The following is a 126439-nucleotide window of genomic DNA, read 5'->3' on the forward strand; positions in this document are numbered from 1 at the left end:
AAAAAAAAATGCTGCTGTCATTCTGTATCTTCTTTAAATGGCACCCTTGGAAAACAGGAAAAGGAAGTGACACAGGCATCAAATTTTGTCCAATTACTGTTTAAACTAGATCAGACCTGACTCACTTCTTGTTTCTGCCAAGTGACAGCTTTCCTTCTATAAGGATTGCTTTCCAAAAGGTTGACGCACTGGAAATTCACATCTCCCTAGTAACACTCAGCATCCCATGATATGGCAAGAGAGCCCCTTCAAGGCTTTAGCTGTACTGTTTATGGCAGGCTAAGAAGTACTAACAAGACCAAAACTCCTGGTGTGGTCAGAGCAGGGGCCAGAGAAACCAATCTGCTCAGCAACCCCCGGAGCCCCCACTTGAGCCGGCTATATTCCTGCTGATATGGCAGGAAGAGGAGGGACAAAGGAAGAAGAGCAGGAGGAGTCATAGAAGTACTGGCCAACCACCACAGCCTAGTTCACACCTACAGGGTTTCTATCAGAAACGTCTTCCTCCTCACAATTATAACACTGAGTCAATTTTAAAAAAATTTCAAGACTAATACAACTGACCGGATTGAGCCTTACACCTAAACCCAAAGGCATAAGGCTCAATTCAAATTAACAATGGAATGGTAAAGTGAAGAAAACAAAGCTGTCATGTTCACAGAATAAGAAAAATAAAGTGATTTAACTTTGGGGATGGCACTCTGTTGTGCAGAGAAATCCATGGGAGAGTGACTCTCATTCAAACAATGTTATGATTCACAGAAGGGCAGAAGCACAGCTCACCTGGGATCCAGTTGTGAGGAACCCAGCTGCCATCTCTTGGTCTCTGGTGTTCACTGCAGGGAGTCCAGGACCAGCTTGAAGAATAGGCAGAGCTGAGCAGGGGAATAAAGCATGAGAAGGATTAGTGCTGTTGTACAGTTAGCACGTTCAGAGATGTCCACTGCCTGAACAGAAGCCCAAGAGTGGTAAGAAGACTCCAGACAGACAGGGGCACAGGTACATCCTAATCTGTTCTCAGCTGGGAAGATGGCCCCAACCCAATATGCCTTGTCCCTTCAAGGTTATGCAAGCCCCTAGTCACACTATGGGCATAATCCCTTTTGAGATTCAGTAACACAATAGTCACAGATGATTTTTAGGGATATGGTTTGTCTGACCCCTTAAAAAATATTCCTATACATCAATTACATATAGCTTAGAGATTTCTGAAAGGGATTTAAGGGAAAGGAGAAAAGAAGATATGAGAACATGATCTTCCCTGCAGAAATCAGGAAGTCAAGCTACAGAAAACAATGTCACTTCATCTGTTTCCTACAGAGGTCAAGGAAGTAGCCAGGAAAATTCAGAATTACACCTTGGAGGTAACTTAGCTATCAATTGCTGATTTTGTAAAAGGAAGTGGAGGGGGAAGGCAAAATGCATCATTTCCTAGATTCTTGCTTGGGTACTGCTGCAGCTTACCCTGCTCCGGGAAGGCCTGCGTCCCATCTCCAGGGTCTTGACTGAGTTGCTCCTCAGTGCCTTGGTCTAGGCCTTGAACTCCTTCTCCGTGAGGCATCCCCCATTCAGGCTTGACCTCCACTGGCCCCAGATGGCCACTTGGTTCCCAAGGGGTTCTGCAAAGTGTTACTTCCTCCTGGTCGCCCTGCAAGTGGCATGGAACCTATGAACAGTCCCCAACACCTATTAGAATATGGCCTGGGGAAGGCTGTTATAAAGGAAATTAAATCCTAAAAAGAAAGCCAAGAAAAGAACCATTCCAGCTACAAGACAGAGGATGAAAAAGCTGGCTCAGTTCTTCCCAGGCTATCAGTGAGAAGGTAAAAAGGAAGTTAAGCTCACTTTATCAGGTTCTCAGCAACTTCTATGTGTCCATGCCTTTTACAAGGGCTCCATTCTGTCTGCCTCAATACTGATCAATTGTAAAATGAATATCAGAGCATCTAAATATTATTTTGTTGAGATTTTGCTCTAAAACACTCACTGCTAGAAAAAAATTCCCCAGTTACAGAAGCTGAAATAAAAAACACAAAATGCAGTGAAGTAGCGGAGAGAAAAACACGCCCTAAAAATAGGAAGAAAAGTCAAAAGGACTCACAATGCAACTTATTCACAAAAACAAGGCAATTCCTGACCCACTTCTTAATTCTTGAGTTGGAAGTTAAAAAAAACAAACAAAAACAACTCTCCTGGGATTATACAAGAAGTCAGGGTAACTGCAGTGGGGAAAAAACTGAAGAATGATTGTTATCTGCAAGCAAAACAGTAACATTTGGTGATGCACTCTCCATCTCCAGCCAACATCCAGCAGGGAGCAGCAGAGATATGGGCAGAGTCCCCAGGAAGCAGCTGAGACACAGTTACTTGGTGTGACCAGAACAATACCACAGAATCACTGGAGCATAGGAGCTGACATGCAGATGTGGAAACAGCACTGTCACGGACAGCTCTTCCAAGTAAGAATATTCACCAAGTGGAATTCCCTGCATTTCCACACATTTCTGCCCAAAGAACGAGTCTACTGGGGACCTTGAAGTCGATTACATCTTCTCTCCTTGGCAGGTTCACAGAAACATGACAGGTCTCTGCGCTGATGACCAAAGAGAAGCTAAAGGCCCTTCCACAGGTTTTGCATCTTCCCTGGGAATGGCTTTTCTTGCTGAATATGCCACTGCCCTTCAAAAATTACCTCAAGGAGTCTGGGAGCAGAGGAAGGAGATTCTACGCCACATCTACTGCTTCCTTAAATCTTCCAATTTGTTAAATCTTCCCTTCCCACACCAACAAAATAAGACCCCAATACCCCCTTCTCACCCACCGCCTTGGCCTCCAATGCTCTCTCTGTGAAGTCCTCCACCATGGCGACCAGGGCCTTGCCACTTTCCAGGCCATGCTCTCGAATCCAAGCATAGAACTCCCGGGGTAGGATGGTCAGGAACTGCTCCAGGACCAGCAGCTCCAGGATCTGCTCCTTAGTGTGCAGCTCAGGCCTCAGCCATTGGCGACAGAGCTCCTGGAGTTCCCTGAGGGCTTCATGTGGACCAGCTGCCTCCTGGTAGCGGAACTGCCGAAACCTCAGACGAAAAGACTCAGGGCTATGGTCCTCCCTTCCCTTGCCCCAGGGCAACTCTTTCTCCAGTTTTACCACAGGAACACCCAACTGCTGTTGAGGATCTTCTGCCATCCCTGGACGCTCTTTAAGCATCTTCAAGTTCCCTCACAGAAGACTGAAGATCTGTTGGGAAGATAAGACAGACAATGATGGCAGCACAAATGAGACAAAAAAAAAAAAAAGAGTCAGTCCATCCCAGTTCTATCTCTGTAGCAATGAAAAGTTTGCTGGAGCACATAGTAATAAGGTACCTTTAAAAAACTGAACATAGGGCCTCCCTGGTGGCGCAAGGGGTTAAGCATTGCACTATGAAGCAATCCGCAGCCTCTGCAGCACAAGTTTGATCCTGGGGCCAGCCAGGGAGAAACCCACATGGCGAGGCAGACCTCTCCTATCTCGCCCACTGCTCCCCTCAGCAGTGTATTTCAGTCAATCTGCCTGTTCTGTTCCCCACTCTGTCTCTGGATCCTCTTACCCCCTGCATCTCTGGCCTGTACCCCAGCTCTTGTATGCACATACATCCTGAAAAGCATGTCAATTCAACTCAATAAATATATGCGCACCACTTATTATGTGCGGAGGGGAAATTGAAAATATATAGCTTCCACCCACAAATAACATACGATCTCATGAGGGAGCTAACCCTATCGTCAGAAAATAATGTAAGATGGGTTATAATTAGGTCGATCACAAGAGCTCACCCTTCTAACACTAAAGGAAATATACATTGAATACATACATATATGCCAAGCCCACAGAAACAAGAAATAGGTAACAAGATAAGCAAGGCCCTTACTATTTCATACTCATATACTAGCACAGAAGACAGAAAAAATCAAATGTAAGCAAACAAAATTATAAATAGAGAAAAATTCCAGTAAGTTAACAAGTAGGGTATTAATATGGGATGATCTACTTAAAGATTTTTCTGAAGAGCTAAGACCCAAAGGATGAGAAACAGCCAAACATTCAAAGCGCATTCCAAGCAAAAGTTTTAAAGCTAGAAATTACTCTGCAAGCCTGTCAAAGCCAAAGCACAGAGCAGCTTCAGTAGAGGGAGGGAGGGAAATGGTTGCACAAGAGGAGGCAGAAGTAGGCAAAAAACAAATTATTCAGAAACCAATTATGAACATTACTCTTATTTATTTCAGTAAGAAGCTACATATTTTGCAAAGGTTAATTCTGCCTGTTGATTAACAATAGAGACTAGATTAGAGGGGATAAGAAGGCAAGTAGCACTTACAGGGGTCCAAGCAGGAGATGATAGGGGCTTAAAGAAGGGTAGTGGCAAAGTAGCCAAGTCAAGACTTTTTTTTTTTCTTTTTGGTAGGTAAAACCAATAGACTTGCTGGCTTGGATGTGAGGATGTATTCAACCTAAAGAAAACAGAGCAACTATTATCATAATAGATTGAAGACTTTGTAACTGGCAAAGGTTTGACCATTTAGAAAGCAGATAAACACTTCCATTTAAAACTTACAATTATTTCCGTGAGTACTACTCCCCCTACTTTTCACATGGAGACCGAAGATATAAGCAGTTAAATGCTGGCCACGATCTACCTCCCGAAAAATGTGGTGTAGATGAGAAAAATGGGAAATCAAAGGGAGAAAGAAAGATTAATGAGGTTCAAGTACTGATGAGAAAGAAAAGGCAAGTACTAGACTGGAGGATGAGTACTATTTAATTGCTGGGGTGAAGAAACTTAGACTGGGAGGACATGTTACGGAGCAGCCCCGATATAAAACCCCTCTCCCTGTCCTGTAACAGACAGACCTGAAGTCCAAAGACAGGCAGGGACTTGGGTTTTAGAGAGGGATCACCCTAAATCGAACAGAGAATGAGGAAAGCCCAAAAATGCTGCTTAATGTTCTACCGGTATTTGTGTATTTATCTACCCTTCCTAAACCTATTTTACATTTTCCATCTACTCATTTTCTCTGCCGCATCAACGGAGATTTTGCCTTCAAAACTTTCCAACTGTTGCATTAATTCCCTGCGTTACTGAATCCATCGCACTGTAGTGGAATACGTCCCCGTCTACCGGATTCCCTGAATGAGGTCCTCATTCAATCTTTTAATGCTGGCTCTTGACAATTAGGCTACTCTTTAAATGAGTGTTCTACGTCTCGCTCTAAAAAGACTACTTTCACTTTCCAGAGGGTTCTGCTGCAATTCAAGGTCTCAGGTGGGTGGACACCCAGCTTTAAGCCAAGCCTGGCCGAGCGGGATCAGCCTCGCTCCTACCTGAGCCTACCGCTGCGTGGCCCCACGTCCCGACCCGGAGGGCCTCGGCGCAGCGGGAGGCAGCTCCGGGGAGACACGCCGCCCGCACGTCCAGCTCTGACGCCGCCCAGACCCGCAGCGGCCCCACAGCCCAGCCCCGGGCCCCGGTCCACCCCGCCAGCAGCCTGCCGCAGCCCAGACCCGGCTCTCCGACCCGCGCCGAACTGCCGTGCCCTCGACTGGCCGGAAATGGGTTGCAGACGCTGTCAGACAGGTGCGCCAGAAAAGGACGTTTCCGTTTCCTCTCTAGGACGCTTGGAGGTCAGTACGTCTCTATGGTCGCTTGTCCAGGCCGACTCCTCAAACGAGCAGGCTGCCGCGAGGAGCTCTTCCGCCGCCAGCTGTTCCCCTTAGGCCGCTCGGCCGGTGGCAACTTCCACCTCTCTTCCTGCTCTCCCCTGTGGGAAGGCTCTTCCAGACCCAGTGCGTCGCTCAAGGGGCTGTGGAGCCCAGTGGGTCAATCAACATGTGTTTATTCCAGTCCCCGTGGGGCCCCGTGCACGGCGTAGGGACCAAGGGCTTCGGAGAGGAGCACCAGCATTAGGAACTCACCTAAGAACGCGGGGCCTGCAGCCGGTGTGGGAGGGGTGGAGGAACGGGCACCTGAACTCAGATTTGAAGGTGGATCCAAAAGGTAGGTAAGAGAGCCCCCAGCAGAGGGAGCAGGACCAGTGCAGTGCGTGGCGGGAAATTGATGCATGCCCGAAACCGAGGCCAAATGGTTAAATTGCCTTCAGACCAGAACAGTACAAGAGAAAGAAAAAACGTATCTTTCCCTGAGACTTGCTTTTACTCACACATCAAAGCCTGGAGGCTTTTAGACTAACCTTAAGCTGTGCTCCAAGGCCAGGTGAATTTTCCATGTAAGGCCTAGCCAAATGAACTTCAGCCAAGTCCACATTTCTTTGCCCCTACCCCACTCCTCAGGCAATAGAATTGAAATCCATTGTTTTCAACCCCAGACCCCACATAAAGTGCAACATTGCTGACCACAAGAGGAGTGATTTGAGAACTTTTCTCCTGTCTTTTCGGTAGGTGTCTACTCACATAAACTTTCTCTGTTCCAAGAACCAGTGTTTCAGTGATTTGGTCTTAACTGTACGATGGACACAACGTGGGGAATTGGGTAACACTGCCACATTAGAGTAGCTCAAACTACAGGGTGGGAGGTGTGTTGTCCTGCCCACAGTTCAAGGCTGCACGGACCCCTCTATGTAAGTTGCCCTTAAAAAACTTTAAATGTGATAAAATTTGTTGCACATGGTAAAGTGAAGAATCACATCTGAACTGGTTACACTAAGTTGCCAGTAGAAAAGCAGAATTTTGCGAGGTCAATATGTTCCAACTGCTGCAGGCAACCCACACACTCCTATTTAATTATCCCACTGTTATTAACAGAATGAAACAAATAGACTCCAGAATAGCAGAGCCAGAATCTTGGTAACAGGCATGATTACTGTTAGCATGACTCCGACTCATGTTAAAATGAGTTTGAATTCCCTCCTCAGCGTGAAGGGATGGACAGCTGGGGGTGGGACAAAGAGACAGATGTGGAAGGCCTAGGTATTTTAGAATCTACCGTTGGGTTAAACAGGTGGTCCTCCAGTGGGGACCGTTGTGCCCCCCACCCCTTAACAAAGAGGATATTTGGCAGTGCCAGGAGATAATTTTGGTTGGCACAACTAAGGAGGTAGTCGTGCAGCTGGCATCTAATGGGCAGAAGAGAGCTAAGGTGCTATTAACTTTCCTGCAAGAAACAGGAGAGCCCCCACAATGGAAATTATCCAGCCCAAAAGGTCAGTAGTACCAAGTCTGAGGGACACTGGGTCAAAGAGCTTACATGGATGGTCTGACCCGTCTTCCCCCAAGTGACTTTTCCTCTCCTACTACCAGAGATAGGCCCGAAGTCTCCTGGGGTCACCTCTTTAATGCAGGCAGTTGAGGTGGCAACTTTGCAGATAATGTACTCAGGACTGCCAGCCACAATTTTGAGTAAATGTGCATAAATATGAGCATGGAGGGTTGTGAAGACCCTCTAGGCCATGTTTTGCAAGGAATTTTGAAAGGTCAGGAGGATGCCTACGCTCTACCCAAAAGGTGCTGTTTGTATGAGCTCATGACAGCCCTGAGAGGTGGCTAAGCCCTACAGGCTAGTGCAGGATCCCCTCCCACCCTAGAAATAAACTTTGATGCTGACACACTTGCTCCTGACTCTGGTGGTCAACATGACATTGGCCCCCTTTCAGCCACCTACTTTCCTCTCACTGCAGGTGAGTGAAGACTCAGTGAATATGCCCTTACAGAATGTGCCCTGTCATCTCTGCCCCCAAGCAGTCCTCTGTCCCCACCTCCATCCCTCCTTACTGGATAGAGGTTGAAGCTTCCAACATTTGACATGGAAGCAGTTCGCAAACAGGCCACGGAAAAATATTCCTCGGACCCATTGGGTTAAACAGGTTGCACCCAGAAGGGAAGGATGGAGAGCAGCAATATGAACAAGTAGCCCAGGGAGTTCAAGGTGGGGGCTATGGCCCAGGTGAACTCTTATGTCCTGTCCTCTAAAGTCAGCATCACCTGTGCAAGGAAAAGTGAGTGTGAACTAAGAGGCATCTTCTCTAAATCTCCACAGCCTGAGATGAGGTCTGCAGAAATGTGTGTTTTTTTTTTTAAAGATTTATTTATACAAGAACTGGGGTACAGGCCAGAGGCGTGGGAGGGTGAGAGGATTCACCAGAGACAGAGTGGGGAGCAGAACAGGCAGACAACCGAAATACACTGCTGAGGGGAGCAGCGGGCACAACAGGAGAGGTCTGCTGCACCATGTGGGATTCTCACTGGCCAGCCGTGAATCGAACCAGTGCTACAGAGGCTGCGGACAGCTTCACAGCACAGTGCTCAACCAGCTGCGCCACCGTGGAGGCCCAGTCTGCAGAAATGTTAACCCCTCAGTGAGGCTCTGAAAATGTCGATTTCTTTGTTCCAATAAACTTTACAGTGTATAGACCTCTTCAGTAGACTTTAAAAATGCATAAGGGCCTCCCATGTAGCCTAGGGGTTAAGTCTCAGCGCTATCAGTGCTATGGCCTGAATTCGATCCCCAGCCAAGGAGCTAACCCACCTTTCCAGCAAAGCTCACTTTGGTCCCATCCACTCCATGCCACCCCAGCCACCAGCCATCAAATATTCCCTTCACAAAAATGAACATGCACTTATTGGATACCCCATGCCCAAGTGTGGCCACTCCGCTCCCCCATTCTGACATACTAAGAAGTACAGACTAAATTCAGTGGACACTGAACTAACATGAATGAATATTTTAGGAAGGCAATATGGCCACTTCTTGTAAAGACTAGCAGGGAGCCTGTGGTAAGGGCCTATGCCTCTCATCTAAAATCTGATTCCTTTCAGGCCTCCCTGGTGGCGCAGGGGGTTAAGACACAACCTATGAAGCTGTCCTCAGCCACTGCAGCATGAATTCGATCCTCTGGTCCGCCAGGGAGCAACACACATGGCGCAGCAGTGTACTTCGGTCAATCTGCCTGTTCTGTTCCCCACTCTGTCTCTGGTGAATCCTCTCACCCCTCATACCTCTGGCCTGTACTACAGCTCTTGCATGCATAAATAAATAAATCTTAAAAAAAAAAAAATAAAATCTGATTCCTTTCTTCCTCTAAAGTTTTCAAGGCCAAATTCATACATCTTTCCAAGGCTTCCTGGGCCACTGTCCAGTTCACAGGACTCTTCTCTACATTGTTAATTGTCCCAGAGTCTCTCTTAGTCAACTATTGCAACTCAACTTTAAGCCTATTGGTGGGCTTAATAGGCTTTCAACTTAATCTCAGCACCTCATAACAACTACTTTACAAATACTTGTTGAGTTAAAAATTAGCCTGAACACATAATTAGAAGGCCAAATGAATGAAGGAACCCCCGTCCCAACAAAGGCCATCTCAAAGTCATTAATGAGATTATCTAAACCTTTGTCCCCAATTAGATTATTCAAGTCCATTTTTTTAACATACCAGATAATAATGAGATGGCAATGAAATTAAAATGTGGATATTTCTAGTTTAACCTCATTCTCCATCAGCAGGTGGCTGACTTGTCTATTGTATTTCACAGGCAAGATACTCTCTTGCAGTTCTGACTTTTAGTGGAAAATATATCTTCCCTAATGATAATGGGGCCTTCCTGGTGGCGCAAGGGGTTAAGATGCAACCTGTGAAGCTATCTGCAGCCACTGCAGCACGAGTTCGATCCCCAGCAAGGGAGCTTCCCACATGGTGCAGCAGACTTCTCCTGACTCGCCACTGATCCCCTCAGCAGTGTATTTCGGTCAATCTGCTCTGTTCCTACTCTGTCTCTGCTGAATCCTTTCACCCGCTACACCTCTGGCCTGTACTCCAGTTCTTGTATGTATAAATAAATAAATCTTTTTTTAAAAGGGAGGGGGAGCTTGGCTAGGGTGACAGGAGGAATCTGCTCTTTTCCTGGTATTTGGGGGTATGGGTCACTCTTAATTAGGTTCATTCATTTGTTTATTTACACAGCATTTACTGAGCTGCTCCAAGAGCCAAGAAGTTTAACAGATGCTGGAATGACAGATCTTCAAGACAGCGCTATGACAGTGTTGCTGCTGGTCAACAGTCAAAGGAAACATTAATCACAGGCTTGATATATACTAGAGTTTTGGCTAAACAAAAAAGTAGTTTTGTACCCGGACAATTCTAAGTGTAAGACTAAAGTATCTATCTGATCCAGGGCCGCGGCTGAAGGACAAAATATAGATGAAGATTAACCAGCGAAGTCAGCCCCTCGCCCTTGCTGTCCTGCTGTTGGGAGAGGGACACGGGCTCCCGGGACATCTGCTCAGGCAACTCCTCCATGACGTGGTCCAAACCCCAGAGCTGCTCCAAGGCCAAGGGCTTCTTTTAAAATATCTTCTGAGGGGCAAACGAGGTGGTGCAGGGGTTGAGTCTCCGCACTATCCCAGTCACTGCAGCACGAGTTCAATCCCCTGCCAGGGAGATGGTGCAGCAGACCTCTCCAGTTGTGCTCACTGCTCCCCTCAGCAGTGTATTTCAGTCAGTCTGCCTGTTCTGCTATCCACTCTGTCTCTGGTGAATCCTCTCACCCTCCACACCTCTGGCCTGTGTCCCAGTTTTTGTATGCATAAATAAATAAAAAATCTTTTTAAAAACTGTCTTCTGAACACCACACAAAAGAGGGCAATCATTTAAGGAAAGTCGGGGAGAAGGCACTGATACGGGGAAAAGCGTAGGTAACACTTTCTCACGAGAGGCTCCCAATCTAGAAGGTATTAGAAGCCTTATTACCCTTGGAGGCTGGCTGGGCGCGGCCGTTGGGGAGCAGCCAGGTTAAGAGCTCCGAGAGGCTGCCGTGGAACCGGGCGCCGCTCCCGGACCGCAGTCCAAGGCAGGGCGGCCCCAACACTAGCGGGGTCCTGTGCCTCACCCAGGGCGCCGGGCGCCGTCGCACCCTTGAGCCCGACTCCGCCGCCGCACAGAGTCTCCCATCGCGACGGCCGGACTACCCACCCCTTCTCCCGTGGGGCCCGGGATCGCTGAAGCCCGACACTCACTCGCTCAAAACGCGCTGCTGTATGGACTCCGGCCTCCTACAGACAAAACTGGAAAATACTAGGGTCCCAGGTCGTGCGCTTCCGGGTCCCATCTAGGAGCTCGGAGGTCTAGTCTCTATTGAGGGTTCTCTAGGAGCCACTGGGGAGCCGGGGCCCAGAAGGAGTGGGGCTGGGGTCGTCAATCAGCGTTTGTCCTTCCCCAAGGATGGCTTGAAAGACTATATACCAGACTCTTCTGTTTGCACATCGTCTCTAAGTGACCTGGGATCTAAATTAGGTTCCTGCTTCCTCATCTTCACTATTCCTTGGACACCCCATTTGCCTACAGCGCTGTCTCCTTCCCTATTTTGCCACACACTTCCATCTCCCTGCTTGTCGATCACAAGGTCAGGCAGACCCTGCCCCCCATTCAGCCAGTCTGCTCCATCTCTTCAACCCAGTCCCTCCAGGTCTTGCTTGGCACATGTAAACAAGCAGGGGGAATTGCCACCGGTAGACTGAAAGAGGAAGCCTTAGAAAAAGGGGCAAGATAATCAGGCTATTGCGCCTTGGGTATGGATTTGTCAGAAGCACATTTGATATGTTGAAACAGGAAAAGAGGTGAAGCAAATGAACTGTTCATAAGGGGAGTTCGGTACTAAACTCGTAAATAACAGCTACTTGTTAGGAGCACTTACCTGAGCATCTCTTTAATCTTCACTAGCCCATGAAGTTGGTATCTTTTCTCTTACATGCCAGAAATTGCAGTTCGTAATTAGATGCAGTATTTGAACCCTGGCCCACTCAAACTAGCGCCCCTGTTCAGCTGCAACCAGGAAGTCAGTGGAGGAGCCTGGGTGGAAATTTGTAATATGGGCACCTATAGAAGACGGGCACCTATAATCATGTCCAAATTATAAGTTCATAAATATCAAATACAACCGGCTAATCATTTTCTCAATGTGAAGAGAGTGAATGGGCTGAGTCAGCAAAATTTTAAATTTCGTCTTTATTTTCTTGTTGATCCGATAGGGCACCATCTATTTGAAAGTATTCTTACAGTCTTGAATTAAACATTAGTTCCCCTGTGCACTCATATGTTAATGCCATATCATACAAATGTTAGAAGTGTCTGGTTCCATGAACTCTAGCAGGGAGCTCTTACTACAGTCAAGGATGCCTGATGATTCCTCTATCATCAGAGAAAGTTCTCCAAACCCAGGGACAATGCTATAATCTTGCACTGCAAAATGCCTTCTCATTAATTCCCTTTTTCAGATTTTATACTAAATCCTTATTTATAACTTTGAGCACTTATGACCAGTACCTTTTGTATCATTAAATTTTCATGCTATTATTCTTTTCTATTGTATAGGCAAGAAAACTAGTGAGGTTAACTTCCACTTAATCAGGAAATAGCTAAGTTTAAGCCATTGTTTTGACAACTACTGAAAACTGTTTATTCAGTGGATGGTTTGATTCTCATTTGATTAGGTGAACTGTTTCCACTGGTTAGCACTGAGTATCATAAAGCCTGGCAATTTGTATTAGTGAATGAATGGAAGGGTGAATGAACTTACATGTTTAGAAATGGGAATCCCATTGTGCCTTGCAGAGATCACACCTTATGGGCCTCCTTTAAATTCCCTTCTTGCACTTCCTCAGTCACCAAATTGAAGGAAGGCATTCCTCCAGAGTTCATTAATTGATTAACTTGAAAAGGCCATACTCTCTCATCCACAAGCTTTCTGCCATACTCTTTTGCCTGAATTAATCTCCATGTTCCTCTTTCAATACCTTTCCAGGATATCGCCATCTACTCAAGCCAAAAATCTAGGAACCTAACTTGATTTTCCAATTACCATTTAGCTCTGTTGTTATAATCAGAGGTGATTATAACAGTAAATCTTGGTAAAATAAATTCACCAGTAAGTTCTAGCAGCAGAAACAATTAAAATTACATTTGGGGAACTAAAAAATGAAAATGTAAATATACTGATGGGGGAAGGGGTATCCTGACAGGAAATAGAAATTTGGGAGCTTTGAACAGTGGTTTACCATTGTCAAAACTGTCTCAAGGAAGAGAATCTTATTAACTCTCAAAAGACAAGAGGATATTTTCTCCTAGTACCCCACACATCTGTGGGAGCATTTACGATCATGCTGCAAACTGATGACAGTGAATCACTGGGGATATAACAGAATAAAGAGCTATCAAAGAAAACTCTGGGTTCTGGGATGTGTCTAATATATCATGATGGAAAGCTTTGGATGCAAACAGATCTTTGATTTACTTTACCATTAATTTACATATGACTAACAGGTTCAAGCTCTCTACACCTTAGTTCCTCTTTAAAATGGAGAAAGTTCCCTTGAAGAGTTGTGAGGATTAAGTTTTAATATGTAAAGATATACATGGGCATGTAGACAAGACAAATAGTTAGATCTTCCTCAAAGATTATACTTCTTCCCTTCCTTCCTGAATCCTCCAGACTAAAAAGACTAAGAACACAAACTCATGTTACATTGGACAATTAAAGAGTGGCAAGTTTAAAGGGGTAAATTACTTGCCTTCCAGAATTGTTCCTCATTTAAATGTGTTTACTTAAAAAACACATTCTTTCCAATGAAACCTTAAACTTTTTACTCCTATTTTATGCATTAAACCATCCTAATCAAATAACCTTTTAAATCCTAAATATTCATATTTTGTTCCAGAAGTATGTAGAAGAGCAAATTTTTTGTGATCAGTACAAAGGAGATTGACTGATTCACTCTTCTGAAGGTTTCTGGGAGGAACTGAGTTGTAGCCAGGAAGGTAATTCCAGCACTTTTAAATGCCCTGGCTGTGGTCTTCAGATTTTATTTAAAACAGATTCTCATAGTATCAAACACTTTTATTCAAGTGTTTTATTCAAGTGTACAAAAGCACATTCCTAAACCAAATGCATACATGTGATTTTTACATATTCTGCTATTTAGGGATTATGTAATTCTGTTTCATAATCACTGGAGATGACCATCAATCTCTCTATATGTTAGGGTATACACATTCATAGATTGGAGAATTTTTCATTTGCTTTTACATTTAGATCAATTCCATTTAGATTCCTACCTTGCCCTGATAAGATCCTATGCTTGCTGATGGCTAAGAGGTAACATACAGTGGTAGACTATCCTAGAGTTTAGCCCCAAGAGACTTAAAGTGAACAATAAATTTTCATGTATTTTTTTAAGGGTCCCTAATGATTATAACATCTGAATATGAAGGCCTCAATTGCTGAAATGACAATCAGAATTTTTAATAACAAATATCTTAATCACAAAATGTTATGAAGCTTAAGATGGAGAATAGAATAAGATGCTTTCACATTATTTGAAGAATAAACTCTTGCTTGGTGATATAACAGCGACCCTGAACTCTGAAACCAGTATCCATGGTCACGTTTATCAATCAATAAAACCACGTTCTTTTATATGGCCATGTTCTTTTAGATGGTCTTACATATGGAATATAGACTCTAGTAATATACAAAAAAAAAAGATGATAAACCAACAATTATACAATGCTCCCATACTGTCCTGGGTTGATGAGGGGATACTGGGGGTAGAAACCAGATACAAAGCAACCACAACAGTTTACAATTTTACCAGAAAAAACTCTCTTGAAATACTCCTAGAGATGTTCCGTGACAACAACATCTGTGTTGGAAGGCTATAGTTCCTTAGTGATATTTTTTGATTCTTTAGTGTGTTCTTTGATTTGCCCTATCAAAACCAGAGCTAAGCATTTTGTTAGCCTTCAGTGGAAATATATAAATCACATCTAAACTAAAAAATATTCTAAACATAGACATGCAGAGTAGGTGCTAAATGTAGCTTGGCCACCTGGAGTCTAATTAAAAGATTCCCTGGTGACCTTATCATATCTTTTAGATGCCAGTGGATCGAGAGAAGGCAGCTAAGAACTTGGGCATTATTTGAATAAGTCTAGCTGCATGCCACAAACACAGTGGAGCTAAAATCCCTCATAATCATGGAGGGACAGGATGTGGAAATCCAATTCCTCTAAAAGATGTTTCACTTTAGAAGATATCAGAACATCTTTATCAAGGACAGGAAACTTGTTGATGAAAAGCTTAAAACTAGGAAACTATCACTTGAAGGTACTTAATGAATGAAGAAATCAACAGGAATCCAAGTTTCAGGCTAATACGGAACAGAAAGTAAGAGTCCTCAGCAAAGATTAGGCCTACGAGTCTGTTTTGGAGAGAAGTTGGCCTCAGAACAAAAAAAAATTAGCTACTTTTCCAGAGTTATGTTTTAACAATTTGGTGTATTAATGATAGTTTAGGGAAGCAGTGACCAACAGAACCAATTTCAGGATAAAATAAAAATGTTTATAGGCCATATTAAAATAAAAATAGCTTGAGTTCCATAAATAAAATATACATAACTACTTACAACACCTATCATATTAAATAAAAGAATATCATGGGAAGACAGCAATGCATTCTCCAAGTCACTCCTCAGAATAGGTTCTTCTGCAATGAAAAAGACTGGTACTATATATTAGCAATTTCATATACAAATAATCAGCCATAATCTGCAATAATTGATATCAAGCATGAAATGGTGATACACTTTTTCACTTGCATCATATCAGATTCTGGTCTAGTGTGGAAACTCTGATGGTGAAAAAGACTTGAATTTCTACTGAAAGATATATCACATTTATACACTCAAATGACTTCTTGGGTATAGATTTTTTGATACTCAATGACTTTTAGAATATGACTGAATCTTCCCACACACATACATATTCATAGGCTTTCTGCATGAAATGAATCTGATGAACAAGACTGTTTGGTGGCTTTCTCACATTCATTATAATAATGGAATTTTATTCCAGTATGAATTCTCCAATGGTGACTAAGGTATGAAAATAGCATGAAACGTTTACCACATTCAGTATATTCATGGGTTTTTTCATTGTTATTGGCTTGCAGGTATTAAGCGTTTAACACTAATAGTTTTCCTACATTCATCATCACATTCTGAGAAATGGTTTCCCTCTGGTATGGAGTCTCTGATGCTGAAAAGTTTGAGCTAAGAGCAAAGACTTTATCACACTTAGTTACAGACATAATTTTTCTCTGCTGTGAATGCTCAGATGTTAAATGAGGCCTGAACTTGACTAAATGTCTTCCCACGTTCAATACATTCATAAGGTTTCTCTTTGGTATGAGTTCTTTGATGTTTAACAAAGTGTGCTCTCTGACTGAGGTTCTTTTCCCATGCATCACAATCAAAGGCTTTTTCTCTAGTGAGGACTTCTTGTTGCAGGACAAGATCTGAGCTATGATCGAAACTTTCCTCATAATCATTACACTCACAGGATTTCTCTCTCCTATGAATTTTGTGATGCTGAATAAGGCATGCGGTTTGTCTGAAGGCTTTTCCACATTCATTACATTCATGTGGTTTCTCTCCTGTGTGAATTCTTTGATGCTGAATAAGATGGGAATTCAATCTGAAGTCTTTTCCACATTCATTACATGTAAAGGGCTTTTCTTTGAGACGAAATCCTTGATGTTTGATAAAGGTTGGTCCACATTCACTGTATGCATTGGACTTCTCTTCCCAGTGGGCCTTTTGATGCTCAGATAGGTATGAGGTCCGACAGAAGTCACTGCCACGTACAGCACACTTATCAGGCATCTCTCTGTGAATTCGCTGATGCTGAGTCAGGTGTACACTACGACTGAAGACTCTTTCACAATGGCTACATTTAAAAGATTTTGCTCTAGTATGCATTCTCTTATGCTGAATTATGCCGGAGCGCTGACTACAGGATTTATCAGATGCTTCATGGGATTTATCAGATGCTTCACATTTATAGGGTTTTTCTCTAATATGTATTCTTTTATGTCGACTAAGACTTGAGCTCTGACTGAAAGATTTTTCACATTCCTTACATTTGTAAGGTTTCTCTCTAGTATGAATTCTCTGATGTCTAGAAAGGGCTGAGCTCTGATGGAAGACTTTCTCACATGCATCACATTTATAGGATTTCTCACTGGTAGGAATGCTCTCACATTTATTCAGGGGGGAAAGATCCATTAAGCTTTCCTTATATTCACTACTCTGAAAATCCTGTGTTAGATTTATTTTTCCATGTTTATCAGCAGCTGAATTCTGGTTGAGGCTCACGTCATACTTATCAATATCATCAATATTCTGTATCCTAAGAACTCTCTGATCAGTATCAAGGGAAGAGTCCAGACTGAAGCTTTTTTCAGAGTCATGATATTCACTGTTCTTCTCACTGGTGAAAGTTTTCTTGCTAATTGTTATTTGCCTAAATTCTCTCTCCAGGAAAAGAAATTTTCTTAGAATTTCCTGAAGCCTTTCTAATCTGTCCTCGGATTTATATACTTCTATAGTCTCAGGAACTTGGGCAATATCCTTTTTGAGTCTTCCTACTCTCACTTTGTATGACTGTACTTCTTCCGAAATTTTCTGCTTAGGAATCAACAGCTTGTTCTCTTCTCTGGTCTCTCCATCTGATTCAATATATAAATAGAAAATGCAAATGTAATCTGCAAATGTACCCTGTGCTTAGAAAAAGAAAACTGAGGGGGAAAAACTAAATAATCTAACATCTACCAGGATCAAAGAAGTTTATTTACTCTGAAACACAGCCACAAAATCTCAACAGCTTATGTATGGGCAAGAACAGGAGCAGTGAGGTAGTATCCAAATCATTCAGGGTGTGGTAGAAACAAAGGGCATGTTCAACAGGGTAGGAAAATAAGCAATTAAGGTATTACAAAAGCAGTAATAGGGAAGCAGTTCAAAAGAATTAGATCAGTAACTTGACCTAATATAACTTATAAAACAAGGGACAAAATAAATATTAAAACTTAAAGGAAAAGAAAGGAGCTCTCCAACTCGGGGGAATAGACAGAGCTCTTTATTCTGACTGCCAAAGCAGTTAAAACTTGGGTCAACAACTTAATTATACTTCGCTAATTCCATCTGTTGATTCTGCCTTACTCACCTGAGCAGGTATCTCTTAAGACTTCTCTATTCTTAGTTTCGAGATCAAAGACCTGTAGATCTTGTTCCAGCTGGAAGATCCCATCAGGCTTGGAAATTGGAAATCCTGCTCATAGAGAAGGAAATGGGATGTGGCAATTTATCCCCAGATACTTTACCAGCCACCTTTTTTTTTAAAAAATAGTTAATGGAGAGAGAAAATAAATTCTTAGAAGACATTAGAAAGGCCTGGAGAGTGAGGAAGGCAAAGATCCTCTATGAGGAGCTCATATTTATACTCTAGAAAGAGGTGTGTGAACAGGTAAGTTGATGACTTTTGAGAGAAGTGTTCACTTAAACATTATTCAGAAAAGGGAATTTGTGCATGGGTGTGTGACTGTCCTCACAGAAATTATTACCATTACTCTTTATCTGCTGCCTATCGATCAATCTTTGTATAAGACCAGGTCTACAAAGATTAGATCTGGTCAAATTAAGGTCACCAAAATATAACTGCTGGGCTGGAGAAAGGTGAAAACTCACTTGTGAACACTAAGCGAAACTGTAGCAACAGAATTAGTGAGAACTGAATAAATTGGTCCAAGGGCCAATCTCCAGAAAAAATCAGTTTAAAGTACACATGAGGAAACAAATAATATACCACATCCTTGCCCATTAGGAGCTTACTTTTGTTTAGTCAACATTATAGAGTGCCTCCTATATGAAATATGCAAAGATGAAGAGTTGAGGCAGATAAGGTGCATCCCTCCCCCTCCCCCCCCGGCCTCCCAGGGACCTTACACTCTAACTGCAGAGACATATAAACTAACTGAAATATGATACAGTGAAGAAAGGACAATACAAGTGCTTCTTCACAAAAACTGGTCTTTCTTTGGTTTGGATAATGGACTGCTGGGATCTAATCTCTTTTAAAGCAAAAGCAAAGGGAAGTTTGTTTTTGAAAGGGCAGAACTATTATGGTACCAAAGGGACAATTTTTATACATGTTCAGCCCAGAAAGATTCTACCAGCACACAAACAAGGTCTAGTTCAAGCCACATCTCCAAAAGCCTTTCTCTTCATTTAAATGTCTACAAGACTACTCCTCTTATCCTGACATATTACTGCATAAGAGTTTATAGATTTTTTTTAATAATTGGTTTCAGGTATTATCATCTCTATTGTATTTATAAACTCTTTTGAGAACCAGTGACCATGTGTCTTGTATCTCACATTTCTTTGGATTCATTCATGTAAGAGCTGCTCAATCTTGTGTCCCAGATAGCCAGTATTTTTAAATTGGGCCTGAAAAAACACAATGATCCACAGCTGCCTACCTGGAATTCCCTGTGAGGGAGATTAGGGAATATGAAAGCCATTTATTGTGTTTCTAACTTCCTGTTGGGTATTAATAGAGTCAATTCTCCTTTTGGACACTTATTAAGTTAAGGTTCTCCGTAAAAAGTAAAATAGTTTCACAGGTTTGAACATAATTTAAAATTTTTAACTCTGATATATTAAGGTGTTTCAAAATATTTGATAATGAAACAAATATTGGTTATTTACTATGTATCTATACTTAAACACAAGCATAACAAAAATATTTTCATTTGGGACAAAGGGTTTGACTTATGTTTAAGGTAATATAGAAAGGTACAAGAAAATCTCTAGCAGACAGAGATACAAGACTGCAGTTTAGAAATAAAATCACCTGTATCATCAAAATATTAAGCTAAGATTTACTAAAGAATTTAGTAGGTATGCTAAGATCTTTACAAGCTTTCACTCACTTAATACTCACCATAACTTAAGAAGCAGGAACTATTATAGTGCCCATTTTACAAATGGGAAAATTACTATTCAGAAAAGTTAAATAAATCGCCCAAAGTCATAATATCTGTAGAAGTTAGGGCTCAAGTTTCTTTCAGACTTTGAAAAATGTACTAGTGAAAAAATAATGATCAAGAATAAAATCTATCTCATCCTCCAACATATGTACACAAAGAAAACAGCAGGCCAAACATATTAACAGAGTAAAAGATGAAAATAATAAAAAGAATAGAGAAACAGTGACTAGAACAATTTATAGACAGCCAAGATTCAACAGATTTGGAATCACTGACATTTTAATAAAAAGGAATCATTTAGTATCAAAGATCATAAGAGATCATTTAGTATCAAAGAAATCAAAATCTTTTTATAACAAAAATCCAAACTCCTAAGGAAACAATCTGAGCAAGATTCAATTTGAGAAAAATCCACTATAAAGGAATAATTTGAACACTCCTGAAATTTTCATTTGTATTAAAAAATTTGGTCTATCATTGCATCATTTGCTATTTTTTTCCCACACCAGGTACTTAGAAACATAATCTAATTTAATCCTTGGCCACTCCAGAAAGGTAGACATTATTTTTCAAGTCTTATAGATGAAGAAAACAAGTGTCATTTTAAACAATTTGCTCAGTGTATCACAACTAGTAAGAAAAACTCAAGTCTGATTTCACAGTTTATATTCTTCCCAAGCTATTGTACTAAGGGTCACAGAAAGCATTAAGGTAGACTTTTCTTGCCATTGACTTGATTGTCTTTTTCCTAAATTTACAGAAAAAACTCTATGCTTTCAAAATATGCCTGTGCTTCAATTTTTCCTTACCGAAAAATGACCTTTACCTCATTTGGCTTGTTGCCTGTACCAGAATTATGCTAAGATTTTAGCTATCTGGAATCTTCATGACTTTCTTCCTGGTCCTTAATTAAATACACATACACACAAAAATATCTCCTTAACAACTCATTCTTGTGTAGATAGCTACTATAACAACATATTTCTAGACAATTTTACTTCTTGAATGCATGTTCTTTCTGCTTCCAAACTGTACAACCTAGTGCTTGCCTATCCAATTTATCTGTCATTTTGAATTGTTATCAGGTACAAACCCATACAAATATAAAAAACACCGCAAGTAGAGGAACTAAGTCTCCTAAAGCACAAGTGAAAAAGATTATGGGTGAGCTTCAGAGTCAGATCTGAGTTCCAACTCTAGCTCTTGATGTTGAACAAGATTACCCAACTTTTCTGAGCCTCAGGTCTGAAATACAATACCTGCTCAGAGGTCTGTGGTGTTAAATGAGGTACATACCACTATAGTACATAGTAACATAGTAAATAGTTATGGCAATAAAAGACATTCTATGCAAAATCACTTCTGGCCTCATAATATCAACTTCAAAAAGTAGGAGGCATGGGCCAAACATTCCTAATTTATGAACTCACTTATCATTAGCTAGGATTTTGATAAGCATGTTTCCAATACTGTCATCTAAGTGGGCCTCTGCCACATTCTTCCATGTGAAATGCAATCCAGAATCCAGCCCCTTTCCCCATCTTAATCTTCAGTATTGAGTCACAGATAATGCCCTTTTGGGTATGACCTCAAGTAGTAATTCACTCATTGTCAAGAGAGTATGCTTTTTAGATTTGGCAATGAATATTTTGACTTTTTACCTACTTTTTCACTTTTACTCAGCTATTCATACTATGTATGTTTACTACGGTGTAAATGGAAGCACTTAACAAAGGACCAACGTTCTGATGCCTGTGACAAACATAACGCAGAACAACTGCCATGGGAAAAATGTGAAATAGAAAAGTGGAATTGCTAAGTAAGGAACTAAATTATAAAGTCCTTATTTCACAAAACATTAAGCCAAATTAGCAAGTAAAGAAACTTAAATTTTAGATGGAATTTGCTGAATCCACAAATATAGAAAATGACTTCCCAAGAACTGTAAAAATAATTACTAAGGAGATGTTGTTGACTCGTTACAACAGCAAGTTGAGGAGGGTTTCTTGTATGCATTCGTACCCGATATGTGCGTGTGCATGTGGATATCCTGTTGTGTGCAGAAATGACTGAGGAACTGGGATAAAATTCAGCCTAACAGCAAGCTATGCTATTAGGTTGATTAAAGTTTCTTTACTCCAAAAAGTAGACAGGTTATAACTGTTGGAACTTATGTAATTATTAGGTAAAATTAACAATAGTTTACAATTACATATCATTTTACATTTTACAAAGCTATTAAATATACATTCAATTTGATACCCTGAAATAAAGAAACTGAACTCTTGACCTCCCATTTCCCCTCCATGAAGGACAGAACTAAGGAACTGTTGACCAGGAAAAGTTATATAAATCCATCAATCTGTACAGCACCACAAAGAATAAGGGAGATGAAGGTAAAACCCTGGAGATAGGCACAAGGAGGGAAGAAGACTAGAATGATAAACATGAGACCAGGGGTCACAGAAGAGTCAGGCAACAGAAGGGGCAGGTCGTGTTCACCACTGAAAAGGAGGGGCACGGCGTATGTTCCACATTTCTAAAATAACATGAAAGGATCATAACTGAAGAGCTGAAGTTGAACTCAGGTTTCTCAGAGCACGAGGAGATGACCATGACTTCTGAATGAACTGGGTTCAAAATGCATCTGGTTTCAATGGAGGGCTTCCCTGGCCCTTTAGAAATTTAACAAAGGTCATTTGAGCAGCTGCACTTTCACATACTGGTAGCATCCTGAGGAGCATCTATTCCATCAATCAAGTTTAATATCTTACAATCGAGGAAAAGGAGTTTCCGAGCAGGGGCGAGCAATATCGATGGGAAGTCGATACCTGGGCCATCTCTTGGAGATTCCTGCTGAAAGGACTGCAAGTGTTTCTCCAGAGAAAGCACTTGCCTGGGTATGACTCAGGGCCGGGCAGGAATTCACATTATGAATCCGGGAGGTGGGAAGGCGGAGAAGTATGCCTATAAAGATCAAAGAGCCAGGAATGGAAAACACACTAAAAACCTTCCCAGTGGGCAGGCTGCCTCCCCACAGATAAGACCTTGCTAATTCTGAATATAATCAAGAAGATAAGGCACACCCTAGATGCCAGCAGCATAGACAACAGGGAGACAGAGTGCACACGCGCACACACAGAAGAGCACAAGTGCACTGTGATTACACACGTACATAAAAAGAGCAGAAACAGAGAAAGGCAAAAAATGGAAGAGGAACAATGCTCACATCAAGGGGGTTACCACAACCCCCACTGATGCTTCTCTGCAGACTATAGGTTGCCCAATCTCAGCTGCCTACTATACCAAGCAAATGACAAAGGAGAGACCTGGTTAAGAATTTACCCCACCGCAGTGTGAGGACAGTATCTGAGACTTCTGTTGCTTTGGGTGAGGTTATTTAGGATTTCCATCTGGGTGACTCACTGAAATGTACTCACAGTGAGTCATGCCTTTAACATGAAATCTCTCAAATTCTGCCTGCTTGGAGACGAACACAGGGATCTTTAGATCCCAAAACAAGAATTCAGCCTTTCTTTTAAAAAGACCTTTCTTCTTCCTAGGAAAATGGGAAACTCTCAGATACATGGATACTGCAATGCCAGGAAGGAAAGTATCTGTGGGTTGGTAGGTCCCAGAGTCTCTCTTATTAAAAAAGGAAAAGACAGGGAAGGCAAGAACTTAGGCAAAGCACAAGCAAGTTCCCATCTTCTACCCGGGAACAGTTGTCCCACAAAAGCAGGAATCACTGGCTGAGGGTAAGGAGTAGAATGTCTCTTCTTGAGACTCCCAAAGGAAACCCATTCCCAGAGATGACCTTAAAGTTGAAGGATTCAGATGTCCTAAAACCTGGAATCTGAACCACACTCAACTTTCTCAGAGATCTCACACCAACTCAGAAACAAGGAAGTAAAGAAACCCTAACAAGGAAACTGAATAATAAGAAAGACAGTCCTTACCCAGTGAGACCACGTTCCCATAATTCTCTAACATCACTTCTCTGTAGAGATCCCTCTGAACAGGATCCAGGCATCCCCATTCCTCTCGAGTAAGGTGCACAGTCACATCCTCGAATGTCACAAACTCCTGAAATAACACAGCCTGGCTGCTCTATGGAATGAGGCCACTATAGCATCACTGCCAAAGAATGAAGGAGATGATACAAAGAAGGTATCCAGTATGTATTTATGGTGGGGAGGAGGGAGAACAAGTTAGAACTTAGGGAGGACGTTCCATAACCCTTTTGCATCTAAGAAGTGCCCATCATAGTGTTATGGATAAAGAAAGAACAATGTTTGTTGGTGGTGCTGGGGAGATGGAAAGGTTGTTTGTGTGAAGTCCAGGTCTCTGATGAGGATCAATTGCCAAACTGGGGTCTGCTATTGAAAAAATTCCAGGCAGGGTTTTACAGATGGGATGAGGGCCACACTAAATTAGCAGCGATATTCCCTGAGGAAAATCAGAGGGTTCCTCAGCTCACCTGGTACCTGGCTGTCAGAAGCGCAGCTGCCTGGTCTCCTGGGCTTCCCTCATGGGGAAGAGCAGGCACCTGGGGAACAGGTGGAGCTGAAGGAGGAGAAAGGAGCGAAGAGTGAGAGCAGTCCTTCCCCAGGGCTCCCTTACAGAACAGGGAGTCAGTGGGATGCTTTCTCACAGAAACACTCTAGTAAAATCAATAAATGTTATCAGCTATTGAATGTGTCTACTCTGCTCCTTCTCAGCATTTGCATGCCCTCCTTACACATGTTCAAATCCATGACATACTATTATGAAATCTCATTATTTCACTTTATCCTTAGTATATGACATTCCTTCTATCAAAGGGGTAAGCACTATACCTGTTTTGTAGATGGGCAAAGCATAAAGACTTGTAGTGACTTGTCCAGGGTCATGGTTATTTTATGTACTTCTGACCCATTCCTAGACACTGCTCTGTAAACTTCATTAAGCCTTTCCCTTTTGAATGAGGACTGTCTCTGCAACCAGTGCATATGGTCCCTAAGAACAAGGAATGGTCATCTGTTTCCTCACAATCCTTTCCACACTCCCACAATGCCCAATAGCACTTTAAACACTGTGGCACTCAATCTGTGTTGCTGACACACAAGTTATTTCAGGCACTGCGGGTAGCTACAAAGAATTTATGGCAAGGAGCTTACAAAAGGTAGTACAAAGCATAAAGTACAAGACAGATCAACCTACCTATATGATACACAAAAATGTTGTTATACGGTTCATATATGTATGTATACACACTTACAGGCTTGTGCTCAACCAAGGAATTAAAAGGTTGTTTTCAAAATTCGATTAGTCACAAACACTGCAGTTGCATCAGAACGGCAGGTGGCAAAGCTCACAACATCCTCAAAGAGAAAAGAAACTAACTGAAGGGAATGGGGGAGGGAGCAGCCCTACATCTAACAGGAAGTGAAAGCAAGGCAAGGACTGTGAGATGTGGTAAAAGCAACCTATCTTACAAATGACTCTGGATGTGGTAACTAGGGTGAAGTAAAGGTTGTAAGAAGTAAAAACAGCCAGAGCAGAGTAACTACCACTCTACTAATTAAAGAAAGGTTGTCCCTAATAAAGGGGCCCAGCCCAAAACTGCAGTGAGTCATATATGTCTCTCCCTTTTGGGGCCATCTACTTCTACTTATTAAAGTTCCTGGCCTCTCTCACACCAGGCCCAGAAGCCCTTCTGTACTCCCATTCTCCTGAATGTAAGTATTCTCTCTGCCTTACCCCCAGTGAGTCCCTGTTCCATGTCGGTATCCTGTAAGAGCTGAGGTTCTGGGGATAGACCCTCAGAGTGTGTCTCCAAAGCTTGAAACTGGATGCTTGGTGATCCTGCTGCTTCCTGGGCTGAAATTTCCTCCATCCCTGTTCTGGAAGACGATGAACATCACTGCAGAGTGAGATTAGGAGAAATTATTGTAATACGTTAAAATAACCCATTATTTATAACCTCAGACTTCACAAAGTAGCTTATGCAACGTAGATACTCAACAAAAATAGTTGATATGATGAACCAACCAAATTAACAGAAAGAAAAATGGGTTATTTGTCAGTTTCAAATAGTCAAGAACCAAATCATATGGTCCAAGTATGCAGATTTACCTAAACTCCATTAATTCAGAATTTGCAGTGTTTCAAAAACTGTATCAAGACAGTACAAATAGTGTAAAGATTTCTGTGAAGTCTAAAATATTTGCTATTTACGAGCTTCTTTTAAAGCTTAAGTTTTGTACCCCAAAAAATATACTAGTTATGGTTATTCTTATTAATTTCCTTTTTTTAAAAAAAGGAGGGCCTTTAGGAATTACTTGGTAACACTATGTCGGCCCCCTGCGAATTACTAAGTGGCCCGAACTAATAACAGAACCTCTCTTCTGGGGTCAGACCCTCGCTAACACAGACTAGGTGGGCAGGCCTTTCCCCACAATCCTGACAATAACCCTGGGAGGACCTGAGACGCAAACAGGTTTGAGTGGCGTCCTTCAAACCCAAAGCCGCGACCGGGCTGCGTCGCCTTGCACACCCTCAGAACGGGCCCTGGCGCCGGGTCCTCAGAAGGCCTCGCCCGGCACTGCCCTCCTCCCACTTCCTCCCACTGTCTCTAAAGACGCGACCCCGAAAGGGCGAGGCGGGCCTCTGAGACCCAGCTCACCGGGCCGCGGTCGCGGGTCTGACGCGGCGCCTCTCAGCCGGCTGGGCGTCGGGGCGAGCGCTGACTGAAAGAGAAACAGGCCCTCGAACCCCGGCGGCCGCGCGCTGCTGGGGAGGAGAACCACCACTTGCCCGGCCGGGCGCCGCCTCTTCCTCCTCCCGGGGAGGCAAAACAAGCGGCGTCCCCACCGCGACCCCAGAACGGCTTCTGGCGACTCACCCGAGAGGAGAGGCGGGCCGGTGGCCGTCCCGTCGCGGACTCTCGCAGGCTGGGTCGCCAGGGCCTTCCCGAGGTCGCTCTAGATCGCTCGGAGGCCGGCGCTTCTCGGTGGCATTTCCGGAGGTGGAGTCCGACGGCCGGGGCGGGGGGCGGGCCCGAGGGAGGGCCCCGGATGAGGCCGAGGCGTGGGAGCCGCGCGTGCGCTTTCTCCACGTCCTGCTCCCGCCTCATTTCCCCACTTGCTGGCCCCGCTGGCCCGTAGTCGGTGTGTCAGTAATGACCGCACTTGGGAAAGCTCCCCTCCTGGCCCCTCCCTGGCGCCGGTAGACCCTCGAGACTCCCCACAGGGTGATTGCCTGCCCAAGTGGGTGCGTGTCGTGGGCTGCAGACCTAGTGATACGACTTCTGTGAACAGGTCTGTCAGGCTAGGGTTGAAGTGAAGTGCTTTGGTGATAGGAAGTCGTGGGATCTGAAGCTATTAAGGTCCTTGGGGAAAGATGGGGCGTAGAGCAACTTGCAGTGGAATAAAGAAGCAGACTGAAAGAGAGCTGCATTCCTGAACTGTGATGGGTAAAGCTTGGTGCAGGTGGACAGCAGCGTTGGAAAGGGCAGCTGTGGCTCATCATATTTTTCAGGCCCAATTTTAAAATACTGGCTATCTTGGACACAAGAGTGGCACTAAATTAGTAGTTTTTAAGTAAATGAACAGACGCCACTAATTGCTGATACAAGAAACAGCACCTTGTAACTTAGAGGAGCTGTCCAGGATACAGTTTATGCACTGATGTGCATGAAACACTAATATATATGGTATTGTGTCTCCAAGGAATTGAGACAGGAGTGACTCCTATTACTATCATATCCAGTAACCCAGTGGTGCAATTTATGCTTCCTATCTCCAAACCTACAGGCTGCTGGGCTGCGGTCCTGATTCTAAGAAAAAACAGTTCTTCTTAAGATATACTTAAGAATACACACCACACATTGACTGGCCCTAAGTGTCCCACTGTACTGGAACTGAGAATATCACGTCTTTGACTTTCTCATACCAGTAGATCAGTAGACAAAGAATAGAGTCCCCACAGTCCCTACCAAACACACTACATAATTTTAAAAAATTAAAAAAACAAAAACAGCCAGTTGCATTCAAGAACCTATTTTTCTGAATACTTTAAGCACTTGAATGTGGGAATGGGAGTGGTGTTAGGGGAGAAGGGCAACTTTAGACATAGAAGAAAATATAATGCATAACAATGTGCTTAGAGATGACTTGGAACACTGAAAGGGAATATGAAAAAGTATGTGGATATGTGGAGGAAGACATTCTGAGAATGTGCTGTCTTCAAGAAGAACCATTGGTTAGCAAGCCAGCCCATGATAAAGGAAGAAAGTGGATTATTGAAAAGAATCGTGGGACAAAAAACTAAAGAACTACAAAAAGAAAGAAGTTGTGGAAAGTAGACAAAAAGCAATGACCACCTCCGCAAGGTCAAACCTCCTGAGGAACAGAACATTATTCAGGACTTGGAAGGCTGTTCAGAATATCACCTCATCCCTGGTAGCTGCTGTAGCAAAGGGTGTTCCTTTTGTAAGCCTTTCTATTGTGCCCAGATCTGGCTCAGAACTTGAGTCATGTCACAGCCACCCAAGATCTGTTACTGTTTTGTAATAGGTAGTATCTTTGTCTATTGATAATGTAGTGGTAAAGGCTGTCATTTTTTTTAAAGATTTATTTATGCATAGAAGAACTGGGGTACAGGCCAGAGGTGTGGGAGGCGAGAGAATTCACCAGAGACAGAGTGGGGAGCAGAACAGGCAGATTGATAGAAATACACTGCTGAGGGGAGCAGTGAGTGAGTCAGGAGTTGTCTGCTGTGCCATGTAGGTAGCTCGCTGGCCCGGGTTTGAACTCATGCTGCAGTGGCTGTGGAGAGCTTCACAGGTTGCATCTTAACCCCTTGCGCCACCAGAGAGGCCCAAAAGCTGTAATTATTGTGATAACATTTTGCCAGTAAAAAATGTCCCAAATTAGATATACTGTAGTAATTCCACTATTGTTATTTTGAAAACTACCTGGAAGCATTAGTCAAACTCAAAACCTCTGTCTAGTATGGAAATAATATCTGTTGCCCGTAGATCAGATATTTGAAATTACTGCCCCTTTCAAGTGTTAGAGTCCCCAGAGAAGCAATCACTTCCGTTTTGTAAACTATTCATCCTTGACTTCACTTTGATGTACCACTGTACTGATCTTTGTTTCACTTTCTCTGCTGCAGATACACAATCGCTAAGTATTATTATTGATAATAATTAGAAGTATTATGATTACTGCTGTCAATAAGAAAAATGTGAAAAACGTGTAAGTATCTGAGCAGGATGGTATCAAGGAAAACCTAAACCCCACTTTCCCGGATGGGGAGAGGTGAATATTGGAAAGAGACTCCCCAAAGTCAGACCCAGAGATTGGGGAACTGGGACTCGAAGTCCACCAGCATACCTAGAAAGAACCCCAAAGCGCACCCGGGTCCTGGAAGGTGGGCTTGACGTGCTTCTGGCTTTTGTGACAGTCTCTGGGATCTGGCGAGCTGAGATGTCGGGTCCAAGCTCCCTGTCCTTCCTTTGGTATCACCTCCCTTTTCTATCCCAGCACCCCCAGACTTTTCCAGTGTTCACTGTGAGACGTGGGTCCTGCCAGAAGCACGGGCAGGGCAGAGGTGGATGTGTCCAACTGTGCTCCGCGACACCCCTCGCCATGGCCACCCCCTAACAGCGTGGAGGAGGGTACGTGTCCCCGGCCTTGGCTCCAGCCTTCGCCTTAGGATGCGCGGTCCCCCAACAGAGATAGCCCTGGATCTGAGCGGGAAGGGAACCACTTGGACTGGCCTGTGCTAGATGCCTTTGACACTTGGGAGAGGTGGTTTGCGTGGCCCTTCTTGTTCTCGTTTTTCACCCCAGAGGGTCATTCGCTCCAAAATGACCCTCGTTTAATTGCTGTGCACCCCAACTCCCTGTTGTCTCTGTTCACTTTCCTTCTGATGAGGATCTTCCTCCCCCAATCCCCTTGATTCCTTGGGAACCTGAGTTTAAAATCAGGATGACCCAAGAGCACCAAGCTCCACGAACTTTTTTAAATGGACAAGTTTAGGATTTACAAGTTTGCAGAACATCTACTTACACCCACCATCACTGATGATAGTGATTAAGAGCGTTTGAACCCTAGGGAATAAAGTGATTTGGATGCAGTAGGTAAATATTACATACACCACATTTAACTTTCGGTTTCTGAACTTTCTAGGGCTTTTTTTAAAGGTGTAATTTCAGACATTAAGTCGGTTTTTCATTTGTGGGAGGTAAAGGTGCTTAGATTGCCTTGGAGTGGTGAGTAGTAAAGGCTTGTGATACTGTGAAAAAGTGCTGTGGGCCATTAAGAGAGTAGTCACCAGTGCTCTTTCCGCCACTGATGAGCAGAATGATCTTGGACAAAATACTACCAAGTCTCAAATTTCCCTCAGAGTATAACAGATTATCTCAAAGGACACTTCCAACTTGGAAATTCATTTGTAGAGTGACATAAAATCCAACAAGGCCAAAGCTGATGGCCCATCTCCATTTCCTGCAATGCCACCAGTATACAGAAAGATACCTTCATTATTAAGAGATTGTTAAGTGGCAGGGGACTAAGGAAAACACTTATACAGGCTGATGGTAAGTAAATCATATGCAAACAATCAAATGTGGACAATGCATTGTAAGCAGATCAATGGGTCCTTTGTTGAAGGAATAGGTTGATTACAAAGTCTTATGGGAGAAATATAAGTAAATTACTCTTGGACATAAAATTTATTTCTGAATTTAAAACTGCAGCTATGAAATTCCTCCCACTCTCACTTGGATGTTTCATAAATAATCTGATATGCAATATAGTGAAATCTCTTCATTATAAATGATATGTATGCCTTTTCTGCATTTGTTGAGCTTTCTATAAATGGGCAGAAATGTTAATATTGTATTCAGTAAACAAATATATTTTTTAATATGGATTGCCACAAATTCTGTTAAGGGACATGAGTGACAATGAGAGCAAAAGACAATCTATTCTTGAGGGTGCTGAGATCATTCAAGAAAGCTAAAACAAAAGCCAGTTTTTCTACTACTTCTTGCCCAGAATATGAGCAGGAAAACCCTCTAGGAGAGACAGTCTGGGTCAGGGAGGAGTGACTGGGCCCCTGACCTTAGCCCTGCATCTCTGAAGGGCCATTTTGATTCTTACTGCCACCGTAAGGGATGGCTCATCCCACCTTTAAAACTGACCCAGATGTCAAAAAATAAGATTCCTTTTCTTCAGTTTTATTAAAAAACCTGAAATGGTATGGCATATTCAGAAACTATCACTGAAATGTATAAAGAAAATATAGTTGGAAAACAAAGATAAGAATGTCAACTCAAATGATGATAAAACAATATAAATGCTAAAGATGGGGAGAAAAGTAAAACTAGGACCATCAGGAAAGATAAAATGGATTTCGGTATTTTTAAAATATAAATACAAGTTTTAATTCCACCCCCACCTGCGCCCCAATGGATCGTCACATACACCCTACTGTGCTGACCACTTTTTAGAGTGGCCAGATCACTTTTTAGTGATCAGATGGCAGTGTAGCTGCACAGTTAGGACCCTGGACTTCAGACTTGGATTGAGTATTGGTGCTGCTCCACTGACTTTATAGTGTTAGAAATGTTATTTAATCTTTCTTAGCTATTTTTCACCCGTAAAATGGGAATCTTAATTATGCACTTAATCATTAGATTAACATTGATGTTATATGAGTTGTGTAAGCAATGTACAAAAACCTCTTGGCACACAGCCTACATGAATCAGCTGATAAATTAAGAACTATACCTCTTAATGATAATACAATATCTCGTCGAATCTATACGATTGCAAAACATTTAGAAGCGAAACTTATTGCACGGTTATAATCTGGTATAGATTTTGTAATCCAACTTGATGAGAGCACTGATATTCCAGTTGTGCAACACTCTTGGTTTATGTCAGATATGTGTGGCAAGATGATTTTTTTATAGAGGATCTTTTGTGTTGTTTAAACTTTTTTTTTTCTAAGATGTATTTATTTACGCATATAAGAGCTGGGGTACAGGCCAGAGATGCAGGGGGTGAGAGGATTCACCAGAGACAGAGTGGGGGAACAGAACAGGCAGAATGACTGAAATACACTGCTGAGGGGACCAGGTGGCGAGACAGGAGAGGTCTGCTTCACCATGTGGGTTTCTTTTGTGCTGCAGAACTTGTGCTGCAGAGGCTGTGGATTGCTTCATAGTGCGGTGCTTAACCCCTTGCACCACTAGGGAGGCCCTGTGTTGTTTAAACTTAAATTCACATGCAACTGAACTAGATTTATTTACTGCATTAGAAAAGTGCATTGTTGGTCAATATAAATTAAACTGGAAAAACTGGAAAGGAATTACAAGTGATGGAGCAGCAAATATGACTGGAAAAATTAGCAGAGTTATTGAAAAATTGTTAGAAGCAACCCATAGCGGTACTCTTTGGAACCACTGTTTTATTCATCAAGAAGTTTTGGCATCCAAAGACATTCCACCAAGTCTAATGGATGTATTTTAAAAATGCAGTTAAAATTGTTAATTTTATTAAAGAAAGCTCATTGAACGGCCGACTTCTTGAAATATTTTGTTCAGAGATTGGAGTGAACCACACCCACTTACTATTTCTTTTCTTTTTTTTTTTTAATTTTTTTTTTAAATTTTTTTTTTAGAGGCATTTTTTTTTTAATTTATTTCTTTGTTTGTTTATACATGCACTGGGTACAGTCAGAAGCGCGGGAGGGTGAGAGAATTCACCAGAGCCAGAGCGGGGAGCAGAGCAGGCAGAAGGACCGAAGTACACTGCTGAGGGGAGCAGCGGGTGGCAGGAGATGTCTGCGCGCCATGTGGGACCCTCCTCTGGTGGCCGGGGAGCAGCCGGGGATCAAACCGGCGCTGCAGAGGCTGTGGGCAGCTTCGCAACCCAGCGCTCAACCGCTGCGCCACCGGGGAGGCCCCCCACTTACTATTTCATGCAGAAGTTGGGTGGCTGTCTCAAGGAAAAGTATTGGGCAGAGTATATGAACTCAGGAATGAAATTTACATTTTTCTTATTGAAAATCAATCTCATTTGGCAACTGTTTTTGAAGATGACATTTGGGTAACAAAATTGGCATATTTAAGTGATATTTTTGGCATTCTTAATGAATTAAATTTGAAGATACAGGGGGAAAGCAATAATATATTTCACTATCTTGTGCGTATTCTTGGGTTCCAAAAGACATTATTGCTGTGGCAAGCAAGACTTAAAAAATAATCAGCCTAGGGCCTCCCTGGTGTCACAGTGGGTTGAGCGCAGCGCTGTGAAGCTGTCCACAGCCTCTGCAGCACAGGTTCCATTCCTAGCCGGCCAGGGAGAAACCCACATGGTGTGGCAGGCCTCTCCTGTCTCGCCCGCTGCTCCCCTCAGCAGTGTTTTAGGTCGTTCTGCCTGTTCTACTCCCTGCTCTGCCTCTGGTGAATTCTCTTGCCCTCCCATGCTGCTGGCCTGTACCCCAGTTCTTGTATAAATAAATAAATAAATAAATCTTTAAAAAAAAAAAATAACCAGCCTTTCTACAATATGTTCCCTACATTGTTGCAACACATTGAAGAGAATATTGCTGATCAAGACTGCTTAAAAGAAATAAGGTTAGGGCCTCTCTGGTGGTGCAAGGGGTTATAAGACGCAACCTATGAAGCAATCCGCAGCCTCTGCAGCACAAGTTCAATCCCCAGCCAGGGAGCTACCCACATGGCCCAGCAGACCTCTCCTGACTGTCTGCTGCTCCCCTCAGCAGTGTGTTTCAGTCAGGTCTGTCCTGTTCCCCACTCTGTCTCTGGTGAATCCTTTCACCCCCACACCTCTGGCCTGTACCACAGCTCTTGTATGTATAAATAAATCTTTTTTTAAAAATCAGGTTAGAGATAATGTTGCATCTCACTTCCTTGTCTCAAACTTTTCACCATTGCTTCCCAGAAGAGAAATTTGAATTCTTTTTTTTTTTTTTTTTTAAGATTTATTTATTTATTTATACATACATACAAACACTGGGTATAGTCAGAAGCGCGGGAGGGTGAGAGAATTCACCAGAGCCAGAGCGGGGAGCAGAGCAGGCAGAAGGACCGAAGTACACTGCTGAGGGGTGCAGTGGGTGGCAGGAGAGGTCTGCACGCCATGTGGGACCCTCCTCCGGTGGCCGGGGAGCAGCTGGGGATCGAACCGGCGCCTCAGAGGCCGCGGGCAGCTTCGCAACCCAGCGCTCAACCGCTGCGCCACCAGGGAGGCCGAGAAATTTGAATTCTTAAAGGAAAATAGTTGGATAAAAGATCCATTTGCTTTTGAAACCCCAGAATCAATAATTGAGTTAAACTTGATACCCACAGAAGAGAATGAATTATTGCAACTTACTTTGTCATTCACGCTGAATAATTATTATAAGACACTACGTTAATCAGCATTTTGGATTAAGATTAAAGATGGGGCCTCCCCAGTGGCGCAGTGGTTGAGCGCTGGGTTGCGAAGCTGCCCGCAGCCTCTGCAGCGCTGGTTCGATCTCCAGCTGCTTCCCGGCCACTGGAGGAGGGTCCCACATGGCGCGCAGACCTCTCCTGCCGCCCGCTGCTCCCCTCAGCAGTGTACTTCGGTCCTTCTGCCTGCTCTGCTCCCCGCTCTGGCTCTGGTGAATTCTCTCACCCTCCCGCGCTTCTAACTGTACCCAGTGCTTGTATAAATAAATAAAAATAAATAAATCTAAAAAAAAATTAAAAAAAAAAAAGATTATAGATGAATTTCCATTGCTAAGTAAAAAGAGTATATTGCTATTATTAGCATTCATAACTATTTGTGTGAATTAGGATTTTCAATATTTTTTTTTAAAAAGATTTATTTATTTATTTATTTATACAAGCACTGGGTACAGTCAGCAGCGCGGGAGGGTGAGAGGATTCACCAGAGCCAGAGCAGGGAACAGAACAGGCAGACTGATGAAGTACACTGCTGAGGGGAGCAGCAGGCATGGCAGGAGAGGTCTGCGCACCATGTGGGACCCTCGCCAGTGGCCAGGGATCAAACCAGCGCTGCAGAGGCTGCAGGCAGCTTTGCAGCCCAGTGCTCAATGGCTGCGCCACCAGGGGAGGCCCCAGATTTTCAATATTGACACAATTAAAAGCAAAGCAAAGCAATCAGTTCAATAGTGCTCCTGACATGTGTAGCCTTGTCTTCTGTGTTCCTAACTGGAATGAACTTATGAACAGGCAGGCACACCCCTACACTAAATATCACCTTTACAAAATTTTGGTTTTGTACTTTCTAGGTTTTTTTTTGTATATTGTAGTTCAATATTAATAAAACTATAGTTGGAATTTACTAGGTTTCATTTTCATATATAGCATTGGTTCATGAAACTTGTTTTAGTTTCATAGATGTGTGTATAGGGTAATAATGTAAAATATATTCCTGTGAGTTAAAATAATCTTGACAATTTTACACACACATCTGTTACCTGACCCCTGCCTTGCTTCTTCCTTTTAGGCAGAACCCCTTCAAGTTCAGTTATTCACCATCTATGTATGGGTGGCTTTTCCCTCTGTTATAATTACAGGAAGCAAAACTTGATGCTAATCATGATTTTACATCCTCCTCTTATTTAAGCATGGATGTGTGTCTTAATTTTGGCTAAATAGTGAGATGTGTAGGGCGGTCTATTGGGTAATTCTATTGGGGTAATTCTCTTGCTCTCAAAAAAGAGACACAAGAGAGAAGGTAGTGGTCTAGTTAATAATTCTCCTTAAAACACCTTAAAAACACTGACCAACTAGGGTAGCAAAACTGAAAGCCATAGGCAGGATCTACAAAACCAGGTGATGGTATCTCTGACACAAAACTAACAGAGTCTTAAGTAATGTAAAAGGAAGCAGAGAAAGCAAGAGGCATCTGAAAGACCTGAGAACTGCAAAATAATCTCAAGCATTCATGCAAAATTTTAGTGGGCTATATTGAGAACAGCTGAAAATGGGGGAAATAGACTTCAATAAAGGCTGTGTTAAAGTCTGAGTCCTGTGAAATAGAATCGAAGCTAAGACAGGGAAAAGAGAGCCCAATTCTATCTTAGCCTTCTCGATGATTGCTTTATTTGGCTTCCTCTACTCAGAATCAAGATCTTTTTGGCTCCTCATTGGTGACAACTGACCTTTGGTCAAGTATGCACAAGCACCATTCTTTGGCTGGGAATTTAGGGTTTACTTACGAAGCCATCATTCTCAATTAAGTCTTGGACCTGATAACCCCTAGCTCTGTGATTATCGGCAGGAGACAAGAATTTCTTTAAACAATATCAAGGAAGCCCCCCGACGCACTTAGTGTTAAGTTGGTGGTTATTTGTGCTGTTTTCATTTTCTCCCTTCAAGGAATCAGAGCTTAGCAAGAGCTACCCGCATCCATATAGCCCTTATGTTCATTTCCCCACAAACCTTACACAAGTCAGTACATTCCTTCCACATGTCCCATCCCAGTTTACCACAGAGAATGTCACAACTGAACAGCCACCACACACCGGAGGCTATCAATAGCAGCCTTGTCCACAGTCTATTCTGATAGTCAGCTGTCGAGGACCACTTACACACCAAATGTCTTTGTAGAGGCTGAGCCAAACAGAACCATGTGATTTGCTAAGGGCATGCATGCCCTTCACGGGCAGGAAAGAAACAGGAGACCATAGGGCAAGAGCAGAGCATGGACGTAGCCTCAGATAGCCTAGCTATGACCTGATAATTGGAGGGAGGGTTATAGCGCTTCCTCCATATCAATCAGTTGAGATGACTGGGTGGGTGTGGAGGCAGGTCCTGGGTGAGGCAAGCCCCCATCATCTGAAGAGGTCTCTAGTGTCTCAAGAGCAACTAGGGGATGGGCATGCCAGCTTGGCAAAACGCATCTGCACAGGGACCAGCATACAACAGACACAGTCAGTGAGTATTTACTGAATGTTTATTATAAGCCAGGCAGTCAGCAGAAGCAGGACTTCAGCAGCACCCAGAGTACCCTCCCTCTTTCTAGCAAACAGGCCCAAGTCATCCTTCCTCAACAACTCCATTCCACCAGGCAGGGCTAACCAGACCATGACCTCCCTGCTCCCAATTACCATTCACTTTTAATTCAGCTGCAACTCCAACTGAAACTCATTCTACATGCTATTATCTATAGGAGAGATCTGTGTCCAGGGTGACTGGGAACGGGTACACACATACTGCTTAGACCAAGATTCAACTTGGTCCAATTCCTTCTATGGACATAACTGCCCTCATTCTTGTGGGTAACAGAATTAGAAACCAATCTACAGTTTGGCCATTTTCTATACTCCCCTAAGGTTACTCCTCTTTCTCTTCCCTTGATAAATGCATTCTTTCTACCAGCTAACCCTGATGGTACGAGAATCGAAACAAAAACAATGTGGAACATGTTTTAAGAAGTTGTAGATTGAGTAAGGCAGCAGGAACATAGACCATTCAGTCTCTGAACCCCAACTCTGACAAAATATATAAATACCTTAAGTCAATTTCTTCTCACAGAGTTTAATACTCAAGATGGAACAATAACAGGAGCATTATAGTACTGGGATAATCATTTTTAGAAAAAGGTTCATTGCTGAGGTACCAAAACAGACGTCATGCTGAAGAGTTCTCTCTCTCTCCCCCACTGTGCTTGTCCCTGAATAGATAAGCTATCAAACAAGGTGGAAACTACAAATAAAGCTTATTTAAATCTACTGCATTCACACGGCATCCCACAGAGTCAATGTTCCGAGCTTCAAATGAAGAATGAGTGCCATCCAAAGGCTCTCCCCTGTCTAGATTTTCAAACGCAAAGATGGTAAACAAAAGAATTTCTCAATGGTGAAACAGAGATCTATTTGTTGTGGATTCTCCAGTGTTTCTAAAGCTGAATTCAAACTGAAGGATTTCGACCTGTCTGTGAGTTTGATGGTATAAGTTGGGAAAAAAGGCTTGAGGTTGTTATTACATTCTTTACAGGAGCAGGGTTTCTCTTCAGGAAGGCTTCTCTAAAATCGAGTAAGAGCTGTTCTACAACAGAAACATCTACACACTTAAGGTATTTATGGGCTCTGTCCTCTCATGACTTCGTAGATGTTTAAAGAGGCTGCAACTCCAACTGAAACTCATTCCGCATTCTTTACACTGAAAGGGTTTCTCACCAGTATGGATTCTTTGATGTTGATTAAGATGTGACTTCAGAGTAAAGGCTCTGCCACATTCATTACACTGATGTGACTTCACGTTGGAATAGGTTTTTTGATATTGTTTTATGTGGGAACAGTGGCTAACATTTTCTCTACATATATCACATTTATAGGTTTTCTCTGCAGTATGAGTTCGGTAGTGCTGAATAAGGTCTGAACTATAACTAAAGGTTTTGCCACATATATCACACTTATAAGGCTGCTCTTGTAACTCAATCTTCTTATCTTCCATCACTGTTAGGTTCCAACTATATGCTTCCTCACAAATGCCATTTTTTTCATTTTTCTGACCCATGTGGAGTACCTGATGTTCAATTAGACTAACATATTGGAAAAATATTTCTCCACATTCATGACATTGATGAGATTTCTCTCTAGAGTGGAGTCTCAGGTGCCCAGCCAGGTGTGAACGCCTCCCAAAGCCTTTCCCACACTCATTACACTTAAAGGGTCTCTCCCCACTATGCACACTCTGATGTTGAACAAGATGGGACCTCACTCTAAAAGCTTTCCCACATAAATGACAGGTATAGGGTTTCTCACCAGTGTGGACTCGTTGATGTTGAGTTAGGTGCACACGTTGATTGTAGCTCTTCCCACATTCATCACACCTAAATGGCTTTTCTCCAGTGTGGATTCGCTGATGTTGAATAAGATGTGCACTCTGAATAAAGCTTTTTCCACACTCATTACACTTATGTGGCCTCTCTCCTGTGGAGGACTTTTTGTGGGCATACGTGACATCACTGAAATTGAGTCTCTTTGAGGAGGGTTGTCCTCGTATCTCTTTCATGGGAATGCCCTGCTTTCTATCCAACTTGTCTTGTTCATGGCCTTCTCCAAAATCTTGAGAAACATTTCTTTGGATTCTCCCTGATAGGTTCAAGTCTTCTGAAAATTCTGAAATTTTCTTCTTCATATTCAATTTTGTAGTCTTACTTCTTTTGTCACTGCCTGAAGAAATAAAGAGAAAATGCAAATGCCATTAGTTCTTTTAAAGAAATAAAAACAAGCTGTCAGGAAAAGGGTTAATCAGATAAAACTATGATGCAAAAGGAGTGACAAAGAGGGTGCATGTACTCGGTGCTAAGAGTGAAAAGAACCTTTTGGTATTTGTCCTGTGCAAAAAAACAAGACAAAGAAGAGGCTTGCTCAAGAGGGTAATGAGAATGAATGAGGTTAGGCAACCCAGGGCTTAGGAAACACTTTTATTAGATAGAAAGGAGAGAAAGTAGGAGCAGAGGCAGGAAGTATGGAGGGGATCTTAACACAACATGATTTAGGCAGACAGAACAAAAATACATGACTGGATGGGGAGAGCTGACAAAACTGGAAGAATGGGAAACAGGATTATAAAGATATGGAGCTGGAAGAATACCTGATTAGGAAGTAGAAAAAGAGAAATGAGCCAGTAAAAATATTGTCAAGGTAGGTAATATATTAATCTTGGCTCTCTTCAGTCTTGGTCAACACTCAACTTTCAGTTTCCTTCCTTTGGGAATTCTTACCTTCGGTGCTGTCCTCTATGCCCAACAGGCCATTAACTCCACAAGGGCATGAACTATATATGCTCTTTTTATGGCTGTAACCCAAGTACCTAGCATAAGAGGCTCTCAACAAATACAGCTAGATGAACACACAATGTATACTTCCTCTGATCAGAAAATGGGGGGAGGTAGGTGAGTATAATCAGGAAACCAGTTATCCAAACAATTGCAGGGAAGCTATAACAAAGATACTATTTACAGAGACTGCTTTCCAAGCCCAGAGTGCTGTTGGATGAATATCCCCTCATGAAAAGTCACCAACTAGGATGGGCTAGAACTGGCTAAGGAGGTAACTCAGCTTATTCCAGAACTAAAGACATTATGAACTTCATAAACTTCTATTCCATGATGGAAGAGGTGGCAATTGTCTATTGAGGCAAATGACAAGCTGAGCTTGAGGACATCAAAGATAGCATTTAAAAAGAAATATGCTTGGGGGGGTGGGGGGCGGGAGGGGAGGGATTGGGATCAGAATGGGGGGGTTGCAATTGTATGGGGAATATAAAAATAAAATTTATTATTTATAAAAAAAATAAAAAAATAAAAAGAAATATGCTGGCTAGTTTTAAAGTTATCTGAAGAATATTAATAAGAACCTTTAAGTTCACAGCAGTTTATCGTCATCTCATCCTTATACAATTGAACGGATTTTAAAAAAGTAAACAAGCAGGAAACTTAATCTTATAATCAAATTGATGAAAATGAATATATAGCACAGAATTCTCTTCTGCTTACTCAATTTTTTAAAAAAGAACTTTTGATAACTCTGGAAGAAATTTAGCAAAACAAACTCTCATATCTGGTGGGATTGTTTTAAAAAGCAATTTGGTAGTAATGTATCAAGTGTTTTTGGCCTTTCCTCACTTGTGGGCTTTTAAGGAAATAGAAAAAGGTACTAACCACAGTTTCAGGACAAAAGAGAAAAAATTAGAAGTTCAACTGGGTAACAGTTGAGTAAATGATGTCTCCACACAGCAGGTTGTCAAAATAACAAAAAGGAGGGCTGAGGGCATTGGGCAATGAGTATGTGTAATATTATCTCATAGCACCCTAAGAGACAAAATGTAAAAAAGGCTTATGAAAATACAATAACAACAGTTCTATTATGATGGTGGGATTTTAGATGATTTTTTTAATCTCCCACTTTTTCCTTTAAACTTCCTGCACTATTATTTTATTGTATCAAAAAGAACATAAGAGAACCAAATGCCTCATGTTCTACAATAGAAAGTCAATGGACAATGTTAAACAACAGCAGTGTTATTTAGAAATACAGAATTATCTGAAGAACTGATGAGAAGGCTGAAAGCGGATGCCTCTGGGGAAAGGCAAGGGGGTGGGGGGAATGGTGTAGAGGGCATAGGGTATTGCTATTCATATGAGAACTATTGGATAAATAACAGACTGTAATCTTTGCCCCTTCCCACTGCTTCCAGTATCACAACTCATCCTGCCCATTATTCTAAGCTAATAAAACAACTTTTGCCTCTGTTTATTCTCAGAGTACAAACTCTCAACACATACATCTTTGGGATTTCTCTCTGAAGTGGCGTTTCAGGTGCTCGATCAGATGGGAGTGCCGCCCGAAGTTTTTGCCACACTCAGTGCATCCGTACGGTCTCTCTCCACTGTGCACGCTGTGATGCTGGACGAGGTGGGAGCTTACACGGAAGGCTTTTCCGCACACCTGACATTTATAGGGTTTCTCACCAGTGTGGACTCGCTGATGCTGGGTAAGGTGTACACGCTGATTATAGCTTTTCCCACATTCACCACACTTAAATGGTTTTTCTCCAGTATGGATTCGCCGATGTTGAATGAAGTTTGAGGCTTGAAGGAAAAATTTACCACAATCATTACATTTGTGACCTCTCTCACCACTTGGGTTTTGCTTACGGTCATTGTCTGTGATGGCACCAAGATCTCTTTTCTGGGAAGGGTTCTGCCTTGATTTCCCCACAGTGGGGGTTACCTGCCACCTTTCAACGAGGCCATGAAGGCCACTAACTTCTCCAAACTCTTGACTGTGGGGAACATTTCCATCAGTGCTTCCTGATGTCATCCAGTGCGATTCAGCTTCATCAGAAATCTGCTTCACTATGAGTTCCATATTGTCATTCCCAGACTCATAATCTGAAAAAATAGAAGTATTTTTTAGAATAAAAACAGAAGAAAAATCAGGTATTCCCTGGATTACAAAAACAAAGTGCCTGCAGAGTACAGGGTAATGCAATGAAACCAGCATATACTAGGAATGCATGACTTTGACTACAATACAGGGATGGGTAAAAAATACTTAAGCAGGAAACTGAGGCAAGTTAGGGAAGGAAGAGTTGGCAAGAAAGATTCAATGAATGAGATTGGGAGAGCAGTCATTCTACTTCATGAGGGTGATTATCTTCCAAGTATAGTACTTACATACAGTATCTGTGAAAACCTGATCAATATTCAATATTGTCAAATTTGATATTGGGTTATGAAGCTAACCCAGTCTTTACTTTCCTCTTCCTATTTATTCATAGCCTGGAGGAAAAAAGATGATCTTTCCAGCTTTATCACTCCTTAAAGAATCTCAGTTTGGTGAGGGACACAGGTGAGTACAGCACTTTTTCTATACCCAGAGAAGAGCCCACAATCTACTAGGCAAGAGTTAGGTTCACAGGGCCTCCCTGGTGGTGCAGGGGGTTGTAAATCTCAGCACTATGAAACTATCCGCAGCCTCTGCAGTAGGAGTTCAATCCCCAGCCAGGGAGCAGACCCACAAGGCAGAGCAGACCTCTCCTGTCTCACCTGCTGCTCCCCTCAGCAGTGTATTTCAGTCAATCTGCCTGTTCTGCTCCCCACTCTGTCTCTGGTGAATCCTCTCACCCCCCGCACCTCTGGCCTACACCTCAGTTCCTGTATGCATAAAAAAATAAAATAAATCTTAAAGGAAAAAAGAGGTTCACAATAGTCATTGATGGATACAGATAAAGATCCACAGGAGAGCTGTGTCACCTGCATAACTGAATCAGCAACATATATTTCACTCAAGACACTGACATTTAATATGATTTGTAGAGAGAAATTTTCAGTAATTCAAAAATATAGAGGCTATTATTTTTTTTTTAAAGTAAAGAATTTTAAAAAAAAATTATTCATGCATACAAGAACTGGGGTACAGGCTAAAGGTAGGGGGGTGGTGAGAGGATTCACCAGAGACAGAGTAGAGAACAGAACAGGCAGACTGACTGAAATAAACTGCTGAAGGGAGCAGCGGGCGAGTCAGGAGAGGTCTGCTGTGCCATGTGGTTAGCTCCCGGGTGTGGGGTCAAACTTGTGCTGAGTGGCTGCAGATAGCTTTGTAGGTTGCCTCTTAATTCCTTGCACCACCAGGAAGGCCCCATAGAGACTATTATTTTTTAAATGTGAGAGAAATCATGGCTCACTAAGAACTTCTTAATAAGAGTGTTTTTGCCCAAAGAAAAATTACTTCCAAATATTACATAATTACAGTACTAAGAACTAACATTTGTGGAATACTTACCTTAAGTACTCAGTACTTCACAGTTTTATTCCTTACAACGACCCTCTGAGGTAGACACTATTACTCTCCTTCTTTGACATGAAGACAACTCACACCATCAAGACAACTTAAATTTACCTTACAACTATTTTTACTTAATTCTTTCCTTAAAAAGAATGCAGAATGTATACCATTTCAACATGGAAACAAACAAATACATAAACCAAAAAAACAAATCACAAGATAAGGCTTTTTACATGTTCTCCTCTTCCATTTAACTAGGCAGATAATCCCAGCTATTACAAAAATTTTCTCTTTTATTCATGTTTGCTATGCTCACACATATTATTAGAAGTTGTGCCCATTCAACAAGTCAAACAAGCTTGTGGCTTTTTCCCAGAGGTGAATTAGAAAATTAGTCCAGTGCACCTCCCTGAGGCTACTGACAATTGCTCTCTCCCACAGAAGGTGATTAGACAACTTCTTATACCAGTTGGCTACAGATTTGCGTTTTCCTCTTTCCCCTTCTCTCAGAGTGCATGAAAAGTTTTCTGTTGCATCTCCTGGTTTACCTATCTGGCAGAGTACTGTGCTCCCTTATCAATGCTATATCCTGCTGCTGGGTAAGGTACTAGGAGCAGGGGAGTATAAAACACCCAATCAGGCAGATTTGGTACTTCACCAAATCTTCAACCTCCCTAGTGTTCTGCCTGACCTTCTAAGGTTGACTGGTTTCCCCATTCATTTTTCCAAACAGCTTCATCATAACATCTCCACCATGATCTCCAACATACATCATTGCATTTAAAAATACTATAGTATATGTGGTATGCTATCATTTTTGCACAAACTTGTATATACCTAAGACTATATCTAGAGACACAATCAACAAACGTAATAGATATTGCCTGTGAAGGAAACTCAGAGGTGGTAACTCACTTTTCACTTTATACCCATTTACACTATTTTACTTATTTATTTGTTTGTCTGTTTATTTATTTATTTTTAACCATGTGTGGGCATACTTTTTTTTAAAACCAAAGTTCTCCACTGCACCCAAGTGTCTACTCACCACCTCGTCACTCAACAGATGGCTTTATTGCCTATTTCATGGAAATCAAAGCTATCTGATCAAGAACTCCTGGAACATGCTGTAACCACAACCTTAAATCTGGGACAGGCTTATTCTTTCATCCTCCCCCTCGTCTCATCATGAAAGAGGAGTCTGTTTCTCTCCCTAACCATGGTCAATCCTTTCCACAGGAATCTAGAAAACAGGGTTGTCCTGTTTTCCAGGGCCTTCCTTGCACTGATTATCCACTCTTCCTTGCCTGCCCCACCATTGCAACTCTTTCTCTACTAGTTCTTTACCAGTAGCATTTACATATGCTCAGGACTTTCCCCAATAATAAGAGAACATACAAAAATCATCCATCAGCCTGGTACTCTTTCAATGAACAGTCCTTTTTGCCTTCCTCTTCAACAGAGAATGTTCTTGACAGTTTATCTAGAAGAGCTTTCTTGAACTCCTCATCTTTGCAATCTTAAAGAAATTGTCTTTTGTTTCCCAATATCCTAGTCACTCCATTGAAGACTCCAAGATTCATTTGTTCATTTTTTTTTTAATCTTGTATCTAAAACTGATGAATACCTTTTAAATCTTGACCTTTTCTGACACTATCAGGAACCCGCAGGCATGAGGATCGTCTAACGTGACCTTCCCAAAGAAGGCAGAAACCACTGAAAGTATTGTTAATGTGGAAGTGTACACTGCAGTTGTAAAAATGTTGCAATGTAGAGATGGATAATAAGGAGAAAAATCAGAAAGAATTTTAAATTGTTTGGAAAAGAACTATGCCAAGTGCTGAAACTTAGAAACCCATTAAACACCTGTAAAGTCATTGAAGATACATGATACTAACAAGTATTGAAATTTGACAAGCATTGGAAATTAATTTAAAAAGAAAATGAAAAAATTGTCTTAAATGTAATACTTATACTACTGTAAGTAATTCCTTGAGATGAAAGAATACCAAAAACAGATAAACAATCAGGCATGTACAAATAAATCAAAGAAAAAGAAATATATAACAATAGTAATGAAGGGAATGAAAATTTCTAAAAAGCAGGAATCAGTTTCACACATTTTAAATAGAAGTCTGTGAGTGAACTAAAAATCTTAGACAACATAGACTGGTAAAATGCTTTTCGAAAGAAATTTGGCAATATATACGTACCCCACCTAAAATTTACCAGTGTGCCTGATATATGGTTCTTCAAAAAGAATTCATTCAAAAGAAGCTAACAGCCTTAAGTTCCAACATGTTCCCCAGAGTGCTCAAATTTTTATGCTCTGGCAGCACAAACAAATATTAGTTTCCAAGAGCAGAGCTTAGTTAACCACAGGTTCAAAACCTCATATGGGATACAAAATTCAAGGGATATGACATGCAAAATGTAGTTGCCAACAAGGCAAACATCATAAAATAGATACTATTGGGCCTCCCTGCTGACGCAAGGGGTTAAATGCCACACTATGGAGCAATCTGCAGCCTCTGCAATGTGAGTTCGATCCCCGGCTGGCCAGGATGCAACCCACATGGCAAGGCAGACCTTTCCTGTCTCGCCTGCTGCTTCCCTCAGCAGTGTATTTTGGTGGATCTGCCTGTTCTGCTCCCTGCTCTGTTTCTGGTGAATCCTCTCACCCCAACCCCCACGCCTCTGGCCTGTACCCAGCTCTTGTATGCCTAAATAAATAAATCTTAAAAAAAAAAAGAAGTCTGAAAAAAAATAGATACTAGTGATTAGAGAATTTTAATGAATAACCAGCCATTCATGCATTAGGAGAAAGGAAAAGAATCAATGCTATTGAGGTACGGCAGTAACTACTATAATATTCTAACAGTTATTTAGTGAAGTATGAGATGCTTTCACAAAGGAGAATTACTCAGTTAAGAACTATTTAGGGCCTCCCCTGGTGGCGCAGCGGTTGAGCGCTGGGCTGCGAAGCTACCCGCAGCCTCTGCAGCGCCGGTTCGATCCCCAGCTGCCAGTGAGAGTCCCACATGGCACGCAGACCTCTCCTACCGTGCCCGCTGCTCCCCTCAGCAGTGTATTTCGGTCCATCTGCCTGTTCTGTTCCCCGCTCTGGCTCTAGTGAATTCTCTCACCCTCCTGTGCTTCTAACTGTACCCAGTGCTTGTATAAATAAATAAATAAATCTTTAAAAAAAAAAACAAAACTATTTAACACAGCAAGGAAGAGAGGACTAAAACTACTACAAACTTGTTAAAATCTAAAGCTGTCACTCTTAAGCGCTTTTAGAGCAATAAAAAGATGGCACGCTGGATTGCAAATACTACCTGCAAACACTATGTCTTCAATCATACCCTTATCATAATGGAAATAATCAGAATAAGCTGAATAAGAAAACAAAAAAAGAACGCTGATTTACAAATTCACAGAAAAAATGAAAGCAAATTCATAGCAATGGGAAACATGATTTTCTAGGATGTGCTAGTAATGTTCTTTAAAACAAAATTAAGATGTCCTAATCAATTTGGATGAAATCATTCTTACCCATGGAAGTAATACTCCCATAATTCTCCTTCCTGTCACCCCTATAGAGGGACTTCGGGGACTGGTCCAAATGTTCCCATTCCTCCAGGATGAAGGATACAGCCACATCAGCCACATCTTCAATTTTCACCAATTTCTGAAACATGAGATTGCTACTAAATTCCCACTCCCTATGTACATCTTCGGAGTTAGAGAAGATCTAGGAACATTAAAGAAAGAAATAGCAGCAGGGACCATGCTTCAGAGAGAACAGGTTTGTACAGGGAAAAGGCATTTAAGTACAAACCCACAATGGTCCTGGCCTCTGGCTAAAGAGTCAGAACTCTGATAGATTCAGGGTTAAGGTAAGAATAGATATGGGTCCTCACGGCAGGCACAGGGACGCCAGCTCACCTGGGACCCAGCTGAGAGGAGTGAGGCAGTCAGCTCCTGGCTGTCCTTCAGGGGAAGGGAAGAAACTTGGAGAGCAGGAAGGGCTGGGGGAGGATAAAAAGAGGTGTCAGTGAGAATCTCAGGTGTCATTGCCATCATGTTCTGCCAATGCTCAAGAATCCACAAAGGTGATCTGTGCATCAAAGCCAAGTTCTTCTGCTTGACTGCAAGATTATATTCTGGGCCCTGCCAATCCTACCTTTCCTCCCCTAAACTAGGCTAATCCCTGCAGCTGACTGTGGATTGTGTCATTACTCTGGAAGGATGTGCTCTGCTATATCAAGATCAAATCTAGTCATATCAAAGAATACCCAAGTCACACATCTTCCATGAAGCTGAAGTATTCCCTAGAGCCCAGGTGTCTCAAGTTTTAAGGTACAAACCAATTTCCATGGGAGGAGGTATTTTGGTACAAGGCAGATTCTCACTAAGCTGGTCTGCCATAGGCCCCATATTTTGCATTCCTAACAAGCTCCCGAGTGATGCTAGTGCTGCTACTTCTTGGAATACGCTTTGATTAGCTAGACCTTAGTCCATATTCTCTCCCTTCAAGGAATTACTATGGTAGGTTTATAGTTAGTCAGTTAATATCAAGTCTATTCTGTGTTTTATAGAAATAAGTAGATGAAACAACGCTTGCTTTCAAATACTTTACTGTCTATTGGGGAGGGCAGACATGAAAGCCTTATTTCCAGCATAGAGCAGAGAGTATTAAAACAAAGTTCAGGGACCTCCCTGGTGGTGCAAGGGGTTAAGATGCAACCTATGAAGCTGTCCACTGCCACTGCAGCAGAAGTTCGATCCCCAGCTGGCCAGGATGCTACCCACATGGCACAGCAGACCTCTCCTGCCTCACCCGCTGCTCCCTTCAGCAGTGTGTTTCAGTCAATCTGTTCCCCACTCTGTTTCTGGTGAATCCTCTCAACCCCCCACCCCCACCTCTGGCCTGTACCCCAGCTCTTGTATGCATAAATAAATAAATCTTTAAAAAAAAAAAAAAAAAGAAAGTTCACATAAAAAAAGAGGGAGGGCCCCTGGAGTGGAGAGGGCAGGGTGGGAGCATTAGGAAAACCCACTGGGAGTCTGGGAAGGAGGGGCAGGGCAGTGAAGAGAGAGCTTTCTAAGCAGAGTGAATTGCATATGTGACACCTGAAGGTTCTGATCTCTAGGTTCTGGTGACCATCTAATCATGTGCCATTGCCTCTGCTTGTTCTTTGTCTGATACCCATGGTGCATGGGGATCTCACTGCCTATGTGCCCAGACTTGGGCAGATCCACCTGGTACTAATCATTAACTCAACAGCTTAGACCTTGCTATGGTCTCCTCTGTCCTAGAGATACATGTGCATATGCAGGTGTTTATCTCCAACAACTAGGAAATAATAAGCAATGATGAAAAAATAAGAAAAAACAAGAGGAGTTGGTTAGAAAAGAAAGCCAAAAGCTGAGAAGAGATCTGAAACAGGGAGCATGGTTACAGAATGAAAACAGGACTTGAAGAAAGCGATGAATGTAGTCGTGTCCGAGCAAACCACAATTCTGTTGAAATAAAGAAACTGGCAGGGTCTGGATAACAGGGCAGAGCAGAGCAGATAAGCAGGAGCAAGGAACAGAAGAAAATAGTAGTAGCCTGATCTGATGGGACTCTGAAGGTGGATGGAAGATGACAGTGATTTCAGGCCAGGACACCGTGCGTGGGAGAATCTGGTGGTAGAGCAAAGGCAGGACAACTCAGAATGGAATGAAAGTGTAGATTCAGAGCCTGATTGCTTTGGTTAAAATCCCAGCTGACGCATAAAAGCTCTGTGATCGTGGAGAAATTATTTAACCATTTTAGGTGCAGTTATTTTCTAAAAGAGGGTAATGATAATCCCAACTCCATGGGGTGATAGTGAGCATTCACCCATAGCACGCCAACCAGGTCTGCTATACACAATTTTGGTCTCTTTTTCAAACAGTATAAACTATTTTGAAGGACTGGAACTGCACGACTTTTGTTTTTTTAGAGGTGTTCTGAAGATCAAAAAGGATATTTATTTTAGTATTGTTATTTTATCTTGTAATTTCTACACGGATCATTGGACCCTTTTATAAACCTAGAATATATTTTGGGATCTGAATGATCTTATTTTTCCTGTACCTTGGAAGATTTTTCTATTTCATCATCCTTGGAATTAATTTCACTTTTATTAATCATTTTTCACTTAATTACTACCAACAATGCCACAAAAAAACTTTAAAAAACAAAAAAGTGGGAAAATAAAGAAAACAGGATCATAAAAGAGAGAAGTTGATCTTCATTCTTCACTATTATCAAATATTAAGTACATTGCCCAGAATACTACAACATCTTCAAGAAGGTATATGACCCACTTTTAATTTTCATTGAGCAAAGTTGAGAATTCAGAGTTTTTAATTTTTCACCCATATCAGTAAAGGGACTCAAATCTGCAGAGGAAGACACTTGATTCTACTAGAAGAATGAGAAGATGATTAGAATGAGAGCATGAGCAACACAATCTCTAATGGCAATGATGAAACTGAAAGCTTAAGGGAAATCTTAGATTGAATTTGCAAATGATCATATCCTAGAAGAATTTTCTTAAATTCAGTACTAATGATGAAGACTCGCTCTCTAATTTCAAAAAGGAAACAGGACATTCTCTTTCAGAGTGTCATTCAACAAGAACAATTTATTTTGCAACAAGATTCTGGAACATGCCATTTTGCTCTAAGGACAATATCCATTTTGAGAAATGGACAGTACTATGTGGCAGTATTCTTTCATCTCTTCTGACGTTTGCATTATCAAAATTTGCTTGCCTACACAAAAGTTTATTATTAAAATTTCTTGAAGTTATTTTTCCTATCCTTTGATTCTTATGTATTCAGAAAATTACTTAAAAAAAAAAAAAAAAAAAGGCCAGGGCCTCCCTGGTAGTGCAGGGGGTTAAGCACTGCACTATGAAGCAATCCACAGCCTCTGCAGCATGAGTTCAATCCCTGGCCAGCCAGAAAGAAACCCACATGGTGCAGCAGACCTCTCCTGTCTCACCCGCTGTTCCCCTCAGCAGTGCATTTCAGTCAGTCTGCCTGTTCTGTTCCCCATTCTGTCTCTGGTGAGTCCTCTCGCCACCCCCGCATCTCTGACCTGTACCCCAGCTCTTATATGCATAAATAAATAAATCGTTAAAAAAAAGTGGCCCACTGGCTCCAGATGGTGAATGGTGAAGACTATTTTTCCTGGTACACTGAGTGATTTGAACACTAAATGAGTTCAAACAGGTAAAGCACTTGGACGGTTCCTGACAAACTAGTTAACTAGCTAACTAATTTATCTGACTAGTTAACTAACTTACCTACCTACCTACTTACCTACCTAGTCAAATAACTAGATAACTACCTGACTAGCTGACTGACTAGTTAACTAATTAGCTAAATAGCTGACTAGGTAGAGAGAGAGAACAAATGTTCTAAAGGTCATTGTAAAGCTACTTCAAATAAGATTTCAAGGTGCACTACTCAACAGCCAGAAATGAATGCAATGAGAAACCAGAGAACATTTTACATAAGCATGAAGACAACAAAATCTATGATAGCGGTGGAACTGTTGTACAATCATTATGACACTTTTGAAAAAGACTTCTGTCAATCTTTTAAGAAAGTTGGTGTTTGGGTCTCCCCGGTGGCGCAGCGGTTGAGCGCTGGGTTGTGAAGCTGCCCGCAGACTCTGCGGTGCTGGTTCGATCCCCGGCTGCTCCCCGGCCACCGGAGGAGGGTCCCACGTGGCGCGCAGACCTCTCCTGCGGCCCGCTGCTCCCCTCAGCAGTGTACTTCGGTCCTTCTGCCTGCTCTGTACCCCGCTCTGGCTCTGGTGAATTCTCTCACCCTCCCGCGCTTCTGACTGTACCCAGTGCATGTATAAACAAAACAAACACATAAATAAATAAATAAATAACATGCCTCTATAAAAAAAATAAATCTTTAAAAAAAAAAAAAAAAAGAATGTTGGTGTTTACAGTTATCATCCGTATTATAGTTTTTGACTACAACTGTAGTATAGTTCCCAGCCATTCTACAGCTGACCTCTCTTAACACCAGATTCCAGTGTAAGTTCCCAGTCCTTCCTAACCTCCAGATCTGATTGCAGAGAGGCTGCCCAGTCCAGAGTCTCTCTCTTACAGATATTGCTTACCCCCATGGCCATGGCGCCCTCTCTCTAGCCACATCTGTTCCACTGACTCGCTGATTCTCACCATTATCCTCTAGAAGATGAGGTTTCTGTGACTCTTGTTCAGGCTGGATGTCCACAGACAGGAGCGGGTGAGCGAAGGACTCCTGCACCGGCCCGGGCGGTACCATCTTCTGAGGAAGCACTTCAGGACATGCCACAATCTACCAAGTACAACCACACCAATCAGCACATTACAAAGAAGGCCATGAAAAATTCAGCAATTTCACACTATTTTTTCATTCATTCCTTTACGAAATAATGCAAGTGCACCTACAATGAGACAGGCACTGATGATACAGTGGGCTTAGTAAACATGATTTACATTTAGTTGGAGAAGACTTTCATTAAACGCAACATAAATAAATACATAATTACAAATCATGTTGATGACAGAAGAGACGAAAGGTGATATCGGGAGACAGTACAGATTGGGTGGCCTTCTTTAGATTGGGTGGCCAGGAAAGGCATTTCTGAGGAAGTATTACTTAAGTATAATAATACCTAAAAGAGGACAAGCAGCCAGCTGGAGTAAAGCAGGAAGTGTCCCAGGCAGAGAAATAACATAAACAAAGACCCTCAGGTAGAAAGAGAGGTTGAGCGCTGGGTTGCGAAGCTGCCCACAGACTCTGCAGCGCCAGTTCGATCCCCGGCTGCTCCCCGGCCACTGGAGGAGGGTCCCACATGGTGCGCAGACCTCTCCTGCCGCCCGCTGCTCCCCTCAGCAGTGTACTTCGGTCCTTCTGCCTGCTCTGCTCCCTGCTCTAGCTCTGGTGAATTCTCTCACCCTCCCGCGATTCTGACTGTACCCAGTGCATGTATAAACAAAACAAACAAACAAATAAATAAAACATGCCTCTATAATAAATAAATAAATTAAAAAAAAAAAAAAAAAGAAAGAGAGGGTGTCTGGTACACTCAAGGAATTGTAAAAATGCCCATGTGGGTCAAGTTTGGTGAAGGAGAGAAGTGAGAAAGGAGATTGAAAAGGTTGAAATAGGATTCAGAAAGTCATGCTTGGTTCCCTAGCAGACCAGGTAAAAGCAGGACAGACTGACACCAATACCCAAGTTACTTCATACCTGGCTGCCATGCTCCACCTTTCCATTCTTGAGTCTTGTTCAACCCTAGGCTACAACTACTCTGCCACAACCAGTCTCTAAAATCTGCCTGTTCTGGAAGGTACTAGCACAGCAGCATCCTAGCAGGTAATAAGACCCTGCATTGAGATAGAACTGCCACCCTCTCTCCTCACCTCTCCCTTATGCTTCAAAGCACTTTAAAATTTAACACTCTCGGGGCCTCCCCGGTGGCGCAGTGGTTGAGCGCTGGGTTGCGAAGCTGCCCGCGGCCTCTGCAGCGCCAGTTCGATCCCCGGCTGCTCCCCGTCCACCGGAGGAGGGTCCCACATGGCGCGCAGACCTCTCCTGCCGCCCGCTGCTCCCCTCAGCAGTGTACTTCGGTCCTCTGCCTGCTCTGTTCCCTGCTCTGGCTCTGGTGAATTCTCTCACCCTCCCGTGCTTCTGACTGTACCCAGTGCATGTATAAACAAACCATCAAACAAACAAACAAATAAATAAACATGCCTCTATAAAAAAAAAAAAATAAATAAAATAAAATTTAACACTCTCAGTACTGGCAAATGTGGTAGAGGAGTTACATTAGAAGGCAATTGCAAAACAGTGGTGGCAAACATCACTCTGCATGGAATAGTGTGTGCCCTCGTGGACCTGCTCAGAAAAAGAGCTAAGATCAAGCCAAGTATGTCAAAGGACACTTGGGCACCCAAGAAGAAAAGGAGCCCTTGAGGCTCACTGAGACCAGGACAGTGAAACCAAGGAGGAGCAAAGAATAAAGTCTGAGAAAAGACATGCCAGAAACAAGAACTGCTGGAGTTAAAGCTGAGGAACAACATAGGAGACACGAAAAGCACACAGAGAGAACAGAAAGCAAAGTAAACTGTGGAGGCACTTGAGGAAAATCCCCTCTGTGGGTCTTAAATCCCTGACTACCACTAAGAAATAGTTTTTCTACATCCTTCCAAAGATGGACTGCATAACACAAGGAGTGGAAAATGCATAAGATCTGTAGCAAATCTATTTTAAAAGTTCTTTCTGTTTTAAACTATGCTTTTGAGGGCCTCCCTGGTGGCGCAGGGGTTAAGACGCAACCTATGAAGCAATCCGCAGCTGGCCGGATGAGTTCAATTCCTGGCCGGCCAGGGAGAAACCCACATGGCGGGACAGACCTCTTCTGTCTCGCCCACTGCTCCCCTCAGCAGTGTACCTCAGTCTATCTGCCTGTTCTGTTTCCCACTCTGCCTCTGGTGAATCCTCTCACCCCTGCATCTCTGGCCTGTACCACAATTCTTCTATAAAAATAAACAAATCTTTAAAAAAAAATAAACTATGCTTTTGAATAGTCATTACTATAAAAAAAGCAGGGAATAGTCTGTTAATTCATGTTCCAAGTTAGGTTAAAAAACTGAATAACTGGACATCACAATGAACCGTCACATCCTGTCCTGGCAGAAGTGACAGAAAGATTCCAAATTCTGTCTGCAGGACAGTCATTTGGTCCCTCTGCAGGTCTGGTCATGGGTCAGCAGCAACTCCCTCTGCTGCCACCTGCATTGTGGTGTGGACTGAGCTAAACCAGCTGAAGGGACTGAGGATGTTCCCCTCACACAAAAGTGAAGAATAATGAGACAAGTACCTTGGGAAGTACAATAGCTCTAGAGATAGGGATAATTTTGAACTAGCTTCAAACTCTTGTAGACCTATGATTCCATGATTTCAATTCTTTGCTATAAAAAACAAATTAATGTTGAAGAAATTGTGAGCCTAGAAGCAAGAGGAAGATAGAGGATCAGGTTAAAATGAGTAAGAAAGAACAAGCGGTAGCAACATAAAGATACTGATCATCCCTAAACTGACATATGATTTAATGCAATTTCAACAAAAATATCAGCAGGATTTTTAGGGTGGTGGAAACTAAAAAGCAATTCTAAAGCTCCAAGAAAAAAGAAAATATTGCAGAAGGGTAGCGCCGTCAAATAGCAAAACATTTTACAGAATTCAAATTATTAAAATACTGATAAAAAATAGAAAATAAAGATGTGAAATGGACCCAGATACATGCAGAAATTCTTATCTATAAAGGTGGCATTTTAGTCAGAAAGGGGAAAAATTTAGAAGTTGTGGGGCCTCAATGGTGGTGCAAGGGGTTAAGAGCAAACTTTGAAGCTGTCCACAGCCACTGCCACAGAGTTCGATTCCTGGCCGGGGAACTACCCACATGGTGAAGCAGACCTCTCCTGACTCACCCGCTGCTCCCCTCAACAGTGTATTTCAGTCAGTTCGCCTGTTCTGTTATCCAGTCTGTCTCTGGTGAATCCTCTCAACCCCCACCCCACACTTCTGTCCTGTACCCCAGTTCTTATATGCATAAATAAATAAATCTTTTTTAAAAAATTTAGAAGTTGCAACTTCTAAATAGGCAAATGCATAGATATTTGGGAAAAAGTTACAATCATATTAAACCTCCTATACCAATATAAAATCCAAATGATTGATCATTTGAAAGAATTTTTTTTAAAAAAAAAGGAGACAAGTTTTTCATAATGTTATAGTGGAGAAGGTCTTTGTAAGTACGGCACAAAACCCAAACACCATAAAAGATTTTAAATGATTGCATTTTTTTAAAACCCTGCAAAGCAAAAGTTTCCATAAGCAAAGACAAACAACTGAAAAAATATTTAGAACAGGTAACACACTTGATCTTAGCCAAAAGGCCAAGAAGCAATACAACTGGAAAAAAAAATAACACAACGCAGATAATAGACACATCGCTTATTTTTTGTAACAGGTGATGTAAAAAGACAATTCAGAAAAAAGGATATACACATGGCCTTTTAAAATATGTAAAATATACACTGCGGTCAAACTGACTCATAATAAGAGAATTGCGTATTACAATTGCACAGAAATGGAATAGTGCATCTTTCCAATTGGCAACAGTCAAAGAGTTTGATAATATCAAGTTATCAAGCTGTGAGTAAAAAAACCTTCTCTCATACATTATTGTTGGGAATATAAATTGGTATAACCTCTACAGTGTGCTATCTGTCAAAAGTGCAAATGAATCTGGCCTTTAAGTCAACAACTTGACTTCCAAGCATTCATTGTATAATTAATGATGTAGAGGAGATTCACTGGAGCAAAGTTTGTTGTAGTAAAAATTCAGAAACAATCTAAAATGAACAACTTAAATGGCCTTCAATAGGAGTCAAATAAATACTGGTATATTCATACAATGGAGTAATACAGTGGCAAAGAGTGAGATAGTTCTATTTGCACTGATATGAAAAAAACAAGATATAAGAAAAAAGCAAGAGGCAGGAGTGCACAGTGATTTGAAAACATCTTTTCTTAAAAAGTATGTCGTATACATATAATTTAATATATACAGAATACAGTATATCTCTGTAAGGATATACAAGTATCACCTAACAATGGTTGCCTTTTGTGAGGAGAATAAGGCAGCTGGGGAGTTAGGGATGAGAGGTAAACTTACTTTTCATTATAACCTTATGTACCTTTTGAATTTTGTATCATGTCATTCAAAAAATAAACATAGTAATTTTAAAAATAAATAAAATCGCAGATTGTCTTCTCCAGGTTAACACACTGGATACTGCTTCTCTTTGCTGGAGTGGCAGGAAATCTCCACAGTGTACCTAATCCCAGGAGAACAAAAGAATAGAATGAAGCACCAGAGTGCTAAAGATTTCACCCCCTGCTCAGCAGCTCCTTAACTCTCTTCTGCTCCTTCCTCATTGTTCTTAAGTCTCCGATTCCACTCACCTGTTGTCTGCGTTCCTCTAGTTCTCTCTGTATATTTTCTACCACTGCCACAGCCTCTTCTCCACTTTCTGGGTGATGTTCTCTCACCCAGGTCTGAAACTCTTCAGGCAGGATGGTCAGGAACTGCTCCAGGACCAGCAGCTCCAGGATCTGCTCCTTGGTGTGCAACTCCGGCCTCAGCCACTCACAGCAGAGCACCCGGAGCTGGCTGAGTGCCTCCCGGGGGCCAGATGCCTCATGGTACTGGAAGTGCTTGAAACGCTGGTAAAAAGTCTCAAACATGGGCGGACTGTACTCCTGCATCCAGGTGCAGTCTTCTTCTTCCACCTTCACTATTAGAAGGTCGTCTTGCTCTTGTGAGATCTCAGCTGGAGGGTCTAAGTCTATAACTTCCCCAGATCCTGTCATTATCATTCCAACTTAGAGGGATGTCTCTCCAGGTTAGCTCTATCACACTGATGAAATCTGTTATCCGTTCTTTAAATTCTTCTGAAGGTCACTTTCATTAGTGCCCAACCTACTGATATATTAGAAATTATTATTAGCAAAGAGATGACAACAGAGGTCATCTATACTAAAAGCGACCTCTCAATAGACTAATTTACTTGGAAATAAAGATCACAAAACAGCTATCACTCCACCCATAAAATAATTATTAACAGAGAATAGTTCCAACATTTAAAAAACGGTAAAGGAAAACTATAAAAAATCTGACACCGGTCCTAATCAAACAAAATCTTAATGGTGAAGAACATTAAATGTCATATAAATAGTAAGATAAAACTTACTAACTAGTCCTGAAGCAGCCGCTCCTTCTTACTACCATAAGCCAAACTTAAGTCAGAACAGGGGTCAAAAACATTACCACGGTCAAAATTAGTCCTGTCCTTCAAGCCACAAGAGCTTGACAAATCAACGGGAGATTTCATTGGTCCCGAAGAGAAGACAATTTTAAGTACGGATTTGGACGTGGATTCCTCGGAATCACTCCTGACCTGGAGACACCAGGACCGACCCGACCAAGGTTAGGGGCAGGACCCCTATCGGGACCCCAAACCCAAACCCTTTCATCAAGGCCCCAGTCGCGGGGAGCTTCTCCTTGGAAGCTCCCGCAGTCAAGGGTGGGAAGATGGGTTTTTAACCAACGGCGAGAAAACCGAAGCCTACACTTCGCAACACTTCCTCGCCGGAAGTAAGCAAGTCCAAGCTTTCCCAGTCCAACCGGGTTGAACCTTAAATCCCAGCCCGGGAGCACTTCCGAGTCCTCTCTAGGAATCCCGGAGGTCCTCGCCTCGCCACAGGCGGGAAGTGCCCACCCAGGCCCCGCCCCGGAGGCGCCACCAGCCAATCGGCGGGGAGATGGGGAGCCGACCCCGATCCCGGTCCTGCTCGAGTACCTCGGCCGTTCCCCGCCCACCGTCGCTGCGGGCGCGACGGCGCGGGCTGAGAAAACGGAGCCACTCTCTAGCCCACCCCGCCCCGAAGCCACTGAGACCGCGCCTTCCTTTCCCTCGGAGTGGAGCGGGGAGCCGGGCTTTAGATGCCCACCGTTGCTAAGGCGACAGGTGCTAATGTCAGATTGGCCGTGGAACTTGCGCGCCCTCACCCCCCAAGGCTCTGCTCCCCAATTCGAAGTAGGTCTGCCTGCGAGCCCACAACCCCTCACTTCTCTTTAATTTTTGATCCTGTTGTGTCCTCACCGGAATTAGCGCCACCCTCCGCATCTTGTCTCCAGACACACCCACCTCTTTGCCACCGCGTCAGCGCCCGGGGCCGAAATTCCCAACGTCAGACGCGCCAGTCTCTGGAACTAGCGGTTATCGGAACTACATCTCCCAGAGTGCCCCGCGCGGGCCACACCCTCTAGCCAATAGAAGCGCGGGTCTCTTTGCAGCCTCAGTCTCTTGGACCTATCAGAATGAAGGACAGCGCGGAAACCTTTCCCCTGGCGTCGCTGGCGCCCCTAGCTCGTAGGCGGTGTGTGCGGGAGCCTGTAGTCCTCCGAGGGAGACCCGCGCGGAAATTGGTAACCCTGCTGAGAGATACAGGTCGACACAGGGCTTCTCCGGCCGAGAAGTTTCCATTCTTAATAATTTTAAATCTGTTTACGAGAGTTAGTATTGCCTGTAACCCTTCACGAAAATGAGGCTCGCCGACTCCACTTTGCATCTAAAGCTCGAATGCCCCGGGAAGAGTTAACGTTGTAGAGTAGGGGGTGAAATTTCACTCAAATGAGGGACGGGGTTCTAAGTGTGTCTTGCCAGTGCTGTGTTCTACCTAATGAGAATGAAGAAATTTAGGAAATCGCCTCTTATCTCCAGAGAGGCCTTCAGCAGGAGTGGCTTATATTGACACTAAGGTATATTTGGTGTATTTTAGTATTTTAATAATTTCACTTTTTTGCATTGAGAACTGTGCAGAGTTTCACATCGTATACTTAAAAGTTACAATCGCATGTGATAGAGTTTTTGGGCCAAGTCAAATCATAAAATATTTTTAAATAAAAATTTTTTAAAATAACCACAATTACAATTTGTCGTTTATTCCTGTTGCAAGTTGTTTTAAGACAGTTTCAAATGCTTTGGAACAATATCCCTTCCAATGGAGCCTCAGTCTTTCTAGGCTTTCCCCTGGGATACAACTTCTTCATATCGTCATCTTCACATCCTGTCACAAAATACTTGAGTGTCTTCATAGCAGAGAACTGCAACGCAGATAACAAAGGATAGTGTGTATGCTCAGAATATCTATGTGTACTCAACATTTAACTGTGTTGTACTGGTCAGAAAGGTTCAACTGATCACAGCTTCTCAAAATTAAGTGAATACACAGATCACTTGGGGGGATTCTTTGAAAATGCAGATTCTGCATCAGGAGGTGTGGAATAAAGCTTGAAATTCTGCATTTCTAAGCAATGTAATCCTTTCTCCTGTGGGTGTGTGCATACCTTGGCTTGGTTGCGCAGCAGAAGACAATGAAAGAAAATAATATTTTAAAAAGAGCTTTCCTTGGACAAGATGAAATTATCATGCTGCCCAACACCTGATTAAAAGTGCTTTATGAAATTTTTTCATGACTGTGCCAGTATTTAAAAGTGAAGGAGAGGGAGTAAATGATAGAACAGAGGAATTAGGCTTAGAATAGACCAAAATCCTTGGCAACTTTCAATAGCTAAGCGTGAGGGGTTTGCAAAGGAGCTGGGTGCAGCAAACCCTAATGTTGGAGGGGCTGATAGAAACTGTGTGCCACATAGTGCCTGAAAATTTACCTAAACCATGTTTGAATTAAAATATACCTTCAGTTCTTACTCTCCTCTGTGAAGTCTTTCAATGCACTGTCCCCATCAGGCACAACTGATTATCACCAAATCTGGGTATACAGGTGTACACAGTCTTCATCTTACTTACCACACCTTCCTGTAAGAATTTAAGTTTCTGCTCTCTTAGGAACGGGCAACTTGAGGACAGGCACCATGTCTTCTTTCCAGTTTTGTGTCTGTAGTATCAGGCCCGATGCTTTGGCATGTAGAAAATATGTTCTAAACCTTTCTTTCATAAATGAATACCTACATGGGTAATTGTTTACCATTCATTGTAAAGTCGAACCTTTAATTTTCCCTAAAACAAAATTTACAAAACTTTGTCCACAAACTATGTGTTAAAGGACGACATTCAATTTTTATAAGAACCGTATCCTTTAGTTCTGTAACAGGAAGGACTATAAACTCCAAGAGGCAAACACATCCAGAGTAGCAGAGGGCTAGGACAGCAAACCACAGAGATGTGTCTCAATCCTCCGAGGAGCCTAGAGAGACTCCGGAAATACCCGGGAGGGGTGGGCTTGGTAGGGAGTCGGAGACGCACTTCCGGCCTCGGCTGGGTTTTGTTTTTTGGTTTTTTTTTTTTTTTTTTTGGTCTGTGGTAAAAGCGGGGTGTCTAAGAAATAGCTGCGGGTGGGGGGAGCACGGAGCGGGGCCGTGTACTGGGATCCGACAGTCACAGTCACGCGCCCCTGCTTTGGGAGGGGCCGATGAATACCTTAGCGATTTGCAGGGTTTGCCGTCTTCCCACCTGAACGTAAAACTCCTTGAAAGTCAGCACGTTGAGCAGAAACATGAGTTCGATCTTGACCGCAAGTCAAGGCAATGATGTTGAGGCGGAGACCTGGATGGTGGCTACGAGGTCCAGGGTCTCCGCGCAGCCTTTGCATGATGGGCTTTTGATAGTGAAAATGGAGGAAGACTCCCCCGGAGGTCTGGAGTCTGACCCAGCCCCAAGCTGTCAAGATCCCGAAACTTCTCGGCGGAATTTTAGGAGGTTCCGTTACCAGGAGGTGGCTGGACCCGAAGAGGCGCTGAGGCGGCTCAGGGAACTTTGTCGAGGGTGGTTGAGACCTGAGATGCACTCGAAAGAGCAGATCGTGGAGCTGCTGGTGCTGGAGCAGTTCCTCACCATCCTGCCCCAGGAGCTCCAGGCCTGGGTGCGGAAGCACTGCCCCGAGAGCGGGGAGGACGCTGCGGCTGTGGTGCGAGCTCTTCAGAGACCGCTTGATGGGCCTTCACCCCAGGTGAGGAATGAAGGTGTGCTGGTGGTGATAATGTGCATGGCCGTGAGTTTCAGGCGTTCTTTCCTTTGTGTGAACTTTAGGATGTACGTGTAGTGACACGCACAGTGACAAGATTCGCCCAGAAGATCCTTGTGATATAGACCTCTCGGATATGGAGTATTGTTCACTCTTCGTAAGACACCCTCTTGTCTAACTTGGCAATTTTGAAAAGAAGTCAGGGCTTCTGTCCTTAAATGATTTGTGCTAGAACAGCAATTCCCCCATGGCATTGAATCCAGTTTTACTTTTTAACTACTTGACAGCTTCAGCTTTTCACAATTGATAATGATACTCTATGAAGCCTGGAAATGGAGTTAATAATTGATCATGACTACATGATGAAACTCCATGAAAATCCCAATAGTATGGGGTCAGGGAGCTACCATAGGTGAACACACCCACCTGTCTGGATGGTAGCACACTCCCAAACTAGAGGTGCCTGTGCTGAAGTTCCTGCACTTGGAACCCTCCCAGATCTTACCCTATGTATCTCTTCATCTTGTATCTTTTATCATATCCTTTATGATAAAACAGTAAGCCTAAATTAGTGTTTCCCCAAGTTCTGTGAGCTGTTACAGCAAATAATCTGTGGGGGGAGAGGAAGAGGGACATGGGAACCTCCATTTGTAGCTAAGTTGAGCAGAAATGGGTAACCTGGGACCTGCTACTTATAATTAGCATCTGAAAGGGAGGACAGTCTTGTGGGACTGAGCTTTTAAGCTGTGCGATCTGATGCTATCTCCAGCTAGATACTGTCAGAATTAATTATAGGACACCCAGCTGGCATTGCAGAATTGCTTGGTGGAGGGAAAACCCTTGCACATTGGTGACCAGAAGTGCAGACATGAAGCATTCTGTGTCAATAGTAAAGGAGAAACATAGAGAAGTGAGTTGATGTCTACTGGGGTACTTTTAAATTTTTCACTCAACAAACATCACCTGGCGTTCCACAGAGAATTTGCACTGGGGGTCGCCTTCACCAAAAGCAGATTCAATATAATTACAATTATTATAATGCTGTAAACTTTAAATATTCAGTGAGGGACAGCCAGTGTATCTTACCCTATACTTTTTATTTCCTATTATTTCATCCCATTTAGCTGCTACAAACTAAATAAGGCTAGTTAACTAGTTTTAGGCATCTTTTGTGGTTATATCTTTTGTGGTTATATAATTTGGGTTTTGTCCAAATTATCTGTCCAAACATTGTCTGTGAGCCATAAAGGTATAATGGGTGATTTTGTTATTCATCACAACCCCTTTAAATACCAGCTATTTGTTACTGAGGTGACTTTTGGAAAGCCACTAAGGCTGGGGGCTGGTTGCCAGGAGAACCAATCTTGAGTAGAGGATTGGAACTTACATCCCCACCCCCAGACCTCCAGGCCATCAATGGCCAATGGTTTAATCAGTCATACCTGTGTGGGGGAGCCTGTAAAAAGTCCTGAATTACAAAGTTGGTGGAGATGCCAGGGGAGCAGCATATGCTCTAAGAACAAGTAGTTAAGTCCCTGCCCCTTCCCACACACCTTGTTCTATGCATCTGTCTGGCTGTTCTGAATTACAGCCATTGACGACAAGCTGGTCATCAAGTGAGTAAACTGTCCTGAGTTCTGGAGACACTCTAGCAAATTATTTCAACTCACGGAGGAGATGGAGGGTTGTTTCAACCTCTGATGTATATAGCTGGTCAGTCAGAAGCCCAGGTGAGAACCTGGATTTGTGATTAGCATCTGAAATGAGAGCAGTCTTGGAGGACTGAGCCCTTAACCTGATGCCATCTCAAGTAGGTAGTGTCACTGTAGGATACCCACTAGTGTCACAGAATTGCTTGATAAATGGAAAACTCACAGATCTGATGTGTCACAGAATTGCTTGATAAATGGAAAACTCACAGATCTGATGTGAGAAGGGAAGTGTGGTGATGGACATTCAGAGTATTGAGAGCAGAGGGGTCATACAGGAGTGTGCCTTTCCATTATAAAGAGACAGGAGAGACTCCGGAGAAATAAACTTCATTATACACAGTCCTAGAGACAGGAGGCCTGATGGGCCTTGCAGAGTCTCATGGAAAGACACCAGCGCGGCCAAGGTGCAGATGACAGGAAGAAGGGGAAGATTTAGGCCAGAGCCTGTTGTGGTTTGGAAGGGAAAGGCAAGGCAGGACAGGGTGAATAGGACTGGCTAGTCTGAATAATTTCAGCAAGCTGTAAATTTCAGGGGTGTTTCTAGCCTCCCAGTCCCTGGCCCTGGATGATCAAGGCTGAGGAGTGTCAGTTACCTCTTGGGTGCTTGGCCAAATCGAGGTGGTCTGGGATCTGAATGAACCCACCTCTGAGCGGAGCCCTTTGCTCTGAGAATTGGCTAGCATTAAAAGGCGCAGTCTCCCCAGCCAGACGGGTTTTTTTTTGTTGTTTTTTTTTAAATAAAGATATCGAGAAGATTTAAAAATACATTCCCCTTCCCTGTCAATGAGCCAGAGAGCCTTGGGGTCAGATTGTAACCCATCACTGGAAGTGAGACAGCCATCTCCCTTTGCTAGTTTTAGAATCTTCCTTTTCTAAGAACTCTGCCTTTAACGTCTATAATTTAAAGTCACATTTAAATTAGCCATCTCAAAAGATCATCTGAATTATCTTATTTTGCACTGGTCAAGGTGTGGGAAAGGACATTTCAGAGACAGTGTTGGAACGTAGGGCTTTCTTGTAAGTGTACATTTTTAATCTCTTTCAGGTTTCCATTTTGATAAATCGTAGTGACCAGGCTCAAATGAGTATTAGCTCCTCCCCCAAATTAGCAGTGACTGTCCACAGAATGGCTTTTCAGGATTATAAGAGAACACCAGCCTCTGTCTTTAGTCACTTTGAAACTCCCGGGCAGTACAGGACTCACTGGAAATGACCCTGTGACCCTGGCTGTTACCTGACTCTCAGTGCTGCGGACTCCCCTAGGCCTGAGACTAGACTCTCCCGGGCTAGCAGGGACTGAGAGGAGGTCTCATGTTGTTTCAGGGGTTGGTGACGGTGGAGGATGTGGCTGTGACTCTAACCTGGGCAGAGTGGGAACGTCTGGACCCAGCTCAAAGGGACTTCTACAGGGAGAGTGCGCCAAAACTGTGGCACTCCACCAGAAACACGTTCTCCCTGAGTAAGTGCTATGGCTGGCTTGTTTCTAGCTGTGTGTGTGATGTTCTTGGTTCTGTGCCACCCCGAGACATTCTACTGGTCACAGGTAGGTGACCCATGCAGCACCTTTCAGTTCCATCTCATTAGGGAAAGATACAGCTTTTAATTTGGGCTCATTTAAAATATAACACAGAAAACATTTTTAAAAATATGGGCACCTCGGGCCTCCCCGGTGGCGCAGCGGTTGAGCGCTGGGTTGCGAAGCTGCCCGCAGCCTCTGCAGCACCAGTTTGATCCCCGGCTGCTCCCCAGCCACCAGAGGAGGGTCCTGCATGGCGCGCGGACCTCTCCTGCCGCCCGCTGCTTCCTTCGGCAGTGTTCCTCAGTCCTTCTGCCTGCCCTGCTCCCCGCTCTGGCTCTGGTGAATTCTCTCGCCCTCCCGCGCTTCTGACTGTACCCAGTGCTTGTATAAATCAATCAATCAATCAATCAATCTTTAAAAAAAATATATGGGCACCTATGTTTCTATCAGCTGGGTTTATCCTATTTTAATATTTGGTCATACTGGCTTCAAACTTGTTTCTTCAAAGAAATAATTACATTACAGCTATGGGGGAAGCCTTGTGTACCCTCCCTGAGGCTGCTCCCTTCACTGCCCTGGGGTAGCCAATGTCCTGTTGTGTGCCACATGTCTAGATAGATAAGTGTTTACATACAGATATAAATGTATTAAACATGTGTATAAACATGTAAATATATAAACATGTAAGCATATAGTATTTTTAATATATTTTTTTAAGATTGATTGATTTATTTATACAAGCACTGGGTACAGTCAGGAGCACGGGAGGGTGAGAGAATTCACCAGAGCCAGAGCGGGGAACAGAACAGGCAGACTGATGAAATACACTGCTGAGGGGAGCAGTGGGCGCAGCAGGAGAGGTCTGCGTGCCAGGTGGGACCCTCGCCAGTGGCCAGGGATCTAATTGGCGCTACAGAGGCTGTGGGCAGCTTCGCAGCCCAGTGCTCAACCGCTGCGCCACCAGGGGAGGCCCTTTAATATTTTTGATATATAAATTATACCACTGTATGATTCTGTTACATTTTGCCTTTCTCAAATCACATTTTTCAGATTTATCCATGTTGTTACATGTAACTCTAGTTATTAATTTTTAACACATATATTTCATTGTATAAAAATGGTGAATTTTCTAGGTGGCTTGCCACAGTGAGATTGAGAAATCAGATGTCATTGTGATGTCTTATCCTTGGTGTATGATCTATTCATGTAGAAACCTTCAGAACTGTTCTGCTGGTATGAAATTTGACAATGGGTGTCATTTAGTGCAAGAGTTTTTTAAATTCATTGTTCTAAATAGTTGGTGGACCCTTGTAATAGAGCTACCCCATGTCTTTGACTTGCAAGAAATTTTTATAGAAATCTCTTACTGTATTTCTTCATTTTAAAATTTTCTTCTGAGATTTCTTCAGTTGAAGATGTTAGAACTGGTAGGCTGATCCTGTGAGCCTGCCTCTCTTCCCCTCATTTCTTTGTCTCACTTTCTAGGAAATCTGCTTAATTTATTTTCCAACACTTACACTGAAATACTTCTGCTTTCATGAATATTTTCAAGAGATTTTTTTTTTCTTTAAACATTCTTTTTCGGGCCTCCCTGGTGGCACAGGGGTTAAGTCTCAGCGCTATCAAGCTATCGGCAGCCACTGTAGCACAAGTTCAATCCCCAGCCAGGGAGCTACCCACATGGCACAACAAAACTCTCCTGTCTTGCCCGCTGCTCCCCTCAGCAGTGTATTTCAGTCAATCTGCCTGTTCTTCTCCCCACTCTGTCTCTGGTGAATCCTCTCACCACCCCCACCTCTGATCTGCACCCCAGTACTTGAACACATGTTTAAAAAAAAAATTCTTTCTCCTTGTTCTCCTCTTATTTACCTGAGAATATTATAGCTTATTAAATTTTCTCTTGATTAAATGAAACATTGTATGTTAAATCGGCATTTATTTAGAGGTTTCTCTGAAATGTGAGTAAACTTTTACTTTGTATTTAATAGTCAAATGTGAGATTTCTGACGGAAACTGTATGGGAGTGGGACTTATGAACAAGGATTCTTCAATATAGGGTGCGTCAGCAGGTACTATTTTACGTGGGAATTTCATCTGTCAGTATCTCAAGGACTTTTGAGGATTGCCAACTTTTACTATAGACAGATCCATTCAACAAATTTTTATGGAGTGTCTGCAATGAACCAGGTGCTATTGTAGGTACTAGGATGCACTGGAGACTAAAGCCTATGAAACTCCCTGCCCTTTATGCCAGGAGTTTGGAGCTAACAGTTTGATACCAGAGCAGAGGGTATTGAGGGTTTACCAAATGATGTGTCAGTTTTCACTTGATTCTAATTTGAAAATGGTGCCTCCCGACATTGCAGTTACCTGGAGAAAATGCAGGTCATCACTGAATCAAATTTCCCTTGTTAAATCATCCTGCACTCTGGATAGAGACTGTACCACCCCTTTTGACACCCTTTCCAGAGTTTCTGCTCATAAATGTTGACTTGTACAATAGTTGGTGGGGTGGGCGGGGAGGACAGTGGTAGAGAAAGCTTGGTGGACGTAAGCATGAGAAAGAAAGAAAGAAAGAAATGAAGAATAAAAGGAATATTTGTACAGGCAAATGTGAGCACATCTGACAGGTTAATTAAAATAATTTTGCCTCAAGAGTGGCTTCATGTGGAATATTAAAAAGGTTTTGGGGGGCTGTTTTCCCACTAGCACTTGTTTATTTCACTCTTGCAAAGGGTTGAAATATCAGCAGGTTGTTTTTTGGTTTTTTTTTTTAATATCCCAGGTTTGGAAACCAGAACTGAGAACAAAGAGTTGATTCCAAAGCAAGAAGTTTTAGAAGGAGAGCCACAGGAGCAGCTACAAGAAGGGCCCTGTTGGAAGACGCCCGTGCTCTCTGAGTGTGGAAATACTCAGGAAGATGAGGTAGAAAAACAGTCAGGAAACCCCTCATCACTGAAACTTGAAAATTCTCCTAAAGAGCAAGGAGTCGCCAGCATCTCAGGCCTCAAGAATGGTTCCACAGAAGAGAGAGACTACAAAAGTAATGAATTTGGGAATAGCGACAGAAGTTCAAACTTGCTTCTTTGTCAGCAAGTCCAAAGAGCAGAGAGACCCAGTGATGGTGCCCAACATGGGAACAGTTGCAAACAGGGTTTTGATATGGTGAAATGTCAAGTGGGGAAACCTCACAAATCTGTGGACAGGGAGGAACATTTCCGTGGCCCAGGCCTTTTTGAAGCCCAGAGGCAGGTTCGCGAGGAAAGGCCTTATAAGTGTGATGACTGTGAGAAGAGTTTCAAACAGCGTTCTGACCTCTTTAAACACCAGAGGATCCACACTGGGGAGAAGCCCTACAAATGCAAGGAATGTGGAAAGAGCTTCAGTCAGAGTGCCGCCCTCATAAAACACCAAAGGACACATACAGGTGAGAAGCCATACACATGTCCCAAATGCGGGGATAGCTTCAGACAGAGCTCGCATCTCAAGCGGCACCAAAGAATCCACATAGGTGAGAAACACTATAAATGTAACGAGTGTGGGGAAACCTGCCGTATTTCCAACCGTTTTAGACATCAGCGAATACATAAAGGGGAGAGACCCTACACATGTGAAGAGTGTGCGAAGAGCTTCAAACGGTGCTCTGACCTCTCCAAACATCAGAGAATCCACACTGGGGAGAAACCATATGGATGTTCCGTCTGTGGGAAACGCTTCAGCCAGAGTGCAACCCTCATCACACACCAAAGAACTCACACTGGAGAAAAAACCTTATAAATGTCCTGAATGCGGGGAAAGCTTTAGACAGAGTCCACATCTTATCCGACACCAGAGAATCCACAGAAATAAAGTCCCAGCTTTCTGACATGCTCTGCCTGAGCTGTTTTTTTTATGATATTTCTTTCATTGTCCAGAAACTACATTCTTTGGCTTTTGGAGTCTTTCTGTCAGTCATTATCATATTTTTCTTGGGCATCACTCCCAAGAAGGATTCAGGCTAACTCTGTGTTTTACAGTGGTGAGACAAAGGGGCATGCCCAAGATGCGGTGGTTATGTGGCAGTGACAAGAGCAAGGGCTGACACGTGACGGATTCTTTCCTCCTCTCTTTACTGTTCTGCCTTTGGAAGAGATCTTGCTCATCTAGTTATCTCCCCAAGAAAGTGTTTTAGTCACTTAGAATTGTCTTTTTACTTAGATGAAGAGGATTCCAAATACTTTATAACCAAAAACACTTGTAAAGCTCAATGCATATAAGAGGCACTATATTTTTTTACTTTTTTTAAAAAATGAGTTTTGTAGACTCCATTCTGGGAGTCTAGGGTTTCAGTTTTGTAACTGTTTCAAACAATGGAAGGCAAGAGAAACCCCATCCAGACACATTTAATTCTGGTTCGTATATCCTTTGCACAGCTTACTAAACAGGGTAATTTCTTTGATAACTTGGTTTCTGAAAAAGATCCCCATTAAACTTTCCCTAAGCTTTTTTGGTACATGTGGGCTCTTGTGCTATCTGATAGCCTGAAACATGTTTTTTTCTGTTGAGGCCTCTGAATGTAAGGGACGTGAGGAAGTGCTCCATATGTGTCCGTGGGGATGTTCCAAAAGAGGACATGGGACAGAGAGGTGGCAAAATATTAACTTGGTGAAAAAAAAAATTAACTTGGTGAATCGGGGTAGGTGGCTTAAAGGCATTTTCTGTATTGTTTCGTGACTTTGCGAATTTGAAATTATTCCAAAATAACATCAGTACTGATTCACTTATATTAGCAATATGCACTTTGAAACATTAGTGGAAGAAAATATATTATGATAGTGACACAAATAATTGGCCACAAATTAAAATTTCAGAGAGCCACCCTTACAGCATATTTTACTATCAAGTCATCTATTTCTACTATAAAATTTACTTTAGAATTCCATGTATATTTGATCTATATTTGCATTCATCTAATTTCTCCTTCATTTCTACCAAGAAATGCTGAAAAATGAAGCCACCTGGATAAAAGTTGAGAATGAATTTGAACTAGGTCCAGACCACACAGGTGTTGTGACTTGAATGCTGAAATCTGGGTAGTAGTCACTTAGTGCACTATAAACCAGACGTGTAAAATGAGAAAATGAAAGGACATATCAAACTTTGTAACTTATTTTTAGTCATTTAAATTTACACACAGCCTTTCTAATTTATAGTTTAACATTATTAGCTTAAGTAAGTAAATAATATTTGTGTTATTTTTCTCTTTGATTTTAATATGGCAAAAAAAAGTTCCATTGGTATTGTCAAGAAAAGATGTACCTTTTCTAGTAGAGTGAACTATTCTAGACTGTTGAGGCCAGCTCCTCACCATGATTGATTGAACTGATTGTTCAGTTTATCCAGGGAAGGATAGTGGGTGCAGTCCAAAAGCCAACAGAAAATGCCAAACTTGAACATTCTTACCTTTTCTGGAAGGCTAGTTTGGAGCTCTTATCATATTACTCTATGTTAACCAACATGACCACTGCTAATCTGTGCTCTAGGCCTGGGGGTTATCTAGCATCATGGGGAAGACAGGGCCCCTAAGCTGCACTTGCACTCTTGAGGTATGCTTCTCTCTCCCAAAGCAAGGCTGTAGACCAGCCCTATTCTACCTTCCTTCATGTCTCAGGAATTCTACCAAAAAAATTTTTTTCAGCAAATCAAACATTTTACAGTGATCATTTACAAAAGGGAATGAAGTCCATTTGATTTAGTTGTAAAGAAGACAGTGACACAAAACGCAAGTTCTAAGTCGTCAGAGTCTCTCTACCTGTCCTTTCTAACAAACCTGTGATGATGGTAATACTCTGTATCTGTGCTGATTCTGAAATGTAGCTTTTGGGAGGAACTTCACTTTTTAGTTTTTAAAAACTTTCCCTTGGGACAGATGTAGCTAATGGTGGGTGTGTTTTATGTTATTGCTGGATCTTTTTTTTTTTTTTAAAGATTGATTGATTTATTCAAGCAAGCGCTAGGTACAGTCAGAAGCGCGGGAGGGTGAGAGAATTCATCAGAGTCAGAGCAGGGAGCAGAGCAGGCAGAAGGACCCAAGTACACTGCTGAGGGGAGCAGCGGGCGGCAGAAGAGGTCTGCGCGCCATGTGGGACCCTCCTCCAGTGGCTGGGGAGCAGCCGGGGATTGAACCAGCGCTGCAGAGGCTGCGGGCAGCTTCACAACCCAGCGTTCAACCACTGCGCCACCGGGGAGACCCCCTATTGCTGGATCTTTAGTTGCTGTGCCTTCCTTTCTGAAAAGTTGGAAGCTGTGCCTTATGTAAACATAAGCTTATGCTGTGCCTTATGTAAACATTTCATAGCTGGAGCCAGACTCCCACATACTCAGGTCTGGAACTGCTTTTCCAGTCCATATCACCAGTTTGCTTTTAAGTGGGACTTACCTTTCTCTCATTCATTGGCTTATTTTCTCTTCTGTCGGAAGTTTCAACTTCTTAATTTTGCTTAGGGACACACTATTTGGCAAGTATTTCTTGTCAATTCAGGCTGAGCAATACAAAAACACTGATTAAGTGGTTTTGGAACCCAATAAACAATCTAACAATCATCTTCCTCCTGCAAGACTTAAGATTTCTCAATTTTATGGGGTGCCACTTACAACTTTGTTCTTATTCTCAACAGAATTTTCTGTTTTGATGTGCTGCAAAGGAAGACATGGACTTGGTAGGAGAAATAAGATAATAAAATCAAGTAGAAAGTAGAGGGGATTTGAGTAATATGAGAGGATTTTTTAGTACCAACCTAGGATGATTAGGATATTAGAATTTCAAATGGGTTTCTTGTATTGAGGGGACTGCAGGAACAGAAATACAATCAGCTCATCCTATTTAGCCTGAATGCAAGAGTGTGCTTATAGTAAGTGGGAGCAAAAGGAAGGAGAGGTGTTGAAATGTGTTGGAGAGGTGTGGAAGATAGAGAAAAGACAGCTAATAAAGCAGCTGCTGTGGTGAGTGAATTGTGTAACCTCATGACAAGACTCTGACAACAGGGTAAAATACAAGCTTTGGCGATGTTCCATCCAAGAGGAGAGCGAAATCTATAGCACATTCCCATCAAGTAATGGCTGAAGCCTGCCTCTAGGATTTGCTAGCTACCCCGCAGAGCAGTGGCCCTTCCAACGTTAACTTAGTGACCACTAATGTATGGAGAACAGTTTCTGCCTTCTAGCACCAATCATAGTTCTTTCAGAACAATTTACACAACATCCTCTTTTTCACTTTACAAGACCTGTGCTTGCTAGACATTTGGGGTACACAATTCAAGGGCATCTTGAATCTGTCTCCCAAAGAGCAATTCCTAAGCCCTCCCCCCTCTGAAATAAACTCTTGCTTTTCGCAGTTTAAGCTTCAATTTGTTGACATATTTTAATGTAAAAATGTGAAAAATAGGTAAGTACATAACATGTTACTTGGAATTACTCTTATGTTACACAAATGCCATTATTAAACAGCAACATAAACCAGTTAGCAGTAACAATTAGTTGTATTTGAGAGTTGTAGTAGTATCTCTTTGTGGTTTGAACTGGCATTGCCTCAGTAACTAATGATGCGGAACATTTTTCATGTACTTATTAAATGTATAGTTACTGCTTCTTTGCCTTAAGAAATCTTTGTCCTCGAGTCATGATAATTTCCTGTGCTTTCTTTTAAAGGTTGTATAGTTTAGTTTTTACATTTAGAGCTCTGATGCAGCTCTATTTAATTTTTGCATACAGTATGCATTCTGGGTTGTTGTATGTTCTACATACGTCAATCAGTTCACTGGTAGCTCTCCCATACCTTTAATATTTTTTGTCTAATTGTTCTATGAATTGCTGAAAATGGAGTGTTAAATTATCCAACCATTAAGCTATAGATTTTTTTTCTTTAATTCTGTCAGTTTTTAGCTTGTGATTTTGGAAGTCCTGCTACTACTGGGCACATATATATTAATAACTTAAAATTAGGGCCTCCCTGGTGGTGCAGGCAGTTGAGCCCCGCACTGTGAAGCTGTCGTCCCGGCCCGCCGGTGAGAATCCCACCTGGCAAAGCAGACCCCTCCTGTCTCACCCGCTGCTCCCCTCAGCAGTGTATTTCTTCAGTCTGCCTGTTCTGTTCCCCACTCTGTCTCCAGTGAATCCTCTCACCCTCCTGTGCATCTGGCCTGTACCCCAGTTCTTGTATAAAAATAAATAAATCTTTAAAAAAAACCCTTAAAATTATAAATCATACAATATAAAACAGTAATATTATATCGATAATTGTAACCCTGTTACACTTTTTTAAAAAGATTTATTTATTTATGCATGTAAGAACTGGGGTACAGGCCAGAGGTATGGGGGGGTGAAAGCATTCACCAGAGACAGAGTGGGGAACAGGACAGACCTGACTGAAACACACTGCTGAGGGGAGCAGCGGGTGAATCAGGAGAGGTCTACTGCGCCATGTGGGTTGCTCCCTGGCCGGCCAGGGATCGAACTCATGCTGCAGTGGCTGCCGATAGCTTCATAGGTTGTGTCTTAACCCCCTGCACCACCAGGGAGGCCCCCCCTTTACACTTTTTAACCATTATTACCCTTGATGAACTGACCCTTTTATCAGGATAAAATGTCCTACATATATAATATCCCTCTTCTTGAATTCTACTTTATCTGATATTAATATAGCCACTCCAGCTTTATCATTATATACAATTTTACTATATATCTTTGTTCATCTTTCAAACTTTTAATTCCTAACAGTGTTTGTAGTTAAAGTATAACTAATTTAGATACAGTTGAGTGATGCTCCTTTATTCAGTTTCATTTGTAGTGTTTCTTTCCTATAATTGCTGATATGGTTGAATTTGGGTCTATCATTTTGCTGTTTATTCTTTGTCCCATGTTTGTTTCTCTCTTCTGCTTTCTTTTGGATTAACCATTCTTTACTAAGCAATTTAATTCCTCTATTTGCACCACATTTTAATGGGTGTTCCACTTGGACTACATTATCATCTGAATTTCTCACAATCTCCTTAAAGTTATTATCATACCTCATGTAAAATATAGGGATTTTTTTTTTTCTTTCCTCCCACCTATATCCCTTGATGTTCAGTATTAATTCTTGGACACCACCATATTTCATGAAATTCTAAGACAAAAAATATACAATTGCAGTCAAAAGTTTAACTCTTTGAAAGTCATCTAGTCATTGTCTTCATTCCTGATTCTGGCATATAAATCCTCCTCTAAGCTTGTTTCCAGTGGTTAATATTTGCCACTATTGGACCATGGGTAGCAAGTACAATACATGAGCCTGCTAGGTAGAAGTAGCTGAGAAAGCTGTAACTAAGCTTAAAGGAACACATTTGGCAAGGTTCAGGGATAGAGCAAAAGTTAGGATCAGGCAGGCGTGTTTGTACACATGAAGTTAGGAAAAACAAAAACATCCAAGCAAAGGAATCAAAAATCAGACCAAAAAGATGTTATATAATGAGCAAGAGGCGGAGGTAAGCAGAAAACAAGGACATAAAGAGCCGGGAGCTAATACAGACTGCTATAATCCTGTCACCTCCTATCTCATGGAGTTGATCCTTGTGCTGGAACTCTAAATCAGTGGTTTCTTAACTTTGCCAGCACATTGGAATTACCTGTGAGGTTTTAAAATTCCCAATACCTAGGCTACACTCCAGCTAAATTTAACCCAAATCTCTGGGGCTGGGGCCCAGGTATATTTAAAAATTTCTCAGATGATTAAAACCACTACTTTAAATGTTTGCAAACATTCGAGTGAACAAGTAGAGTACAGGGGTAGAGAAAGTTTTTCTATTTCCCTAGAGAAACTTCCTGATAATTTTCTTCTTTGGGATCTTGATCCTCCCCACTTTGGCTTCAGATTGAAACTACTATTTCAAACTACTATAGCCTAGGAGCAAGTAATGTTTAGTCTGCTCCTCTGATTAGTTCTTCTATGGGTATTAGACGTTCAGCTCCTGAACTCTGATTCTCTGAGTAAACTAGATTTTCTCCTTCTGAGCTCCCCTAGAAATTCCCTTCTCTACTGCTTCAGCTATTTCTGTTTTATAACTGAAATATCCTTATATATCTTTTGTCCTCTCCCATATCGAATAGCATTTTAAGGAAGAGGGTTTGTGTGTGTGTGGCACAGTCTTCCCTGTTTTTATACTATACCCAGAAATATTCAAAACAGCTTTATATAGTCAGATAAGAATACATCATTTCATGAATTTACTTTATGTCGATGAAGAGCTGAGCGGACATTGAAAGTTTTCTTACATTTGTAGGATTTTAGTCCTGTATGGGTTTTCTGGTGTTGAATAAGAGATGAACTCTGGCTGAAGGCTTTGTCACAATCAATACATTTATATGGTTTCTCTCCAGTATGAGTTCTCAGATGCTTTGTAAGAGATGAGCTCTGGCTGAAGGCTTTCTCACATTCTTTGCATTTGTAAGGTTTCTCTCCAGTATGAATCCTCTGATGTCTTACAAGAGCTGAGCGGTCACTGAAGGCCTTGCCACATTCACTACATTTATAAGGTTTCTCCCCAGTATGGGTCCCCTGATGTTGAATAAGAGCTGAACAGTAACTGAAAGCTTTCCCACATTCACTACATTCATATGGCTTTTCCCCTGTATGAGTTCTCTGATGTTGAGTAAGGCCTGACCTGTCACTAAAGGCTTTTCCACACTCTTTACATCTGTAGGGTTTTTCTCCAGTATGAACCCTTTGGTGTTTAATAAGGGATGAGGTGTCATTGAAAGCTTTCCCACATTCCTTGCATTTATAGGGCTTCTCTCCAGTGTGTATCCTGTGATGTTGGATAAGGTATGTGCTTTGGTTGAAGGCCTTGCCACATTCATTGCACTCATAGGGCTTTTCTCCAGTGTGAATGATATGATGTTGAATAAGGGCTGAACGATGACTGAAAGCTTTCCCACATTCATTACACTCATAGGGTTTCTCTCCCGTGTGAATTCTCTGATGCTGAATAAGTGATGAGCTCCGATTAAAGGCCTTTCCACATTCATTACATACATAGGGCTTCTCTCCAGTGTGAATTCTCTGATGTAGGATAAAGGCTGAATAGTAACTGAAGGACTTCCCACAGTCATTACACTTCCAAGGCTTTTTCACTGAGTAAACTTTCTGATGTTTAATTGAGTTTGAACTTTCCCCAATTTCATTACAATCCTCCATAGGATTTTTCTTGTGTTTAATTATGACTTGACTTAAATCATCCTTCTGATTTCCTTGCTGCTTTTCTAACGTGCCTTCACATGCCCAGGTTTCTATTAATCTGGAGTCCCAAAAATCATCCTTCTTAAGTCTTTCTATTATCAGTTCCCTTTCAGATGATACTTCTTCATAAACATTCTGTTTTGAAAGGGACTCTTTGGCTTCAGGAATAGATTCAGAGTCTGAAATAAATTAAAGGTACAAATGTTTGTGTTCTCTGTGCTCAGATAAATAAAACTGGTATGTCAAGAGGGCAGATAAAATAAAAAATGTTAAAAGCTATTTATTTGAATGTTCTGAGAAAGAGTCTTATGTCAATGGCAAATGATGAAGTTTCAGGGAATAACAGAAATGGGAGAATGACTAATGAGGAACAATAAAGGTGAGATAATGAGGATGCCCTAAGAGAATGGAAAGCCAAACAGACTACCCAGGGAAGGGCACAAGGAGAAGAGATGAGAATAAACATTAACAAAAAATAACTGATGAAGGGGGAGTAAGACAAAAAAGAGGTTAAGATCGAGCAGTTTTGGAAAAGTATTAGACAAAAAAAAAAACCCTGTTCATTGTAATATCACCTGGAAGTAACCATTTTTGACTTTTTAAATAGTTTTCTCTATTTCCACTAGTTCAGATTTCTTGTTTGTCTTCAACATGACAATGTATCTTCACTAGTCACTGCCTCTTTCCTGCTTTCCTTTCCCATGCTCCCTTCATTTACCCCTCAATCTCTCTCTCTTGCTCCTTTTTTTCTTCCTTCTTTTTTGATAATAGCTAAATTTCTCAGATTTTGGAGAGTCGCTCATCACATAGTTGCTCCTGAACTCACTGCAGCCTGGCATCTCTCCCCACACTCAGCTGGAACTGCTCTCATTGGAGTCACTCATTCATTTATCTGTCACCTAAATTGAATGGCCCCTTTTCATTTATTCATCCTTGTTTAATTTGGTCTGTCAACACCACAACTTGACAGTGTTAACCATGCCTTCCTCCTGGAAATAGTCTACCTTTTTTTCCAGTTATATTCATCAGATATAATTGACACGTACATCAACATTTTCTCTTGACTTCTGTGATTCTAAGCTCTCCATGTTTTTCTCCTGATGTCTATTTCTTTGGGGTTTTTTTCCTGCTGTTTCTTCTTAAATGTTGATACTTCTCAGTGTTCAGTCTTAAGCTCCCTTCTTTAGCCCTGTCCCTCCGCCCCCACAACACTGTCTCCTTTAAGGACTTCATTGAGTACATGGTTTTAAATCCCTTCTATGTATCAATAATCCCAAATTAATACCTCCAGTATAGTTCTCCCCCATCCCATATATCAAACTATCGACTTCATTTAACTAATTGGAAATAACCATTCTATACCTTAACTCATCTTCTCCCTCAACATTTACATTCCCCAAATTTCACCATGTGAGAAAATATCACCACCATCTTTCTTGTTGACAAAGACATTAAGGTAAGAATTTGGACTCTAAAACCAAAAGGTTAGTTTTCAAGGGTAGAAATCACACCTTTTGTTCATGGTATTTCTCAGGGTCTATCATAGTGCTGGCAAAGAGCAAGCACATGTTAAATATATACTGTATAAGTTGCGTTGTACACAAATAATACAAATAATGGGGCAACATGGGATGGGCAAGATACCTTTCTTAAGATCTTTTTATCTCATAATAGAAATAAAACCAATGTTTGAGTAAAATATATTTTTAATGCTGCCATGATTTTCATAAATTTAGAATATGATGGTACACAAAGTTTAATATATGTTCTGAATATAACATTATTCATGGCAAATAATTACAGTATTTATTATGTGTAATCCATGATTCTAAAAGTGTAGATATGTTAACACAGCTAATCCTCATAAAAGCTCCCCTCCATTTTTTTCTAGTTGAATGTCAGAATTTCAAAAATCATATTGAATTCTTCCTTCTACCCTAATAACCACAACAAACAAATCGCCAAGTTTCATGGCCTATAACTCCAAATCTCTCTCAAATCCATTCTGTACTACCCCTCTCCACTTATTACGACCCCAATTCAGCCACCATCACATCTTGCCTGTTACTAATATAACAACCTTATAAGGGGTTTGCTTATATCCTCTCTCCATGTACTATTCCCCAGCCTCATTCAAATCTGATTGTATAAAACCGCAACCAAAGTAATCAAAAGAACCAGAAACAATGATTACTCAGATATCAGAACTATGCAGGGACTTAAAATCACTATGATTAATATGTAAAAGAACTGTGGAAAAGGTGGACAATATGCATTAACAGTTGGGGAATTTTAGCAGAGAAATGGAAACTAAAAGAGAAAATCAAATGGAAATGCTAGAAACGAAAAAACCATGGTAACAGAGATGAAAAATGTCTTTATGGGTGCATCAGTAGTCAACAAAACTAAAAATCAGTAAACTTGTAAAGGGTCAATAGAAATTACCAAACTAAAATATGAAAAGGGAAAAAGTGAAAAACAAACAAAAGAAAGTATCTAATCTATGGAATAATATCAAATTCTTGAACACTGGATAACTGCAGTCCCAAAAGGAGAAAAGAGACAGAGGAAATGGACAGAAATGATTGATGAGTTAATAATGGCACCAGAAGAGAAGGAAAATCTTATATAAAGATCATGTTTCTACCTTAAGTAAAAACAGGAGAGCAAATTAAACACAAAGTTAACAAAAGGATAAATTAATAAAGACAAAACCATCAATAAAATTAAAAACAGAAAACAATAATCAATTAAATCAAAAGCTAGTTATTTGAAAAGATCGATGAAATTGTTAAACTCCAAAGAAAACCAGGACAGAAAAACCAGGGACACAAAGTACCAATATCAGAAATGAAAGATGGTAAATCATTCCCAGATCTCACTCAAGAAGAAATAAGATGCGCCTTCCTGGTGGCTCAAGGGGTTAAGCACAGCACTGTGAAGCTGTCCGCTGCCTCTGCAGCACAAATTCCATCCTGGGCCAACCAGGGAACTACCCACATGGTGCAGGTCCTGTCTCACCTGCTCCTCCCCTCAGCAGTATATTTCAGTCAGTCTGCCTGTTCTGTTCCCCACTCTGTCTCTGGTGAATCCTCTCACCACCCACACCTCTGGCCTGTACCCCAGTTCTTGTATGCATAAATAAATCTTTAAAAAAAAAAAAGAAGAGGGCCTCCCTGGTGGTGCAAGGGGTTAAGCACCACACTATGAAGCAATTGCAGTCCCTGCAGCACGAATTCAATCCCCAGCCAGCCAGGGAGCAACCAACCCACATGGCGAAGCAGACCTCTCCTGTCTCGCCTGCTGCTTCCCTCAGCAGTGTGTTTCAGTCTGCGTGTTCTGTTCCCCACTCTGTCTCTGGTGAGTCCTCTCACCCCCCACATCTCTGGCCTGTACCCCAGCTCTTGTATGCATAAACAAATAAATCTTTAAAAAATTATTTTCTAAAAAAAAAAAAAAAGAAGATGAAATAAGATAATCTGAATGGCTCTATATCCAGCAAGAATTTGGATCCAAGATTAAAAACCTCTAACAAAGCAAACCTGATATGCAAATAGTTTTACTGGATCATGCTTTTGGCATGATATCTAATAAAACTTTGCACACAAAAGGTAACAAAAATTGTCTCTGATGTTTTTAGTTTTAGGTTTTATATTTAGGTCTGTGACAGAGGATGTGGATAACCTCACAGGTAACCTGAGAACCTATTACTTGCAAATATAGAAGGGGGCAGCCTCCTGGGACTAACTGATTAACCTGTGGGACTCTGACAATATTTTCAGGTAGATGGTATCAGCCTTGAGTTAAATTATAAGACACCCAACTGGTGTCACAGAGAATTGCTTGGTGTAGGGAAAACCCTGCATATATCTAATAGAAGTGTTAAAAGTGGGCCCTCCCCAGTGGCGCAGCGGTTGAGCGCTGGGTTGCAAAGATGCCCGCAGCCTCTGCAGCGCTGGTTATATCCCGGGCTGCTCCCTGGCCACCAGAGGAGGGTCCCACATGGCGCGCAGACCTCTCCTGCCACCCGCTGCACCCCTCAGCAGTGTACTTCGGTCCTTTTGCCTGCTCTGCTCCCTGCTCTGGCTCTGGTGAATACTCTCACCCTCCTGCGCTTCTGACTGTACCCAGTGCTTGTATAAATAAATAAATAAATCTTTAAAAAAAAAAAAAAAAAAAAAAAAGAAGTGTTAAAAGTGATGTGTGGTATGTGAAAAGATAAAGGAAACACACCCAGGGAAGCAATGCACAGGAGGGGAAGAGCTGAGTTTTTCCTTTATGGTGTGTAATCCATTTTGAGTTACTTTCTATATGGGCATATGGATTGAGGTGGTTCTTCTTCTTTTTTTTTTTTTTTGTGCACATGGATGTCAATGTGTTCCAGCAATATTAATTGAAAGGATTCTCATTTTAACATTGAATTGCTTTTGCCTCTGTTGAAAATTAATTAACAATGTATGTGTGGGTCTCCTTTTGCTCTATTTTAGTCCATTCATGTACTGAACATTACCCATTCACCAACATGACAAAGATTCAATTACTGTAGCTTTGTAAGTCTTAAAATCAATATAACTTGAAGCTGTCCTTTTTCAGTTCCACATATGGTGAACTTTTAGTTACCAAACGAGAAAAGAAACCCAATTCTGAGCTCACAGTGGTCAATGATCAGGGCCCTCTGAATCTGAAGCAAAACTATGGTATTTTAGATGACATTGTTTCATGAAGAAGTTTATGTCAAAGTAAGTAATTTGCATTACAAAATTACTTCCTTACCCCAAAATACCAGGCTCCCACAATTCTCCACCTTCATATCCAGGCCCATGTACCTATGGGCAGAATTCAGCTGTTCCACTTCCACATGGGTAAAATCCATTTCCTCATCCTTGACTGTCACTAATTCCTGGAAAACAAGCATACTCTTTAGAGGAATTGGTAATCCCTGAGAAAAGAGAACAATCTAGAAGAGGAAGTGATTTTTAATCTGAAGGTTAACCCTTTTTTAAAAACTATTTTAGTATAATATTCTAAAATACATGAATATTAGTCTGTGTAAGGGAATATAATAGCTATCATTTATAATTTATTTTCTATAATCTAAGTTCGCTCAATGAACTCTCTCTCATAACTATATGAGGTAAATATTATTATTAACATTACTTGCAAATGTAAGGATCAGATCTGAGATTTGGACCCAGGCAGTCTGACCCTAAGGTTATACTATTTACTCTTCCACCACTTAAATATTTTACCAAAAAAATCTAATATAAATGAATCATTGAATGATAACCAAATGTTAATTACTGATTGTGCTGTAGATGGAATAAGGTTCAAGTATGAAATTTACACTGATTCCTAAAATATTCTGAGATTTTATAGAAATTTAGCTGGATATCCTAAATATATATATAGGTAATCATGTTGTTCTAGTAGAGGCTTCTTTTTTCTCTGTACTTTCATGACTTTTAGATTTTTTATTATCTATTTGTAATTAAAGTTGTTCTGAATGTGCTGAATTTAAATTGAAAATGGTCAACTGTTTCATAAGATTCATACTTTATTATAATGATAGTCATGTGAGTATACTTTGTTGATCATGATTAACTGGCCACATCTTTTCAGTCTCCTTTCCTGGTTGCTGCCTTTTAAGTATTTGAGAGCTTCTGGACTTAGTAACTGGATCTCATTTGTTGTATCTCTACACTTATTCCTTTAGTGATCACAGTTTCATAGTTTAAAATACCACCCACACAGATTAGTCCCAAATTTAATGTACTCGTCTGAGCTTTCCTAAGAGCTTCAAGTTTCAAGGAAAAAAAACTTTGGTTCAGTTCTTCAGATTGGATTTCCTTGGACCTCTAAAGCAAGATAAACGGAAAAAAAAAAAAAAAAAAGGATATACTGTAAACACCAAGATAAGATTTCAGGGTAAGGAAATTAAACTCAAACTCACCTGGAACTCAACAGGAAGGAGCTCAATAGTAGGTTCCATTTTTTCTATGCTCTGTTTTGGGGACTGGAAAGTATCCTCAGTAGTCTTGGCTGGAGGAGTAGGAAAAAATTATGAAGGGTGGGTCTCCCTGATGGTACAAGGGGTTGACACTCAGCACTAAGGGGCTGTCCGCAGCCACTGAGGCCTGAGTTCGATCCCTGCCCGGGGGAGTTGGCCAAGTAGCACAGCAGACCTCTCCTGTCTCGCCCGCTGCTCCCCTCAGCAGTGTATTTCAGTCAATCCGCCTATTCCGCTCCCCACTCTGTCTCTGGTGAATCCTCTCACCCCCCGCACATCTGGCCTGCACCCCAGTTCTTGTATGCATAAATAAATAAAACAAATCTTTGGGAAAAAATCTATGAAGGGAGTAAACTTTCTCTTACCACTTCCAAATTCACCAGGACAAAAACTATCACAAGGCAGCTGAATTATATACCTGAGACCTATTCTACCTACTTAAAAAGCTCTGATGAGGGTAGAGTAAGACAATAAAGTCAAAGTGCTCTGACCAAAAAGTTAAACTCACAGGTCCAAGAACCTTTTGGAATAATCTGTCATGGGTGGAAAAGTGTGACCACCTTTTATCACAAAGGGAAGCATTAAGAAATATTCTCAGGGGGGATGTGGATGAGAATAGACATGCTGAAAGAGGTATGTGAGACTACAGAATGTGTTAGAAGAAGTCTACTTAGTATTTCCAAACATGGTAGTTTACTGAGAGTTTCTCTACTTTGGGTCCTTCTCCTGGATGTCTGTTTCCCATGTAGTAGCACCAGACCTTTTCATCCTCACCAAGGGTATTTCCCCTCTTTTAAGTCTATGTTTATTTCAGTAATTCTTACCTTCTTCCTCAATATCAATGGCCAGATAATCCATGCTTAGCTTCTCTTCCTTGTCCAGTTATTGCTGTGATTTCACTTTATTATTCACTGTTTCAGGTGAGATGGACATGGGCTTCTCAGCAATACAGAAACTGCTTCTTTGTGTATCTTTCGGCTCTACCTGAAGCTCTGGAGCGAGATTTAAGTTAGGTTTACCTTCCTCTAGAATTGACTCCTGCTTCTCCTAGGAGATTACTTACTCTGAAACATTTCTAGGTCCTCCGAAATAATTCTACTTTGCTTGGAGCCTTTATTACTTAGGTTAAATTAATTTCTACATGTGGAGGATGGTCCTCTGGAGTTCCAAGATCAGTCACTACATGCCATATCAGGAGAGAAATCAGGGTAGCCAACTGTGGACCCCAGACCCTGAAGAAACTACCAGGAGAGGCTAAAACACAAAATGTTCATAATGTGGCCTGTGGTTTTGGTGGCAGTAACTACCGTAAGCAAAGATCCCACAGTTAGTTCATCCTTAAAATTCATAAACACAAGATGGATGGAGTTGCTATATAGTCAATTCCTCAATCCTGCTCCAAGACCCTGAAAATGTATAGGCTGGGAACCCCCTGCACGTTCGGAGCTGAACCCCAGGCACCAGCCCCCAAATACAAGCAGGACCCAAAACTTCAATAGAGCAGGGCCTCCCTGGTGGCGCAGGGGTTGAGACGCAACCTATGAACCTGTCCGCAGCCACTGCAGCACGAGTTCGATCCCCGGCCGGGGAGGTGACCCACATGGTGCAGCAGACCTCTCCAGTCCCGCCCGCTGCTCCCCTCAGCAATGCTTTCGGTCCATCTGCCTGTTCTGCTCCCCACTCTGTCTCTGGTGAATCCTCTCACCTCCACCAACCCCACACACACACCTCTGGCCTGTACCCCAACTCTTGTATACATAAATAAATCTTAAAAAAAATTTAATAGAGCAAAGCACATAAGGGGAATAAGCTAATTACTGACGCCATCTTTTCTCTCTAGCCTGCAGGTGAAATCCCTTAAGGTTCCGGGAGGCTTGACCAGGTTCAAGGCCCCACCAGCGGGGGGCGCGCGCGCTCTCCGCGCCGCAGGGCCGCGCCGCCAAGCCCCGGACTCGCGCTCCCAGAATCCCCCGGCGCGCACGCCCCTTCCCCGCGCCCGAGGTCGCTCCCCCGAGGGCTGAGCTTCAACTTCACTTCCGGGACGCCCCTTCGCTCCCCGCTAAGCCCGCAAGCCCAGCTCGGGACCCCGCTGGGGCCCCCCCGCGGGATTCCTCTAGGGCCCGCGGGTGGGGTCGGGGTGCCGCCGGGGCGCAACCCTTTCCCCGCGGAGGCCCCTCCCGAGAGCGCGGCGCGGGGGCGGCGGGCCTCACAGCCGCGCGCGCCGAGGGGCCGGCCGCGGAGAACCGCGCTCAGGCCCGGCCTTCTCTTACCCGTGGACGGCGGCGGGCCCGGCCGCGGCCCAGGGCGGGGTTCCCGCGAGGCCGCGCTTCGGGAGGGAGGCGCGGAGGACGTAGTCGCCCTCACAGCCCCGGAGCTGCGGCGAGACAATGGGCTCGAGGCCGAGGCTCCGTGCAGACTCGCATCTGCGCACTTGGAGGCGCCGCGGCAGTTTCGGGGGTCCCGGCGGAAGGACTCCACTTCCCAGAGGGCTCGGGGACACCCGTGCCTGGACCCCGGGCTCTCGCGGAGCGAGGCCAGAGGATTGCGGGCCTTCGCTGGCAGCCCGAAAATGGAGATAATTTCCCACCTGATGGGTCTCCTTATAAAATGAGAAGCTGCAGTTTAAAAGCCCTCAAGGATGTTAGTATCTATTGATTGGAGGTGAGCAGCGGGGGACCGTTAAGCAATCTTCCGTAGTGGTTTTCGTTCTTGGCTATAATGAAGCCTCCATCTGTAAATCGAGTGCGAGTGCTGATTTTGTTGCAAGCTTTCTGGCCGGTTAATAAAGACCATAGCACAGCTGAGAAGCCATTGTCTTGATTGAAGAGATACAAAAAAGGAACATGAGTAGGAATGAGTTCATAAGGAACAGATGTAAGAACGAAGTAAATGGGAAGGTTGACTAGGAAGCGAAGAATTAAGCGGACTTTGACTTTAGGAGGATAAGTACTGGAAAGGCCACACTTCTTGAGCCAAAGATCAACCAGATAGATACTATTTCCTCAGTGTCAGAAACCCTCAGGTCTGTAGTTCCCGTACTTCAGAGAAAACGGACAAAACTATGAGTGAGAGAGAGAAGGGGAGAGGTTGGGAAATTGATTTCATCAAGATGACAAACATCTACCCAGGGAGACTGCTACCCCTGGTCTGTCCAGAAAGCCAATAAAACTATTTTCACACCAGAGTTAATTCATTAACAAATTCTCTTCATACCCTGTTTTGATGTTCTTTCTAAAGTCATCTGAATGTTTTATTTGAAGCATAGTCTACATAAGGTCATTGCTGATGAAGATGCAAACAAGAACGTAAATGTTAGCTCTTGTAAGTTTTTCTTTCTTTCCAGATTGCTCTTTAACCATGTTTAAGTGCCTGTCCATTGCTGATTTGTTCATATGAAGTCCCTTTGGACTGAGAAGGTAGGGGAAAAGTTCAAGTTTGGAAGTAAATGGGAAGAGGCTGGCCACTGAATTCTTCATCCCAGTTTTGCTAAAGAGAAAATCCATAACCCTATTCCAGATATCACTTCGAACATGCAACCCTCTGATCTGAAATTAACGTGCTGTTGTGCAGCCAAGACACCCTGGATTTGGCCCAATTTTTTTGTGCCTTCAGGATTTCCCTTATTTTCTTTGGAATTGACTGTGAGTTCTTCCTCCTTTTATAACTGGGTTTTTCAAAGAGAAGTATAAATAAAATAGGGGAGAAAGATACTGGTCTTGTTCTAAAGGAGTTGCTATTTATTTCATAAGACTGACCACAGGATAAAATGTGGCAAAAATGAGTGAGGTATTAAAGATATGATGGGTGGGCAAAGGAGGGGGACTGAGTATCAACTATGTAAGTAGGGGAGCCTTCCTGGAGGCAATGGCTTTTGAACTGAGGTTGATGAAGGAATGGAATTGCAGAAGTGTAGGAGAAAGAAAGGGCTTCGCTGGATAGGAGGCCAAAACTTTTCCTGGGTGTTCCCTCTCTGGTCCTTACTGATGGCACTATTCTGACTGCCTTGATCACCACACGGTGGCGCTCTAATTCACCAATTCTTAACATTTGCCCCTTGGGAGTGCTCAAGCATTGGCCTTGTCTCTGTCAGTCCTGTCTTCTCCAGCCATTTCCAATCTTGGATGTTTCTTCCCACCCAGATACCCCTCACTCTCCTAGCTCTGATCCTGCACACTTAGGGGTTCTTGAGTTCATCATTAACCTGCCCAGAAGTTTGACTCAGTGAGCTGAGACTTCCCTAGGACAAGCAGGAGAGTCAAAGGAATGCAACTGTCAAACTGTCAAAGACTCTGAGAAATCAAATTCATAGGAGGAAGAGGAAACAAGATTTATTTAAGGACCAAATAGTCATGTGTAAAACATTATTCTCAGATCAGAGCCTCTCAGAGGAGAGGCTCAGAGTTTAACCTGGACTGCTGAAACAGGAAGAAGGCAGAAGAGTAAGTGACCTCTAGGGCTATTGGGGAGAGGTGCTGGGTGTGGAACTGTGGGGCAACAGAAACTGTGGCTGGAAGCCAGGAGTGCTTATGTGTGACAGTGTGGGGCCTGGATCCGAAGGACATAGAGTCCATGTCAGGTCATGTTGGGCACTGAAGAAGTGTTTCTGCAGGTAAGAGCCACAGATGTGGGAGCAAAGGAGGGGCTTAGTAAAGAAGGTGTTTCTCGAGATTCCTGGGGAGACTGTTGATTTCTTCCTGCTCTCATAATGGAGTAAGGACTCCTCCCTCACCCCCCAGCACTTGGCAGGAAAAAACTGATATAGATCAAAAGTGTGGTTACCAGCTACCTGGGCCTGAATCAACAAAGGCCTGAATTAGCCTTTTTTGCAACTGGGGGGCACTTACAGACTGCTACTTTTTGAATACCATTGTATTCATTTATTTCTAAAAACATTGATGGAGTCTTTGGATCTATATACAATATCTGAAAATGGTGATAGTTTCACTTCTCCTATTTGGATTCACTTTATTTCCTGTGTTTGTCTCATAGCTCTGGCCAAAACCTGTAAGTTAAACAGAAGTGGTGACAGTGGGCATCCTTGTCTTGTGCCAGATCTTAGGGGGACAGCTTTCAGTTCTTCACCATTGAGTATTATATGGGTTTTTGGTTTGTGATATATCTTTATCATATCTTTATCATATTGATCCACTCTTTTTTTTTAAAGATTTATTTATTTATACATACAAGAGCTGGGGTGTAGACCAGAGGTGTGGGGGTGGGGAGATTCACCAGAGACAGGGTGGGGAGCAGAACAGCAGTTTGACTGAAATACATTGCTGAGGGGAGCAGTGGGCGTGACAGGAGAGGTCTGCTGCACCATGTGGGTAGCTTCCTGGCCGAGGATTGAACTTGTGCTGCAGTGGCTGCGGATAGCTTCATAGTGCTGTGTTTAACCCCTTGCGCCACCAGAGGGGCCCTCAGGGAGCCTATTAAGGCTTAAACTGCACATAAAAATAGCAAATGTTTGCAAGGATGAAGATTGAAGAGAGCTCTCTTATACCGAGGTTGAAGGTGTGAGTTGCTGCAAACATGTGGAGATGTGGTTTGATCTTATCTAGTCAAGCCTTATGTAGACAAACCCATGTCACCCAGCCTGCACCCAGGCACACGCCCTGAAGCACGTCTTGTGATTGTGCCTGGGAAACACAGACCAGTCTGTTAAAGAAGCGTCATGTTTTACCACTGTGAAATAGAGACAAATGTCCATTAAAAAAGGACTGGAGGAAGAAAATGTGAAACAGTAATTCCCAGGAATACAATACAACAGTGAAAAGAAGACTATAGCGACACACACAATTAAGGAAGAATATCACAAATTCACTCTAGATGGATAAAAACATACTGGGGAAGACATCAAGCATGAACCCATTTATGTGTAAGGTTGGAGGGATTAAAACAATATATTATTTGACCATTTAAAAATGGGATGAGCATCTAAAGAAAATGCAAGCAACTGACATTAAAAAAATCCAGAACATTCATTTTATTTGGGCATGAGGGAAGAGTTATCAAGTGTGAGAACACAGAGAAAACACCAAAGATGGTGATATTGTTCCAATTCAGATGAGTGGGTTGACAAATTGTTTTGCTTTATTAATATATAAAAAATACATACTTTCATATATTATCTTGAAGTGTAGTGTAGCTGATGTGGTATGCTAAATCTTAAATCTCAATTCCTGCTTAAATTTGAATAGTCACACAAAGTAACTCCTGGTCACCCTATTGAATGACAGTGTGACTGTCAGATAATTCATTTTTTTTTCTACTGATAGGCATAATTATCCTTGCCAAAAAGCTATTTCAAGAGAACAAAGAATTATCTCTTAAAAGAAGCAATGCAAGATCAAACAAACCACAATTTTAAAAAAGAAATGGAAGAAAAAGCAAGTTTTGGGCCTCTCTATTGGCACAAGGGGTTAAGTCTCAGCACTATCAAGCTATCCCCAGACACTGCAGTGTGAGTTCCATTCCCAGCCAGGGAGCTGACCCACATGGTGCAGCAGACCTCTCCTGCCGCGACTGCTGCTCCCCTCAGCAGTGTATTTTAGTCAATCTGCCTGTTCTGCTCCCCACTCTGTCTCTGGTGAATCATTTCACCCCCAGCACCTCTGGCCTATACCTCAATTTTTGTATGCATAATTAAATAAAAAATAAATTAAAAAAAAGAAATAGAAAAAGTTTCCCTAAGTCATTTCTAGAGCACAGTTCATCAGGGAGATTGAAAGCTGATTGAGGAGATTGAAACAGAGATTGAAAGGAGATTGAAACAACAGGCAATAATTACTGCACTTAAGGCAGCCATTGTTTCTACCTAACAAAAGACAAATCTACAGATCCCAGAGCCCCCAGAGAGGGCAGGATGATAGAAAGAGATGAAATGTAGATAGCAGTGCCAAGGGGAGAAATTAAATTAAAAAACAAGTCGCATGATGGAAAAGGGTGTTCTGTAGGAAACAAATGGGATAAAGGGCATTAAAGTGCTATTTAAAAAAAATTAAAATTCTAAAAGTTTTAACACCTGCTACAATGTGAATGTATACTTTGATTTCAAAGTTAACATTTACAGCAAAATCGCTTTGACAACCTTCCAATGTTTGCGACCCTATCCCTCTCAGCTAGACCTCTGCTCATTCTCCTGGCCCCAAGAGCAAGGGTGTAGAGGGCCCATCCTGGGCAGGCCCCTATGCCTTTTTAGGAAAATGTTTCTAGGGCTTGCATGAGGCGAGGCACCCTCCCAGTTATGCCACATGGAACCACCTGCATATCTAGCTCCACTTGCTCGTCTCTCTTGGAGCGGATTCCTGGTTCTCTGCAGCTGCGGCCCATTCCTCACCTGTCTCCTGAGCTCCGGGCCCATCCCAGTGTTTTGCTGCTACCCAGACTCTCTTTCTCGAAGGTCTAGCTCCTCCCATCTGGTTATCTGCATTGTCATCCTGGATCACCACATGGGTATGGGTGAGGGTTGGGAGAACCTAATCCATAGTTTATCATCACTTGGGAAACCACCTTGGGTGGAGGTGGGGGGAGCAGGGTCTCCCAGCCTTTGAGACATTCCAAGATGCCTTCTTTTCAGGCTCTAACTAGCTTCCTGGCCAATCTGAAGCCATTCACTTTGAAGCCTTGGTGGTCGTCATGAGATCAGCCGGCGTCCATGAAGAGCCTGGCCGAGGCAGTTTTCAACCCAACTGCACATTAGAATCATCCAAGGAGTTTTAAAAATGACATACATGACCCCCATAGTACCTCCACTTTAATTGTTCAAAGGTGCATTTGGGGTAAAAACCACTGGACTTCTGGAAAGAAAGCTGAGGTCGGTGACAGATCTGGGCCTCCCTTTTAGTCAGCATGGACAGTGCAGTTGGACTAGAGACACCAGGCCACAGTTAAGTGGACTCATATCTGCATGGAGCGCATCTGTTCGTTTCATTAACACTTACTACTTCCTGTACTCAATTTCTTATGGCCTTTGTAACAAATTTGGTGGCTTAAAACCACAGAAATGTATTCATGGATCTGGAGGTCAGATGTCCAAAATCCAATTCTGTAGGCTAAAAATGAAGTATCAGCAAGTCCACACTACTCTCTCTCTGGAGACTTTAGGGGAAAATCTGTTCCTTATCTCTTCTGGCAACTGGTGACATTCCTTAACGGTGGCCACAGCACCCAGAGCTCCCTCTGTGTTCACATCACCTGGGTACATGTGTGATTGTGTTTGGGGCTTGCCTGTGTTCCCACACTCGGGCTGTAGCTGCAATACCTCTCTCTGGCAATAAGACATCCACCCAACACGAGACTCGAAACCACAACCCTTGATGAGAGAGTTAGAAGCAGCCACACTGGAGACTCCAGCTTCCTTACCTACATCAAATCTTTTGTGGTCACTTTTATGTTTTATGAAGTTACATTTGTGCGTTCTGCTGGAGTTGGAAGGGGGAGGGGCATTGTTGACACCTCCAGGGAGCACTGCATGTGGCCCCTGGGTGGCCACTCAGTCATAAATTTTCTTAGACGTTGTTACTCATCTGGAAAAAGGGGATGGTGCCCACACTGCCCGTCTCAGAGGTTCACTGTGGGGGGTCCACCGGATAGGAGTCTAGTTAACCTTAAATGATGCAGGTTGGCACTGAGCAGGTTCTTACAGGTGGGTGTTTTGCAATAGACCTGCTCCCTTAGACTCCACCTGTCCCACTCCTCACAGCCCTGATCCCCACCACTCCCCAAACTGGTGGTCCTGGTCTCCTGGGTAGGTCCCCACCAGAGTGGCACTCTGGCACCCAGCAAGCAGCTACCCTGCCCAGAGATTTGGGTGTGAATCAAAACACCTCAGGAAAAGTCTATTTTTTTAAAATGTGTTTATTTTAAAACATGAAACCCAAGCTGAATAGAAACCACAGAAATTACATGGACAAGATTTTTAGTTTGCCAAGAAAAATAAAGCCCCCAAAGAAATAAAAATCAACCCCCAAACCCAGTCTAAAAAAACTGAAAACACAGCGACAGCACATACAGCCATGGCCCCAAGGAGGTTGGAGGAAAAATGACACCCAGCCCAGGTCTTAGTTCCCCACTGGCGACACTAACTCACACTTCAGGGGTGGGTGCAAGGGCCAGGATGGGAGCTGGAGTTCAGAGGCTTAACAAAAATCATATAGATTTATTATATATAACAAATATAAAGTGGTACGGCACACAACCATCATGGTTAAACAGAACAACCCCCCTCCCCCAAGGCCCTGTTTCCTGTCCACACCCCAGCTGGGGCCTGGGGGCTGCCAACCACCCACCCCTCTTGGGGCTGGGCTGGGGTGTTGGAGGAGGGAGGGAATGGTGCTTGGACTAGAATTGCATAGTGAGATGGGGTGGAAGGATGTGGCAGGACAAGGCAGGGGCTTCCAATCTGACCCTCCCCCTACCCAAACCCTGCCACACTAGGCCAGGAAGACCCTGGGGGAAGTGGACACCTGCATAGGGAGCCCCCTCAGCCAGGGACCCCTGCTGGACCCACCTCCTGCTCACCCAGCCCATCAGAGGCCTGAGGCCCCTCTCTCCCAGCCCAAGGCCTCCATTCCCCCCAAGATGCCACAGGACCCAAGGGGAGCAAGGCCCACTGGTGCAGGGGTGGGAGTGAATGTGGAGAAGTTCACTGGGATGAGGGTGGTTAGGAAGGAGGTCCCAAAAACTTAGACCAAAAAAAAAAAACAAAAAAAACCCAATGGCAGGACCTACTTCCCCTCCATGGACTGAGGCTTGGGTTTGAACCCTTTTTTCCTTTGTTCAACCTTGGTGAGAACTTGGGTGAAGTCACAGACGAGGCGGGCACACAAGCACATGACGGTGGGACTCCCGAGGCGAAATAGGGCCACCCCTCCTGGGTGGTGCCGCCTCTCATGCTATGTACATTCACATTGCTGGCGGCCTTGCCGCAGCCACTGTGGGCAGCCCAGTTTGTGCTTCTGAGCGGTGGCAGCAGGCATGGCAGACACCCTGGTGCCTCCCTCCTGACCCACAATCTGGGTAGAACCCAGAGGAAAGACTAGGCAGGTTGGCGTGGCTGCTGGGGGCCCAGGCCATAGTGCCCTCTGGTGAGGTCTGGACATGCCTGGGGGCTCAGATTCCAGGCTGGGGACCCAGGCCACCTGGGACACCCCTGAGTTTGTCCCCCTCCCCACTCCCTCCAGGGCAGAGGCTGCCCCTCAGGTTGGGGAAGATATGACCTGGTGCTCACCCCACCCATCCTATTGGTCCCAGACACCAGCATAAAGAATGGGTTCAAGGAAGAAAGGAAGATAGCCTCTTCCCAGGCCACGCAGGGAAGGGCACTGCCCACTGCTCTGGGAAGAGCCCACAGGTCTGTAAACTGCAGGGCCACTGCCCACTCCCTGTGGGACCTTGGCTGGCTGCTACTCCCGGCCTGGCTTCTTCACTTCAAGCTGGCCAGGCCAGGGCTGGGGCTGAAGAACCTTCTCGTCCTGGTGTGGAGGTGGCTCCAACCTCACGGCAGTAAACTCAGCAAACATTGTACACTAAAGCCAAAAGCACCTTAGGGAAGCCTTGTTCCCACTTCACAGGGAGGGACAGAGGTTGTAGGGACCTCCAACAGCCCCAGGGACATTTGTTCCTGAGGACATGGTCCTCCTGGGGCAGCACCGGTCCAGGGAGAGGTCTCCAGGACCTTCAGGCTGCCTGATGGTCACAGCCCCACCCCAGCAGCACCCCGAGAAGAAATGGCTACTTCAGTCCGACTCCCAGCCAGCTGTCCCAGGCCTTGTCTCGGGGTCACATTCGCTGGTAGGGTGCCAGCAAAGGCTGGGGTGAGGTTAGTGGTTAGTCCCAAAAGGGGCGGCAGGGGCCAAAGGCTCAGTCACAGCCAGCTCGGTCCTGTCCCACAGCTGGGTTCTAGGACATGGCACCGTCCTGGTGGAAATGGAACTGAGGAGAGAGAGCTGCTTGGCCCTCAGGCCTGCCCGCCCTAGAGATGACAAATGTGGTCAGTGCAAAAAAAACGAACCAGAGGAAGCTGCCAGGTCTCTGGGGTTAGGAGAAGGGATTTGGCACCAAGAAGGGAGCTGGCACTGGGCAAGTGACCTGGGCTTGGCATGGAACATCTGTCCTGCCATTTTGGGGGCCTGGTGCCATGGGCCGGGGTCGGCACTGAGGGAGAGAATAATGCTGGGAGGGGCAGAGAAAATGGACACTCCCCCAGGAAGCTTCTGGCAACTGTAGGATGGGGACCTGTGGTCAGGTGGGGTGAGAGAAGCTGCAGAGGCTCATGGAGGTGCCACAGGAGGGCGAACAGTGACACGCTGCTGTCCCTTCAGAAGCCGGTGCCTGTGAACTAAGAAGGGGATGCGCAGAAGCATCGAAGGTGAGGGACAAGCAGCAGCTGCAGGAGGGAAGCACAGGTGAGGGTGAGCCATGGAGACTGTGGGGTCCAGAAGGTGAACGTGCTGCAGAGGAAGCATCAGGGACACAGCACTGGGGGGCCTGGCCCAGAGGAGGACAGGAGGGCCGGGTGTCCAGGTGTGCAACCCAAGGACAGAGTATGGGCCAGAGACCTGTGTCTCCACCAGCCTGGGACTCATGCTGGGTATCTCCACACCCCTGCAGGAAGGGAAGGGGGGCTGCAGAGGTGCCCACAGTGGGCCTGGCGTAGGTGTGGAGGGTCCGGCGGATGGCCACGGAGTAAGCGGCAGTGCTGGCACAGGGAGGAGTAGGGTGATTGGCACATGGGCAGGTAGCTGGCCGGCAGTCTAGTGGCCGCTGCTGCTGGAGTCGGGGCGAGGTTGGCTCGTGGCGAGGTATTTGGCTCTCATGCTGGAGGTGTACTGGAGGAAGACAAGGGGAGGCAGGTGGTCAGCAAGGCACTGAGCGTAGCAGGGCCTCAGTGGGGTGAGCCAGAGCACCCCCAGGAGCAGGACAGGACAGTACGGTGGCACAGCTGCAAAGCTGGACTCCTGAGCAGGAGCTGGCCTCAGGAGCAGAGGTCTGGTCCCCAGGCCCCCGGACTCAGGACAGGGAACAACCTCTTCCCCAATAAGCTGAGCACCTCAGCCCCATTCCCACTGCTGGTATTTGGGGGCCAGGCCAGGCAGAGTTCTGCCTTCCCAAAAGCCAGAACTTGCAGGTTCCCCAACTGTACCCCACATACCCAGGACCTTGAAAGACCACACTCCAGCTGCCTACCAGAACTAGGCTGAGGCCACAGCAAGGCCTCCTCCCTCTGCAAGAAGCCAACCAAGGTGCAAAGGTGGGGTCAGGCTATGTTCAAGGAAGCTTCATGGTCCTTGAGGAACTGACTGGCAGGGCCATAGATCCAAGTACAAGGAGTGATAAGGTCTCTCACAACTGCTCTGCCCCAAGCCCCCAAGTAAGGAGGACCCCAAGCTACACAGACCCCTCAGGTTAGGTAATATTAATGCCTACTCAGCTGGGAACCAAACTGTGGACTCCTCCATGGATGCAGGGGCAGAGGCAGCTGGGGGCAAGGGCGGCCTGCACATCTCGACCACCTTGTAACCACCCAATCTGAAGCATGGAGGCCTTGAGTAGAGCATACACATGTGAGTGTGCTCACGATGAACACCAGTGGAGGGCCAGGATAAGAGCCAGGCAGTGTGTAAAGGGTCCCACGCCTACTGGGACAAAGGCAGGTACCAATATTGCCAGTGGTAAGGAAACTGGCTAGCTGACCCCGGAGTCACAAGCTGACCCCACCCATCTCCAGCAACTCATGTCCCCACACCACACACACAGTTTCCAGATCATAAGGGACAATGTCCCCTGGTCCCTGAGAGCCTTCCCGGAATACTTGGCAGGGAGAAGGTTGCAGTGACCACAGGGGATGTGCTGGGAAGCAGCGGGCACCAGGGAGCCGTGCCATTCATGGACATGCAGGAGGGGTCGGGGAGCAGGAGGGTGTGGAGAGCAGCTTGTGCACTCGAATGCACTCCCCTGTATGTGCTCTCAGACATGCAGGGTGGCACCTCAAAGGCCAGGTCTGCTGGCTCTACCCCAGGGTCTGAGCTCACCTGTGCTCACCTCCCCCAAGCCCAGGCACTAGGGTGCAGACACACATGGGTAACTGTGTGGGAGTGACAAGACAGGCTAGGGCCACCTGCAGCTGGGCTGGGAGTGGGGAGGGTTCTGTGGAGGGGCCTCACTGCCCCAGATATGAGGGCAACAGGTCTGGGGCCAGCAGCACTAGAGGTGTCTGAGGCTAGGCTGGGGCCATAAAGTTCATGGGCCTGCACTGGCCTGGAGCTGCCCAGTGGGTGCTGTGCTGAGCTGGCATTGAAGCACATCAGATGGGCCCCAAGGTCAGCACTGGTGAAAGGTAGCAGTGAGCGAGGGCATGAGGCATGGAGACGCAGGCGGGCAGGCAGGGGACCCGAGGTAGGTCAGTACCTGTCACTCTGAGGGCACGGCCACCACAGCGTTCGGGCACTGTCCATGGGCTTAAATTGCCAGCCCGCATGGCTGCCAGAGTCCAGGGCAGCCAGATAGCGCTAGGAGGGCCCAGGGTAGGAGGGGTTTAAGGGAGAGAGAAAGAGAGAGTGTGGCCTCAACGCCAGCACAGGGCCCAGCCTGGAGCAGGCCATAGGGGGCCGGAGCAGTGTCAATGAGGGCAGCTTGAGTGTGATGGGACAGTGTGGGAGCCCTCACAGCCCCTGGTTCAGGTCACCCCAGGTCAGCTCTGCTGTGCAGAGCACAACAGGGCGACCATGCAGGCGGGTATTTCTGAGGCAAGGTAACCTTCAGCCTCTGGCCCTGTCCTTTGTGGCCCACACCTCCAAGAAAGCCTGCCAGGACCCCCAGTCTCTGCAAGCTCCTTGTCTGTGGTACTAATCCACCCTGTTCCCTCTTCTCTGTGCCTCACCCCTAAGTATCACCCTCAGGGCATAGGATACTCTATGCCAGGGCAGGAACAGCTTCAGGCTGAGACTCAGGTTGTGTCCAGGAAGAGTCAAGAAAAGATGCAAGACTGGGAAGGAAGGTGTCAGGACCCTTTCCAAGAGCCTCTCGGAGCTTAGCTGACCTGCCAGGCAGCTGGCCCCATACTGCCCACTCTGGCCCCAAGATGCCTCAAGGTCAGCTAAGAGGATCCTGTGAGTCCACCAGCCCCTACTCATGCTGGACACTCAAAGGTCCCTAGCACTGGAGGTTCACAGCTGCCTGCAGGGCCTGCAGTGCCCTTGAGAGCCACATCAGACCACCAAGGCAGGAGAGAAGCGCCCCTACTCAGGGCCCAGGCCCCCCACCCAGCCTCCTGTTTCAAAACTTACTGAGGGCGGCGGGGACTCACGCCCGATGAGGGGGGTGTTCTCACAGCGGGGGTTCTGGAAGTTGGCATTCTGGCTCCTGTGGCATGAGGAGAGAAGGGGCTGAGCGACGGCTGCCCACTGTGGTCCCAGCTCCGGGTGGAAAGGGCCCACACTGGAGCTGGGCAGACTCCATGTCCATCCCAATCATTCTGGTCACTACCTTATAGGCTGCCCACTAGCAAGGGTTTGGAGGGGTCCCATGAACCTGGCCCAATAGCAAGGGGCTTGGAGTGGGTCCAAGTTTGCCTACCTGCTTACCTCAGTACAACTAGAGCTCTCTTCTGCCTGGGTGCCCACTCACCATAGACCAGACCCTCTCCCTGACTGAGTAGCCTGACTCAAGTGTGCCTGGGAGCAGGAGGCAGTGATGCTAGGCTGGCCCCACCCAAAGCCTGGGCAGCCCCTGAGCTGTCTCTTGGCCCCTTCTCCCTCCAGCTGCCTGTGACCTCTCCTAGGCTTTGCGTAGGCCTCTGCTGCTACAGCACCAGTGCTACTCCAGCCCTCCCCCTTCTCGTTCACTATCCCAGGCTGAATCCACACTGTCAGCCACAGCTCATGGCCTGCAGGGTCCACTCAATTCCCCAAGTGAGCTCCCTTGCTCAGTCCCTGCCCTGGGCCTTGGCTCTGCCTGTCCTGCCTGGCGCCCAACTACAGGACTCACATGTACTCAGTGACCGGGGCGTTGCTGACAGTGTGAGCCGCGGCTGGGATGCTGTTTTCGCTGCCATAGCTGCTGCCACAGCTGTACAAGCTGGGCATATGGACACGGTAGAGGCTGTCGTGTGCCTGCCGAGGCCCTGGGGCAGCCTCCTCCTCCCCATCTTCGTCCGGGCCTCTGCAGGAAAGGATACCCAGGACAGGCTCAGGGCCTGATTGGAGGTAGCTGCCACAAGACCCATAGGGGGTGGGGGTGGGTCTGGTGTGGAAACAGCTGGTTCCAATCCTGGCTCAGTCACCTCCACACTAAGGGACTGTGGGCTTTGTAAGACAGGGGTGCTGACCCTGTGCCAGGGCCTACACATGGGTATACTGCTTAAAGAGGGGTCACAGTTCCTCCTAGGGGACTCTGGAAGTGCTTGGAGGTGGAGTACCTGCCTTTGGCTCTGCAGGCCTAGCTTAGCCCCCAAAGGCCTGAGCCCCCAGAAGATCTGAATCCCTAGACCCACCTGCCTCAAGAGGCAGGTGTTCCTCCAAAAAGCCTGAGTCCCAGGCCAGTTTGCACCCTTGGGTGGCCTCAGCCTAGTCCTCCCTACTCTACTCCCCTCTGGTTTTCTGCTGTTTACTCCATTCAGGAGCTGCAAGATGAGGCGGGGCAGCTGGGCTAGGACTCCCTCTGCACTCCCAAGGCTTATCATGCCTGGGCTTACATGGGACTCAAGGCTGGGCTGCCTGGTGTAAGGACACTGGTGGATCAGACCTGAGTTCACGTCTACTCCCCAACACCAGCCGGGTGACCTTGGGCAGAGAGTTCCTTCACCACGGTCCTTGTAGTGAGGTAAGCTGAGTGCTGATTATCAGCCAAGCCCAGGGCTGAGCCCTTATATGCAGTGGTATACACCGATCCTGGAGGTGTATTCTCTTACAACCCCATTTCAGTTAGGAGAACTGAGGACCAGGGTAGTAAAAATAACTTGTCTGCAGTCACCCAAAATGCAAGGGGAGGTCATGTGGTTCCAGGGCTGTGCTCTTAGCTAATGGCTGCCATTGTTACTACCACTGCTAACCCTTACAACCAACATCATCACCATCATTGTTGCCATCATCACCACGATCATTACCATCACCGCCACCACCACTGTCACCACCAGAGCCATCACTATCATCAACAGAAAATAACAGAGCAGAAAGTCAAACCAAGAAAAGAGTTCTGAGCTGAGCTACTTGCCATGCAGGTTGGGCCACCAACAAGCAACTGTACCCCAAATTCGAAGGTTGGTGGTAGGTCCTGGAGACGCATTGTGAGGACCCAAGCAAGAGAAGAGGCCTGGTACTTCCAACATCACTCAGCCTAGTACTGACTGGGGAGACTGAGGCAAGGGTGCCAGCCTGGTTGCCCAGCTGAGTGGGACATGGAGGCCACAGCTACCTAGGGCCCTCCCTGTAGGAGTTCCAAGTCCCTACAGTGAGTCAGAGAGTCTCTCCACCCTCAGCCCTGCACACCTGGGGAGATGGATGAGACATTTTGAGGCTAGTCAGAAGTGAGGAAGGGCATCAGCACAGAAGCAGAATGAGGAAGTAGGAGACCCTGGGTCTCCTGTTTGCTCCAGACTCATGTGTCAGCTGGGCTGGAAGTGCTTCCAGGCTGAATTTTCCAGCTGTGAGATGGGATACTCCCTTCAGACCCACCAGATACTCCCTTCAGCATCACTGAAGAGGCTGAGAGGTGAGAAGGTGTCTGTTCATGCCTCTGGGGACTAGGACATGGGGTGTCCATAAGGCAAACCAGAAGGTGTCCCTAAAACATCCTGTATGCTGTGTGGCCTGGGACAGGCGCCAGGACCTTTCCGAGCCCCTCACCTCTTCTGCTGCCAGGTGTGTGGGACGCTGCAGACGATGGAGCTGAACATGAGTGCTGTGACAAAGGAGAAGAGGGCCAGGTAGATGAGGCCCTCGACACCATCATAGCAGAAGCCTGTCAGGGCCTGCACGTAGTCCTGAAGCCGGGTGACAGATGGAAAGTGGGAGAGAAAGGAAGTCAGGGTGAGAACTTGCTGCGGGCTCAGCGCTGCCCACAGCGGCCTGGACTGCCCCAACTTGAGGCTGCGCTGAGGTCCACCCCAGCCAGTGGGTGAGTCCCCATTGTCCTAAGCAGCCACCCTGCCCCCAGCATTGCCCTCTGCCCCCATCCCTGCTGCAGGGGCCAGCTCTTAGGGGAAGCTCTCACCAGATGCAGGCTGCGGCAGTCCACCAGGGCAGTGAGGTGCTGTAGGTGCACCTCTGTCTCATTCAGCACCTCCTGGACACGGAGCAGGGGGTCCTGGGGGCACATAACATACAAGGTCAGGCCAACGCTCAGGAGGAAGACTCCTGAGCCTGACACAGCTCCTACCCTGGGAACCCTCGCATCTCTGTCTACCCCACAACCCTGCCCACGAGACAAGCCTGGACCCCTGCAGTCTCCACACAGGCCCTGAGGGTTGTGGGTTTTAAAAATGGTAACCCTAGACCTGCACAGGGACTGTGAGGACACAAGGACAGAGGGACCCACAAATATCTGTCCAATGTGACCACCACTGTGTGGTTCCTTTATGGTAATAGGAGGGACAGCAAACTACCACGTGTATCCTGACACAGGACAGGTTCTTGCAAAAAAATGATAGTTTTAAGGAACAGTTAAAAACAAGGGAAAACTTTCATATTTTAAGCGACAAAACAGTATCCAAAGCACTTGGTGCCAATCCCACAGTGTGTATGTCTGCACTGTATGTGGAGAGAGAGAGAGAGAGAGAGAGTGAGTGTGTGTATGTGTGTGCACGTGCGCGCGTGTGTGTACACGGACGCCTCCGTCTACATCTACCCCATGGAAAGGTAATCTCACAGAAGTCCTTTGGGGCTGACAGTGGCAGCTGTCAGACCCAAACTGACATTGTCCAGGAACCCTCTGAGACCCTGAAATGGCCTTTAGGGTACCACGACTTAAGAATTATGGGCTAAATTGTGTGCCCCCACATGCGTCTTTGCCCCCTGGCACCTCAGAATGTGACTGTATGTGAAAAAAGGGCTTTTAAAGAGGTGATGAAGGTTAAATAAAGTCCTATGAATGGACCTCAGTGCAACTGACTGGTATCTCTGCAAGATCAGGACACAGACACAGAGGAAGGATGTGTGAGGACACAGGGAGAAGGCAGCCAGCCGCATACCTGGGGGACACCTCAGAAGGAAGCAGCCTGCCGGCACCTGTGCCTCACCATCTCAACTTCAGCCTCCAGACTGCCAGGGAATCAGCTGATCAAGCCACCTGATGAGTGGTGCTGTGCAGTGGTGGCTGGAGCAAACTGAAACTACCTACCCACTCAAGTACAAAACATCACCAGGATGCCCTGACTAACAGAAATATGAAGGAAGAGCTTTAAAATAATTTGTGTGTGCTTTTTATTTAACAGCCGTGAAGAATTTGTTGGAGAAGGGCCTGCCACTGATGGAATAAGGGTTTGAATTCCAGTCATGCCCACAGGGCGGCATGTTTGATAATAGCCCAGGCCCCAGAATACCACAGAAAAAGGCTGTAGTTCTGTGTTACTTATTGACCAGGACGTATTCTGAGAAACATGTCATGAGGCGATCATACCATCATGTGAATGGTGGAGTGTATGACACAAACCTCAACGGCACACCCAGGCCATAGCGGGCAGCCCGTGGGGTGTGCCACTGACCGAACCCCTCAAACCTGCCCTGAGAACCTGCCCTGGTTGGGAGCTGGTAAGAAGTCTTATATTTTTTTAACACAAAAAGTCTGTATTTCAAAATAAAGAACAAAATTATGTTTAAAAATTTACTAAAAGTCCCCAGGGAAAATATAGGGAAAGATGAAGGGACTTAAAAAGAAATCACTGTATAGCGGGTAGAAGAAAAAGGGATAGTCTCCCAGCAGGAAGCAGGAAAAGGTATGCCTGCACTGCATGGGACTGCTACCCCCCAAATCCCTCTCCCCACAGTCCCTCACCTTGGTGGTTGGGTATTCCCTCGGCACCGTCTTCAGGAGCTCGGCCACCACGTCCTGCATCTCCACTAGCGCCTTGTGGCTGCCCGACAGTTTCTGCACCACAGAAAGGACACTGATTCCAGTGTGGGGGCCTGGGGCAGCTATCTCTACTTCCTGAGCCCCCATCATTCACAACAAGGCAGGCAAGTTCCAGCACCCCAGACTTTTGCCAGTCCAAAGGGTGGTCAGTCTGAGGCCACAGAGGCTCTTGTGGTGCACCAGCTGTGCCAGGACCAGCGGAGGTACACAGCACTTTGCTCTGGGGACACTCCCCCCTGCTCCCATACATCCCAGATAATAAGGACGCTCAAAAAGTATGGCGTCTTTATAGCTGGTGAACAGTCTTTGGGAGCCCAGAAAGCTACACAGTCATGTGGAATGACAGGCAGTGGGCTAGCGGGTTCTCCTTCAAATTATACTTCATTTATCGAGCAACTCCAGAGTGGGCACAGGACCTGTCCCACAGTGAGGCATCTCTGAACCCCTCCATACTCATCAGGCCAGTGGCTCTGACCCGCGGAGAACTTAAAGGAGTCCTGGGGACCCCAGGGACATTAAATAAGCCCCCAAAGGCTTGTGCCCAGGGAATTAAGGTGGTAGCCAGGGGCCATTAGTGATGTCAACACTATGTTTACCGAGCCGTCTCCCAAGGGCTCCGGGGGTGCCAGGGCTCTGATGAGGCACCTCTTTCATGCACATGTGAATAGGCATGAGCTTCAGGCGCTGCTCTTACTCCCAGCCCTGAGGGACCAGGCGCAGGGACCAGGCACTTCACAGGGACAGAAGCAAGCTGAGTTCTTACCTGTTGAAAGGGGTTGGTGGCATGGGGCGAGCAGGCCAGGTAGTACTGCAGGATGTCTGTGGAGAGAGGTCTGGGTGGCTTAGCGGCTCTGGCAGCCTGTGTGTCTGTATGTGAGTGTATATCTGGATGAGTATATGTGTCATGCCTGCATGTATGTGCACATGCACATATGTATATATCTGTGTATGTCACAGCGGTGGCGGGGGGAATGGCCCCCAGGGAGGCTGGAGCGGGGCGCAGCCCCTCTGCTCCAAGCCATGTCTCTGTGGTATGCACCATCCCCTCTTGGAGGAAGTCCTGTACTTCTCCCTTTGAAGCAGCAGACAGGGCAGAGGGTGGGCAAGCATCCATACATGGGTCACCCCTGGGCAGTTCTCTAGCCAGAGCATCACACCAAGAAGGGACTAAATCCAGAGTGTGAGGTCTATCTCACCCCCATTAAGACAGGCATGGAGTCAGTGTCTAACAATGAAAGATGGGATTCATTTATGATGCTAACATTGAAAGTCATGCGAGACCTGAGCCCAGTTGGAGCTGTGGGAGGTGCCCTGGAACCCAACTGCCTGCCACCCACTCTGCTCTCCGGACCCTAAGGGTGCCCTTCACTTCAACACCAAAGATTCCCTTCTTGGGGGACCTCCAAGTCCCAGTGCCGAACAGAGGCATGGGACAAGAGCTAGAAGGCAGGGTCAACCATATTCCAGGGTAACTTCTCACACCAGCAGCCCTTGACCCGGGGTCTGGGCTCCATCAAACTTATGTTGTAAAGTTCCAGAAAGCACCACACTTGGCTTTAGCCACCTGTAAATGGAGTCACATACGATCTCATGGGTGCTCTGGTCCTTTGGGGAGTGGACAGTGGCCCACAGACAGGAGCACACACTCACCTGGGGCTGGGGCTACGTGTGTTTGCTGAAGTCCTGAGAGCACCAAGCAGTGTGGACCTTGAGAGCCCCAACTGATAGCGCCAAGGCCAGCAGCAGGGACAACAATCACCAGCCCCCAGAGAGTAGGACTGCCCCTGTCCCAGTGGGGAGGAGACAACCCACCCTCCTGGGGCTCCTTGAGCTTGGGTGGAAATGGTTCCTTCCACACACACACACAAAAAAGCCTACGTGCCCACCCCTGTGGCTTTCCTGGGGAAATGGGAGGGACAGTGCCTGTGAGGGCTGGCGTTTTAAAGCTACCTAGTGCTCTGTCCATTGCTCTCTCTTTGTACTTGTATCAGGGAAATCAATGAGCTTCACATTCTCCACTTGTGTGCCCTGAGCTGCACAGTGCCACATCCACCTGCCTCCCTGCTGTCCAGCATGTGTCACCTTACCCCCAGATCTACTCTCAGCTCCCCAACTCAGTTCATGGTCACTGCAACAACAGCTTCTCAAGCTAGGGACTGAAGTCCCCGATTCCTCACTCCCTGACATTACTGGCAAGTCCCACTGGCTCCCCTTCACAGCACAGCCCTGTCCATTGGCTTGTTCCACTGCGGTCTCCTCCGGCATCCTTCCTTAACCTGTCCCCCAATCTCTCCAACAGCCCAAAGAAGGTTTTAAGAGTAAATTTATGGCCCTCCACTACTCCCCCCCTCCAATGCACCTCTAGAATAAGGCCTGAATTCCTGGCCAAAGCCTGGCCTGCTGGCCTCCCCACCTTCTCCTCTTCCAACTGGTCTGTTTTCTGCCTCTTGAACACATCAGGTTTGCCTCTGCCTCAGGGCTTTTGCACAAGATGTACAGCCTTTCCTGTTTCAATTTTAATGCTACCTCTTTGGCAAGCCACTCTGACCACTGCTCTGAGGCAGCCCACTGTCCCCTGTTCCTCCCCATCATGTGCTCCCCTCCGATTCCCAGCTGTCACCTGCCTTATTCTCTCCAGAGCCTCCCACTTGTCGATGGTGTTCTTGAGTGCTCACTAGCTTCCTGATCTAGCAGGGCTCACGAGGGTGAGGATGCCTCAGCCTTTCTTATTGGATCTCCCCAGCCCAGCAAGCTCGGATGCAGCCGCAGACTCACCCCCACTCAGCACCGAGTACTCCTCTACCATCCTGGTCACATAGGTGTCAGGATCCACGCAGAAGTCGCTGGAGCCCTAGGGTGGGTGCGGGCAAGGAAGATGGGGTAACCAAGCTAAGCCTTCCCAACCCCTCAGCTCTTGGGGATAGAGCCTAATTTCCCAGGGTCTGCTTTCAGCTCAGGAGGATGAATGTGTGGGAGGGCCAAGACAGGTCCTCACCCTTTAAGGACCTCAGTGTCCCAGGGAAAGATGGAAGAAGAGAAGTGTGGTTTCCCCAGCTCCCCACACCTGGTCCAGGAAATGGAAATTGCCCATCCCCTCTACCACTCACCACAGATACAGCCAACTCCAAGCCCAGGGCGCCCCAGCTAATGACCAGGGCCAGGACTCCCAGCAAGCAGACCCTGGGGACAAAGACAACCAATTAGCATCTACCCCAGGCAGGGGGTGGGAGATGTGCCACTCACCAAGCTGCAGGCCAAAGGGTCAGTTCCCAGGACACATCTGGGGGTCCAGCCCACATAGGGGTTGCAGTCCCTCCATGCTCTGACTTAAGATAGAGACACCAGAGGGCCAGGCACAAACAGATTCCCTTCCACTTGGGATGGGCTGGGGTGGAGGCTCAAAGAGCTCAGAGTTGGGAGGGGAAGGCAGGTCTTGGCATGGTTGGGAAGCCAGGTAGCTTCCTGGGCCCCCAACCTTCCAATCCCTAGTCCTCTCCTGGCAGACAAGAGGTCTTGGCTTCCATTTTGGCCCTGTTGTGTTCAGACCCCTCAGACTGCCATCTCAGACCACCAGGAAGGGTTCTTGCCTGTGACACTGACCCCTCCCTCAGATGAGGCCTGCCCTCATCTGCCTCCCTGCTATTCCTCACACCCTCCCCCCACCCCCCAACAGGCTGGCGCACTGCAGTCAAAAGTCCTTCATCTTGTCTGAATGTCCCTGGCTCCCTCAGGCCCCCCTTCAGTGGCCCCTTCCCAGTGTGCACTGTAAACTGCCTTGCCCACTAACTGCTTCACTTTCCCGCAGCACTATCACCTGGACACCACGTCATAGCCTGTGAAGGCCATACAGATTGGGGCCTGCCCGTTCACTGTCCCCACCCACACCTGGCTAAATTAGGAGCCAGGACATGACTGTTCAATTTTTTCAGTGAGGAATAGTGACAACACCTCACAGCTACCCTGCAGATGAGTTGTTACCACATTTTTCCAAGAGGGAGGTTAGGACTGAGGCCAGACTGCTTACAGGGAGGAAATAGGGGGTAGGGAAAAGAACCCCCAGCCTGAACCTGGTCACCTGGGAAGGTCTTCAGGTCTCAGGGCTACCATATGCACTACCCCTCGGGAGCACCACAACACGAAACCGAGGATTGCTGGAGTAAGCATGCCTAGGATGCTGACCACAGGGTGCAGGGCAAGGGAGCAGAAGGAATGTCAGAGCAGGGTCTCACCATGGGAAGCTCCATCCTCTGACAGACCCTGTGACTGGAGCCTGAAGGCGGGGTCAAGGGAGGGAGCGGAATGACTGGGGAGCAGGAGCAGTGGGTGCTTCATCAGATTCCTATGCCTGGAGGGCCCAGACTCACCCGACCAGGATGCCCTTGGAGCTGCGAATGAGGCCAACCAGCACCAGCAGGCAGATGGCCACGTCGAGAAGCAGCAGGCCCAAGTAGCCGAGCCACCTGCAAGCACAGGGTAGGTGTGGGTCAGGCCCCAGGGGGACAGACGGGGTGCTGTGGCAGAGCTCAGAGGGGTGTGCACAGGCAGTTCTGGGTTATGGGGATTGGTGGCAGTTCTTGTAAGAGGAACTCTTGACACAGTGGCCACTGGTGGTCTGGGGCCCTCCCACCATAAGATGTCCGGCCCACAGTGGGAAATGCTTAAGCCAGTAAGGGCAAAGTGGGGGCCTCACCTGTACCAGTCGTAGAGATCCACCTGCTCAGCCAGCACCTCCAGAGACACAGCCGGGTTCCTCCAGAACGGAATGGTAGCCGTGTAGCCCAGCAGCTTCCCCAGCAGGCCCTGCAGCCGCTGGACCGCACGCCGGGGCTCGGGGCGCTCAGCCAGCTGCTGCTCCAGGCTCTGCAGGCTGGGCTCCGCTGTGCGGTTCAGAGCAGCTGCTGTGTCCCACACCTGCCGCCAGGATGGCGGGCAGCGTGAGCAGGGGCACGCTCCCGCTCGCGCGCTCTTCCCGAGCACGCCCACCCTCGGCTGCTCCACCGGTCCTCCTCCCAAGCCTCGGGCACACGCAGACTCGCGGTCTAGGAGCAGAGAGGGAGCCCTCCCCTCCCGTCGGGCGGCCACTCACGCGGTCCTGGACCCCCGCCACGGTGCGGTTGGCGTGGCGGAGCGAGTAGGTGGCCCGATGGATGCCGTCACTGGTCTCCCCGTTGCCGTAGAACCCCACCGCGATGCCGGCGCTGGACGGGGCGGGGCGGGGCGGGTGAGGGCGCGGCCCCTCGCCTCCGGGGTTGGGAGCCCCTCGCCCTAGTCCCGCCCCACCGCCCTCGCCCCACCGCTCCGTCAGGCCTCCACTCAGCCCTGCCCCTCTCTCCGCCCCGCACTCCCAGCACCCCGGTTCCACTTAGCCCTGTCGCTCCTCCGTCCCGCCCAACCCGTCTCCTGCCCCCTCCCCGGCCCCACCCCGCCCGGCCCCGCTCACCTGCAGACCAACGTGGCGATGATGACGCACCAGGCGGTGCAGCAGCAGTCGGCGTCCAGGTGCTCCTCGCTCTTGCGCCGTCGGCAGCACAGCCAGAAGGAATAGAAGAGCAGGAAGAGAAGATCCAAGGCGAGGCAGGCCAGCGCGGTAGCCCCCAGCAGCAGCAGCGCCTGCGGGTTGGCAGCACTGTTGGCGCTGCAGACCCCGCCCAGGCTCTGCGGGTAGGACCAGTGCTAGCACATCCCACCAATGCCCGGGGCCAAGAAGCGGCACCCCCCCCCAGGCACTTTCCTGGACTTACAGGTGACGGTAGGGACCCCCAACACCCGAGTGACATTCTGTCCTGGGGCTCCGGGCTCATGTCCTCAACCCTGCTGTAGGCACCAAGCCCTACTCTGAAGGACCAGGTCACGGAGCCCTCTCTTTTGACCCCTCCCAGCCCCTGTGTCCCCTTCTCCATGGGGGCTTAACACCTTCTTGGGCCCCAGAGGTGAAGGCAAGATTGGGACCAGGCTCCCTGAAGAGGCACGGCATGGGGGTAGCCAGAGAGAAGACCCAGCACAAGTGCTTCTTGCATATGGCTGAGGAGGGCCCTCATCTTCCTGAACCCCTTTCCTCTTAGAAAAAAGGGCAGGTGTTGTTCCCCAAAAGAGACAGTCATAGGTTGTCCATGAAGGCCGCCTTCTGAAGGGTCCGGCTCCAACAGGACCCTACCTGGGAGGGAGTTGTCAGCATGGCGCCCCAACCTCATCAGCAGCAGAAGCTGCTATGTGCCAGCCTTTCCCAGCTTGAGCCTGGGGCGGACTGAAGGGCCCAGAACTCTCTAACCCTATTCTAGGAGGCATCAGGGCAGCGCTCCCCAGCTGCCTTCTGGCACCAAGGTGGGTGTTCTCCAGCAGCAACACCGCTGTGGGTCAGCCCTAGGTTCAGGTGTGTGTGTGGGCGGGGGGTTGGGAGGGTAACAGGGACACGGTGCAGAGGCCTCCATCTGTTGAAATGGGCACCGGCACCGCACTCTTCAGATTGCCTGGTGAGGTGTTTTCACCCCCATTTCTCCGATAAACTGGCTAGAGAAATTTGCAAGAAGGCCCCAAGCCCCACAGCCCTGTACCCCTAAGTTCAAATCCCACCTCTTGCTGGGCTGGAGGCTGGGCCTGCGTGGAGCCCAAGTACCACACAGAAGTCTGACGTGCCTGACACGTGAAGTGCATACTAAGGAGCGGGTGTCAACCACAGGGGTCATGAGAGTTGTGTGAGTACTGTACTTCTCAGGAGCCCCCACTGGGACTGCCGCAGAGATGTCAGGTTTCAGGGGAACCTGAAAACACCCCACCTTCCCATGTCTAAACACTCAGCAATTGTGGTAATCCCTGTGGAGTGTTGGCGGTGAGGGTAGGTTCCACCTCCTGCCTGTGGGGGGGCCCCCTTGGGATGAAAGATTCAGTCACACAAGGCACTCGGACCGCTGGATCTCAGCCCCTGAGCCCAGCAGCTATCTCCAGGGAGATGGTTGCCAGGCAGCAGGAGGGAGCTGACTGGCCCCAAAGGCCTCCCTCCCAGCACACTAGGCTCTGACGGCCTCCACAGTAACCCCTATTCCGTGAGGCAGGGTTCTCCCATATCTCCCACCTTCCAGGCCAGGGAATATGGATGGGTGCACTGGCAGCTGAGGGGCTGGTTGGAAGCTGGGCCTCTGCCCCACCCCATGCCACCCCCACAGGGAGAAACAGATGGGGACACCCTCCCTGAGGAAGGCCAGGGAAACCCCACAAGGCTGCAGTCACAGCTCTTGCCCAACTGGCTGCCTTGTGCTGCCCAACAACGAGCAATCTGGGCTCAGTGAGGATGGGGCTGGTACCAGTTACCCACTGCCCCTGCACTGGCAGAAAGAGCCAGACTAGTGCTCGCTTCGGCAGCACATATACTAAAATTGGAATGATACAGAGAAGATTAGCATGGCCCCTGCGCAAGGATGACACGCAAATTCGTGAAGCGTTCTATATTTAAAAAAAAAAAAAGAGCCAGACTAACTCTGCTAGCCAGCTGGAAGGCAGGGTGAGGCAGGCCTACTAGGGTTGGCACCAGAGTCACTTCATCAGCCCAAGGTTTCTTCAAAGTCAGCGTGCTCGCATAGGAGGGGACTCTGCCAAGGTCACACAGGGAGCTGGGCCTCACCGTAGGGGTCCTGTACCAATACCAGGTGCCAGTAAACATCAAGCACTTAGAATAGCACCATCTGTTGGGCCCCCTGGGTCTATCCTCATAGGCACAGGTGTAGGTCAGAGGCCAAGGGTAAAACCTAACACTGCCTTTTGGGTTGACAGGGGATGTACATTTGCATGACCAGGGCCACCCTCTGTCACCCACAGCTGAGTAAGACCCTGGCTGCTCCTTCAATAGCCTCTGTCAGTCACCAGGTTTTGTAACTGCCACCTCTGCCCTAACTGCAGTCTCCCCTGAGAGCCTCCCTCCCCCACCCTCACATAGAAGCCTCCACATGGAATGAACTCTCCCTTCACAGCCCACTCTGGCTCCCCATGTTCTGTGGACTATGTCCACCAGCCCTCCACCTTGTGCTGGCCAGCCCTCACTGGAGGCTGACAGGCCTCCTGGGGTCCCTGGCTGGAGGAGCTAGCACTCCCACCGCACCTCACCTGGTGCCACCTCCTCTTCTGCCTGTTTCCCCCCTCCCCTTACTGTGGAACACACTCTGGTAGAGCACAGCTCCCCTCCTTCCAGTTCTGGCCCCACCCTCATGTCTAGATGCTTAAATCAGCACATTTACACGAGCAGTCCCAAGGAAATACCTTCTTGGGGGAGGAGACCCAGAGCAGGCACACAGGGCAGTGGAGCCAAGCAGTGGCCACCCAGCCCTGCAGTGAGGGGTCCAATGCTCACTGTCATCAGGACAGATCAAAGGGCTTGAAGGTGGGTCACCGCCTCAGTGGCGTCAGGACCACCCACTCTCACTTGCCAGATGAGAAAACTGAGGCAGAGCAAGATAAGCATCACCAACCAAGCCACCAAGCGGCCAAGCCAGATCCCAGCGCCTGGGGCTAAGTGGGCAGGACTGGGTGAGGCCAGGGAGTGGGACCAGTGCAGGGAAACCCCACTGACAGCTCCTAGTCCTTGGGGCTCCTGGGCTGTTGGAGGGGGCAGGAGGGTGTTACACCTGGGAGAGAAAATTAAACAGAAAGGGCGAACAGGCCTGACTCAGGGACAAGTCAGCGTTTAAACAGTGGCCAGCACAGCATGTCCTTGCCCAGAGGCAGAGGTCACCTGCCAACCATGCCAGGCGGCTGTGGAGGGGGCATGTTAGTGCCTTTTTTGTAGCTTCGGTTTGACTTGTTTTTTGTTGTTGGGTTTCTTTCTTTTACTTTTCTTTTGAAAGCCATGAACGGGTACCACCTTTTTAACTAAAACATGAAACTAGAAACCTGTTAGTAGCTCTTACCAGCTGGCGTGGGAGGCCCCAGAAGCTGGTGGCTGTCACGTGAGTGTTTCTGTGGGTCAGGCCTGCTGCTCCGTTCCCTACCCTGAGACACGTGAGCATTTCCAAACGCCTCCAGGGCTGTCACTGGGAGGAAGCCTTCTGGTAGTCACCAGAGCCAAACTCGGCCGCTCTTAGTGTACAGTGCTGTCACGGCCTGCTGGTGCTCGGCCCCCTTCTTACCACCAAAGGCTGGGAACTGCTGGACACAGGTTTGGGGGCAGGGTCTAATGCCCATTTACACCTATACACATGCATGTTCATACGACACAGCCCATGTTCACACCCATACGCATGCACAATCACACACACGTTCACAGCCACACGTGCACACGAGACCCGCATTCATACACATGCATCCACACCCACACATTTCACAAGCATATCCACACCCACATTTGCATATCTACACTCACTCACTCATACAATCATGCCCACAGGTGCACATTCACACCCACGTATACACCTTCACGCCCATACATATGTTCAAATGACTGTGCCTTCATGCCCACACACGTGCACAGTATTGAAGAGGTAACTCATGAGCTCCACAGCAGGGGCAGTAACAGTAGTCAGTGGCTATGGACAGATGGAAAGGGGGTTCCATAGCATCTGGGTATGAGAGGCTGGAGGGGGAAAGGCCTCCGGCCAGCCAAAGGTAGCCTCATTCATGCACAGCCACCTCCCCCAGGGGACTGACCACCATAGCTCGGGGGGAGGGCACTTCCATCCCATCCCTGCTGCACAGAGTCCAGTCAAAGGGCAGCAGCAAGGACAGGACCCATGTCCAAGAAACCCCAGGGCAAGATCCTTTAATGTGAGAATGTGTCCTGGGGCTCAACGGGTACCCAAGGTTGGGAGGGGTACTCGCGCCCTTGGAGGGATGGCAGATGGAGGGCCAGGTCTCTGCTTCATCCTCAGCCCTGCACAGAAGGGAGCCAGGTGTCCAGGCAACTGGGGTTTTGCCTTCCTCTCCCTGTCTCTACCAAGCTTCAGGAAGCTCTTTCTAACAGTGAGGACAGGGAGGGACCCCATTCTGCCATCTATGCCCCAGGGTCTGTCTGCCCATTGGGGTGCTGGGAAGGCCTCATTAAGCTCAACAATTTGGCAGGGGCAGTGCCACTTCTGGTTCTGAAGCCTGGCACATAGTGGGCACTCAGCAATGTGAGGTCCCCCTTCTCCCCCTCTCAACCTTGGAGGACTACAGCAACTTTCTCTTTGGCAGGACATTTTTATCCCTGAAAGAGGACAGCCTTAAGCAGCAACCCACTGGATAGCTTTGTGGGGGTCCCTGATGCTGCCCAGAAAGTAGACAGTGGGGCTTATACCGGCCTCACTCAATTCCTGCAGAGAGGAGTGAGCACCTTCCCAGTTCACACAGAAGGGCACTAAGGGGGGAAGATGGCAGGGGGAGCTGAGGGCCCTAGTCCACCACTGCCAACAAGCAGAGCCTGCCCTCATTGGGTGCAGGAGTCAGGCATGAACCCTGCACCGAGTTGAGGTCAGATCCCCTGGGTACAGCCTCCTCATGACATTCCCACACTCTACGCCTCTTCCACCTCCCCCTTCTGGGCTGGTGTCCCCTGTGCTTCTCCCTGGACCCATTCAGAAAGAGAATTGGAAATGTTTGATCAGCATCTGGACTCTGACCAAATGGAATTTTCCATCTGTGATGGAAGTGATGTCAGTGCTCGGTCAGTGAAGCGAGCTGCTCAAGCACACATCCTGACCGCCGGCCACACTGCTGGCTGCCAGCCACCTGAAGCGTCAGGAAGGCTCTGGCTTTGCGTTGTCACACGTGCACCAAGGGGCCCAAGGCTCACCCACACATCCCTGCCCCACAGTTGTTGTTTTCTAGGCCTGGGCCACCCCAGCCTCTTCAAGGCCCCTGCCCAGAGTGTACCTGCTGAGGATACCCCTTGTCATGTGCCCACTCTCTCCTACAGGTCCTGAGGCCTCAACAGCCCCCACCCATTTTGGAAACACCTATACATCAAGAGCTTGGTGTCTCAAGTCACATCCTGTCCTGATTCAGGTCCAGGCCCAGGTCCACAGCTCAGGTACCAGTGGGGGTGGGTTGAAGGTGGGGTGGGAGGCAGAGAGGGGCCAGGGTGGCGGCAGGCAAGGTGGGTCTCAGGCCTCTAGACCTTCACAGTTGTTCCAGGGTCTGGGCACCTTATCTCCTTGAACGAGTCCTCACTGCCCCCTAACATGTAGCACAGGCAGGCTCCTCCAGGATGTCCAGGAGGCCTGGGCCTGAATCCCACTCTGTGTGAGCCTTAGCACCTCATGAGGATCCCAGCGTGGCTCTCTGCACAGGTGAGCAGGGGGAGACCAGGTCAACCCCAGGTTTACTGGCAATCCGGGTACAGGGGACCCATCAGCCAGCTGTGGGAGGAGAGGGCCCCTGCAGTGCCACCAAATTTTACTAACAGCCTGTGCAGCGGGAGGCTCAGCTCCACTGCACGGAGAGGTGTGAGTGCTAAGTTGTGACCCTGCCTCTCTTGTGCCCCTCTGCTGGCCTGCTCATGCCTGCTCCACTCCCTTAGCCAAGCCTGGACACGGCAGGTCAGCACACGCACCTCACATGTACACCATGGCAGCCTTGGCACCAGCACAGGACACGTCAAGATGCCCCAGATAGCCAGTGCAGGCAGGCCACACGTGACCCTGGCCAGCACATCTGTGTGCCATCTGCATGATGGCTCCAGCTGCGCATCCTCACAGCTGGGGGCAGCACTGGGTGGCAGCCAGCAGGGGCACAGTGGAGCACACGCCAGAACCACAGACGAACGCCTGCTGAACATAAGCCCCTCCTGCTCCTCCGTCTCCCAGGAGAGCCTCTGTGTCCTTTGCAGCTGACACTGAGAGCTGCCCCAGCCACTCTACCCCTCTGCTCCAACTGTGGGCCACCATGGCCACCAACAGGCTAGGAGACGCCACAGGGGCTCTGATGGGAAGTGAAGGCCTACAGCTGCCCCCAACCCTAAACCAAAGGCTATGTCCCCAACACCCTGCCATCCTGCCATAGTGGGGCCTCCTTGGTCAGGCTACTTGTGGGCAGTCGTGTGCACACAGGCACCAGAGCTCAACAGGCAGTAAAAACTTGGGGACTGAAGTCCAGGAATGACTCTTATAGGCTCCAAGAAGTCAGGGGTCTTGCCAAAATCCAGGGGTAGTGGGATGGAGCCTGAGGTCCCATCACTGCCCATGGCACTAAGGACCAGCGAGGCCTATGAGCCCACAAAGGTGGAAGTCCCCCCTCCCTGGGGGCTACATCCAGCAGGCCTTCTGCACTTCAGCTTGGCTACTGCACCCTCCCCCCCACCCGCCCTGCCCTTGCACACCTGAGAGGGGTTAACAAGGAGGTCAAGGGCAGGACTTAAAGGGGCAAGCCCAAATTCTACCAAGCTATGTCCTGCCCTATGCCCTGACATCCCGGGGTGGAGACATGACTGAAGTGGGGAGGCGGGAGTCACCAGACAAGACACTCCGTCCAGGACCAGGTCTGAGTGCAGAACATCAGCATACAGTGTCTGCTCAGCACCACTGACACTGGGCACTGGGGTTTGGGGCATAACAGAAGTCAAGGCTGGGCTGGCCCAGTGTCTCCCAAGATCCCAGAAGTGCAAGTCTGGGAGCTCAGAGCCTGACGCAGCCAAGCAGAAGACCTGGAGGTGCAGAAACTTTGGGGAAGAGTCCCTTAAGCTGCCACCTCAGGGTCAGCAGGCACCATGAAAGTGGGGCGAACACTCTCTGAGGATGGCATGAGTGGAAGCTTGCACAAGGTCAAGGCCACAAGCTGGTGTTCTGCTAGGTTGCTGACAGCTAAGACCAGGGAGGGTCAAGTCTGAACTGCAGCACCTGGCAGCAGAATGAGGGGGCCCAGGCACATAGGGCAGGGGGCAGACAAGAGGAGTGGCCCTCCCTACTACCTCTGGGGGTGTTACACCCCAGCCCCACAATTCCCAAGGAAGGGCCCTCCTACAGAAGAAACCAGATGGGGGAGCCCTGGAGGTTGGCAGGGCTCCATATCCCAAGGCACCATCTGGAAACCCACACGTGTCTTGGCTGGAGCCCTGGGCCTGGGACAGAGAAGGGGGGTGGCGGGCAAGTGCTGCCACAGCTCCTCAGTGTCTGGGGTCCCCAAGCGGGAAGGGCTCACACTGTGCAGTGCTGGCCATCTGCCCTGGCACCCACTAAAGCCTGGCTTCACACACCAGAGCAGCAGGCACAGTGGCAACCACCCTCCACCTTCCAGTCTGAGGCTGGGAGGGAGGAGGGGTGTGGTCTAAGACAAACCTCCTGGGGAAAGTTCTGGAAAAGGCTACCCTTGCCTGTTGGGCCAGCCTGAATGGGTGCCGAGGGCCCGGCCACAGGGCCAGCAGAGTTGGCTGTGCAGCCCATAGGCCCCCTGCCCCTCCAACACACTTGGCAGTGGCTCCCAGATGCCGGCCAGAAATTAAAAACAGATTTTCCGTGGAGCTGGGCTTGGGTTTCATGAATTCCATGACGGTGAGCTCCTGGCTGTGCCTAGAGAGAATGCAGTCAGTGATCAGTCGTGCAGGGGCCCAGGAGGGCCCCCACTTTCTGTTCAAGTCCCCCTATCCTAAGGACTGAGGTGTGGGTCACTGGGCTGCACAGGGACACACTCCCACACACCCTCAAGTCCTCACCTGGTGCACACACCTTCACCTCCAGGAATCATAGAGTTCCAGAGGCAGGATTTGGGCTGAAGCTCTGGTTGGTCCCCAGCCCCCCACACCCCCCTCCGCTCCCAGGCCAACCACCCATCCTGCCACCTTCCGGGCCTGGAGGGCAGGTAGAAAAGGCCCCGAGGCCCCACCCCAACACCAAAGAGCTTGCTCAGGAGCGTCCCTTGCTGCAGCTTGTGTGTCTATTTCTGGCTCAGTGCTCCAATACCACTCCCAGTGTGACACCTAGAACATTCCTCTGTTCTTTACCAGGCTTGTCTTCAAACGCCTCTCCACCGGACACCTCTGGTGATCCAGGGCACAGGCTCCAGACACAGCCAGGAGTCACCAGACAGGCTTGGTCACATCATCAGGACAGAGCCAGTCCCAGGACTGGTCTCTACTAGGGCGATGGGGGGCCCAGACTCCCAGCTTACATGCTGGGGACTTCTGGAATGCCCTGGCAGTGAAAGACAAGGAACCCAGTCTGGAGTGCACAGCCAGAGCAGGCGGAGCTGGGCAGGATGGCACTATGGGTCACACCCTGCTCAGAGGCAGAAGAAAGTGGTCACTCAGGCTTTGGGCAGCCCAGCCTCAGCCCACGCCCTCGGCAACACAGAACGGGCCCAGCCCTACTAGGTGCCTTTGTGGTAGAACAGTCTCCTGCGGCACACTCACCCCTCAAAACCCTCCCACCCTTCCTGAGAGAACCTCAGCCAGTCTTCTCTGGGGAGAGAGGCAAGTCAACTGAGGGGTGAGGATGGCATGTGTGTGCAAGTCTGTGGGTGCCTATGTGTGCTGATCCCAGGTGTGTGAGAAGCTACAAGTGTGTGCATTGGCCCAGCTGGGCACATAAAGAGCCCAGGCTTGGGGCAGGAAGTGGTGGAAAGGATGGCATATGAGGGGCCCCTTACAGCCCCTGTCTAAGCCTGCCCAGCCTACCTGCAGACCCTGGCTCCACTCTGCCCAGCCCTGCCCAGGGAGCTGCTCAACACCTACCCCGCCCTGCTCCCTGAGGGCACATCCAGTACCCAGATGACTTCTGGTTCCAGACAAGGCCTCCTGGTCAGCTCTAAGTGCAGCCACAACCTAGCCCCTTGCACTGGGTGTGGGGGCCCTGGCCTTGACTCCAGCAGCTTCACAGCCCTGTCCAAGGGCAAAAGGCACCTGCCTCAGCAGATGGCCACTGTGCTGAAGACCCCATGGAGGCACAAGATGGCCTGTCATGAGTCCTGACCCTTCCCAAGACCACAAGAAGCTCCTTAGCACCATGTGAGGGTCATGTGGGTACTCCGGCCCAGCACAGCGTGAAGAGTGGGTTCCCTGCAGACCCCAGGAAGCATGGTCAGGCACTCCTTGATCCTACCACACTCACCGCCTATTCTCTCTCACGGCCCCAACTTCTTAGGGCAGCATACAGTACTTCCTGTATCTGTGCACCCAGAGCCTGGACTGCAGATTTGGTTCCTCTTCCCCAGCCAAGGCCTCAGCAGAGCTGTCTGTGGGGGGAGGAGGTCTGGTCCCTAAACGCACTCAGCCAGCAACTGCTGGAGATTGGAGGGAGGAGAAGGGGGGAGGGGTGTGTGTGCTAGGATCCTCCCCCACCCTACCCTTTGGCTGGGAAACTGCACAGAGAGTGAGCTCCTGGCTGGAGCCATACCTCCCAGTCCACCACGCTGTCCCTGTTGGCCCACGGCCTCAGTTCCTCTTCTCTAAGGACAACTGTGCTTACCTCCCAGGGTCATTGTATGGCTTCCCAGAAAAGTAAGAAACAAACAGCATAAGCCTCTCTGGCAGAGGGGCTGTGACGTGGGGGTCAGAGTCACAGAGTACCCCCACCCAGGACCTGGCCAAGAATCCCTGGCTGGGGCCAGACAATTGCCATCCTTCTTTGTATGTCCCCCAGGCAGAGCAGTACAGTGTTGGGTTGGGCTGGGCCCCACCAAATTAGTGGGCAATGCCTGCCACTGCCTTCTCAAACCTTGAAGAACAGGAGACCCCAAGCTGAGCCAAGTGACATGGACCCAGGATGCCACGTGGAGGATGCGCCAAGTTTGGTCCCAACACCTACACCCAGCAGGTACAGATGTGGTAGAAGCAACCAGCTGCCTCACCCTCCCCTAGCCAAATACAGGCACCTGACCCAGGCTAGGCCAACTGCATTCTCCCCTGGGACTCTGGCACAGGCCAAGAGGGACAGCCAAAGTCAATTTAGCCCATAGGGCTTCCCTGCTCACTCATGGGCCCTGTACCCCAGAGTCCAGCTTGTTAGCTGCCAGCCACACAGGAGATGCTCTAGAAGTTCCCACCAGCTCACAGTGCCCTGTCATGTTTGCCATGTTTCTTACTTGCCACCTCAATCCTGACTAGTACCATGGGCTCCCAGGTAGGTATCAAGAACCAAGGTCCCAAACACATGATGTTTAAAAAGCAGGTGACAAAATGGTACACAGTGTTATTCTGCCCCTGAGAGGCAGCTACCCCACAAGTTTAAGAACATGGGTAGAAACACAGCTGGGCGACTATTTTGGTCTTCATGTTCTTTCTTCTTTTCCATGAAAGTGATTACTTTTGTAAACTAGAAGACATGTGATAAAGGCTGTTTTAATTTCTTTGGATATGTGGGGATGGTGACAACAGGACAGGCCCGCCCGCTGATGTGGTTGGCTACTCTATCTCCAATCTAGGGCCAGAACCATGGTGATGGTTCTGGAATCACAGCTTTAGACCAAGGTACTGTGGTCTCTTACTAGGAGACCAGCAGCCCCTGAGGGCGAGACAACCAGAGTTTAAGTCTCCTCTTCGTAGCCATCCAGTGCTGAGCTCAGGCACTGAGAGCTCACCACCTCCTGAACGTTCAGACTGCAAGGACGCCCTTATTTTGGGATGAGACTCAGTCTTCTTCCCACCTCAGAGCTTTAACATGTGCCTTTCCACTGCCTGTAACTCTTTTCCCTAAAGTCTCCACATGGCTACTTCTGTCTTATCTCTAGGATCTTGATAGAAACACCCAAGTCTTAGGGCTCTAATGGGAAATGAGCCCTACACACCAGGCACCCATCTGATCTGAGGGCGAGCCCATGTGCCCACCACATGCCAGGCTCCAGGCAAGTCTCAGCCTTCCTGGTGTACCCAGTCTGGTTCCTGCCTCCATAATAGTTCAGGTCACACCTCCTACAGGAAGCCTTCCCCACTGCTGCGTCCCCCTAGGTCCTGTTCTGACCTCACCACAGCAATACCTCACCAGGCCCTAAATGTTCTGCCACTTGCACCTCCACCCCTTGTACCAGTGGAGAGAGAGCAAGCAAGATTAAGAGAGGCCAAGGGTAGGAACATGAGCTTGACAGGTGTGGGGAGGCTAAGTAGGGGATGTCAAGAAGGGTAGGTGGCGGTTGAGGGGGGAAGACTCCTCCAAGTGAAGTTCAGGAAGGTGAATGGACTAAGGTAAGGTCACACAGGAACCCAGGCACCCACACTCCAGCCTGAAGAGAAGGCTCTGCTCAACCCTCAGCAACCCTTGCCCAAGGCAACCATCACCTTGGAGCACAGACTGGCCTCAGCCACATCAGGACCTCAGGCCCCGACACTGGGCCCAGCTTGGCTGTGTGACCACCAGGGAACATCCTCCCTGCTCTGGGTCTACAATTCTCCCCTTGTAAATCAAGACCCTCAGTCACTCAGTTGCCCCCATGTGGGCGCCAGGCATGTTGGCAATGACCCAACCCGAGAAGGCCCTCTGCCTCCATCCAGCACTCGCCACCACAGGTCCCATCGGCCGCACAGAACCCACAGTGAGAGCCTGCTACTCGGCAGATATCACGGCCCTCAGAAGAAAGATGCAACGCCCAGGGAGCCCCTCTCTCCAAGATGGAGGCCTAGGAATATGGGAGTTTGACACCCTCAGTCCCAAGAGAAATCACAAACCATTAGGAGGCAAAATCCCATTCTTGCTCTTGCAGAGGCTCTGAATACCCCATGTGGGGCCAGACACGAACACCAACTTCAATTTCCTGCATTCGCACCTCTTCAGGGGTTCAACCATGAGGGACCTAGGGCTGAACCTAGGTTGAACCTAGGGTTCAACCATGAAGGAACTATGGCTCCTAGTAGGGCAGACACAAGAGTCCTAAAGCAGAACTCTGGCCCTATCACCTACTCACTGTGTGACTGTGAGCCTCAGTCTGCTAAGATGTACAGAGATTACTGTCTCATCTCTCAGCCTTGACTGGAAAGGGTTAGTGACACAGTACCTTGAAGAGGGCCTGGCCCATGGGGTTTTCCAGTGGGTTTCACCAGAGCTCCCAATAGTGGATGGGTGGGGGGGGGAATATTAAAGAACAAAGGCTGGCATCCCCATGCCACACATACCCCTATACCAGGCCACACTTTACCTGGTGTAGGGGGGTAACTGCCAGACTCCTACTCAGGTGGGGGCTGGACACAGGCTCCCAGGCCAAGAGGGGGTGCTCTAGGAGGATGAGGAGTCCATCTCCCACCAGTGAGTCGGGGTCAGTTCCTCCCACAGCTAGGAATGCTTCACCAGGGGAGGCCCATGCCAACCCATTACCCAGCCACCCAGGAAGGGAACTCCAGTCTACCCCACATCCAACACAGCAGGAGATCGGCCCTACTTCCCTATTGCAACCCTCCAAAGAAGGTTGCCCAGCCGATTTCAGAATAAGGCAGTGAAGGCTCAGGGAGATCAAGCACTAGCACACAAACACAGCACAGGAAGGCAGAGGCAGGATGTAGGCCTAGGTCTTGCTCTCTCCACAGCCCCTGAGCCAGGAGAGGAGGCGGCGGGGGATGGAGACAGGCTGGTTTCCACACCGTGAATTATTCAGTGGCTAATTCTGCTCCATAGAGAGGAGGCAGGAGAGTGAGTCAGAGCCCTCCTACAGTGCAAGAGGGAACAGTGCTCATAGCTGGCCTGGGGCAGAAACCAGGGGCAAAGAGCCTTGTGGGAGGCCTGGCCACCCCCTCTGAGGTCTCCACAGGCTGCAGGCATCAGTGCCTGCTCAGTCCTCACTGTGAGTCTCTGAATCCCAGCCCAAATTCCAGCTCCAGGCGAATCCCAGCATCAGCTGCAAGGCCCATGGGAAGACAGGCACCCAGAGGGCAGGAGGGATGGTAGCCATGGGCAGGTGGCAGCCCAAAGGCCAGCAGGAAAGTTCCATGCAGGTCACAGACATCCAGGTGCCCCTGGGCTTCCCTGAGGCTTCAAAACTGATGAGTGGCAGAGAACTTTCCTAAAGTAAAGCAGAGCCCTCAGGATAGAGGTGACAGATCCATCACACAAAGTTCCTCTGTGGGGAGCCCAGAGGAATGGTGTTGTCCCCACACTAGTTGGCCCTCAGGGCTGGGCTTCTAAAATGTGGGTATGCTGTCTCTGGGTGTGCCCAGGCCAATCCCTCACCCCGTTTCTATTCTGCTTAGAAACAGATCAGCAGGGCTGGGGGGACCAGGTGCCAGGTAAGCACTGAGGCTGGAAAGCGACATTCTCCTCTTAGAGCTGGGGTGACCAAAGTGTCCTCATCCTCTGATTCAGTTCACCTCCACAGGGGACAGAATTCTGAATAGATGTGGTGAGAAACAGTCTGAGGAAAACTGGCTTCCCAAGCCATCCTGATAGGCAAAGCTGCTCTCACCCGAGCTGGGACCCTGCAATAATTGACAAAGAGAAACCCAGAGTGCAGTTCTTGGAATCCGGATCCCCAGGCAGGAAGGAAATGTCTACAGCCTGGTCGCCTGCCCTGTCCTCAAATGGCAGTGGCTGGGCCACAAGGGTGGCAGTGAGGCTTGACATGACAGACCCAGGGCTCCAATGGGAGAGCCTGGTCATTAGCTGAAAGGGCTGAAAAGGGCCCCCGGAGCCCTCCAGTTCTGCTCTGGCTCAGCCCCTTGCCAGACTGCCACATTGAAGCCCATCTTTTGTCCTGTGGCCAGACCTTCCACCCACGGGGCATTGGAAGAGGGTCTCTGGGCAGGTTGGTGTCATCATACTGAACACAGCCCTATGTGTAAATCCCACAGCCTGATCATCCAGCAGGGGGTCATTACTGGCCAGGGAGGGCTGGCATCTGCCCAGGCCACTCAGCCACCAAAAACCTGGCAGTGAGTGGGATTCTCCAGTTGGTGGTGAAAGGAGAGGAATCCCCTCCTGACTGTACCCAAAGCTTTCCCAGCCTCAGGGTCCTCCTGATAGGGGACTCTGACCCACAGCAGCCCTGACTGACCCTGTGATAGACAGAGTTTGGGCAAGAAATGACAGCAGGCAAAGTGGGCTCCACGGAGGGGAGGGAGGTGGCTTCACATAAACCCAGCAAAGAGGGCTTCAGTGACAGCACATCAAAAAAAAAGCTGAGGATTGTGGACGGTGGATGATGATGATGATGATGATGTCTCACACCTTGGGGAAAGACCCTCAAGAAAAAAAAGTGGGGGGCTGTGACCCACGAGAAGAGGAGCGGTGACCCTCAGTGGGCGTGGGGGAGACTTTAGACCCTCGGGAAGCAGAGGAGGTGAGCGACCCTCGAGGACGGGGACTCACTGACGCACGGAAAAGGAGGGGGCCATGCCCCTCGATGGGGGATGGGGAGTCTCCAGAGCTTGGAAAGGAATAAAAGGAGACCTGGCCCTCGCGGAGAGGAAGAGGGCTCAGAAGAGCGGGGGGCCGACCCCTTCGGGATGGAGGCCCTGACCCCAGCCCTGACCCCGCGATCCAGGGAACTCGTGTCACCTGCTGGTAGTCGGTGTCCTCCGGCCGGAACTGGCTGCTGGTGGTCTCCCAGCGCAGATCGAAGTGGGGCAGCCGGTGGAGCAGGTTCGCCCACCAGGGCGCCGCGTAGCTGACCCCAGCCATGGCGGGCCGGCAGCTCGGCCGCGCGGCCGCAGCTCTGGGCTTCCTGGCTAGCCCGAGGGCGCGCGGCTCAGAGGCCCGTGGACCCGAGCCTCGCAGCCTGCATAGTCCACCAGCTCCTGGGCCTGGCCCGGCCCGGCTCGGCCCGGCTCGGCCCGGCTCGGATCCGCTCGGCTCAGCTCGGCCGCCCGCGCCCGCCGCCTCTTTGTTCGCCGCCGCGGCCACCGCCGCCCCCCGCGCGCCCCGCCCGCCGCCCGCCGCCCCGCCCCCGCAGCTCCATTGGCCTGACGCCCACAGGTCACGCCCCCGGCTCGCCGCTTCCTCCGCCCTCCGCCCCGCCCCCAATATGCCATTGGTCTATCGCCATTCGGTCCCGCCCCCTATGCCCGCCCGCCCGCCGCCGGTGGACTTTTGGCCCCGCCCCGAGCGCGCTCCCGCCGTAGGCACCGCCCCCGCGCCGCCATTGGCTAGCTAGACAAGGCCCCGCCCATGAGAGGCCCGCCCCCTGCTTAGAGACGCCCCGCCGGACGGGCCCCAGCGGTCTGGGGCCCCGCGGACCCCGGTCCCGGGCTAGGGCCTCTGGGTACGCAATTGTGGGCGAGGCCCGCACGCGGGATGCACTAGTAGCTGCACTGTACCGGGCGCTCACTCCGTGGTTCGACCGCTGCACGTTCAGTGAGCTTTTGGCCTGGGGACCCGGAATGTGTGGGCCGGCCTCCCCAGCACGCGGCGGGAGATGCCCGAGCTGTGCATCTGTGACGTGCAGGTCAGGTGGCGTCAGAGCCTATCTTGGAAACCCCGAGCTGTGTGACCTTTGGCTAGTTACTTAACTTCTCTGTGTACCTTGTCCTGCGCTGTGAAAAGGGGTATAATGGAAGCACAAAGTACTCAGAACACCCAGGTATGTCCCGGTAGCAGTGTGGAGGAGGATTATCAGGTGTATTCAGTCCTTCCCTAAGGGAATGGTTACTTCTTTTGTCAAGATTGAAGAGAAAGAGCCCTGTCCTGGTGTCCTCAGGCAACTGGGCCAAGTGTGGACTTTGGAGTCACACATTTCCTAAAGGGGCATTTCATGCTTATTAAAGTGAAGATGAGAACCCAAGGTCAGACAGAGGTGGCTGGGCATCCTGTAGAGTTGGCCAGGATATGTTGCTTTCTCTGCACTCAGGGTACAGGGATGGCCACCAACCTGGGGCCTTACTTTTGGACCTCTGAGAAAAGCTTTCCATTCTGAGAAAAGCTTTCCACACCTGGGCTCTGCTGCTGGCTGTGCTCACTCAGAGCTCTGGGCAGGGAGGCCCCTCCTGATAGGCTGGCCTGGGTGCTCACAGGTAGTGCTAGGGCCTGGCTCCCTGGAAGCAGGCTGCCTCCACTGGCCTGTTCTTCAGTGACAAGGCCAGGGCCCTCCCTCAGGCTCCTGCAAAGCCAGGCACAAACTGGAGGGGTGGAGCAAGAGGCTTTTGCAAAGCTATGCTTTCCACCCACCCAGCTGGGGAACAATATCCTCCATCCCTAAAGGGGACAGATTCTTGTTCCGTTGTTAGCAGTGGGTCACACAGCCACAGACCCCCTGCTTTGACTTCCATGCCCCCAGCGGCAGGATGTCAGGCCTACCAGAGCCCCACGGGATCCATGAGCCCCTAGCCATGTTTTCACAAGCCTCACTAAATTGTACATTTTCCTTCAATAGGGCCAGAGAGTCAGACCCCAGCACATGAAATGATACTTGGATGTACTTGGTTGAACTGTGTTCTCCAAAAAGGTACATCCAAGTCTTAATTCCTGGTACCTGTGCTTGCGACCTTACTTAGAAATAGGGTCATTGCAGATGTGATCAAGTTAAGAGGAGGTGAAACTTATTGGTGCAGAGATACAGAGATCAGGGGAGCATCTCAGGAAAGATGGAGGCAGAAATGGGAGTCAGGAGATTGATGTGTCTATAATAAACCAAGGAACAACAAGGGTTGCTGGAGCTGCCAAGAGCAAGGGGAGAAGCCTTAGCAGATTCTCTCCCATGGCCTCAGGAGGGACCCAGCCTGCTGACAGCTGGGTTGCAGACTTCTGGTCTCCAGAACTGAGAGAGAATAAATGTTAGTTAAACTCCTCCGTGTGTGGTATTTTGTTACAGCAGCCACATGAATCTCATACAGTGGTTGTTCAGGGCTTCTGACTGGCAGGTTCTGTCTGATGGGTATGAAGTGGCAAAGGAACTCGTCATTGATTAATACTTCAAGGTGTTTGATCAGTGAAACCATTTCCTCATGGGCTTCACAGAGGGAGAATGATAAAGGGGGTCCAGGGTGGAGAAAAAGAGGGCCCCATAGCATAGGTTTCTGGAAAAGCCCCTCCAGAGTCCCTGCTGTGGAACCTGAGCCCCGACCCTTCTGCTACTGCTGCTGCTGTTCAGACTAAAAAGTCCCCTGGAAACCGTGATTTCAGAGGTGGGTGGGGCCTTGGGAGTCCAATACAGATTGTGTCATCTCAGGGAAGCATCTTTAAACCTGTCCCTGACCTGCAATATGGGGCCCCAGAGGCCTAGTTCACAGGCAGGTGAGGGTTAAAGGAGACAGTGTAAGGTATCAAGGCACAAGGAAGGTCAACCTCTACCCTCTCCTCCTCTTACCTGGTGACTCTGGCTTGAGGCTGCACTCCAGCCCAGTTCTTTCGAAGGAACAACTGGGGTGCAGAATCTATCATTACCAGGGAGGCTCGAGGACCATCACCCAGTCAGGAAACTGGGATTCATTCTCATGCTGTTAGCTTCAGACCAGGTGACCTGAAACAGCACCAGTGACCCTTGAAGTCAGAGAGGACTTGGCTTGCATTGCTGGACACTGACCAGGGGGCCAGGGGCACACATTTGATGATTCAGCAGTTGGGGGAACAGAAGGAAACTGTCAGTCCTCCAGCTGAGGAAGCGGCCTGGAACAGTGATAAGGAGATCTCCTTGTTTTCATGGGAAGCAGAGCCCAGAACCCCAAAGGCTCAGCATGACTGGGCTCCGAGTCAGGGCCACCAGCATAGCTAGGCCCACAGGCAGGAAGGGGAACCCTGGCCCACCAGCTGAGCAGCCATAAGCCAAGCACCCCCTCATGAATGCCCACACCTACTGTCTCCTCTGGGCCTCCATCCAGGTTCCCATATCACAGAAAGGGTAATAACAAGGAGGTTTTCTTTTCTTTTTTTTTTTTTTAAGATTTATTTATTTTTTATTTATACAAGCACTGGGTACAGTCAGAAGCGCGGGAGGGTGAGAGAATTCACCAGAGCCAGAGCGGGGAGCAGAGCAGGCAGAAGGACCGAAGTACACTGCTGAGGGGAGCAGCGGGCAGCAGGAGAGGTCTGCGCGCCATGTGGGACCCTCCTTCGGTGGCCGGGGAGCAGCCGGGGATCGAACCGGTGCTACAGAGGCCCCGGGCAGCTTCTCAACCCAGCGCGCAACCGCTGCACCACCGGGGAGGCCCACAAGGAGGTTTTCAAGACTCAGAAATGCAGGAATATGCCTGCAAGCCACACGTTCAAGTGGTGGAGAGATGGACCTCAGTTTTCTTTATTTGAAAAGGGACTCAAAATAGTCCCTGCCCCCTGGGAAGGCTGTGTGGTAAAGGCTGGCGATGGAAGCTGCGGCTCGTGCCTGGTTCCCAGAAACGCCTTCTGTCGGCACTGTCCTTATTCTCACCCAGCTCTTTGCTTCAGATCTCTCTCTCTCTATTCTTTTAAATTAATGATCCCAGACTCCAGGCACAGGCTCTTAGCCTCATCCTCAGCCTTTCCACGGCTAAAATGGGAAGTCGTGCTTAGCTCAAGGGGATGTGGGCATTATATATAGTAAGAACCATAAAGCAGCACTAGCACACCAGCCCAATGTGGGAACAACCCAAGCATTCAGCAGCTGATGAATGGGTCAAGAATGGCACTCAATGGGCCTCCCTGGTGGCGCAAGGGGTTAAGCACCGCACTATGAAGCTGTCCACAGCCTCTGTAGCATGAGTTGGATCCCCGGCTGGCCAGGGAGCCACCCATATGGCGCAGCAGACCTATCCTGACTCGCCTGCTGCTCCTCTCAGCAGTGTCTTTCAGTGAGTCTGCCTATTCTGTTCCCTACTCTATTTCTGGTGAGTCCCTCTCGCCCCCCTCATCTCTGGTCTGTACCCCAGCTGTTGTATACATAAATAAATAAATCTTAAAAAAAAAAAATGGCCCTCAAGTCATGCTCACACAATGGGGTAACATTCGGCCATAAAGAGGATGGGACAGTGCAGTGGCGTGGGGGAACCTCAAAAACACCCTGCTGAGTGGAGAAGTCAGACACCAGAGGACACACATTGCATGATTCCATTTATGTGAAATGTCCAGAACAGGTAAATCCACAGCTCACTCGATGCCAGGGGAGGGAGCGGGGGACTGACTGCCAGTGGGTTTGGGGTCTCTTTTCCATGTGATGAAAATTTCTGGAAAAGGCGATGGCAGCACGACACTGTGAATGTACTTAATGCCACTGAATTGTAAACTTAAAAATGGTTACAATGGTTATGCCTGCCATGAAAGCAAAAACATGTTTGCCGGTGACAGGTCTCCTTGCTCCCTCCCTCCCTTATTCCTCTTTCCCCTCCACTCTCTCTTCCTCTCTCCTTATTCCTCATGAAGTGGAGTTTGTGGTGGAGAACAGGGATGTGAAAGTCTGCAAGGAAAGCCCTCAGAGGGCTGAGCTTCTAAGAAGCATCTGTAATGAGGGTAGGAAGGTGACTGACATAAGGCTCCTGAATGGTTTTCCCAAGTCCTGTGGGCTCTGGGAGCAAGGCCAGGTGGGGGCCACTGCTGGGGCCAGGACATTGAAATCCCTGCATCTCAACCTTGTCTAAAGAGATTTGCATTTGCCATAGATATAGAGCGCATGGGGACTGCAGAGAGAAAAGAATACCTGGGTTTTCCTGGAACTCGCTGAGGTGTGGGAGGGAGACACCTGGCTGCAGAGCCAGCCCAATGTCTGGCTCACCACAGACACCTGGCTTATGGCTACGGGCCACAGGAAAACCATAGGAGCGTTGCTTTCAAGGCTGGCCACGTGGGGTTGGCCCTGAGGCTGGGAGAGATGCCAACCAGCGTGGTCCCCGAGATGGCTATGAGAGCAAGTCCAACACAGGCCCAGCCTGGCTTGGGCTAGCCAAAGTTTTTTTTGTTTTTTTTTTTTAAAGATTTATTTATTTATGCATACAAGAGCTGGGGTACAGGCCAGAGGCATGGGAGGGTGAGAGGATTCACCAGAGACAGAGTGGGGAACAGAACAGGAGGACCTACTGAAATACACTGCTGAGGGGAGCAGCGGAGAGACAGGAGAGGTCTGCTGCACCATGAGGGTTACCTCCCTGGCTGGGGATTGAACTCATGCTGCAGTAGCTGCGGATAGCTTCATAGTGCTGATTCTTAACCCCTTGTGCCACCAGGGAGGCTCTTAGAGTATTTTTAACTGGAATGACTCCCTCATTGAATATTTTTCGCCAGACTGAAGTCATTGACTATCCCTGACTGATCCATCATTGACTTTTTAA

The 126439-nt window shown here is 46.6% G+C and overlaps 6 protein-coding genes and 2 non-coding genes across 19 annotated transcripts in view; 2 read left to right on the plus strand and 6 right to left on the minus strand.

Annotated features, from left to right (window-relative positions):
- The window catches only part of ZSCAN25 (zinc finger and SCAN domain containing 25), an 18299-nt gene extending 7259 nt beyond the window's left edge, over positions 1–11040 (minus strand). The window contains exons 1-4 of one of the 3 annotated variants that reach the window (XM_037507022.2): positions 11004–11040; positions 2822–3238; positions 1465–1666; positions 784–875 (exon numbers count right to left, since the gene is read on the minus strand). In XM_037507022.2, the coding sequence (XP_037362919.1) occupies positions 784–875; positions 1465–1666; positions 2822–3208 (681 nt within the window). In that variant the 5' untranslated portion in view covers positions 3209–3238; positions 11004–11040. Of the gene's footprint in view, positions 1–783; positions 876–1464; positions 1667–2821; positions 3239–5362; positions 5445–5953; positions 6038–11003 lie in introns of those variants that run through there. The other 2 variants (XM_037507023.2, XM_037507021.2) reach the window with 2 other exon arrangements.
- Positions 11041–16151: 5111 nt separating this feature from the next.
- On the minus strand, positions 16152–26885 carry LOC119241614 (zinc finger protein 655). Of its 3 annotated transcripts, XM_037507027.2 has the most exons (5): positions 26757–26885; positions 25613–25775; positions 24351–24436; positions 23830–23956; positions 22206–22837 (listed from the first exon to the last, which is right to left on the minus strand). In XM_037507027.2, exons 2-5 carry the CDS (start codon positions 25746–25748, stop codon positions 22641–22643), a joined length of 546 nt encoding a protein of 181 aa, XP_037362924.1. In that variant the 5' UTR covers positions 25749–25775; positions 26757–26885; the 3' UTR covers positions 22206–22640. The 3 variants fall into 3 exon arrangements, with proteins under 3 accessions (XP_037362922.1, XP_037362923.1, XP_037362924.1); XM_037507025.2 differs by lacking the exons at positions 22206–22837; positions 23830–23956; positions 24351–24436 and adding exons at positions 16152–17548; positions 18046–18150 and having other exon boundaries at positions 26757–26873; XM_037507026.2 differs by lacking the exons at positions 22206–22837; positions 23830–23956; positions 24351–24436; positions 26757–26885 and adding exons at positions 16152–17548; positions 18046–18150; positions 26538–26571.
- A 9802-nt stretch (positions 26886–36687) lies between these two features.
- Positions 36688–58102, minus strand: ZKSCAN5 (zinc finger with KRAB and SCAN domains 5). Of its 6 annotated transcripts, none has more exons than XM_037507009.2 (7): positions 58018–58102; positions 56273–56789; positions 51433–51571; positions 47138–47220; positions 46745–46880; positions 41185–41793; positions 36688–39067 (listed from the first exon to the last, which is right to left on the minus strand). In XM_037507009.2, the coding sequence occupies exons 2-7, from the start codon at positions 56684–56686 to the stop codon at positions 37953–37955; spliced, it is 2496 nt and encodes an 831-aa protein (XP_037362906.1). In that variant the 5' UTR covers positions 56687–56789; positions 58018–58102; the 3' UTR covers positions 36688–37952. The 6 variants fall into 6 exon arrangements, with proteins under 6 accessions (XP_037362906.1, XP_037362904.1, XP_037362905.1 ...); XM_037507007.2 differs by having other exon boundaries at positions 56273–56792; XM_037507008.2 differs by lacking the exon at positions 58018–58102 and adding an exon at positions 57973–58011 and having other exon boundaries at positions 56273–56792.
- LOC119242492 (U2 spliceosomal RNA) lies at positions 55028–55212 on the minus strand. Its single transcript, XR_005124497.1, has one exon. It is a non-coding gene; the product is annotated as a U2 spliceosomal RNA (small nuclear RNA).
- Positions 58103–60191: 2089 nt separating the features above from the next.
- On the plus strand, positions 60192–69255 carry ZNF394 (zinc finger protein 394). Its single transcript, XM_037507015.2, is given in 4 exon segments — positions 60192–60838; positions 63889–64024; positions 66870–67849; positions 67851–69255. Coding segments are annotated over 4 exon segments (1668 nt in total). The 5' UTR covers positions 60192–60385; the 3' UTR covers positions 67950–69255.
- Positions 69256–71363: 2108 nt separating this feature from the next.
- On the minus strand, positions 71364–83699 carry LOC119241616 (zinc finger protein 501-like). 2 transcript variants are annotated; one of them, XM_037507032.2, is made up of 5 exons: positions 83613–83699; positions 82167–82334; positions 81286–81374; positions 80109–80235; positions 71364–75514 (listed from the first exon to the last, which is right to left on the minus strand). In XM_037507032.2, exons 2-5 carry the CDS (start codon positions 82198–82200, stop codon positions 74316–74318), a joined length of 1449 nt encoding a protein of 482 aa, XP_037362929.1. In that variant the 5' UTR covers positions 82201–82334; positions 83613–83699; the 3' UTR covers positions 71364–74315. The 2 variants fall into 2 exon arrangements, with proteins under 2 accessions (XP_037362929.1, XP_037362930.1); XM_037507033.2 differs by lacking the exon at positions 83613–83699 and adding an exon at positions 83165–83222.
- Positions 83700–90165: 6466 nt separating this feature from the next.
- Positions 90166–120956, minus strand: TTYH3 (tweety family member 3). 2 transcript variants are annotated; one of them, XM_037507042.2, is made up of 14 exons: positions 120771–120951; positions 105848–106017; positions 105494–105605; positions 105098–105318; positions 104772–104867; positions 103515–103587; positions 103183–103258; positions 101171–101226; positions 100330–100422; positions 98551–98643; positions 98184–98320; positions 96328–96501; positions 95628–95703; positions 90166–93170 (listed from the first exon to the last, which is right to left on the minus strand). In XM_037507042.2, the coding sequence occupies exons 1-14, from the start codon at positions 120891–120893 to the stop codon at positions 93096–93098; spliced, it is 1575 nt and encodes a 524-aa protein (XP_037362939.1). In that variant the 5' UTR covers positions 120894–120951; the 3' UTR covers positions 90166–93095. The 2 variants fall into 2 exon arrangements, with proteins under 2 accessions (XP_037362939.1, XP_037362940.1); XM_037507043.2 differs by lacking the exons at positions 95628–95703; positions 96328–96501 and having other exon boundaries at positions 93119–93170; positions 120771–120956.
- Positions 107748–107854, plus strand: LOC119242509 (U6 spliceosomal RNA). The gene has a single exon (XR_005124507.1). It is a non-coding gene; the product is annotated as a U6 spliceosomal RNA (small nuclear RNA).
- Positions 120957–126439: the final 5483 nt, after the last annotated feature.

This window comes from Talpa occidentalis, unplaced genomic scaffold (assembly GCF_014898055.3).
Source record: "Talpa occidentalis isolate TD23 unplaced genomic scaffold, MPIMG_talOcc4v2.1 talOcc4.12, whole genome shotgun sequence".
Classification (NCBI taxonomy): Eukaryota; Metazoa; Chordata; class Mammalia; order Eulipotyphla; family Talpidae; genus Talpa; species Talpa occidentalis.

Bases quoted from the DNA above. Each gene is read 5' to 3' on its own strand.
- LOC119241614 (XM_037507025.2), bottom strand. From the start codon at position 25,748: ATGGAGGAAATTTCAGCCCAGGAAGCAGCAGGATCACCAAGCATCCAG. The intron at 18,151-25,612 runs GTAAGGCAGAGA...CTCTATGAGCAG, and splicing joins GGAACAGGGACTCACTGGGG to GATTTCCAATTTCCAAGCCT. The intron at 17,549-18,045 runs GTGAGTAAGGCA...ATATTGAATCAG, and splicing joins CTTAAGAGATACCTGCTCAG to ATGGAGAGACCAGAGAAGAG.
- ZKSCAN5 (XM_037507009.2), bottom strand. From the start codon at position 56,686: ATGATAATGACAGGATCTGGGGAAGTTATAGACTTAGACCCTCCAGCT. The intron at 46,881-47,137 runs GTGAGCTGGCGT...CTCATGTTTCAG, and splicing joins TCCTCTCAGCTGGGTCCCAG to AAATTGGTGAAAATTGAAGA. The intron at 39,068-41,184 runs GTATGTGTTGAG...TTATTTCTTCAG, and splicing joins CAGAGAGAAATCCCAAAGAT to GCAGTGACAAAAGAAGTAAG.
- LOC119241616 (XM_037507032.2), bottom strand. From the start codon at position 82,200: ATGGATTATCTGGCCATTGATATTGAGGAAGAAG. The intron at 81,375-82,166 runs GTAAGAATTACT...CTACTCCTCCAG, and splicing joins CATTGATATTGAGGAAGAAG to CCAAGACTACTGAGGATACT. The intron at 80,236-81,285 runs GTGAGTTTGAGT...CTTGTTTTCCAG, and splicing joins TCCTTCCTGTTGAGTTCCAG to GAATTAGTGACAGTCAAGGA.
- TTYH3 (XM_037507042.2), bottom strand. From the start codon at position 120,893: ATGGCTGGGGTCAGCTACGCGGCGCCCTGGTGGGCGAACCTGCTCCAC. The intron at 101,227-103,182 runs GTGAGTCTGCGG...CTCTCTCCACAG, and splicing joins GTACTCGGTGCTGAGTGGGG to ACATCCTGCAGTACTACCTG. The intron at 98,644-100,329 runs GTGAGGGACTGT...ATGTGCCCCCAG, and splicing joins GGGAATACCCAACCACCAAG to GACCCCCTGCTCCGTGTCCA.